We start from the raw sequence: 144,179 nt of genomic DNA, 5'->3' as shown, positions 1-144,179 counted from the left end.
CATATGAGTATTTCTGTTTTGGAGGTATTTAGTTTGAGATGGCTCCAGGCCATCCACTGATCAACGGCTCTGAGGCAACTGAAGATTTGTGAGTTTTCAATGTTTTTGGGGTCTTCTAATTTAAGTAGTATTTGTGTGTCATCTGCATAGTTGTAGCATGTGAGATGGAAATCATTGATCAGTTCTGGTAAAGATATCATGTAGATGTTGAAAAGCAAAGGTGAGATGATTGACCCTTGGGGGACCCCTGCTTTTGTGAGGTAGGACTCGGACGAGAATGGGGGCGAGTGGATGATATTCGCTCTTTTTTTAAGATAGGAAGTAATCCAGTCGAGAGCAATCCCTTGTATGCCGGCTTCGTGGAGTCTTTGAGTTAGGGTGTCAAGGTCAACCGTATCAAAGGCAGCTGAGAGGTCCAAGAGAAGTAGTGCAGCAACTCCATTTCGGTCGACTGTGTTTTTAAGATTGTCCCAGATTGCCATGAGTGCCGATTCAGTGCTTCTTCCTGGGCGGAATCCAGTTTGGAAGTCTGAAAGTATAGAATTGTCTTCAATGAACTGTGACATATGGACGAATGCTGCTCTTTCTATCAATTTGCCCAGGAAAGGTCCATTTGTGATTGGTCTGTAGTTGTTGGGGTCTTGCGGGTCTAGGTTTGTTTTCTTTAATAATGGTCGTATGTATGCCTTTTTCAGGTCTGCAGGAAAAGTTCCTGAAGTTAAAGAGTTGTTGATGATTCTTCTTACAGGTGTGGCAGCAGAAGTAGATAGCAGGATGTTCTTGAAGATTTGTGGTGGGCAAGGGTCAGAAGGGCAACCAGAAGGTCTGCTTGCTTTGACCAAATCCATAAATTCATCCTGGGATATTTGTTTGAAGGACTGTAGAGGTTGGGATTGTTTATTCTTAAAGGGTATTTTAGTAAAGGGGTTGGTGCTGATGGTTTTCTTCTGTTTTTGTTCTGTTTCACTATAGCACTGTGATGAACTCTCAAAGAAGCATGAGTCAGCCCCTCTTATAACAGATGTGTTATAAAAAAAAAAAAACATTTAAACTGTCTTTTCTTTTGTGATCCTTTTGTGCAATTTATTTCTCACACACCAAAGTGCAAATCTTTTTAATTTTGCTGTATGATTCCTTGTTGAGTTTCTAGCCTCTCTTGGTACTGCCATTGTATCTTCTGGAACCCTCATGCAACCGCATTCTAATTCTTCAGAAGCCACAATGTTAACTTGAAATATTCTAGTTCTGGGAGCAGTATTTCAGTTTTCCACTGACAGCAGATCCGGTTTTCTTGGAAGAGGCAGACAATTTCCTTGAGCCAAATTGTACCATCTCTTGAGTACCACATCTGCCTTACCCATTGAGGTACTACTAGAATCAGCATCATGTGGCTCCTCTTGCATTTGTTGGTCACTAACAGTGGCACTGGTGGAAAGCGTACGCAAATGTCTGACCAGTTAATTGAAAGGGCGCATTTCTCCGGGATTAAGGGTGTGATTGCTTGGAGGCAATGTTTTGGCATTTTGCTTTCATGGGTGTTGCAAACGTGTCTATTGATGGTGTTCCCCATTTTAAAACAAGCATTTGCAATGCAACGGGTCTCAGATTTGCTCATGTTAGAGCTGATCGCGTTGTAAACTCCTAACCCGACTTTTCATCTATCGGCAAAAGTGCTTTTATGCACGTAACCCGAAAAAGTGAAATTAACTGTGTAAAGCGCTCGACTTCTGCCAAGCGAAATCACGCTAGGAAAATAGAGAAAAATGAGTCCACGATCCGACAGAAAACAGCGAGCCTCGCATGTTTTCTGTACTTGGTCACTGCGCTTGAGGAGAGCTAACCACCGGAAAAGTCATGAAGTGTGCATGCCTTCCACTAATGAAAGCAAGCAGATTTTACTAGGCAAGCCCATGAACCAATGAAACACACTGACGTGACATCGACAGGGCTCTGAGCCCTTTTTTTAATAACTAAAGCGTCTCGCTGTGATACGCATGCGCGAGCGCATGCAACGCAGGCTCGACCCTAAAAATGTCTTGTACTACCTTCTGGATTAGCTCCCATTGTGAGAGTATGAGGCCTGTCTGCTTAATTAGTCTGCTTCGCAGTTCTCCTTCCCTGGTAGATGAATTGCTTGTACGTTTCTTTGAATGACCCTAATCCACAGTTTTGAGCTAGTTTCGAGGGAGGCGGGGATTGAGTCCCTTCCCGTTTGTTGATGTAAAACAATGTTGTCATGGTGTCTCTTTGTATTAAAATTTTCTTTCCAAAAATGTGTTTCGGAAACACTTTCATGGCAAGAAAATAGTGTAACTCCAGCTAATTTATGTGTTGTACTGCCCCCCGATTGTTCCAGATTTCTCTTATTTTCAGCGAGCCCATGTGAGCTCCCCATCCTGTATACAAGGCGCCTGTTACTAAAGGAGTTGGTTGCAGAAAATAGCCTTTCCCAAGTAATGTTTTCCCTGGTGAATCACGCCATTTCTTTCTGAATCTTCTGCTGCTTGAAACCATAGATTCTGACGTCATACCTTGATTGGTCTCATGTGCAGTCTCACATAAGGGATTAAAGCTCCCGAGAACAACTTGTCCTGTTCCGGTTCTGAGAATGTAGAGTTTATCACTCTACAAACTTCCTGCTTGCATTTGTGGTAAGAGTGCACTCTTACCAATCAATCATCCACATATGGATATTTTAAATCTATAGTCGCCATGTAATCACCTTTCTGTAGTTGAAGAATATCTTCTTGCAAAGTTGTCATCTGCAATGTTTGTTTTTTATGACTTTGTTGATGTATCTGAGGTCTAATTTTGGTCTTAGTGATCTATCCACTTTTGTAATTATGAAATATGTTGGTGCATTTCCCCGATTGATCTCTTTGAGAAGTCGAAATGTCTCCTCCTTTGAATGTATCCTTTTTTTCGGTCCTCTTGCTGGTGGGTATTTTATGAATTCTATGCAATATCCAACTTTAAGTCTAGAACCCATTTGTATCAAGTTATCGTCCTCAACTCCTTTTTTTTAATTCTTCTACCGACTGGTGAAAAGTGACGGAACTTTGCGTATTTGACTTTTGGAATCTATATGGTGCTGCAGTGCAGTCACTTGCTTGTGAGAGTTGATCCTCCTCTTGTAGATTGTCCTGACTCTTCCACTAAGGAAATGCCTCCCTTGGTGGTATTGCCAATTCTATTGCAATGTTGTTTGTTTGCTCCCCTTAAAATTAGGGTGAGTATTCCCTGGTTGAAAACTACCCCTAGAAGATGGTCTTGTGGAGAAGGAGCCTCTTCAAAATTGCAAAGCTCCCATTGATCGTGCAGTTTTATTGTCTCTTTGTAAGTGATTTAAACATTCATCCACAGAGTTACCAAATAACTGCTGACCTTTGAAAGGTGTGTTAATTATGTTAGCCTGGACCTGTGGTTTGATTCCCGAAAGTCTGAGCCATGAATGGCATCTTAGGGTAACTCCCATCATTAGCGGTCAACTTGATGTGTCCGCTGCATCCAGGGACAATTTCAGACAAGTACTGGTAAACTTTTTGCCACTCCCCACCACATATGCCACTCTCTCTACATTGGGCAGGAAGGTGCTTCATTAGCTCCCCTATTTTGTTCAAGTGTTAGTGTGTATGTCTGCAGAGTATTTCCAGCCCATGAGCTCCATCTTCTTCCTTTATATCTTGGGGTGGGTCTGATGTCTAAGGGATATGCGCTCCTTTTCCTGGTTGTTAAAGCAATAATAGAGACTGCTGGGACTGTGGCTTTTAAGCACGGAGGATCTTTCGATTGGAACTTATTTCTTCTCTGTTCTCTGAGTGACTTCTCTACATGATGCCTGTTCTTTAAAGGTTTCCCTGCCCTGGTCCAAAATACTAGGAATAATAGGTAGATATTGCTTTCTTGTTGGGGTTGGCAATAGTGTTCCGAAAAGGAAACAAGGCTGGTTTGTCCTCCTCCAACTGCACATTAAACTTCTCAGTTGCATTCTATAACTAAATTGTACATGCCGATATTATCTGGGGGTGATGGCTTAGAGGGTGCCAATTTGGCACTCCCGTATTCTTCACAAGGTTGAACATAACCTTGTTCCTCTTCCTCATATAGATTTTATTTTTTTATTTTTTTTAGAGGCTCAGGTGTGTGACAAGGTTGAATTTCCCCGACTTGAAAATGTTGAAGTTCTTTGCGGGATACGAAAATTCTTCAGATTTTCAAACTCCCTCTTTTTTTTGCATTAGCGCAGCCTTTTCGACTTCAAGCCTTTTGTTTTTATTTTCAATTTCAACGGCCCTGTCGTTGGGGCTGGTTGACAACTGCTTTTTCACCTTCAAAGTTTCTTTTGGTCTCTGTACAGACTGTAAGCCTCTATGGCTTGATTGAGAGTCAGAAACTTTCAAAGAATCTGCGACTTTAGGCTTTCTGATGACTCAAGGTTTTTCCAGGCTTTGTCCCCACCGGAAACCCCTTTGAAGGCTCTGTGGGACTCCCTTTCATGGGTTTTGCCAGCATACAATGATCGTTTTGATGCGGGCCCACTTTTGATGTCTAGTCTAGTTTTTTTTTTTTTGTTCCTTAAAACTCATGTTTTGATGGAGATTTGGGACTTGCTAACCTTCTGGCTTTTTTTCTGTGCTTTTTCTCTGACTTCTAAGGTGTCTTGATCACCTTTTGAAGTTTCTCTTTCAGTGCCCTCCAACTCATTTTCCTCATTGCTGCTTGAGGTCCAAATCTTGAAGCAACTGTGCCGATTTTAGCCTCTGAAGTGTGTGGTGCACCATTATCTGCTTTTGTCTCACCTTCAACGACTTTAGCGCGAATACAGAGCAGGCGTTGCAATCTTAACTCCAGTGGTCAATAGGAACACACTGACTGCACACTGGATGCTCATCTTTTAGGGTGCATTTATAGTGGCAAATCTTACAGAACTGAAATAGAATTTTCCATCACACCATGTGGGGAGCCCCCTCATATGGGCATTCTTGATGACCTACTGAAATACGCTTCAATATTCATTTAGTTCTCCTTGAAGTTGATCAATGAATGATTTCTTAAATTTTCTTGGAAGAATTACTGAGAAAACTGAGAAAATTCAAAGTATCTCATTGAAGACGTCTCCACGAAAATATCCAGACCCAACAGCGGAAAAAAAGAATCTCAAGATGACGAATGGGGTTGGAGATATCCGGATGAAGTGAGGAAACGTCACAAGGAGACACCAAATGGATGTTCTGTCAACACCCACCAATAAAAGCAGAAATAGAAGATGGACTAAAACCATTGGGAAATAGTAGAGAATCCAAACTCCAACCACTAGATGGCAGAATAATGCACAGCATGTGAATCCAGAAAATATTCACGTTGCAAAATTTGCACGCTAGAGGTCCACTATTCTAGGGGTGATTCTGATGCTTAAGTGATGTCTTTTTTTGCCCATGTAAAAGGTGAAGTGTTCAGTATCAGGTCAATGATAAAAGTTTTATAGAACTGGGCCATGAAACCATCGGGCCCAGGTGACTTCTGGTGTTTCAGAGCAGAAATTGCAGCTTGGACGTTATTTTCTTGTATGTACTACCTAAGATGTCGTTCTAGTCTTCAGTCACTTGGGGAGCCTCACCCCCATGTAGGTATTAGAGTTATGATGCTTCATTTCTAGGATCAGCGGTATAGAGGTGCTCATAAACTTTCCAAATGTCTTAGCTTTCTCGTCAGACTGCTACAAAGCTATACCCTGACCCAACTGATTAATGTTCCCAATGTATTCTTTCTCGTGTTTAGTTCTAAGATGTATCGCCAGATGTGAACCCACTTTGTTGCCCCGTTCATAGGTTGTGTTTTTAAGGCGTAAGAGCAAATTTGCTCTATTGGTATAGATTGCGTTGCGTTATCCTCTTGAAGCTGTCACTTCTCCTTATAAAATCAGAGCCTTCGCTTTATGGGCTTGTTACACCCTGCACAGTTAAGCATCCAGTGTAAGTATATCTCGTGATCTTAATGTGTTCATTGTAGATAGGAAATTATCAGATAGGTTAGTGTCCTGTAGATTGTTCAGCTGGAAAATCTCCCTTAGGCTTTTTAGGGATGAAATGTGCAAAAGCTTCTCTAGTAAGAGATCTTGGAAAGAACCAGATGCGGTATTTGGGTGGTGGGGCATCCCATTCCAGTGTCAGTCCTACAGGTGCGCAATCTATTAATTGCAATGGGAAGAAACAGGGCATCAACTAGCATGTGTGTTTTGGACTCCCTGATAAAGACAATCTAGTCTGGAGTAGGTACAATGGGAATGCAAGAAGAACATATAGTCTAATGACATTGGGTGGAGGGTCCTCCATCCTTCTATGAGCCCTACTGAGTGAAAGGCCTGTTAAAAGGTTTTAGTGAAACTCCTGGTGGGAGATCTGGGAGAGTGTGTAATATCCCTCCCAGAGTCCCAGGTAAACTAATCTCCCAGCAAGAAGCCTCCTAGTAAGGATAGCAGTGAGTGTAGAAACGGGACCTGTCCAGAATTGGAAGTATATATGGATGCAAAGGTGCACACTCTGCCGGCCAGGCGTCCCTTCCCCAACACTATCCTACGCTCCAGCTGAAATTTTAAGTAGTGGAAGAGTGCTACACCATTGTGCTTGATAGGGGCAGGTTAGGCCTTAAGTTGCAATCTATGTTCTTCATCTCGCCGAAGGTGGGTCTCCGGAAATGCCACTACATCATGCCATTGATTGAGGTAGCATTTCCAGGGCTTGTGGCATTTGTCCAAGGAGCTTAGGTCTTTCACATCCCATGTAAGTGTGGTGATTACCATAATTACGTGTTAGTGGGTAATCTCAATACTGTAACATTATCTCTCGGCGCAGCTATGTCTGTGCCCCCCTGCTCCCTAAGGTGTTTCTTCCGCCATTCTCTTCCCCACCCCGCTCTAGTGGTATGCATTCCCAAACTGAAATAAGAACATGTTAAACCAAAAAACAATCAAGTGTAGGACCGAAAGTCTCCAACAATGGAATTACATATCTGCACAAGATATCTCTATGGGTGTATAGGTCAGAAACTGCTAATGTATTGTAAGACAAGTGTAAAGTTATCAAGCCATACTGACACTGAAATAGTACTTAGCCCAAGAGAAGAGGTATTGACAGTCTATAGTAGTGGTTTCCAACTTGTGGTACGAGGAGACCGCTGGGGGTCTGCAAAACCTCCTCAGGGGGTCCACAACTGCTTAGAAAATTAAATATTAACAGATTAATAAAGTGTATATAAATAAAATGGCTAAATGTTCAATTGAACAATTTAAAACTTACTATAAATGTCAAGGAATTTGAAATTGGAGGCTAAAATTTCAATTAGTATCCTCAGATTGATTTGTGGGAGCAGTGCACGTTCACCAAACAGAATACAGTATGGACGATGTGTGGCTTCAATTCAATTTAGAAAAGCTCCAACCTTCAAATTAAAACTAAAATGTTTATTTTTGTTTGCAAATTAAATAAAACGTGCCATCATTTGTGTATCTGTTTGATGAATGCTTGTTTCTGTATTTTTTGTGTATTATTTTGCGGTTCAAGTCACCAATAATGCGTAGGCCGAGGTCCCCGGCTTCCAGTAATAACTCAATAAGGGGGTACCCAGATTCCAGTAATAATTCATTGGGGTTCCCGGGTTCCAGTAGTGATAGAGATGGGATTCACAGAAGTCAAAAGGTTGAAAAACACTGGTCTACAGAATATCTCCCAAGCAATAAATCGTACCTAGAAAGAAAAGGGAAAATCTGACACTTTCGGCCCTATTAGTTGAGTTGGATGAAGTTTGTCTGGGCTCCAAGGCCATTCATCGAAAAACTTTGCGGATGGGAAAACGGTAAGAATGACACCAGGTCAACATTTCAGCTGGTTTCGCGACAGTCATTACGAGGACCACTGTCCCTTCTCTGTGTTGACAGCTGGGCTCCCTGTCGAGCCCTGCTGCCCCCTCCAGTCGCTTCTTTTCCGGAATCAATACTCCCAACAAGGCCCTGATAGTTTCATAAAGCAAGGAGTTATTTTCAAAGGTAAACTTAAGGTTAAAGGGATAGGTTCATTAATATTTGATTTGACTGGGATGTAGTTTGTCTGTGACAGGGTGGAACTGCAAACAACAAACCAGTGTTGCTGAGGCTATGTTTTGAAAGAAGAAGCATGTGGCCCTCTTAAATGTGATCACCTGCCTTACGCTCAGCCTGTAAGATTGATTCCTTGACCTTGATGGAGTGAAGTTTTGCTAGGATGTCGTAAGTGCACCCCCCACCTCCCCCCCCCACACGCAGGGTTTTTCCTCAGTCCTACATAGAAGACACCATCAAGTTTAATCTTAGTCTGACCTTCACCTAGCACGTCTGAGAACAGGCTAATTACCAATGCTTCTAAGTCTAGGCTTCCGCTCCCTCCTCCAAATTGCAGATTTAAATGTTCTCTCCAAGACCTGCTTTCTAGGTCTTCCCATTTCAGGAGGAAAGCCTGGAGTTGCATGTTGAATAAGTCATTTGACGAGTCCATCTGGCTGGCTCGCTGTTCCAATCCCTGGGCTTTATCACCAAGATATAGAGTTCTAGTGCCCACTGAGTCCACATCTTGCTGTAGTGAGGTACGTTTTGTGCTGATTTCAGATTTGAAGGATTCAAGTGTGGATGCTAAATCAGTCTTTAGGTCCTCTTGGAGCTCCCTCTCAAAGAGGACAAGAGTTTTTCTTTGGTGAGGGCCATTGTGTGGTTCTGACTCATTGCCGAGATGCCGTCTCTCTCTTCCGTAGGAGCAAAGCCGCTTGAGACTACTGGGTTGAGCTTTTGTTGGTGGCATAAAGGCAGCGTTGGTGATCAGCAAGGACCACTATAAATTTGTAGGAAGTGCAGCAAGAGTTAGTGGACGACCGAAACATCTGCAGATCAGTTGTGAGTCACTTTCTAGGTGTTAACCTTGAAAGTATAGAGCAGGGAAGGTCAGGGAGTCCCTCTGGTCTGTGACTCCGTAATACAGCTGTCAGCAGTCGGTGCGTGCTACAGTGTATTCTGGTTTCAACTGAAGGCCTGTGAGGGGGGATAGCCACTTGACCGTGGGCACCAGGCACCCTAAGGTTGTATGGATGGCCAGTAGAGTCCAGACAGGCCTGGCGAGGACAGCACCAAGCCCCCCCCACCCCCCCTCAGAAGGAAGAGGCAGCAAGATCAAAGTAGTTGCTGCACTTCGCAGGTAAGAGTTAGGATTATCGAAGGCACTGCAGGTCTGCCTATTTCGCGTCGCTGCTCATCCAGTTAATGCTGAACATAATTGCCTTGGCACTCCTACTCACCTTCATCTTGTTTCCCCCTCCCCCAATAATACATTCTGACACGATCAGGGCCCGTTGGTCACTACTGCCCCATTTATTGGAACTTCAGGCCTGTTGGATCTGATGTGTTGCGGTTGATGTGCACCCTACTCGGGTGGGGCCGTCTTGTCACTTTTTTGGCTTCCCAGAGAACAAAAAGCAGCCCTTGCAGGTGCCCTCACACATCACTGGCACAGAATCTCGAGGGTAGATAATTCACCACAATTTGGAGTCACTATCCTTGATTTCCAGGTATCATTGGAGCAGAGTCCATGTGGATCACGTCCACTCTGCCATCTTGGCTGGCCACGTCCTTGGTGCTATTTTTAGGTTTGGAAAAAAACTTAACCCCTAAACATCCTTTTCAAACTTTATACTCCTTTTTTAGCCATGCCACTCAACAGGCACACATGACCACCAATTAAAAAAATGATTTACTATTTCCACCCCCACCTTTCAAATCCATTCAGATTATTTAATCCCTACTCTAAACTTTACTAAACACAAAAGAAATCAAGAGCACAAAACTAACAATGTGAAAAGAAAAATGCACTTGTAGGAGGCCGGATCAGTATATGGTGTACAACTATAGGTGAGGCACCTAGCACTGAGTCCGGGAAACACTTAGTGATAGTATAAGAGATTCTAGATATTCAAAGCCATCAAAGGGTAGCTGTGGAGAGCAGCCAAGGCTTATACAGGAGGGTGTAAAGCAGTTGCAAATACCACACAAGCCAGTCAGTGAAGTATACACAAGGAAGAACCACACTAGTGTTAGGAAAATACTGTAGCATTTATTATAACACAAACACTAAACTAACTTTGTTGTATCTAACCGGAGATATGAACATACAAAAATAGACTGAGAAACAGGTAAGTACAGGCATAAAATAACATGGGATCCTATGGGGAGGCCAATCCATTTACTAAGTAAATAGAAAGTAACAATCACTACCAACCCAAAATACCACTTTAGGACTGGGGAAGCACTAGAACACCAAATGTAAATAAGCAGGTTTCCCCAGGCATCCGTGTGCATAGATGATACCCAGGTTATTTGTCAATAGGATAACATGGGGGAAGTAGCGATTGGATTGTTTGAGTTTTAGGGCTTTCCCAGAGGAACCCCATTGGGCTAACAAAGGTTCAAGAGTGTCTCCATCCATAGATACCCAGAGAAATATCCATAAATAAATATCACACAATCCATTGGGAGGAGAACCTTAAAAAAATTACTGGAGCTGTTTGTGGTGATGAGAAAGGGGGATCAGCTCCAGTCATAGTGGGAGGCGAATGTGATGAGCAAGAAGAGGGCGACAGCTTTACACAAAAAAGCCCTGTCCCCAGCAGTGCACCTATACCAACCGCCTCAGAAACCTAGAAATGACACAAGAGTCAGATGAAGACAACACAGCATATAATGACTTCAACAAGACACACTTTGAGGTTACCACCTCCTAGCTCTCTGAAGTCATCTGCCTCAGTAGCACCAGAAAGAAAAATCTAGGCTACTATTATGGAAACGTTTAGGCAGGAGTGGCCCTAAGAACGCAACTACTCATCAGCACATTTGTACAATGGGACGCTGGCTAGAATGTTAGCACTGAACCTCCTCCCTTTTCTTTTGTGGAAGGAGTAGGATTTGTAGAATTTGTGGCAACCATCTACCCGAAATGGAAAGTTTCAAGTGTCATGATCCCCACTTGCATCCTCTGACAGCGGGTCTGGCACACAGGGCTCAAGTTGACGCTCCCCTGTCGCACTTCATGACGTCCTTCGAAACCAGGATAAACACCTCTCAGGCCCCATGGTCCCATTACACATAACCCCTTGTCATGACCCTTCCCAGAGGATATCAACCAATGAGAACATTTGTGTGTTGATGTTCAATTAGTTTTTTGATTTGCACACTTGGGAGGAATAGGCATTTGTTTCCTGTTTATTGGTTCAAACTGCCTTGACCTATTTTTTCCACCTACTAATGTTAATTGATTACACCTGCTTGCATTAAAAGTCAAAACCATTAGCCTGATGTGTTCTCTCCTAGGGCTCGTTTGGAACTTTCCTTTCTCCCATGTGAGTTATATGTCTTTAACGAATCAGCCACACCCATTGTGTATTTAACCATGCTCGAACCTGAGTCGGTGCTTGGCCTCCTTCCGTCCTGTACAAGCATCATCCTTGCACTCACCTCCCGAGTGGATAGGATTCCTCCAGCACTCTGGTCTTACTTAGCCCAAGCTTCTCTGCACATCCTGTGATCTTGACACCATTGACATTTCTGCCGACTTTGTTTCCAGTGTGGCGATTCCTCCGCTTCCTCAGCTCCATGTTCTACATCTACAAAGACTTCCTCCAGATTTTTGTGGCCAAGACGATCTCTATCTATGGATCAGCGAATTCCCAGAGATAGCTGCCTTTGACCTGGTTAAGGCCTCCTCTATCCCTGTATTCACTATGAACTAATCCAAGCAGAAATAATTTGTTGGACATTATTATTAGGTGGTCATATTCAACAAGATGCAGCAGCTGTGACATTTTCATTTTCCACTATTTTGCTTCATATTGCGGCCATTCCCCAGGTTACTTTTGGGCCTGATGAGACCCTTACACCTATAATAAGGGTTGAAACATCATTAATAGCTTACAAGACAGACCTTTTGCTCTTCAGACTGTCTGGAGTTTCATAGATACTCCCACTAAACAATGTCAAGAAATATAAATGTACTGTTTTGATTTTCTTCTCATGGTGTTTTTGTTTTGCACTTGGGGAGCACAAATGTCTTTTTCTCAGTGATTCAAAAACTTGTTGTTTTTATAACAAGCGTGGTCTTTTTTAAACTGTTTAATAATATTTACTGTCAAGTACTGGTAGCATGATGGATTTCTTTCAAAAACTATCCAGAAGACAGAAGTTTGAGATTGATTAATTATTGGCAAAATAATTATTTGCCTAATTTAAATATTTTTTCTTCAAATGAGTTTCACATGAATGTATGCTCTCTTTTTTTTGTAATTTAACCCAAATTCATATGAACATTTGGGTGTGGTCTTGAGGATGGACTTGATTTTTCAGAGGCATATTTATTCATAACTAACATGACATCAAGAAGTCCTAGGCCAGATATCTACTGTAATCTGAGTTTTTGAGATACACCACAGAGAACAGATCTTCAACCCAGGAAACATAACATTTTTTAACCTTAAATATCTAACTCAAGTAAACAAGCACCAAGGTAGCCACACTTTGCAAACTGTTGGTCATGCGTCCTCACTCAAGTAGCCCAGCTGCAACCTGCAACTATGAGCAATATAGAATCAGCAAAAGGAGAATGTAGAACCAGAAATATGCCTACAGAGTGTATAGACAGTTGGCCTGAACTTCACTGGCACTTAAAGGTAGTGTGTATTCTTTAGCTATTTTGTAATAAACACAGTAGTAACTCTGAAGATCTGAGCTGCTGTGTGTGTGTGTGTGTGTGTGTATATGTGTGTGTGATTGACTTACAATGGCAAGATGCTGAATAGGTTTAAATTAGTTTTACTTTCCCTAAAGTTAATGTCCTGGGTGCATTACAGCATCTGCAAGAAATAAACTATTGTGACCTTCATTCTTCATTTAATTTATTACAAAATTAATAATTTGTAAATAAGTACCTGTAGCTGGACATTGATTGTTATCACCCTTCTCTTTCAATATTCAACCTCGGAGCCTACATGATTGTGAAGTCTGCTAATATTGTTATAGTTAACTGCAGCAGCCAACTGTATTCATTCAGCTATATGAGAGAACAAGAGGAAATCAACATATACAGTGATACTTCTCAATACTCTTCATCCACTCTGTAACCTGGAGGAAATCCTTGCCAGTGTGGAATAAACCAAAATGGGTTGTCAATGCTAGTTTGTCTTTTCTATCATCCAGAAACCAATTGAGAATCAGAGAAAATTGTTATTGTGACACCAACTTATTATTGTAGGTGTGAGCATTATATACACGTGGAAACAATCAGTCATGAAATCTGAACAAAAGAATGTTATTGGAATGTCTAAACCTACATGGAAATGCTATTGAAAAGTGACAAATGTTCTGACTCAAAATGACTGTGTTGTATGTGTAAGTGTCTTGTAGGGGAATTTGTAGACAACAGTTTTGTTATTTTTCCCATACAGAGGGGAACACATGCCTCCTTCCCATCAGACAATGCACCATTTCTATTAAAATCTGTGTTATTGAATTGAAATAGATAATGATAGGCATAACAACATAATATTAACTTTTTATGTGGGTCTTATTCTCAGTCCCTGACACCCACAGTTTTTCATCCAACTGAAATATTCATTTCAAGATCATACACTTTTGTTTCATCTTTAGAGTAGACTGTTTCTTATCACTTGGAGGTCCACCTGTGCATTAGAGAATCTCCTCCAGCATTTACTTCATACTTTTCATAAAACATTGTGTGCAACCCCCCTTTATGGTGGAGGAGAACATCCTCAGGTAATTAGTCTACCACTAAATATGACACAGCATTGCTACAATAAAAGACTACCATGTAAACATTTGTAAATAGAGAAAAAAGTGGGAATTAGGGCCTGATTTAGAACTTCATCACAAAGGTGATGGATAGCTCGTCCACCAAATGCTAAATCCCTTAGACTATAAGGGGATTTAAATTTCAACATGTGGTAAAGCCATCACAATAGTTTTGTAATGCAATTCATCTATAGTGAGGAGACACAATTTTTAATTCAGATGAGATTATGAAAAATATACATTGATGACATCCAGGCAATTTCGAAAGGACCAAAGAATGAGCTAATTGAATTTAACATGTGGGTCAACGGCTTAAACCCATTTTTGAAGTTTACCATGTCAATCATAAATATTACTTTTAGAGCTAAGAACATACCTAGAAGGGGGTTGTTAGAAATGGGGTCTTTGGTTGGCAGTCAGGTTACCCCCTGTCCAAGCAAGGACCCTCACTCTAGTCAGGGTAAGTCACACACAATCCAAATTATCCTGTGCCCACCCTCTGGTAGCTTGGCACTGAGCAGTCAGGATTAACTTAGAAGGCAATGTGTAAAGTATTTGTGCAATAGATCATACAATAACACCATATAGCACCACAAAAATACACAACGCAGTGTTTAGAAAAATATATAATATTTATCTGGATGTTTGCAGGTCAAAACAATAAAAGATGCAATAAGAAAATGTAAAGATATCACTGGAAAGTGATATAAAGTGTCTTAAGTCTTTTTAAAAGCAAAAGTCTCTTTCAAGCACAAAGTACCTGGTTTGAGTGAAAAATCTCGGCAAAGGCCCGCAGAGGAGGAGAGGTGTGGAAAATGGTGTTTGCGTCGGTTTCGCCCCTTAACACACGGATTTGCATCGTTATTTTCCACGCTGGGAAGACATTGGGTAGGTTTCCGGAGCACGGACAGGCCTCCTCTCCGGGTTGCGGGGTTTTCAGACGCCCCGGGGTCTGTGCGTGAAATCCTGGGCTTGTTGACCAGCTCTGCGTCGTTCCGGTGGGTGATGCAGGGAAATTTCTCCCTCACGGCAGGCGCTGCGTCGATTTCCCCTCTGGGAGTCGGGCATCGTCGTCCCAGGTCGGCTATGGGTCGATCCGGTGGGCCGTGCGTCGAAGTTCCGTTCGCACCGTAGGCGCAGCATTGATCTTTTCCTTACAAAGTCGAGCGGCGTCATCCCGGTTCGGCATGCAGTGAATTTTTCACCGCGGAACAGGCTGTGCATCAAATTTTTCACCGCACAAGGAGTCCAGTTGCAAGAGAGAAGTCTTTTTGGTCCTGAGACTTCAGAGAACCTGGAGGCAAGCTCTATCCAAGCCCTTGGAGAGCACTTCTGCAGCAAAGCAAGAGAGCAGCAAGACAGCAGGGCAAAAGCAAGGCAGCAGTCCTCCATAGAAAGAAGTTAGGTGAGTCCTTTAGGCAGCCAGGCACTTCTTCTTGTCAAGGTGCAGGTTCTGGTTTAGGTTTCTTCTCCAGGAAGTGTCTGAGGTGGTAGGGCAGAGGCCCTATTTTTATACCAAATGTGCTTTTGAAGTGAGGGAGACTTCAAAGAGTTGCTTAGAAGTGCACCAGGTCCCCTTTCAGTTCAATCCTGTCTGCCAGGGTCCCCGCAGGGGGTGTGGCAGTCCTTTGTGTGAGAGAAGGCCCTCCACCCTCCCAGCCCAGGAAGACCCATTCAAAATGCAGATGTATGCAAGTGAGGCTGAGTACCCTGTGTTTGGGGTGTGTCTGAATGATTGCACAAGGAGCTGTCAACTAAACCCAGCCAGAAGTGGATTGTAAGGCACAGAAAGATTTAAGTGCAGAGAAATGCTCTCTTTCTAAAAGTGGCATTTCTAAAGTAGTAATATTAAATCCAACTTCACCAGTCAGCAGGATTTTGTATGACCATTCTGGCCATACTAAATATGACCTTGCTACTCCTTTCATATCAGCAGCTACCACTTCAATAATGTATGAGGGCAGCCCCAATGCAAGCCTATGAAGGGAGCAGGCCTCACAGTAGTGTAAAAACAAATTTAGGAGTTTTACACTACCAGGACATGTAAACTACACAGGTACATGTCCTGCTTTTTACCCACACAACACCCTGCTCTAGGGGTTACCTAGGGCACACCTTAGGGGGTGACTTATATGTAGAAAAAAGGGAGTTTTTAGGCTTGGCAAGTACTTTTAACTGCCAAGTCGAAGTGACAGTGAAACTGTATACACAGGCCTTGCAATGGAAGGCCTGAGACAAGGTTGAGGGGCTACTTAAGTGGATGGCACAACCAGTGCTGCAGGCCCACTAGTAGCATTTAATCTACAGGCCCTGGACACATATAGTGCACTCTACTAGGGACTTATAAGTAAATTAAATAGTCCAATTTGGTGTGATCCAAGGTTACCATGTTTAAAGGGAGAGAGCATATGCACTTTAGCACAGGTTAGCAGTCTAAAAACCAGCAAAAACAGTGTCAAAAAAGTGGAGGGAGGTAGGCAAAAAGTTAGGGATGACCAACCTAAGACTGTCAGGTCTAACAGTGGTATTCTGAAACCTGAGCTCTTTTAGCAACCTACTGACAGGAACAGCTAACTCAGTTTTGTGACTTTCCACCGCCAGGCCCAGAGGGAGGGTTTGCCTACAGGGCGATTCCTAAGACTGAGGCTCAATTGTGTGGATATAGATAGTTTCCTAAACCATGGTGTAAAACATAGAGCCTGATTCATACTTTTGTAGCGCTGCATGTGAGAAATTTTTGATGCAAAAGTGGCGCAAACTTACAAAATATAATTAAATTTTTTAAGATTGTGCCGCTTTTGCGTAATAAAATGATGCAAATGCGGCGCTAAAAAAGTATAAATCAGGCCCTTAGTGAGAAACTAAAAGTGGAACACTACCCCAAGAAGATTACCAGAGGGATCTTGAAATAGGACTAGTAACAACAATAGAGAGGCATTACTAATTGTTGGAAAATGGGTTATTGGTAGGGCAGGTAGGTACCTACACCTAGCAACAAGCCACAAACCTCCACGTAAGTACAGTTAGGTCTCAGTAAATTAATCCCAGCTCTACCCTTGGTAGCTTGGCATCGAGCGTCAAGGCTTAACTTAGGAGACAAAGTGTAAAGCATTCAAATATCACAAAACAGTAATTAAATAAAACACAGGAAACAGTTTAAAAATCCAAAACCAATTTATAAAAATAGCTTATATTTTTATCTTTAAAATGACACAAAAACGATTAAAATCGGTTCAGGGGAACCGGAGATATGAATTTTTAAAGTATTATTATTTTCTAGCGCTTAGAAACAAAAAGCGCCAATCGGGTCATCTGGTTGCACCAGGACCGGGGCAAAGTCAAACTTTCAGGCCGACCGCGATGGAGCCCTGCTCGGCTACAAGTCGCGGGAGGCCTCGGTTAAAAAGTTACCTTCTGACTTAGTCTTTATTTTGAAGTTTTTCTTCACCGGGACGAACCTGCCAGTTGGATCCGACCTCCTGGAGCCCTTGTCCGGATACGCGAAGTCGGTTTCCTCGGTGGTGATTTTTACCTTCGGACTTAGTCGTTTTTTCGAGATGAAAATCCTTCGACCGGGGTAAACCTGGATCTTGATCCTACGTCCGTGGAGCCCTTCTCGGATACGATGGCTGGAAGGTCCCGGTCAACTTTTTACGTTCGGACTTAGTCTCTTTTTTGGATGTTTTTCTTTACCGGGACGAACCACGAAGTCAGGCCGGGTCGCGGTTGAGGCAAGCCGGCTAGAATTTCCGCATCGGGTCGGTCACTTTATGGAGCTTTTTTTTCAAAAATTCTCCAATCTTTTCCAAACTTCTGGGGCTTCACCCAGATGTTCTTTTAAGGTTCTTTTGGGGTCCACAGCTCACCCCAAGGGTCCAGAAGTTCTGTGATGGTCCTTGGGAAGTGCGGACTTCAACTCCCAGAATGCACCTGGCGCAAACTCCTTTTTGGCCACTGGACAGTGGTCAGCTGGTCACTTTTTCAGGAGTTGGTGCAGGGGACTCTGGTTAGCAATTTTTCACCTGTAGCAAACAGGGAGTCCCTCCTTGAACCAGTTGAAGCCAGGCAAAGTCCTTCTTGTGGTAAAGCCCAAGTGTGCAGCTGGTGCAGTCCTTCTGAGTGCAGGGTCCAGGTGCAGGCCAGGGGTCCAGCAGGGCAGTCCTTCTTCTTTAGTTCCTTTCTTGTTGAATTCTGGAGGGGATCTGAGGCGTGGGTGCAGGTCTGCCAGTTTTATCCTTGCTCCTGGGTGAAAAGCAGGGGGGCCCTGGTCCTCCAATCAGGGACAGGGTCGTCCCCCTGTGATGACCACTTCCTGGGAAGTGTGGCAAAAATCCATCCCAGAAGGCAACAGTCTCTAAAAATCCAAAATGGATGAATCTGATTTTTGGAGGAGAGATCTGGCTGAGCCCACCCACTGGTGTGGCTAAAAATCATAAACACACCCCTCTCCTGCCCTCTCCTAATCTAATCAAGGGGGCACCTAGCTGTCTGGGGTTGCAGGATGTGGGGGTGTTGCTGGGTGCTCCAGATGTCCTTCTCTGCCTTTGAAGACCAGTTTGGCAGCCCTCCCCCTTCCTGCTTCCCCATCTGCTGAGGGGAGATTCTCTCCCCCAAGCACATTCCTTTGTGTGAAGTCAGGCCACTTCACACCTCATTAAAGTAGCCTGGCAGAAGCTGCTGCAGGCTGGCCAATCAGAGCACAGCAGCAAAAACAATGCAGAGCTGAAATTGGCAACTTTTTAGGTAAAGTCTAAACTTTTTACCTGCACTAGTTATATTAAATCCAACAACTGGAAGTTGTGGGATTTATTAGAACAATCAATTTGATACCAAATTTTTGGTATGTAACATTTAAGGAGACTTTAAAATTTTAAATAAAGTCTGCCCATTCTAGCCTATGAAGGCCATTTACTTCAATGAGGGAAAAACAAATTTGGCTGTTTTTACCTCACCAGGGCTTATAAATCTATTTTTATAAAGTCCCTGCTTATAGTTACATGGCACCCAGCCCTAGGGGCACATAGGGCACACCTTAGGGGTGACTTATATGTAAAAATAAGGTAGTTTAAGACTTTGGAAGTACCTTTAATTCCAAAGTCGAATTTGCATATAACTTTAATTTAAAAGCAGCCAGCAAGGCAGGCTTGCTTTTAAAATGACACTGGGCACCTCAGCAATGCACCTAGGTGTGCACCACCTATGCTGTGGTCCCTAAACCTACATGCCCTACCATATACTAGGGACTTATAGGTAGGTTAACTTAGCCAATTATAATTAGCCTAATTTGCATATCCATTTTACACAGAGCACAGGCCCTGGGACTGGTTAGCAGTACCCAGGGCACCATCAGAGTCAGGAAAACACCAGCATAAAGTGGAAAATGGGGGCAAAAAGTTAGGGGGCCTCTGCAATCAGCCCCAGTTTCTCACACAACCCCCCCCCAGCCCACACGCCCAGGAGACTCAGCCCAACCCTGGGAGAGTCTTCCTGGCTTGTTAGGCGAGGAAGACAGTGAAGAAAACTGGCTGTCCCTTTGCAGGGCCTACTCTGCCTTACATCCTCCTGTCAGGGTCTCTCCCTCTGGGTAGTGAACCCACCCCAACAATGAAAGGACCCATTTCAAACTGAAACTTCCCTCTAGGGGGGTCTTCCTCCTCTCTCTCTGCCAACTTGGGTAGTGAGGTGCCCACCTCCCCTACTCCTAACTTTGCTAGGGCAACACCTAGCTTACCCAAAGAGGTCACCCAACACTTGAGCAACCCCACCATGACCAATAGGGTCAGGGGGCCTACTTTGCTATTGGCCCTGGGGTCTGCCTCCCAGGCCAAGTACAGTGCTGCCAGGAAGGCTAGCACCCAGCAGAGGCTACTGACAGCTGTCAGTACCCAGAACCACACCCTAAGCTCTCCACTGACAGGTGGCTGAGCTGCTTTAGGGGCATCTTTGGGGTCCTGGTACCCCTCTTGCTGTCTAGAGTGGGGGGCTACCACCTCCTGTGGCAGACACCCTCCTTCCACTCTCCCTTCTGTCAGTGCAGGGGCAACACCTTGCATCTGGACAGCTGCCTGACTACTCAGGACTTCCTTGGGGTCAGGTGAGGCCTCACCAGTGCCAACTCTGGGCTCCCCCCCTACTGGGGCAGAAGGCCTTTGGCTCCTTGGAACTCTCTTTAAGAGTGGCCTACCCTTCCTTTTCTTCTTTCCTTTTCTTGGGGACCCCTGTCTCCTAACTGTAGGGACTGACTCCCCAGGACTTTGGGTTGGGGGGGCGCCCTGGGCGACCACCCCATCTGTGACCAGACTCACCTCTGGGAGGTCATTGCCCAGGATACAATCTAGGGGAAGGTCAGCACTGACTACCACCCTAATCCAGTCAAGGATACCCTCCCTCTCTAGGGGCACTATGGCTACAGGTTTGGAGGTGACCTCCCCTGTGGCTATCCTGACTTTCTTTGTCTTTCCTGGGACATACATGTCTGGGGTCACTAACCGGTCACTCACTACAGTGTGACTGGCACAGGTGTCTCTCAGGCCAGTGGTAGGGATCCCATTCACTTGAATGTGGTGGAAGTGCCTACTCCCACCCTCAGGGATCACCAGCTTACCATCTGGTCCTGTCTCCCAGCACAATGCTAGGAGGACTTCATCATCTGAGGAATCCTCCTCTATGGCTACACTGGACAGCCCAGTGCTAACCACCTTCTTTGGACAGGCTGCATCTCCTCTGAAGTGACCTGTCTGCTGACAGTCAAAGCAAGCCCTACTGTCCAAGAGCTTTTTTAACCCTGGGTCTCCCTGTCTCTGCATGTCAGAGTGGGAGTGGGATTTACTCTCCTCCTTCTTAGGGTTCTGGGGTACAGAGGGAGTCTCTGTGGTGGGCTTACCACCTCCCTCCTTAGGTTTTTGGGGACCTGTCCCCCCCTTCTTGGAGTCTCCCCCCTGGGACTTGACAACCACCCTGGTTCTCAACCACTCATCAGCTGCCTCCCCTAGCTCTCTAGGGTTGGTCAGCTTAGAGTCCACTAGATGCTGGCGTAACCTTTCTTGGATACAATTGGTCAAGATGTGCTCTCTCATGATCAGATTGTATAACCCCTCATAAGTATTTACTTTGTTGCCAATAATCCAGCCCTCTAGTGCCTTTAGTGAGGTGTCCACAAAGTCAACCCAAGACTGGGTACTGACCTTCTGGGTGTCCCTGAACTTCATTCTATATTGCTCTGGGGTCAGACCAAACTTCTTGACTAAGCACCTCTTCATACTAGGGTATGAATCTGCCTCCTCCCCCCTTAAGGTCAGAATCCTATCCCTCCCTGAGTTGGGGACCAACTCCCACAAAAGGGAACCCCAGTATTGAGGCTTAACCCTTCTCATTTGGAGTGCCCTCTCAAAGGCCCCTAGCCACTTATCTATGTCATCCCCCTCTACATAAGCAGGAACCACCCCCTTGGGTAATCTGGGGCAAACTCCCCCACCCATGGACACCTCAGCTTCTTTATCGCTGCTTCCATCTCTTTTCTCTTTGGATGCCCACTTTTTCTTTTCTAGGGCAAGCTTATCTGCTTCCAAAGCTATGTAGGCTAGCTGGGCTTCCAGCTCTCTTTCCCTGATGGATGGGTTCTCTCCTCCTGAAAGGACCCTCTTCCTACCACTAGCTTTGGGTCTGCCCCTAGTGACTGTATTTACTGAGGACCGTTCTTCCTCATCATCACTTAGGCTCAGAGGCCTTCCCTCCCCTGAGTGGTTAGAGCTTGCATCCTCCCTTCTTTCTCCCTCCTCTGGAGCTTCTTCTGACTCTACCTCTTGGGCCTCAGCCCATGCTGTCAGGGATGTGATCAGGATTTGCTTCCTGAGATCAGTGGTTGCAGGCAACCCTCTTTCAATACACAACCCCCTAAGCTGGACTACTGTCAGTGTGGGTAGGCTAGCCAGATCAAGCTCCATGGTTCCCTAGTTTTGTGTCAACAAAAACTTTTTGCAAAAATTGGAAACAAGAATTTAGAAAAATTACAAAAATTCAATAATTGAAATTAATCCAAATTAATTACAAAAAAAAATTAAAATTAAAAATTAAAAACAATTTTTGCACTAGGACAATTTAAAGGATTTTTAATTGGTTTTATCTAAAACTGTAACGTGATATTGAACACAAGTACAGGATCCCGTCGCTGCTTCCAATTATGTTGGAAAATGGGTTATTGGTAGGGCAGGTAGGTACCTACACCTAGCAACAAGCCACAAACCTCCACGTAAGTACAGTTAGGTCTCAGTAAATTAATCCCAGCTCTACCCTTGGTAGCTTGGCATCGAGCGTCAAGGCTTAACTTAGGAGACAAAGTGTAAAGCATTCAAATATCACAAAACAGTAATTAAATAAAACACAGGAAACAGTTTAAAAATCCAAAACCAATTTATAAAAATAGCTTATATTTTTATCTTTAAAATGACACAAAAACGATTAAAATCGGTTCAGGGGAACCGGAGATATGAATTTTTAAAGTATTATTATTTTCTAGCGCTTAGAAACAAAAAGCGCCAATCGGGTCATCTGGTTGCACCAGGACCGGGGCAAAGTCAAACTTTCAGGCCGACCGCGATGGAGCCCTGCTCGGCTACAAGTCGCTGGAGGCCTCGGTTAAAAAGTTACCTTCTGACTTAGTCTTTATTTTGAAGTTTTTCTTCACCGGGACGAACCTGCCAGTTGGATCCGACCTCCTGGAGCCCTTGTCCGGATACGCGAAGTCGGTTTCCTCGGTGGTGATTTTTACCTTCGGACTTAGTCGTTTTTTCGAGATGAAAATCCTTCGACCGGGGTAAACCTGGATCTTGATCCGACGTCCGTGGAGCCCTTCTCGGATACGATGGCTGGAAGGTCCCGGTCAACTTTTTACGTTCGGACTTAGTCTCTTTTTTGGATGTTTTTCTTTACCGGGACGAACCACGAAGTCAGGCCGGGTCGCGGTTGAGGCAAGCCGGCTAGAATTTCCGCGTCGGGTCGGTCACTTTATGGAGCTTTTTTTTCAAAAATTCTCCAATCTTTTCCAAACTTCTGGGGCTTCACCCAGATGTTCTTTTAAGGTTCTTTTGGGGTCCACAGCTCACCCCAAGGGTCCAGAAGTTCTGTGATGGTCCTTGGGAAGTGCGGACTTCAACTCCCAGAATGCACCTGGCGCAAACTCCTTTTTGGCCACTGGACAGTGGTCAGCTGGTCACTTTTTCAGGAGTTGGTGCAGGGGACTCTGGTTAGCAATTTTTCACCTGTAGCAAACAGGGAGTCCCTCCTTGAACCAGTTGAAGCCAGGCAAAGTCCTTCTTGTGGTGAAGCCCAAGTGTGCAGCTGGTGCAGTCCTTCTGAGTGCAGGGTCCAGGTGCAGGCCAGGGGTCCAGCAGGGCAGTCCTTCTTCTTTAGTTCCTTTCTTGTTGAATTCTGGAGGGGATCTGAGGCGTGGGTGCAGGTCTGCCAGTTTTATCCTTGCTCCTGGGTGAAAAGCAGGGGGGCCCTGGTCCTCCAATCAGGGACAGGGTCGTCCCCCTGTGATGACCACTTCCTGGGAAGTGTGGCAAAAATCCATCCCAGAAGGCAACAGTCTCTAAAAATCCAAAATGGATGAATCTGATTTTTGGAGGAGAGATCTGGCTGAGCCCACCCACTGGTGTGGCTAAAAATCATAAACACACCCCTCTCCTGCCCTCTCCTAATCTAATCAAGGGGGCACCTAGCTGTCTGGGGTTGCAGGATGTGGGGGTGTTGCTGGGTGCTCCAGATGTCCTTCTCTGCCTTTGAAGACCAGTTTGGCAGCCCTCCCCCTTCCTGCTTCCCCATCTGCTGAGGGGAGATTCTCTCCCCCAAGCACATTCCTTTGTGTGAAGTCAGGCCACTTCACACCTCATTAAAGTAGCCTGGCAGAAGCTGCTGCAGGCTGGCCAATCAGAGCACAGCAGCAAAAACAATGCAGAGCTGAAATTGGCAACTTTTTAGGTAAAGTCTAAACTTTTTACCTGCACTAGTTATATTAAATCCAACAACTGGAAGTTGTGGGATTTATTAGAACAATCAATTTGATACCAAATTTTTGGTATGTAACATTTAAGGAGACTTTAAAATTTTAAATAAAGTCTGCCCATTCTAGCCTATGAAGGCCATTTACTTCAATGAGGGAAAAACAAATTTGGCTGTTTTTACCTCACCAGGGCTTATAAATCTATTTTTATAAAGTCCCTGCTTATAGTTACATGGCACCCAGCCCTAGGGGCACATAGGGCACACCTTAGGGGTGACTTATATGTAAAAATAAGGTAGTTTAAGACTTTGGAAGTACCTTTAATTCCAAAGTCGAATTTGCATATAACTTTAATTTAAAAGCAGCCAGCAAGGCAGGCTTGCTTTTAAAATGACACTGGGCACCTCAGCAATGCACCTAGGTGTGCACCACCTATGCTGTGGTCCCTAAACCTACATGCCCTACCATATACTAGGGACTTATAGGTAGGTTAACTTAGCCAATTATAATTAGCCTAATTTGCATATCCATTTTACACAGAGCACAGGCCCTGGGACTGGTTAGCAGTACCCAGGGCACCATCAGAGTCAGGAAAACACCAGCATAAAGTGGAAAATGGGGGCAAAAAGTTAGGGGGCCTCTGCAATCAGCCCCAGTTTCTCACACTAATGACATATGAAAGACTCTTAGTATTGACGGAAATCTGTGTGACAATCTACTGCCCAAGTTCAAATGAACTGACAAAGCTCATTAAAAAAACATTAGAATATCTTGAATTCAGGGATACTAAAATTAGAGAGACCTATGTTCTCTTTGAGGAGAGGCCAAAATGTATGAGATAAACTAGTACATACATGCCCTAGTAAACAAATACCAATGAGCAACCAAACCCCTTTTTGGAATACACCTATTCCAAAAGGTTACCAGCTTTGTGGCTACTGCAGTGCATGCTGGTTCACAAAAAACATACAACTTTAGACCTCGGCCACTAGACACCCTGGGAATTGAACAAACTTGCACACTGCAATTCATCCAATGTGATATATCGTCTGAGATGCTATTTTGGGCTTCCATCTGTAGGCATGACAAGAAGAAAAATAAGGATATGAATCAATAAGTACAGAATCATGATAAGGTGCAGAGAGGATAAAACTAATCTAATAAGGCAGTTTATTGAGAAACTGAAGACAATATCAAATTGTAGGTGATTGAGCAACTAAAACCCGCCCACACCAAAATGAGAAGGGCCCTTTTCTGATATGAACAGAGATGGGTTTTCAGACTATGTGTGGATTTTCATGGGCTAAATGATGTAAGACCCTGGGGAATACTAGGCAGATGAGTGCACATCATTGGACAGAAAAATACTGTTCTTGAACAATCATAAGGACCTATCTGGGATATATGGGTGAACTCGGTCATGAAGCTTGCCTGACAAGTGTAACAACACCAGTATCTCCTATATGATACACCTGATCATCATTCAACAATTTTGCTATTCCTTGTAAGACCCCACCTTACAATGAGTTAGAATGCCTTATACAGTAATGTGTGCATCTTCCCCATCTTTTGTATTAGAGAAATCATGGACTATGGCTCCCATGTAAAATAAGTCATTTTTGTAGTTCTTTGGGGAGCAATTTACAGCATGACTCCCATCATGCTCATAATATGAAGAGTAAATTGGCAACATGATCGTGGATAAGAAAGCATAGAAGAGTCCTTCCTTCCTTTTGAAATGCTGCCAAAGGCATACAAATTGTACATTAAGTAGGTAGAAATCACCTCTATGTAAAGAAAGAAATTGTCTAAGTACCATGCGCCCATAAAAAATGTGTTGTTTTGTATTTCTTTATGGAGCCATTTGAACCACGACTCTCATCATCCACATAACATAAAGAGTATATGGCCAACATAAGCCTTCCTTTTTAAATATTGCCCAAGACATATGAATTGTAAGCTAAGGAGCTAATAATACTCCCTCATAAAGAAAATGGCTGTCTAAGTACTGGGCCCTGCCTCATACTCATGACTCATGGGAGCAAGTGATTAAATGAGACTGGGGACACACCTTAATCTTGGTGGCCACCACACCACGCTCTGATATAATATAGTCTCACAGTTTGACTGACTACAGGGACCAGGTAGGATGATGGAGGGCATATATCCTTGAAAAAGCAAGTAGCGAACTGGGTTTTAAGATGGGGGAGCCTCTTTTTTTTCAATCGAGAAAAAACATTTATGTAAGCACTTTGCTCCCCTCTTCTTAATATCTACTAGATGGATGGTTTTTCATCTATGTGTATGAATGATGTTATGACAGACTACATGAATCCAGGCCTGCAACACAACAATAATTAATTATGTTATGATACCTTTTTGCAACACTACGGGGGTCATTACAACCCTGGCGGTCGGTGTTAAAGCGGCGGTAACACGGCCAACAGTCCAGCAGTAAAATATTTGCAATCACAACCGTGGCAGAAACCGCCAACAAAGACAGCCACTTTAACACTCCGACCTCCACAGCGGTACAAACAAACAGCTTGGCGGTCACCGCCAACAGACAGGCGGGAGACAATGTACCGCCCACACTATTATGACAGGCCAATCCGCCACCTTTGCCGGGGCGGATTCACCGCGGATAAAAACACAGCGGAAACAGGAATCCCGAAGGAAAAACGCTCACCTCTACACACCCCACGAAGAACGAGGATGCCATGGATCCGGAACTACAAATTCTACCTGCAATAGTCTTCCTGCTCCTCTACCAGGAGCACTAACGCCGGCGGCGAAGACCACAGTGAGTACTGCACCTACGACACAGGGGAGGGGGGAGACCAAAAACAGGGACACACACACACGCAACAACCCCACCCCCACCCTCACCCACTACAACACACACACTAATGCATATCAATACATCACAGTTACACCCCCAAGCCCCCCGGAAGAATGCAAAGACTATAGAAAATGAGTGTAACCATTGTAATATATTAAAAGCAAGTAGGCAGAAATATATATATACACCAGGTACATAATATATACCAAGCATAGTAGTCCAGGTAGTGCACTAAGAAAGTCTGTGGAACACTGGGACCACACGGTATGGGCGAGGCCCACACAAGATCCCCGACCATGACGGAGAGAACACTGCAGGGGCATCAGAGAGCAACTAAACAGGCACCTCAAGGGGAGGGAAAGGGGGGGCACCTCAGCCGCTTGAGTGCACGATGCCAAATCCACGAGGGGGCCACATGCCCACTGTTACATCCTGGGGAGTGCTAAGCCACAGTCTCTCAAGTCTCTACAGTGGGTGGTTTGCCCACTGTTCAATCCTGGGGAGTGCAAAGCCACAGTCTCTCAAGTCTATACAGTGGGTGGGTTGCCCACTGTTCAATCCTGGGGAGTGCAAAGCCTCAGTCTCTCAAGTCTCTACAGTGGGTGGCTTGCCCAATGTGCAATCCTTGGGAGTGCAAAGCCACAGTCTCTCAAGTCTCAGCTTGCCCACTGTTCAATCCTTGGGAGTGAAACGCCACAGTCTCTCAAGTCTCTACAGTGGGTGGCTTGCCCACTGTTCAATCCTGGGGAGTGCAAAGCCACAGTCTCACAAGTCGATGACAGTCTCCACTGGTTCTGGAGGGGGCATGGTGCCCAGAGTGCTTCATCCTGCTAAGGACAGAGGTAGTGGATGACAGTCTCCACTGGTTCTGGAGGGGGCTTTGTGCCCAGAGTGCTTCATCCTGCTAAGGACAGAGGTAGTGGATGGATCTCTCCACTGGTTCTAATGGGGGCATGGTACCCAGAGTGCTTCATCCTGCTAAGGACAGAGATAGTGGATGGATCTCTCCACTGGTTCAGGAGGGGGCATGGTGCCCAGAGTGCATCATTCACCCAGTGACGGACTCAGTTGCGTCAGTGCCCCTGCCGCTCATGAGCTAACGGTGCTTGAGACGGTGGTGCCCTGTTCAGCAGTGCTTGAGACGGCGGTGCCCTGTTCAGCTGTGCTTGAGACGGCGGTGCCCTGTTCAGCGGTGCTTGAGATGGCGGTGCCCTGTTCAGCGGTGCTTGAGATGGCGGTCTCCATTGCAGGTTCTCAGCTGCTGGCGGTCCTTCATGGCCCAGCGGGGCTTTTGCTGGCGGTCCTTCATGGCCCAGCAGGGCTTTTGCTGGCGGCCCTTCATGGCCCAGTGGGGCTTTTGCTGACGGTCCTTCATGGCCCAGTGGGGCTTTTGCTGGCGGTCCTTCATGGCCCAGCGGGACTGGTGCTGGCGGTGGCCTCCTGCCCAGGTGGGCTGGTGCTGGCTGTGGCCTCCTGGGCAGCTGGGCTGGTGCTGGCGGTGGCCTCCTGGGCAGCTGGGCTGGTGCTGGCGGTGGCCTCCTGGGCAGCTGGGCTGGTGCTGGCGGTGGCCTCCTGGGCAGCGGGGATTATGGCGGTCTTCTCCACCGTGCTGCTCTTCCCAGACTTGCCGGGTTTCTTGTGGCCCTTCTCCACCTTGGAAGGTGTCACAGCTGACTCCACACTCCCACCTGTACCCCTGGGAGCAGCTTTGGTGGCTGGATTCTTCCCCCTCTCCCGCCGGGCACTGGCCAACTTCTGATGCTTCACAGGTGGGGGACTGTCTGTGCTGTGGCTCCGTGCCACACTGGCTGCCCTGGTGGCCGGTGCACTCCAGATTCCGATGACTACAGGCACAACTGGTCCAGGAGATTTTGTGGCTGAAGTGCTATTTCGGGACCTATGAGACGGACAGGGTGGGGGAGGTGTGGGAAAGAGGTCAAGGTTGGACAGGAAAAGTTTTTTGGACACACTGGGACGGGTAGCTGGAGGGGGTTTGGGAGTGGAGGAAGAGGTGGTGGTTGTAGGAGGTGTACGTTTGGTGACTTTGGGTGAAGGTGCATGCCCAGGAGGCGGTCGTGAGGTGGATGACTGTTGAGTGGGTGCCTGCGTTTGTGTATCTTGGGAGGGGGTGTCACAGACACACTGGGAGAGGACACAGGGGATGTGTGAATGGTAGTGGGGTGTGGTGGTGGGTGTGCTGGAGAGGGACATAGTGGCTGTAGAGGTAGTGCATGCAGGTGTGAGTGTAGACGAGACTGGGAGGGAGGAGGGGGACACAGTGGAGGCAGTGGATGTTGGTGTGTCTGCATGTGTGTGATGCTTGCGTGAGTGCCTGTGGGATGTGTGGTGCTTATGTTTGCCTGAGCTTCCCTTGGGTGTTGAGGTGTGTGCATGTTGGTCTGTAGGTGTGCTTGGGATAGGCTGAGGTACAGGGGATTGGGTTGGGGTGGAGGAAGTTGGAGGGGGAGGCTAGAGACAGGGACAATGGCTGCCATCAGTGCTGAGGCCAGAGTCTGAAAAGCTCCCTGAAGGGCCGCCTGACCAGAATGAATGCCCTCCAGCAATGCATTGGTTTGTTGCAACTGCCTCTCTGCACCCTGGATGGCATTCAAAATGGTAGACTGCCCAACAGTGAGGGACCTGAGGAGGTCAATAGCCTTCTCACTGAGGGCAGCAGGGGTGACTGGAGCAGGGCCTGAGGTGCCTGGGGCGAAGGTGATACCCACCTTCCTGTGTGAGCGGGCACAGGTCAAAGGCTGAGGGGCTGCTGGGAGGGCGGTGCAGGTAGGGGGGGTGGCAGCTGTACCTGTAGATGCGGTGGGCACAGATGTTGCCGCCACCACAAGGGAGCTCCCATCAGAAGACGAGTCCATGTCGCTGGTGTCAGCTCCTGTCCCCGCTGTGGAGCTCCCCTCGCCCTCCGTCCCACTGGTGATTTCAGACTCCGTAGTGTCACCCTCCAGGGCCATGTGGGATGCAGTTCCCTCATGCTCCGGTGCCACTGCTCCTCCGCCTGATGATGCTAATGCACACAAGAACAGGGAGACCACAAGAAGGGGGAAGACAGGAGAAAGACATGTTGAGTGCATGCATTACCGCTACCGTTGGCGGACACAACAGACACAGAAGCCCCCTGCACTATGCCGTGCTCATGGGCTCCACTGTTCCATTCCTGGGAAATGGCCTACAAGGCTATGGACGACATCTGCACACATAGATGACACAGTGGCATGACTAGGTGTACTTGGCACTCTACAGAGGTAGGCTGGGATGCCACATGGCCTGCCTTATGGAGGGGCCTTTCCTACGGAACTCACCCTGGCCTAGGGAAACCCACAGCCCACCCCCCCCACCCAGACCCCTCCACTGCGTGCAAAGTTAGCAGAATGAGAACGTACTCACCCCCTTGAGGCTGCTGTGATGCCCTCAAATCCCCATCCAACTCCGGGTAGGCCACTGCCAGGATCCTGAACATCAGGGGGGTCATGGTGCGAGGGGCACCCCTCCCACGTTGGGAGGCCATCCCCAGCTGAGGCTCCGCCGTCTTCTTGCTCCAGCAGCGAATGTCCTCCCATCTTTTCCGGCAGTGGGTGCTCCGTCTGTGGTAGACCCCCAGGGTCCGGACGTCCTTGCCGATGGCACGCCAAATATTTTTTTCTGGTGGGCGCTGACCTACATGAAATGTACCGGGGAAAAAGAGAAGTTATTACCAACTGCACCGTCAAAGTGATTGGCCCCCATCCCTACCCTTGCCATGTGGCACATGCACTCACCGTCGTTTCATGCATGCCGCACTCTCACCGTTCCTTCTTACATACCGCCCTCTCCACACAGGCATAGCCCATGCAACATGCTCCCTGTGTACTTACCTGTTTGTCTGGAGGACAGTAGAGTAGCGTGTACTGGGGGAGGACCCCATCCACAAGCTTCTCCAACTCCTCCGATGCAAAGGCAGGGGCCCTTTCCCCAGACACTCGAGCCATTGTCTCTTCCAGACCGAGGTCACAGCAGCCCTTGCAGTCTAGGTCCTCTCCTGTCGAAGATCAGGTATCGAGTGATTGAACAGATTGAAAATGGCGGTCACGTCCACGGCGGTGCGTACCGTCACTGCCGACGTACATCGTCATTGGCTCCTGGGACCCATAGGGTCCAATGTTAACCAATGCAGCATTGCGGCGCGGTCTTCGACCGCCTACCGCGACGGTGTACAACGCCAGCACAGTTACCTCACATCCCATTGTTCCACTTTAGAGGTCAGGCAGCCGCCATTTCAGGGCCACACACGGCTTAATTTACAACTGCGTCACACATACCTAGGCCTAGTCTCAACACACATACAGGCCACCTTTTGTGTATGATTGGTGTTCTGGGTAAACTGTGGGTACGTACCTCTGAGTGGTTTAACTCTGTGCTCACTGTTGTCCTTCATAGGCACCGTCCGCTGTGAGGAGATGGCGGAATCCTTCGGTGTACCGACCATTGGTGGACCTGTCGACAATGGAGGAGCAACATTTGATTATCACATACAGGGTTGACCGTGCCACAATCCAGGAACTGTGTACCCAGTTGGAGCCAGACCTGATGTCAGCAATCCGCCATCCCACAGGAATCCCCCCTCAAGTGCAGGTGCTGTCAGTGCTCCATTTCCTTGCCATAGCATCAGGGATGTCCCACCCTATGTTTTCCAACGTATTGTCCAGAGTGTTGTCTGCCCTTCTGAAACACACGCAGAGCTACATCGTTTTCCCTCAGGTGGAGGATTTGCCTACAGTGAAAGGTGATTTCTATGCCCTGGGACACATCCCCAACATCATAAGTGCCATTGATGGGACCCATGTGGCTTTGCCCCCCCCCCACAGGAGTGAACAGGTGTACAGAAACCGGAAGAGTTATCATTATATGAATGTACAGATGGTATGTTTGGCAGACCAGTACATCTCCCATGTGAATGCCAAGTTCCCTGGCTCAGTGCATGACGCCTACATCCTGCGGAATAGCAGCATCCCTTATGTGATGGGTCAACTCCAGAGGCACTGTATGTGGCTATTAGGTGAGCACCTGGAGGCAAGTCAGTGTCCAGGTTAGTGAGTGTCTAACAGTTGTCCCTCACCATTTGCAGGTGACTCTGGTTACCCCAACCTGTCATGGCTACTGACCCCAGTGAGGAATCCCAGGACAAGGACAGAGAAACACTACAATGAGGCCCATGGGCGAACTAGGAGGGTGATCGAGCGGACCTTCGGCCCCCTGAAGGTGAGGTTCAGGTGCCTCCATATGACAGGTGGATCCCTATTCTACTCACCAAAGAAGGTGTGCCAGATCATCGTGGCCTGCTGTATGCTTCATAACTTGGCTTTGCGACGACAGGTGCCTTTTCTGCAGGAGGATGGTCCAGATGGCGGTGTTGTTGTAGCTGTGGAGCCTGTGGACAGTGAAGACGAGCAAGCAGGGGACGAAGACATGAACAACAGGGACTCAGTGATCCAGCAATATTTCCAGTGAGACACAGGTAAGAGTACAGACCTGCCTACTAAATGTACTTTAACCCTACTACCTCTCTACTGTCTGTCGTTTTCACCCAGTGTATGGTCACTGAGTTGTCACTTTCCCTTACAATTTCACAGATGTGGGTCCCACTGTGTGACATCTGCTTAGATTCCTCATGGACTAGAGCTGTGTTACATAGGTATGTTCACATTACAATTGAAAGAGCATTTTGTCACTGTAATTGCAAATACACTATTTCTAAATCACAGACAGACTCCCGATTGTTTTGTGCTTTAAGTGTGTTTATTTAAGTGCTCAATATTGGAGGAGGTAGTGAAATGGTGAGGGGTGATGGCGGAGGAATATCCATGGCAGAGTCCAGTCTATTAGTCTCACAGGTGCATTGCACAAATGGGCATAGGAAGTGGAGCTGGGGCTGTTAAAGTATGGACAGGGTGACAAAGTGGGACAGTTGGATGACAATCAGGGTGGTCTCATTTCTTGGCGGGGTCTGGGCATCGTGCTCTGTCTTTGTCCTGGATCTCAGGGACCGTTTGCGGGGTGGTTCTCCCTCTGCAGGGGGTGGGTTGCTGGTGTGGTGGTCCTGTGGCAGGGCGTCCTGTCCACTAGCGCCAGCGGAGGTGGTGGGCAGTTCATCGTCCATGCTAGTGTCAAGGGCCCCTTGTAGTGCCACACTGTTCCTCATGGTGTTGAGTACTTCCTTCAGCACCCCTACGATGGTGACCAGGGTGGAGCTGATGGTTCTGAGTTCCTCCCTGAAACCCATATACTGTTCCTCCTGCAGGCGCTGGGTCTCTTGAAACTTGACCAGTACCGTTGCCATCGTCTCCTGGGAGAGGTGGTATGCACCCATGATGGAGGAGAGGGCCTCTTGGAGAGTGGGTTCCCTTGGCCTGTCCGCCCCCTGTCGCACAGCAGCCCTCCCATTTCCCCTGTGTTCCTGGGCCTCCATCCCCTGGACCGTGTGCCCACTACCACTGCCCCCAGGTCCCTGTTGTTGTTGGGGTGGTGGGTTATCTGGGATTCCCTGTAGTGGTGGACACACTGCTGATTGACGTGTCCTGGGGACGGAGGTGTGGGCCTGATGGATGGGTGCTGTGCTGGTGTTTCCAGAGGGGGGAAGGTCTTTGGTGGCCTGTGACTGGGTGCGGGGAACCGACTGTCCCGAGGTTCCCGATGGGCCGGGCTGGTCATCTAGATCCAGTTGGACAGAGCTGCTGTCATCACTGTGGGCCTCTTCTGTTGGTGGTGTGGACATGTGTGGACCCTCCTGTCCAGTGACGTTGGGTAGGGGTCCTGCAGGGGTATAAAACGATGGTTTTTAAATCTGTGTGTGGCATGGTGTGCAATGGGTGGGTGACCGTGTACCCCAATGCTTGCATTCCTGTGTGGGACCTTGTGTGAGGATGGTTTAGGGGGTTGTGTGGGTATGTGCAGTGGGCATGCTTTAGTGATGGGTGTCCATGCTTTGCTGTTGCATGCAGGGCTTGGTGTTGGGGTGGTTGGTTTGTGATGTTGGGACATATGTGAGGAGTTGGGGTGCTGGGGGTGAGGGTGGGGGTATGTGATGGCATGCAGGTAGAGTGGGGGATGTAATAATTAAGATTTGTCTTACCAGAGTTCATTCCTCCACCTACTCCTACGAGACCCTCAGGATGCAGAATCGCCAAGACCTGCTCCTCCCATGTTGTTAGTTGTGGGTGAGCAGGTGGAGGTCCGCCGCCAGTCCGCTGAACCGCCTGGTGGTGTCTTGAGACCACGGAACGCACCTTCCCCCGTAGGTCGTTCCACCTCTTCCTGATGTCCTCCCGATTTCTTGGGTGCTGTCCCACTGCGTTGACCCTGTCCACTATTCTTCGCCATAGCTCAATCTTCCTTGCTATTGAGGTGTGCTGCACCTGTGCTCCAAATAGCTGTGGCTCTACCCGGACGATTTCCTCCACCATGACCCTGAGCTCCTCCTCCGAGAACCTGGGGTGTCTTTGCCGTGCCATGGGGTGGTGTAGGTGATGCGTGGGGTGGAGTGTGTGGTGTTAAGTGTGCTGATATGTAGTGGTGTGTTGTGTGAGGTGTGTGGAAGTTCTGTGTGTGATGGTGTTGTGTGCCTGTGGATGCTGTTGTTCTTGCTGGTGCTATCTCTCTCTGGCCTTCTTTCTGAATTTTTGGTCGTGGGGGTTTGTGGGTGATGTGGGTGTGTGTTTTATATTGTAATGGGTGTGTGGGAGTGGTGTGTGTATGTGTATCAGGTGTGTGTATTTGGAATTGTCCAATGTGGCTGTTTTTTGTAAGAGTGTGTGTATTTTGAGCGTGGCGGTGTGTACCGCCAATGGAATACCGCGGTTGAAAGACCACCACGTGGATTCGTGTGTCGTGATAGTGTGGGCGTATTTCTGTTGGCGTGACGGTGGAGGTTTTGTTTTCGCCAGTTTATCACTGACCTTTGGTGTGGCGGACTTGTGTGGGTGTCTGAATTTTGGCGGAATCTGAAGAGTGGGTCATAATAGCTGTGGTGGAATTCCGCGGGCGCGGCCGTGTGTTGGCGGTCTTCTGCACGGCGGTACGCGGCTTTTACCACCAATGTTGTAATGACCGCCTATATATTTTCTACAGTGGGTAACAAAAAGAGTCACTACCCCTGATCACACAGGAAGTGCATGGATAACTTTATTAGGGTAAGAGAGTTGAATGACACTATTATGATGCATATTGGCTCCACATGTGTAATTGTTATTTTTGCAGTGTCACATGTGCCACGTGAAAGTATGTATTTTAACACCTCCCACCAAGTCCCGTACAGGAAACAGAATGTATGTCAGAATGATGCCTGCCGGAACAACGAGTGCCTGAACAACAAGGTCGGAACAATGACTTCGTTGTTACCACTAATGCCTTTACCACGAATGCGTTAACAACAAATTTTCGTTGTAAAGGCACTCCTGGTAAAGGCATTAATGATAGGCATCCATTGTTCCTGCATGCATCACCCCGACCCCCCACCCTGCCCCAAAACCTAAAACATCCCGACCCCCACCTCGCCCCAAAACCTAAAACACCATGACCCCCCACCCCTGCCCCCAAACCAGAAAACACCCCAACCACCCACCCTGCCCCAAAACCTAAAACACCCCCACCCCTGCCCCAAAACCAGAAACACCCCGACCCCCTCCAGTGCCCCCCCACCCCGCTCCAAAACTGAAAACACCCCGACCCCCCACCCCACCCCAAAACCTGAAACACCAAGACCCCCACCCCAAAACCTAAAACACCCCGACCCCCCCACCCCCGCCCCCAAACCAAAAAATACCCTGACCCCCCACCCCCATCCCACTTACCAGAAAACACCCCGAACCCCCACCCCGCCCCAAACCCTAAAACACCCCGCCCCAAACCAAAAAATACCACAACCCCCACCCCCGCCCCACTTACCATAAAACACCCCGACCCCCAACCCCGCCCCAAAACCTAAAACATCCTGACCCCCACCACGCCCCAAAACCTGAAACACCCCGACCCCCCATCCCCGCCCCAAAACCTAAAACACCCCGACCACCAACCCCGCCCCAAAACCTAAAACACCCCCACCCCGCCCCAAAACCCCAAAATACTCCGACCCCCCACGCCCGCCCCACTTACCAGAAAATACCCAACCCCCCAACCCCCACCCCAAAACCTAACGCACCCCGACCCACCACCCCCCCAAACCAAAAAATACCCCGACCCCCCACCCCGCCCCATTTACCAGAAAACACCCCGACCCCCAACCCCCACCCCAAAACCTAAAGCATCCTGACCCCCACCCCCGCCACAAAACCTGAAGCACCCTGACCCCCCATCCCCGCCCCAAAACCTAAAACACCCCGACCCCCAACCCCGCCCCAAAACCTAAAACACCCCCACCCCGCCCCAAAACCAAAAAATACTCCGATCCCCCACGCCCGCCCCCCTTACCAGAAAATACCCGACCCCCAACCCCCGCCCCAAACCAAAAAATACCCCGACCCCCCACCCCCGCCCCACTTACCAGAAAACACCCAGAACCCCACCCTGCCCCAAAACCTAAAACACTCCGACCCCCCCACCCCGCACCAAACCCAAAAATACCACAAACCCCCGCCCCACTTACCAGAAAACACCCCGAACCCCCACCCCTGCCCCAAACCAAAGAATACCACGACCCCCCACCCACCCCTGCCCCACTTACCAGAAAACACCCCGACCCCCTCACCCCACCCTAAAACCTAAAACACCCCGACCCCCATCCTCGCCCCAAAACCTGAAACACCCTGACACCCCACCCCACCCCGCCCCAAAACCTAAAGCACCCTGACCCCCTGCCCCGCGCCAAAACCTTAAACACCCCGACCCCTCACCCCCTCCCCAAACCAAAAAATTCTCCGGCCCCCCACCCCTTCCCCACTTACCAGAAAACACCCTGACCCCCAACCCCCACCCCAAAACCTAAATCACCCCGACCCCCCACCCCTGCCCCAAACCAAAAAATACCCCAATCCCCCGGCCCCGCCCCACTTACCAGAAAACACCCCGACCCCCAACCCCCGCCCCAAAACCTAAAACACCCTGACCCTCAACCACCGCCCCAAGCCAAAAAATACCCCAACCCCCCACCCCTGCCCCACTTACCAGAAAACACCCTGACCCCCAACCCCCGCCCCAAAACCTAAAACACCCCGACCCCCCACCCCTGCCCCAAACCAAAAAATACCCTGACCCCCCACCCGTGCCCCACTTACCAGAAAACACCCCAACCCCCGCCCCAAAACCTAACACACACCCCGACCCCCACCCCGCCTCTAAACCAAAAAATACCCCATCCCCCGGCCCCGCCCCACTTACCAGAAAACACCCCGACCCCCAACCCAAAACGTAAAACACCCCAACCCCCTGCCCCTGCGCCAAAACCTAAAACACCCCGACCCCCCACCCCTGCCCCAACCCAAAAAATACCCCGACCCCCCACCCCGCCCCATTTACCAGAAAACATCCCGACCCCCAACCCCCTCCCAAAACCTAAAACACCCCGACCCCCCACCCCTGTCCCACCCCTGCCCCACTTACCAGAAAACACCTGACCCCCCATCCTGCCCCAAAACCTAAAACACCACAACACCCACCCCCGCCACAAACCAAAAAATACCCCGACACCCCCGCCCTACTTACCAGAAAACTCCCCGATCTGCCACCCCCATCCCACACCCTAAAACACCCCCACCCCGCCCCAAACCAAAAAATACCACAACCCCCACCCCGCCCCACTTAGCAGAAAACACCACGACCCCCACCCCGCCCCAAAACCGAAAACACCCTGACCCCCCACCCCACCCCAAAACCTGAAACACCCCACCCCAAACCAAAAAATACCCCGACCCCCCACCCCGCCCCACTTATCAGAAAACACACCAACCCCCCACCCCGCCCCAAATCCTAAAACACCCCGACCCCCCGCCCCCAAACCAAAAAATACCACGACCCCCATCCCCACCCCCCAACCCGCCCTAAAACCTAAAACACCCCGACCCCCATCCTCGCCCCAAAACCTGAAACACCCCAACCCCCGCCCCAAAACCTAAAACACCCCGACCCCCCACCCTGCCCCAAACCAAAAATTATCCCCGACCCCCCCACCCCCGCCCCACTTACCAGAAAACACCCCGACCCCCACCCCAAAACCTAAAACACCCGACCCCCCACCCCTGCCCCAAACCAAAAAATACCCTGACCCCCAGCCCTGCCCCACTTACCAGAAAACACCCCGACCCCCCACCCCACCCCACTTACCAGAAAACACCCCAACATCCCACCCCTGCCCCAAAACCTAAAACACCCCGAACCCTCACCCCCACCCCAAACCAAAAAATACCCCGACCCCCCACCCCGCCCCACTTACCAGAAAACACCCCAACCCCTCACCCCGCCCCAAAACCTAAAACACCCCGTCCCCCACCCCCGCCCCAAACCAAAAAATATGCCCCGACCCCCCCACCCCACCCCACTTACCAGAAAACACCCTGACCCACCACCCCGCCCCAAAACCTAAAACACCCTGACCCCCCACCCCTGCCCCCAAACCAAAAAATACCACGACCCCCACCCTGCCCCTCTTACCAGAAAACATCGCAACCCCCACCCCTGCCCTAAAACCTAAAACACCCCGACCCTCATCCTCGCCCCAAAACCTGAACCACCCCGACACCTCACCCCCGCCCCAAAACCTAAAACACCCCAACCCCCTGCCCCCGTGCCAAAACCTAAAACACCCCGACCCCCCACCCCTGCCCCAACCCAAAAAATACCCCGACCCCCCACCCCACCCCACTTACCAGAAAACATCCCGACCCCCAACCCCCGCCCAAAACCTAAAACACCCCGACCCCCCACCCCTGTCCCACCCACGCCCCACTTACCAGAATACACCCTGACCCCAACCCCCACCCCAAAACCTAAAACACCCCGACCCCCCACCTCGCCCCAAACCAAAAAATACCTCGACCCACCACCCCCGCCCCACTTACCAGAAAACACCCCGACCCCCCACCCCGCCCCAAAACCTAAAACACCCCGACCCCAAACCAAAAAATACCCCGACCCCCCCACCCCCGCCCCACTTACCAGGAAAAACCCGACACCCCACCCCGCCCCAAAACCTAAAACACCCCGCCCCCAAACCAAAAATACCCCAACCCCCCTCCCACCCCCACTTACCAGAAAACACCCCCACCCCGCCCCAAAACCTAAAACACCCTACCCCCCACCCCCGCCCCAAGCCCAAAAATACCCCAACCCCCCACCCCCGCCCCACTTACCTGAGTCGTCACCTCGTCGTCCGCGTCATCCTCCTCAGCCGACTCCCTTGTTTGTGCCTTAACCACGCATGTGCGTTGTTCAGCACATGCATGGTTAAGGCACAAAACAACGAAGTCGTGTTTAACTAAAGCGTTGTTCCGCTTTCGTTAACCAGGACTTCGTTGTTCGGGAGTCGGCCTTAAGGCCGTTTCCCCAGAAAACATGACTTGTTGTTCTGTTTACTGTTTTTACCCCAGCTACAATATATAATATATAAAGAGAGGTAGGTCCTCACTTTTATTTTCTTTCACAAATAAGTATAGCATAGGAATCCTTCTAAAGTCCTGAAGAATGCCCGAGACCTATATGTGGCTATTGGGATGCAGAAACAAATTGGCAAAACAAGGGGAAGCAAAGGTCATTCTACCTAGAAACGTCCTTTGAATACAATCCTGTAATTGTATCCATATCTAAAATGACACCTAATAAAGACAATCTTTGCGGGATATTATAAAGTATTTTTAATCAGTTAAAATGAAGCACTGGAATGTTAATAATATTTTATGAACTCCATCAGCAAATTCTTGAGGTTGAGTCCCTATTAGTATTATCTTACCAGGGTGGGATGAGGTGGCTGATAATGAATCATGCCACAATACCTGGGTGAGACCACCTCATCTAGGCCCGTATTTATACTTTTTTTGCGCCGCATTTGCGTAGTTTTTTGACGCAAAAACGGCGCAAACTTGCAAAATACCATTGTATTTTGTAGGTTTGCGCCGTTTTGCGTCAAAAAGCGGCGCAAATGCGGCGCTAAAAAAAGTATAAATACGGGCCCTAATATCTTATAACTCTGATTTAGAGTGATCACCTTAGGAAGCTGCACTGAAGCAAAGGGAAGGGTACAAGTGACCCTTCTTCTTCTCTAAATAGGTTACTGTGTTTCTTTGTGGTATAGTATATATTATAAAGCACTTCCCATAGAACATATTTTTATACAATTGATATTACCCAATTGAAATTGACACTTGTTATTTTAGCCTTAAAGGTATGAAAGGCTGAATTGCATTTGCTATTGTGTGGATTTGAAACCAGGAAACTGCAGGTTGCTTACAGATCTCAGTATTGCACTCTTAACTCTCTGATCTGGCTTCTGATGTTGGGCTTACTACTTGAAAATTCAGTAATCCTGAACACATCACGGTGTAACTAGGTCACCTTGCAAGCCAACATTTATAGCACATGAAAAGTTTATAAACTTCAATATTAGGCATACAAAAATACACTGGACCATTGGTTTCAAACAACAGCTCCAGCGACTCAGTTGACTTAGTTATGTTTAGAGTATGATGGTATTTACTCTGTCCATCAGGGCAGACTCAGTTGACTTAGTCATGTTCAGAGAATAACAGTATTTACTCCAGGGTGGTGATGACCTTACATCTGCTACCCTGATGAAAAGAGTAAAGCCATATTAAGAGAAATTAGAGACCATCACCGACCCTGTGGCAATCACTGCTCATTCACAGGAGCCACCCTTATGTCAGCTCTTGTGAAGGCACTAAACGTTTGTCAAGCTTCCAAAAGGCAAGTGTGCTTTTGAAGAAAAAAAAATTACAGTTGAGGTATGAATAACAAAATACAGCCAGTGGACAGTTCAAAAATGAATTTATGACGGCCGGCCCCACCGCTATGGCAGAGAAGCGTCGCCCCACTGCTAAAAAGTAGCAGAAAAATAACATGATAATAAATTATTAGCATTTTATTTTTCGGCTGAGTCTGGGGCAGGGACAAAATCCTCCATGTCATCAGGGAGGATGAGTAGTAGTGCACTACAAGTGCTCATGTCAGTTTGGCCGGCCATCTGAGGCCAGGCAAGCTGACATGCATACTTAGAACTCACCACCCGGTAATGAAAGCACAGGCTCCCACTCCCTCCCTGTGTACCAGCATGAGAGATGCATCTGGATTGGTTAGGAAGGGGAGCAAGTCAAGCACAGAGGTGGCGGGAGCAGCAGAGGTGAGGCGGCAGGTAGGTATGTTTTGTTTTTTAAACTCCACTTGCTAACTTACCAGCCCTTCCTGGCAGCCGCCCCTGGAAATTGGTAAAGCAATCTGTTCTCTTAGATGTCTTTGTGAATCAGTCCAAAATGCATTACTTTTTATACACAGCGTTACAACATTTAAAACTCTCTTAGATAGAAAGTAACCATTCTTTTTTGTTTTCAGCTGTAAATAGATATCTGATCAGACCACTGTAGACCTAGTGGAATTAGTGCATATGCTTGCTGGCACTTATAGATCAGTTTATCTTAACCAGGTTCTGTCTTTAGTCTTCAATAATGATCGAGTTACACAAATTATATATATTCTGTAAACATTGTTCCACTGATTTCCTAAGCAAACAAACAGACAAGCCATCAACACACAGTTTAGAAGCAGACACGTGGTTCATGCATTTCAAAACAGAGATCCAGAAAATGCTAAGCTTTCTGAACCGGTCTTCTATAAGACACCGTGCCTTGCTGGGGAAGAAGGGTGCACTGCTGATAGTAATGACTGCTATTTGTTCTACCGGCAATCACAGTTTGGCAAGCTGCAAATATTTTTTCATTGCTTATTTGCAGCTTTAGAAAACCTTGAGATTCAAATATCAATAGGACATACTGCATCTTGATACATAAAACTACTTACATTCAGGAACCAACCACACAACACCGACTATTGTTTCAATCTAAGCACTAAAGCTCCCTTTGCCTTATTGAAAAACATTGCAGTCCAGTCTCAGTCAAGTACCAGATCAAGAGGAAGTAATAAAATTGGGATGCAGAGATGTGCATCTTGGTGTACAGTGAAAAATAGTTGGCTGGTTCAGTCAAAGGAGGTAAATGAACATGTGCAGAAAAGAACAAAGGAATTGCAAAGATATCCATACACGTTTCCCCCATGTCTTCTGCTGGCGGGTGTGGCTTAGAGCTATCTAACAGTGACGTTTCAGTTACCCAGAGATACGGATATGTGTGTTAAATTGCACATACCTAAACACATGTTATCAAAAGCATGGATGCAAATGTTACCCAGACTTTTCTATGTAATATGTGGCATGCCTTTTTTTGTCAACCACATAACTGCTGCTACCGCTTGGAGTAGGATGACTCTAAAAGACAAATGAAGGGTACTTTCCAGCTGTATCTGCCACCAAGCTTTTCCACATATCTTAAGTTTGGCTGACAGGGTACTGAAACAGTACCCTGTCCTGTCCACTCATAAAAAAAATCAGGACTGTCAGATTTCCAAAAGCAGTCCCCTTACTGGCTCTGTCATCATAATCTTATACTAAATGCTTGGCGGGGTAGGCACCATATTTGTAAGAACATTAGATAATTTACGCTATTTAAAGTGGATAATCTGATTTTCTTTTTGTCTGTTCGGTACCACTAAGAAAAAATTGGCAGCCCTGAAAAGAGAAAACATATCTGATGGCCCTCACACCCTAGCAGAAAACTCACAAGGTGTTAGCCTCAATAGTAATTTATTTTTCAAAAACATACCCCCCCCCTTTAGGAGTGCTAAAGCAGATGGTTTAACTAGAAATTATTAATGAGTGTTTATGTATTTTGAATAATGAATTATGTAGAAAATGAATAACGAAGAAAAATAATGCAAGCATTTGAAAATGTGACCTCGGAGAATGGCCACCAGTGTTCACGAAATGTACTAATTAATGATTAATACTTTTGAAATATTGAAAATGTATTAGACTAATGTAGCAATATGTCATATTAAGGGTTATGAAGTATTCTCTACTTTTATTTGATTGTAGGCCTTAACTTAGCAAGTGTCTTGGCCTAGTTTTGCCAGGCCTTATGCAGAAGCTGTATTTCTTAGCGTTTAATAAAATGCTGACCAAATGAACTAAACTGTTAAATGTCCATTGTCTTGTTAAGAGTGCTTAACAGAAGCTTTTCATGAGAACCGACTAACAGGAGATGATGTTCCTAGCAGTGTAACAATTTGTGTGTAATGTGTGTGAGATGTACTTTCCCAGGACGAGAACAATGAAGACACAGACTGGAGCTGAAGATGCAACAATATTGTTACCTGACGAGCCGGATGATGAGGACTTCGTAAAGTGGACCAATCAACTTCATGAGAAGATTGAAATATTAGAATTCATAGATTTGGTATAGAAATATTATTGAGTAGAGTATAAATGTATGATTACCTGAACAATAGGGAATTAGGGTATAGTTTAGGTGACTTTGATATAACAACGTGACAGGGGATAATTATACAGACTAGATTTTGAGACTAGAGGCTAGAGAATTACTGTGGTTTTGGGAGAAGAAGAGACTTAGAAGAGATTTGAGATTCTGTCATTGGGCTCATACTCTCTGACTGAGAGCCTGATGTTTTGCTGATCGACTGATGACCTGAGGATGAAGACTGATTCTGCTTGCTTATCCATACCGTGGATAGGTAGATATGACGATGTGACTGCAATGCATTTTATGCCTTTTCTTTCTAGGTACCAACTGCACTGTTTTGACAGATCCATAATTAGAGTTTTTTTCCTAAATTTGTGTTATAAATTGTTTTGCATGAAGCCCAACATGCTGATGCTAATCTGAGGTTAGATGAGGACATTCACAAAATGACTGGCGAATTACAGGGACTAACATTTGAGGAGTTATCTTGCTGAATTCTATGTACGCCATATCTTTATTGCAGCTGACTATGCTATTGATTTGCACTGCAGTACTAGAATGTGTTGTGATTCAAGCTTTGATTAGATTGTGTTTCTTCTGCCGCTTCGGACAACCAGTATTGTTCATATATGTGTTTCATTTGATTGTGAGATTGCTCTACATGACTTTAGCATTCTTAATATAAGGGAAATAAAATTACTAAACCTTACCAAAGGATTGATTATTCATGGCTGAAAGGTGATATTTACTGACTCCATTGATTATTGATTTATTGATTACTAAAGATTGTGGATTATTGTGCATTGATTATTCCTTAGGTATTGGACCTATGGTGAGAATGTCTTAAACAAGTTAAAAGGTTCATCGACCTATTCATGTCCTCTTGTAAGTTTACTTATTAAGGTCTGACACGCTAGCAGGAGCTTGCCAGACTTTCAGTGCCTTCACAAGAGCTGACATAATGGTGGCTCCTGTGAACGTGCAAAGACCTCACAGGGTTGGTGATTTTCTTTAAATATCTCTTACTATGGCTGTCCTCTATTCACCCGGGTGACATATGTAATGTCCTCACCACCCTGATGGACAGAATAATCCAATTGCTAACATCCTAAACATCCAGGCAACATCACATCAGTGCGTTCTAGAACATTAGAAACCTACAGAATTAGGATTCCACGCCATTCTTTTTGTTGTTTTTGGTGATTTTATCCCACTCACCAGTATCTGCTTTGGGCTTGCCCCCATAACTCACTGGCAGATGCCTAACCTATATTTTTCCATTTACTCCTCCCTTTTCTTTCCATCTTGTGGTGTATCTTAACTCTGATAACACTTTCTGTGATTGCCTCGCCTATTTCAGCCTCCATCCACATTTTTTGGGGCGTTTCCATGATTTAAAAAAAAATGAGTTAAATCTCTGACTCCTCTACTATTAATCTTTAAAACAATATTAAAAAAACAATGGGTCATTATGCAGTTCAGAAACAGTATCTAATAAAGGCCGCTTGATAGTGTAAGCGAAAGTCGAGTAATGACAACACTCCAGTCCTTATTTAGTTGAATATTGATCAGCTGGATACGAGGACACTGATTTCTCCATAAGAACGTCCTAATGAATTCCTCAATCTACACCAAATCACCCAAATTAACATTAATGGGAACTTTTGAAAATAGAAATAGGAATACGGATTGAATCAACATATTGATTAGCGAAACTGTACCAATAAACAAAGGTAAAAAATGCCGCCTTTCCAGCAGTGTTTTTCTTTACTCAGCGTCACCCTATAGTTCAACTCAAGAAGTTAAGAAACATTAGAAGTAACAAAAACTTCTAATTATCTCATGGGCCGTACTGGCCAAATCAGGCCCTTAATTTGGTTTGGGAAATGCAACTGTGTGGCGTTAAGTAAAATTTGCCGTGATTAATCTTTCACCCTCCTATTAGAGCAAACTTGTTAATACTGTCTAAGGCTCACTGGACATTCACTTGGTCAGATGCTAAGTATAAAATAATATCATCTAGAGACTTTTTTAACTTGGATGCTCCACATGAAATGCAACTTTACAATACATAACAGAAATGGATACATTTAGGTTCTAGACATCTTAGGGGCATCTTTATACTTTTTGAAGCAAAACAGAACTAAAGCACCAGCTGGTGCCATTTCTGAGCGCCAGCCGGGCGCCATATTTATTGAATGGCACAAGCCGGTGCAAAGGGTGGGCTAGCGTAAAACAAAATGACGTTAGCCTGGTGGGGGTGGTGGTATGGGATAAGAGGGGTTTGCACTAAAAAATACGTTAGGCTGGTTAGAGGCAAGAAAAATGCCTCTAACCAGCCTAGCATCATTTTCTGATGCAAAACCATCCATACCACATGACTCCTGTCTTAGAAAAGACAGCAGTTATACCCACCACCCAAATGGCCAGCACAGAGGACCAGTGTCCCCTGGGCATGGCCATAGCACCCTGTGCCATGCAGGGGGCCGTAAGATGGGCCCCAGATGGCACTTTAATAAAAAAAAAATACTTACCTATACTTACCTGGGATGGGTGGGGTGTTCCTGGGACTTGAGGAGGGCACTTGTGGACCCATTCTATAGTGCTTAACCATGGAAATGGGTCCACAGGTCCAGTAACGCCTTAAATATTGGTGCTAAGCAAGCTTTGCACCATTATTTAGCCCCTTCTCCCACCAGTGTGTCATTTTAGCACAGGGGGATAAATATGGGGCTATGGAGTTAGCAACATTTTTTAGATGGGAACGCCTACCTTGCATCTTCTGCATACAAAAAAGATACAATTTTGGTGCAAATGGAGTATAAATATGCCCCTTAGTATGCAATGACACGTACATAGGTCAGGTTTATAGGTAAAAGAATTAAGTATATAAAACTCATGTAAATCAGTCTAACCAGTCAGAAATATGAGGCCAGTTTAACAATTTAAATGATAAAAACCTCCATTACCCCAGCACTAGGTATTTACTTGGTGTGTATGTACCATGTGTGGTAACACCTATCCCAACTTTTTAAAATGAAAATGCAGCATAACATGGAAAATCGTTTTTTAACACACCTGATTCCACACGTTTTTCCTTTTCTGTACCTCTTCCCCCTAATGCATTTGAGCAGGTTTGACCTGCCAGAAGTTATCAGGAGAAAACTGTAAGAGTGTGATAAATATCAAAGGGTAGTTATACAGACATCCAGATGTATCCCCTACTCATAACAAGGGCCTTATTGTTTAGGTGGTTTGTCAAGAGCAACACTTAGGCACTCATTCAACATTGGCTTGTAGTTTTGATTCAGAAGCTAACGGGTTGTTTGTAATTGTGTATCAAGGGTCATAGAGCATGGTACAGTGATAGATATACCCTGAGATAATTTGCTGCCTGGTAATGCTCCGAAAGGGCATCTTAGATGCAATTGGATTTACTGAAAGGTTGTTGAGAATAAAAAGTGGGCTAGCACTCTCCGCCTAAATTCTGGTCTTAACCTGCCTGCTGTCTCCAGCCGTAAGCTGCACAGAGTGCCTGTGTAATACCTTCCTAGGGAAGGGTAACTTTCGACCAAAAACTGGCTGTCAGGCATGGCCCAAGGGACTTTTGGCCCAGTGTAGCTCCTAATGATGCATCCTTCTGTGCACATTGGCTGCAGGTCTGTTTATTTTGCATTCGGTGCAAACGTATGAAGAAGAAACGCATGGAGTACTTAACGTTCAGCTTTAGTTTCTAATGCTAAATATATGACCATATAGTAAACTTACAAAGGGACGCAAATAGGTTGATGAACCTTTTGACTTGCAATTAAGATGTTCCCACCATAACTCCAGAAAATACAAATCAATAATCAATCAGTAACATCAATAATCAATGAAATCAGTAATTGTCACTCACCATGACTGTTCTGTCATAAATCACCACACTTTTCAGTAAAAGTTAGAATGTTTATTTTCCTATATTAACAATGCTAAGGTCACGTAAGTTAATCTAAAAATCAAATGATAAACATACACAAACAACAATGGCTGTCCAAAGCGATGGAAGAAACACAATCTGATCAAAGCTTGAACTATTACACATTCTAGGGTTACAGTACAAATTAATAATAAGAACAATTGTGCAAATGATATCACATATATTTAATTCAGCAAAGGAAAACATCAACTGTAATTCCTTATTTGCAGAGTAAGAATCCTTAACTAACACCAGTTTAGCATCAGCATGTTGGGCTTCATGCAAAACAACTTTGTAAACACAAATTTGAAAACATCTAACTGTGGCTCTATCAAAACAGTGCAGTTGGTACCTAGAAAGAAAAAGCAAGTAGGCATAACAAACACATGGGTGCAAGAATGCCTCTCCTCAATTGGATCTGAAGCTAAGATAGTCTTTGTCAACAGGACATCAGTTCGGTCAACAAGGCATCAGGATTCAGCATCAAAGTTCAGAAAAGGCAAAGCCTTTAAGCAATAAAGTTACACATGTCTCTTGCCAAGATGCACAAGATTTCCCTTTCCTTGTGACTCTGGCCACTTATCTCCTTTCTGGGGACCTTTGGTCAATGTTCTTTTCAGAGTCAAACTTGTAACTCCTCCTTGCTCTGCGGTGTTTTCTCTTGACGGACCTGTAACCGGTTCAGGAGGAGTCAGATCACAGTGGCTTTGATCCGCCTCAACTCCTTCCCCCTCGGGGTCAGGCAATTGCTCTGTTTGTCTCTCAAAAGCGCCTGCTTCTGGGAAAGCCCTCCTCTGACTAGGCTCTCCTGCTGCCCCAATTGAGATAGGCTCTCCATCACCCTCCTGGAGGTCTTCTCTTTCGTCTCTCACAGGAGTGACTGAACCGTCCTCAACTGCCTCAGATCTGGTCTTAGTTCCTCTTTGTTCTCTTTCTGTCCCTGAGATTTGCCTGCTGTGGTCGGTACTCTCAACAACTCTTCTTCATGATCCAGTAGACATGCCACTTTCTTTGTGTTACTGGCATGGATCCAATTCGCAACTCCAGCGCACCTCACAGCTGTGTCAGAACTACCTGGAAAGGTCCTTTCCAACAAGGCTCCAAGCATGTTTTCCTCACGTGTTTCCGGACCACGACCTAGTCACTGGCCCTCAGATTGTGCCCTGGGTCATGTATCAGTGACAGTGTGGTAGCCTCCACCTGCTGAGAGAAAAAGCGAACCACATCAGCCAGACCTTTGCAGATGTCCAACACCATATCATCTGTAATGTTGACAAGTGCATTTGCAGGCACCACTGGCAACCTCATGGCTCGGCCCATAAGGATCTCATGCAGCACCAATTCTTTCTTCCTGTCGGGTGTGTTTCTCATTGTCATCCACAGGGATTTTGCAAACCCATTACCGGTGAATTACATGGACTGCCCAATACTTCCTTCAAAACCCCTTGTTTCACAAGGTCAGCAATTATCTGGGCAACCTTTATAAGGACATCTTGTGGCATGTGATACTGGGGAATTTGAGGAAAAACTGCATTCTGCTTTACAGTAAATTTAACTGCTCAACTCCCTTTATCAGACCTATCAAACCCCACACGTTTTCCTTAAGCATTCCCTGCAAATCAGGAAGAAGCTCCTTCATGGTGAACATTGGGAAAAAAATTAATCAGAGGATATTCCTAATTTGTAGTCTCACATTTGGTCTCTGGGGCTTGATCATGTTCATCATCACTATTCGTCTGAATCTCAATTCCATCATTTGAACAAGTAATCAAGCATTTAGTTTTACACAGCAAGTATTTTCCCAGTAGGGATACTGGACCTGAATCACAAACTATGTTTTTAACCAGGACTGGGTCTGTAATCGGGTTAGTCAAATACAGGTTTGCTACTCCTACAATCTAAACTGTTTTACCCGAAAGGGACAAGTTTGGAACTTCTGTACTACTCACTGTAGAGTGTGTAGCTCCTGTGTCAACCAAGAATAAACCCTGTGACCCATGACTTTTCCCTTCACATAGGGACCTCTCTGATCTACTTCTAAGGAGGTTGCAAGCACACATGGCTCTTCATCAGAACTTTCACTCCCTAAACCATTGTTTATTCTATTCTTAATGTGTAAGGGAAATGAGTGTACTGTGTTATTACTTTGGTTAAGCCTCTGACCTGTGACCTGTTGAGAAAGCATTGTTTGCTGCTGTTCTATTGGGGCTTGAGGTATTTGAATTTGCTGGTAACCTAACCTGCTGCTGCATGGGTTACAAGTGTGTCATTTGTAAATATGGCATGCTGCATGGGTTGAAAATTCTGCACTTCATTCACATTATCTTGAAAATTCTGGTTAGGACCGCTCACTCTCGGTCCTCTCATGTTCTGGAAGGAATTGATGTCATTACTTTTCTGAACAACACCTTCCTGCACCATCATCGGACACTCCCATTTCCAATGTCCGATGGCTCTGCAATCGTGACAAGGCAACTAATTTCTTCATTCCCTGCACATCATTCTGAACCAATCCAGTACCCAAGTCTGGACTGTGATTCACACTACCTCTGCGACCTCTACCTCTCATTTGGGACCGAAACATCATGTTTTCCTGCTGTGGCTATAGTAATTGTTTTGGGAAAGTCCCTTGCATGCCTGTCTGAGCAGCTTTAATCTGCATCACCATCGCCTTTTCTTTCAGTTTTCTCTGTTTTAATTCAATCTCATCATTACAGTACTTTGTATACTGCAATACCTCATCAATCGGTTTTGCTTGCCAGCAAATCAAATGACTCTTAATCCTCTGGCTAATTTCAGGTCTCAATCCGTCCATAAATCTGAACTCAAAATGAATCATGTCTTTCGCCTCAATTGTCTCTGTACCACTGTAAAGCTTGAAAGCTTGTAACAATCTCTCATAATACGCATGTATCGACTCCTTTGCTTCCTGTGCTGCCCTGTCAATCCTCTGCCAATCAATATTCTTGGGCGAAATTCTCGTTTTCAAAAAATTCAATCACCTCATAGTAATATTTCATTACCTCGGGAAACATTGCATCTGTATTTTTATCTTTCTCTGGTTCGCTTATTCTTCAATCTAGACTCCTTTCCCCTTCTATCCACAGATCAGCTTCTACTATTATCAATAGTAATGTGTGCAAGTCTTCCCACAGGCACTTTGCAAGTTTCACAAACTTGTCTGTCTGCTGATACCACTCAACTGGCTTCTCCCTCAATTTTGGATAATCATTCGTAAACAATAGAATGTCACTTCTGCTTCAAAGGATATGAACAAAATTCCCTCCTGAAATCTCTCTCATTGGTAAACTCCACTGGATCTTGGCCTTGCCGCACATTTGCAGTCAGCTCCACAGAATCCCTTTTTCTTTTTTCTCTTTGCTTTACCCATCTGCCTTCCCATTTGTCTAATGCTCCCCAGGTCTAGGTACTTTGAAGCAATTCCTTAAGGTGTGCCTTCATTCCGGCAGATCTCATGTGTTCAAAATGGTTAGTCTCAAAGTCTGACCTTTAGCTCCTTTTCAAATGCTTAATTTTCTCTATTTCTATGCCGTACTTCTCTGCCAGGTCTGCCAGCTTCTGATGCACTTTACTCACTTCCCTCGTAATCTTCGGGCACAAATATCTAAATTTGGCTTCTGTGTAGGATTCTAACCTGTTCAAATCTATTCTTTCTTCAATGAGCTCACCTACTTCTATGCTTAGCCTTGAATAATTCAAACACTTCTCTCCCTTAGGAGCACTCTGAGGGGTATTCAGTTTTTCTAACATTCAGTCACCTGCTGAGAATGCTGATAGTATCTGGAAGCACTCCGAATGGACTAAGGTCTAAAAGTGATCTTGATCCGTCAAAAGTCTGTCCCACAGGAGAGACTACTTGAGCATTTTCGGTATGTCCTCCTCACATTCCCTTCTGTGTTATGACACTCAGTTAACCTACACTAGATTTCTTTTGTGCAAATAGGGGTACCGCTGGACCAACAGTAATGGGTAAAAATATACCATCTAGTGTTGTTCTGGTACCTAAGTTATGTGGGAGAGTAACTCCCATGTTCTGATTCATTATTGGAGTCATTTCTGACTGTGTCCCTGTTACTGGAGTGAATCTTGGCATGACTTGTGGCTGCACTTGTCTGTCTGAATCAACATCGGTCTCTGGAAAACCTGTTCCATAGGCACCATTAAGTTCAAAGCCTTTTCTTAATGGGCACATCAGGGTAAATTCTCTGAACCTGTGGAGGTTGCACCTGCGTTTGCACTACAGGACTAATAGCCACATTAAGGCTTTCCTTCATCAGATTCTGTGTCAGGCTAGTATTAACCTGCACTGGACTCACTATCCTGTTAATCTGTGTCGGAGCTGTAGGATCAGCATTGGCGCCCCAGATCACTCTAATGTGCTGCATGTGGTGGTGGATGATTTCTCAATAAATGTGAAATAAACTCATCATCATCTGATTCTTCCTCCACTGCTGAAGACTTCCTAGCCTCCCTATTTTCAGACGGGCTTCTGTTGGTTTCTTTATTGATTTTCCTTCCTTCCTTCCTTCTCATTGTACTGCATAATCGCTGGAAACAACTTAATTTCGTGCAAAGTGTCCTTTCTCCAAACTCTCTGAGCACTAGCCTCTGCCTTTCTCATTCTCCTCTCGAATATCTGTTGCTGTTGCTGTCTGGCTACTAGCTCCCAAATCGCTAATGCCTCAAACTGTGCTGATCTCGGAAGGGGCTTTGATTCATATAGCACCATCCTTAACTGCTCTAAAACCCTCAAATTGAACGTCCCATTTGTAGCAAATGCTAAGTTCCCACTTTGCTCCATTGCTTTAGCAAAAGACATGGTTCAACACCCTTCTCTTCCATTTCAACGTAAGCTGGTGTATTTTCTGGCAGTGTAGCTTCATCAATACTGGCTGTAATGTACATATCTCCCCTTAAAGCACTCTTTAGAGCTTAACAATTTTCATCTTTTCGACCGTTAGTGACTTTCAATCCCAGAGTTCTCTTCACCCACTTTCTCAACCAATTGCCTCTCACGGATGGCTGTCAATCCCTGCACAACCATTCTCACTAACTACCTTTCCCAGCTCTGCTCCAATGACGTCACACTCACACGTACTGTGGCTGACAAAGGGGGTCATTCGGACCCTGGCGGCCGGTGACCGCCAGGGTCACCGACCACGGGAGCACCGCCAACAGGCTGGCGGTGCTCCCTCGAGCATTCTGACCGCGGCGGTTCAGCCGCGGTCAGAAACGGAAAGTCGGTGGTCTCCCGCCGACTTTCCGCTGCTCGGGTGAATCCTCCATGGCTGCGGAGCGCGCTCCGCAGCCATGGGGATTCTGACACCCCCTACCGCCATCCTGTTGGAACAGGATGGCGGTAGGGGGTGCCACGGGGCCCCTGGGGGCCCCTGCAGTGCCCATGCCAATGGCATGGGCACTGCAGGGGCCCCCGTAAGAGAGCCCCACAAAGTATTTCAGTGTCTGCAAGGCAGACACTGAAATACGCGACGGGTGTAACAGCACCCGTCGCACCTTCCCACTACGCCGGCTCCATTCGGAGCCGGCGTCCTCGTGGGAAGGTAGATTTGCCCTGGGCTGGCGGGCGGCCTTTTGGCGGCCGCCCGCCAGCCCAGGGCAAATCTCAAAATACCCTCCGAGGTCTTGCGACCGCGGAGCGGTATTTCGTCGGGGGTAGACTGGCGGGCGGCCTCCGCCGCCCGCCAGTCTCGGAATCACCCCCAAAGTCTTGTGGCTTGTCCTCCCAACTCCAAGTCACACAAAACCAATGCAAAATTGCGAGCACTAAACCAAAAATCAAAAAACAAATCTGCTTGTTTACTACAGGAAAGGTAACACAATCGCTTCAGAAACTTTACGGGATTTTCACTGACGGCTCTTGCTCTTGTAGCTACTCCTTCTTTCTAATTTTTGCTTATTTGAAAGCAAAATTCAACCCACAAATGTTACTCTCAACTGATCAATGGGTCTGTCCTGGTGCACATAGGACTTGCCAGATCTCAGTCAAAAATTATTTCACCCACTCTGACTCACACTTTGACTTGTCAACCACGACCGATCAACCTACTAAACCAGACAGATTACAAAATAAAACCAGGTGTCTCGTATACTTTTCAAAATAATCCGGAATCTTGGACAATGTAGGGTCCGTACATCAACAACCACATGCACAATTTTTTAGCACAGAGCGCCACACACATGTGAAGTTCGACGACTTTCCTACTCTCACACTGTGGAGTACGCACACTCCTTCTACAACTTCATTTGGTGTACACAAACTCCCTAAACCCTCAGAAACCTCACAATTCACATGAGATTTGCATATGCTGTGCAAGCGCAAAACCCTACTACATTCACACTATCATTAAAACGCTGAGAACATCCTCAAACAACCATTAACTAGATCTGAGATTCTGGGAAAGTCATTTCTGGACTTAAGGAAACATTTTCTCTCCAATTAACATCATGGAAAAATCAAATCCAAATCCCATTAATAGCAAACCAACTCTCAAAAGACCAAATTGTTAAGCTACTACTATCTCCATTGATCTGTATGTCTTTCTACTATCACTTCTGGGACCATCAATCCTACTACTATCTCTGTTAACACCTGCTATTCTATTCCAGATGCTTATGATAGGCTCTAAAAGTAACAAACCATCAGTCTTTGCCATTATCACTGTTAATATCTGTTACTCTGTTCCGGATGTCTATGATGGGCTCTTAAGGAGACAAACTATCTGTCTCTGCTACCGTCTCTTTTAGCGCGTCTGACCTTAATAAGTGAACTTACAAGGGGACGCGAATAGGTCGATGAACCTTTTGACTCGCAATCAAGACGTTACCACCATAACTCCAGAACATACAGATCAAATATCAATAATCAATCAAAAACATCAATAATCAATGGAGTCAGTAATTGTCACTCACCATGACATTACAGTCATGAATAAACACACTTTTAAGTAAAAGTTAGAATGTTTATTTCCCTATATTAACAATGCCATGGTCACGTAAATTAATCTCAAAATCAAATGATAAACATACAAAAACAACACTGGCTGTCCAGTTTGATGGAAGAAACGTAATCTAATCAAAGCTTGAGCTATTACACATTCAAGGGGTACAGTGCAATTTAATAATAAGAACAATTGTGCAAATGATATCACATACATTTAGATTCAAAAAAGGAAAACATCAACTGTTATTCCCTATTTACACAGTAAGAATCATTAACTAACACCAGATTAGCATCAGCATGTTGGGCTTCATGAAAACCAATTTTGTAAACACAAATTTGGAAAACATCTAACTATGGCTCTATCAAAACAGGCATAACAAACACATGGGTACAAGAATACTACTCCTCAATTGGATCGACAAGCTAAGATAGTCTTCGTCAGCAGGACATCAGTTTGGTCAGCAAGGCATCAGGATACAGCATCTAAGTTCAGAAAAGGCAAAGTTTTTGAACAATAATGTTACGCATGTCTCTTGTCAAGACACACAAGAAAGTGCAGGAAAATGGGCAATAGCTTTCTTTCCTCGGTACAGTCTTGTTAAGTTAAATTTCCTAAAACTATTTCCCAAGTCCCTATTGGTCAAGGGATCACATGTTCTCACTTTGTCCAATAAAACCAAAACTTCAAATCTATGAATTCTACCACTACTCCGTTCACATGTTGCTGATTGACTTCTCCTGTGATGTTCTCATCATCTGGATCATCAGGTAACAATGTTGTTGCAGCTTACACTCCAGTCAGTGTCTTCACTGTTCTTCTCTGGAGAAAGTCAGTCTTACACAGATTACACTCAAAATGTTCCATTTAGCAAGAACAGCATCTTCTAACAGTCGGTTCTCATAAGAAAGATTTTTAGCTGCGAGCATATTTACACTGTACAATGGAAAATCACAGTTTAACTCTCTAGGACAGCCATTTTATTAAACGTGCAAGAACTACAGCTTGACATGAGGTCGTGCAACTAGGCCAAGACCTCCGCTAAGTTAAGGTCTACACTTAATATAGCTCATACATAAGGTATAACCCTTACTATGACATATTACTACATTAATCTGACACATATTCAACATTTCATTTAATATAAGTATACTTCGTGAACATTGCTGGCCACTCATCGTGATCACATTTTAAAATGCGTGCATTAATTTTCTAAGTTATTCCATTTTCAACGCAAATCCATTACTCATAATACAAGAACATTCATTAATAATTTTTATTAAAACACCTGCGCTAGCACTTATTATATTTTTTGACTGTTTAGAAGCTCCATACACTGTGAAGGTTTTTATTTTATGGGACTGACCCATGTTATTTTCCTTGATATAGTGTTCTGCTATTTGCTATTGATATTTATTAATATTCCACTGAAGCTTTTAATGTGTTTTTCTATGACAGTGTGTGTAATTTTTTGACAACCTTTGTCTTAGTATTTAGCTATGTTATACCAATCACTACCAAACTGGTGCTTGTTTTTCTCAGTACGATGCCACATTGACACACTTTCTTGTCCTCTTTCTATGTCCTTCACCCACTTTTACAGAGGTGAGCAATGATGTGGCAGGCATACTGCCGTCACACACTATATTTATACTCCACGCATGTGGTAAGTCCAATCCTTTTTTTTTACCTTAAGGAGGCCCCCTACCCTTTTTGGCCTTACTCTAGATACAGTACTTGTGATGCTAAACGGGTGTTTTTTCCTTTTATTTTAGGCATGGGGGACTTATCATAATTTCCCTTGCACCCTTTGTATAGGCTTTTGCCACCTTGCATAATTATCACAATATGGAATTCATTCTTGCCTATATTACCAGTTGGAACATTTATTTATGTCTGTGACTGCTTTTTTAATAAAGCAGTTTTTAATTTTTTTTTAATTGCAGCCCGTTTTCCTTAAAGGAAAACGAGTTGCAATACAAAAGAAAAAATTAAACCATTTGGTTTCGTTTTTTCAGAGTAGGCAGTGGTCCATTGGACCACTGCCTGCTCTGAAAAAATATTTATGGCGACATTCACAATTGCTTTGCGACCGCGTTCGCAAATAGGACCTAAGACCTGTCGCATTCTCATTTTGCGAGTCAGAACCGACTCGCAAAATAGGTTTGTGCATTGCGATGCGCGTTTTGCATGGCGCAAACTGCGAATTTCGCCATGCAAAACGCTTCGTACATCTGGCCACTTATTCCCTCAGTAAGTCCCACAGTAAGTCCCAATTTCCATGATGGACATTTTATCTTTCTATATTTATATTTTTAGCAAGCACAGTACCAGAGATTTATTGCATCCATCAAAATCTCAATAGAGTTGGTAACTCCTGTGATTGCCGTATCAGGGTTAATGTGGGAATCATAAAGAGACCTTTAGTGATAGGTGATGATGATAATGAGCACTGGTGTTGAGAAAAAGCTGAACTCATTCAAATAAAAAATGTAATTCTTTAACAGAACCAGAGGCCAGTATTAATAAGTGACTGAAAAGCCTGGCAAGATTCAATTAGATGTCATAGTGGTTGAAGGCGGGGTAGGCCTATCATTATACGTTGCCAATAATGAAATGTTAATTACTGGTTTCTTAATAGAGCTCTAATAGCTGTAGGATGGCCATAGTACATTTAGGTATAGGTAAGTACTGATGATGAAATTGGAAAAAACTCAACATACCGATCTTTAAATAGAAATTACTATGCCTATTTTTCAAATTAGCATTAAGAAAGGGGTAGGTATTAGCCAGTGTGAGGAATTGTTTTTTTGGGAAATATTTTATTCTTGATAATGCAGACTGATACAGAACAGAGAAGGGGAGCGGAGTCCATGCATCATTTTGGAGATCATACAGACTGTAACTTATGGATAACAAGATGGGATGAACACAGTCATTCACAGATCTAAGCATTGTAAAAGGACAATGACAACTAATGTATGGAAAAGTGGGGAATGGATAGCAGCAGGAAAGAGGAGGAGAAAGGGAGAGTGAAAGCTGAAGTACGTGTTGCTGAGTTGTGACATCTGGTGATGAGTAATGTGGTAGTGTATTGTTGCAACTGCACGGCGGTTACCGGGGGGTGGGTTTTAGAGGTTTTCGCAGCTAAGTAGCAGATCATCCCTTCATGATGGGAGAAAGATGATGGAGAAGGATAGATATGGGGGTGGAAATGAGGTTGGAGAGGGTAGAAAGTAGAAGCTGGTGTCTAGGAAACAGAGGCAAGGGCAGTAAGTTGGAGGGAGGGGGAAGAGAGGTAGAAGGGAGGGGTGTGGGAGACATGGGGTGGTGGTGAGCAGATATGTGAAAAGTACATGGCAGTGAAGGGGGGTGAGTGTGGGGAGGTGGTCAGGGTACAACTATGGTGTTCTAGAGTAAGGATGGGAGAGGGTTGGTAGCAGAGGAGGCTAGCGGTGAGCCAAAGGTGGTGAGGGTCTTCAAGGAAGGGACCCCAAACCTGGTTAAACAGAGTGGCCTGATCCTGTGGGTTATAGATGAATCTCTCCTGGGCAGCTATGCGAGTCATTGTCGCTATCCATTCATCCGGGATGGGAGGGTCCACCGACCTCCAATGTCAGAGGATACAGATTTTTCCGGTGGCTAGGGCCGTGTGCAACAGTCTTTGGTGTGGTCGGGACAGGGTCAGGAGGACATCCATATCATGCAATATGACAAGAGATGGGGGCAGTGGTGCTGGAAGCAGCACTAAGGTAGTGAAAGTGAGTCCCAAAGCTTCCCACAGGTGCTGGACCAATGGGCATCCTATGAGGATGTGGAATAAACTGCAATGCGTCTCTGGGCAGCACTTGCATTTTGCGTGTAGAAGGAGCCCTCCCCTCTGTAACTTCACCATAGTCCCGTACCAGTCATGGATGATCTTGAAGAGACAGAATTTTAAGCAAGCTTCACGGGCTCCCCTATCGAGAGTACCCAGTATATCTGTCCAGTCTTCTGCATCAAAGGTCCGCTGTAGGCGAGCTTGCCATTGCAGGCATAGTTTTTCAAAGAGAGGCTGCGAATATTGGTGACGTGTGATGACCTGCTAGAGGCCTGCTATAACGCCTTTGTGCTTCCCCCATGTCTGAAGATAGGACACCATGGGCGAGTTCTGAAGCCCCCAAAGGATGATGTCCGTGTTTTGCTGTAGACAATGTTTAAGTTGCAGGTAGCGCCATTCCTGTTGCGGATGGAAATTGAAGTCGGTATGACTGATATCGTGGCAGTGTTAGAAATCGCGCCAAAAGAGTCCGTCCGGCAGGCCTCGTCTAGTGCTCCATGTAGGACATCAATCATTTCCTACCCTGCCCATTTATAATGTTCTGCAGGGAATCCATCCTGTCCGGTCGATTTGTGGTAGGGGAGGTCAGAGATGACCTGCACTATTTCCAGCCGGCTAATGTCCCCTTCCAAAAGGTTGCGGCCCTCGTCAGAGAGAGTGGGTAAGATTACGCTGGCAAAAAAGGACTCAATTTGGTCGGGTGTTGAAGTCGATTTGGGGGGTATATAGTTGTTGGTAGTAGGATGCAAATTCATTTTCTATTTCCTGAGGACATGTGAGTGTCTCTCCTGTGCGGGCGTTAAGGGCCGGTATGGCTAAGGCTGCCGTTCGCTGGCGGAGTTGTGCTGCCAACAATATGCCAGCCTTCTCCCCTTGCTCGTAATGTCTTCCTTGCATGCGTTGTAACACATATTCGGCCTGGGAGGTATATAGCTCGTTTAAGGCCATGCAAACGCGTTCTAAGCGTCTACGCATGGGGAGGGACGGGTGGTCCGTGTACTGCTGTGTCAATTGCCTTATATCAGTTTCCAGAGTCACTTGTTATGCTTTCCTTTCTTTATTTGCCAACGCTGTGTCTCTCATCATTTGTCCACATATGGTTGCCTTGGCCACTGACCACATGATCCTCTAGGAGTCTGTGGAGCCTAGATTATTCTGGACGTAGTTGGACATGTGGGATCGTAATTGCGTTTTACCTTGCAGGGAGCGATAGCAGTTAACTGCAAATCGCCATGGTTTGCGGACCGGGGATACCAAGCCCACTTGGACAGCTAGTTGGATTGGGGAGTAGTCTGAAAGTCCGCTTTCCAATATACTGGCATCCTGGGTGTGTGCTATTAAACTGTGGGAGACGAGAAAGTAGTCCAATCGGGATTGGGTGCCATGCATCGGTGACAGAAATGTATATTCTCTGTCGATCAGGTGTGTTAGCCTCCAATGGTCTACCAAGCCGTTGTCCTGCATTACATCAGACTTGAGGACTCTGTCGCCATTGTTGGCAATATCTAGAGGGCCAGTCCTATCCAGTACTGCATCTCTAGCCAGGTTCCAGTCTCCCCCTATTACGTAGCGGGTGGCCCCTATATCCAACAAGAGGCGGCTGATTTGTAGAAAAAACATCCGTAATGGGGTAGTCGGGCTGTGGGAGAGCCAGCCATAGTGGGGTCGAGAAGTGGGTGTAGAGGTGGGCAGTGGTGGGGGACGGTGTGTGTGCACAAAAGAAGGCAAGGGTCAGTCAGGGAGCAACAGATGAGGGTTGGGTAGGGCGGGTGTGTAAAAGGAGGGGAGTGGGAGGGGACAATAGGAGAGTATTAGTAACTGGTAGGAAGGGCTGACCCGGGTAGTTGGTGAGACAGTGGGGGTGATGGGGTCGCAGAGGGAGGAGTGGGGGAGGGGGAAGGTGGGACAGTTTGTAAAGGAAAAAAAGAAGCAGAGAGACACCAGGGAAAAGAAAGGTGAGAAAGTAGGGGAGAGAGGCAGAGGAAGAAGAAGAGAGAGAGGGGAGAAGAGTGGGGGAGAAGAGCAGGGATTCTAGGGGCGAACTCAGAAGACAGTAGGATGACTATACAGACCTCGAACTGAGGGGAAAAAGAAAAGAGGAGGGCACAGAGCACGAGAGCCCCGCTCGTCTTAAGCTGTAGTCTGCGGTGCTAAACCTAAATCTGCGGAGCCCATAACCTCGGCCAGCGGGCCCCCTGCCGAGAGGGGCATGCAGGATGCTCCAAATCGATCGCCGCCCGCTCTGTTCGGTGGTAAGGCAGCAATGCCCGGTTGTTGGGCTCGTGGTAGAGGTCAATGTAACACAACGCCTCGCCGAGGGGGGGGGAATGGGGCACAGCACATCGGAGAGAACCGCGTTGTTAGAGTACTGTTGCTGCATGTGTAATGGGTGACAGCTGGTCAGTGCAGCAGTGATAGTGATGAGCCATGTAAATGAAGCATGTGGATCTAGTGGCGGTGGAGTGTCATGGTGAGGGAGCTGATGAGATGGGGGATTCGTCTGTTGACCCATCTGTTGGTGTTCCCTTCTCTTGGAGGGCTAGTGGTTTTGAAGGGACAGGCGTAGGTCCCAATACCCTGCAGTGGATGTTGGGCACAAGTGGAAGATGATGGGGCCGCGCAGGGACCAGGCTGGCAGCGTAGTGGGTTTAGGGGAGGAGCAGCCGGGTCCGTCGAGACGCGCAGTACAGTCCCATGGGGGGGCAGAGGGGGAGGCAGGAGAGAACAAGGAAAATAAAGGTGGCTCTCAACCATTTGAACAGACAAACAACTTTCTGAGTGAAGACAAACTGTAAAAAAAAATAAAAAATCAGCATGTGTATGAGGCATAGGGCTCAAATAGTCTGGATGAATTCCTGACAGCAGGGTGTTTCGCTCGCCTTCCCCTGTAAACCTGTGAGAGTACGTTGCAACCATAAAAACATAAATGTCAGTAAGCATGTATGGACTATACTCATCTGTCCGTTGGTGTAGTAGGGTGTCCATTATTCCATGCGCAGGATACAAGAAGTGCTGCGGTATTGTAGTGCGTCAGATATCTCTGCCTTCAGTTGGGGGACGTGGTGGGTTTTAAGAGGTAGTGAGTTTGTCTCTGTCTGCTACTTGCATGTGCATCGTCACCGCGTGCAGGACCTGCCCCCTGTCATCATGATTCTTCACGAGTCTCTCTAGTTTTCTCCCCCTTGGAAGAAAGTTCTTTAGCATGCCTATCTGGTCTCCTGGGAGCAGGGCCCTGAGGCGGCGGGTCCAGAGTCACTGAAGACAAGCCCTGGGGTTGGGTCAGAGTGAAAGTGTCCATGGGGTGGGTCTGTAGGCTGTCCAGAAAAAAGCACAGGTCCTCTGCATCGTAGAAGTCCTTGGACACACCGTTTTAGTGATCCACATCCTTGCTGGTTTGAATAGTCCATGTTTCACCTCTAACTGGTGCAGGCGGGGCAGGAGCCCCAAAAATGTTTTCCTACGCTTACTGATTTCTTTTGAGAAGTCAGCAGTCATCCGGATCTCTTGCAGGTTCAACCGGAATGGTCCGTGCGTGCAAGCCATCTGCAGGAGCTGAAGGGCCTGCGTGTGTCGCAAGAGGCAGGCTATGATCGGACGGGGTGGTTGGCTTCGTATTGGCACTTGGGGCCAAGTCTATGCGCTCTTTAAAACTCCAGGGGGGGTCAAAAGTCAGGCCAGTGAGCTTGGGCAGGCTTTCCTTCAGGTAGGAATGGATGTCTGCTCCTTCTATATTTTCTATGAATCTGAGAAAGCAGATATTGGTGGTCATCACGAACACGGCGGTTCGGCCCGCCATGCCGGCAGTGGTGGCTAAAGCTAAACTACCCGATTTACGGGCAATGACATGCGCAACAGGTGCTGCTGCAACCACTGCACAACAACATTGGCAGCGGTTCCTCATGGAGCCCCCCTTAATGTTGCAGTCGTGTTCCCGCCAGGCCGGCCGGCGGAGATGCTGTCTCCGCCCGCCGGCCTGGCAGGGAGATCATGATACGGCCGGCAGGTTTTCCAGAAGGCTGGCGGTCGATGGAAAGACCGCCAGCAAGAACACGGCGGGAATTCCCCCGTGTTCGTAATGACCGCCATTGTCTCTGCGGCTCCTATCCTCCAAGGCGATTAGCTTGCTGTGGAGGTACAGAAGTTCCTGGTCTCTGTCCTGGGAGGAGGTGGCTTGGGATTCCACCATCGTCACGCGTTGCTCTAGGCTCGTCACCCATGACTGAAAGCTTGCAATGTCCATACTTTCCAGTCTGCGGCCCACCACCGAGATCTCTTGGAGGATGTGGTCCATGGTTGTTTCCTGTGCTTGGTCTGCCATAGAGTGAGGCTTGATGGGTGGGTGCACTTCTGGCGTGGAGAGAGAAGTTCAGGAGTGTTGTAGGGCTTCAGAGAAGAGTAATTGTCTCACCTGCTTGCCTGAGTGCTTGCTCGACGGTCTGCCCCCTGGCATTGCAGGTTTTGTGGTGCAGGTAGGGTGTTGTGGACTGGGGATCCAGGCGAGGTTTGGTCCCCTTTCTGAGATTCGGCAGGTCTAGTGAGTCGCACTTCCCAGTGATGTTTTGCGTGCTAAAGAAGAGAGAAAGGGGGGGCAGGTGGGTATCTTTCCACTCTCAGGGCCCAAAGTCCGAGGCACTTGTCTCACTCAGGGATGCAGTCGCTACTTCTGATCTAACAATTGACCCATCATTTCTGTGATCTCAAATACATGCTCATAAAGTGTAGTGTACTCTGGTTGCTCCCCCCTGGGCAACATGGATCCCGTGTGGGATACCACACCTGTAGTCACACTCTATTGGAAAGACAATAGAAGGGCTATTAGTCTAATATTACCTATTAATCAGGCTCCGTAATGCGTGGCTTCTAATCGGGCCCTCCTCCCCTTTTCCCTGACTTAATTCATCAAGGTCAATCGTCCATGTCCATACCTACTGCGGGCCTGCACAGGATCCAAATCTTGCTGCGGTCCCCGCCCGTGTCATATTAGTAAAGGCAAGGTGAGCCCTCTGACTTCCGGGTGCTTACGCATCTGCCTACATGTAGCTGGTGAACTGGCTCTTCTGATCGCTCTCAGAGGTGATCCTCCCCCAAGGATTGTAATAACCCCTTCTTGTTCTTGGTTCGCCACCGGAGTTGTACTGGACACCCGTTATCATTATTCAAATGGCCTAGGTTCTTCCATCCATTCTAAACATTATGGGTGTGCTTATACAAAGAGACCTTTGTTGTCATAAAATAAATGTAACTAATAAAGAGATCTAATATATTTTTGTGAAAAGCTTATCAAAATCAGTCTTAAAAATGGCATGTAAAAAAATTCAAGGTCACTGAACTCCACCTTGTGTCTTATGTGTGTGGCTTGTGAAGTTGTAGTGCCGTACGCTACTGTGTAGTATTACAGAGGGTATTACATAAATTGAAAAGGGTGGAAATATACTACCATACATGTATATGGTGCTCCTCATATACTTGGGGTAGTCAAAGAAATAAAAAGTCAGTTAATTATTAATGCTAGTTGTATGTATTAAGTAGTAAACATGGGTCCATCAACAACTCCTCTTTATGGTTAATTTCCAAAGGAATATGTGTTAAAGGAGTAATGGTAACACGTGTAACTCTACTCTGCTTTTAGTTGTATTGTGGTCCTATGCAAAACTTGATGTATTATGCTATCTGCAACAACATATACACTCAGGTGTATGGTGTCAAATATGTATCAGGGCTCCACATACAAAATCCTTAGAGCAAGGAGTGTCAGCAGGGGCTACTTAAAATAATATGGTATTTTCTCATATGGATTTCAAACTGAGACACCCCGAGGACAAGGTGTCTCACAGAATCCGGTGGTTCAGGCCTACTTTGTGTGTAGATAGATGATAAACCCAACATTGTTCCTTTTCAAAAAGATGATTTTGTAGATTCTCCTGGCCTGTTTCCAATTGTTCTGTTATCACCAATGCATGTCGTTAGGTAAGTACACCTCCTTCAGAAAATGGTCTGTTAATGTTGTGGTTGCTGCAATGCTCACAATTTCTGTTCGTCATACCTATATAATGTAATTGGCACAAGCATGTAACCATGTATATTACATATATTAAATTGCAATTAGTATGCTTGGTTATTGTTCAAATTTTTCCTACTTCGAAATTCAATGTCTTTGTAGTAGAAGTTAAGTGGCATACACTGCAGTTGCCACAAGCATAATGTCCTACGACTTCAGGTAGACCCCAATTGATCAACAGCATGTTCCTCTGTGGCTTGTGCATGTGAAACCTAGCAGTCCTAAAGGCGTGTTACTTTCTTAAAAGAGGGGTCTTTCCAGTTGCATTTCCCTACCTGTAAGAAGCGCCAGTGTTTGTTTATCACTTTCTTCACTTCATGAGAAACTGTGCATAGAGTAGTAACACATGTTAAGGGAGTCACATCATCCCTTCTGGTCTGTTCATCCAATAGAGCCTCTATGTTCTATTTATAGCGTAAGAATGACAGACCATTTCCTCTAGTAGGGGCATACACCTAACGATATCCATGGGGTGATTATAGAACAATGTAAAAGTCAAACCCTGATCCGTGGCATCTTATTTTATCAAGTGCTCCCTGGAGATTGTGAGACACTAGGGTACATTTAGAGTGTTACCTCATCTGTGGGACCTTTCTTTAGTGTGTGTTTTTCCCATGTTGGTTTTGCGAACATCAAAGTGTGTCACCCAATGCTAGCCCACCTGTCATTCTGTATGTATTTTTAAATTTGAAAATAGTATGTAGAAGTGTGTAATCTTTTTAATAAGGCAAAGCACTGTCTGAACAGTGAAATAGTAACTGTTATTTGTTGTATTTTTGAGAGGTGAGTCTGTAGGCTACTACACCTTCCCAAAGTAAACCTTTGACTGCTCTGCCTTGCTATCCTGTGTCAAGTGATAGAAAGGAGTGCTTGGTTCCCAGTAAAGGGATCTGAAGTATAGGTGGCAAAAGAACCCTATTGTTACAATTGGGGCCCAGTGATCCAATCTGATCTGGAATGATCCAAACTAGGTTCTTGACCGCTAATACTGGAGTCTCCCAGTTTCTCAATTATATTATGCACTGGGATTGTTTAGAGTCCTTTTGGTTATGCCTGCTTGGTCCTAATAAAACATGTACCATTTGAAAGGAAAATATTGAAACTTGATTGAAGACACAACCATGCGAAAATAAGTGGTCGTTCATTGATCCAGGGATATAAAACAGTGTATTAAAGAGGTTTTTTGCATTTAATTTTAATGTCTCTGTGTTCATTGAAACTCCTTTATGAGGACCTTCGTCTTGGTATTTGCCATTTGCCTTGTAAACTAAAAATTGAACTTGAGATCACTGAATACCTTGAAAGCACTCATAAATGGCATTCTGCAAAAATGTATTTGAATGAGTATTTTCAACTTGCCAGTCAATTATTGCAAAACACTCTAATGTTGATTGTTCCTATTAGTTTTGTTCAATAATCTTAAAATGCGGAATCTTACTGAGGCTTTGTTGATTTGTAAATCTTCAGTCCCCAAGACTGCTGTGGTTACCTTTCACAATGTAATGACACTGTTATAGCAGTAAGGTGTATTTCTATACAATTTCTATCCCCTCTCCCCCCCCCCCTTTCTTATCTTTATGCTTTGTACAGCAGTTTGCTGTGGGACCTTTTCTTAATCTACAAGTTTTTAGGCTACCCTGGTAAATATTTTCACAATGGAAGATTTCCAGGGACTTAGATACGATGATGACATGGTGTCAGCAATTTTACAGACACCGTCCATCCTTGATAATGAGGGGGCTGCCGCTACGGGTAGCCTTAAATCCGAATGGGATAAACTCTCTGCATTAAAAAAAGACTTAATTAAAACTGTCATGTACGGTACCATCATGACAGAGTACCTACGAGCTAACATTGCACCCAACAGGCTATTAGTTTCTAACATCCCCCGTATATTCCTACAAGATTTAGCTTTTAGAAAGGATTGGGCTCAAATAGCCTGGAAATGCACCAGAGATTGGCTTGTCCTAATTATAAACACCTCTAGGCGTTTGGCCGACACTATTATGATTCAAATTAATGCGTTGGAACATAGCCTTAAGACGACTATAACACTAACAGCCTTTAAGAGCCGCCTCTCTGAAATTACAGCTGAATTGAATGAAACCAAAGAGTTTTTGACACAACAGAAAATTACCAAACTGCAAAAAGATATTGTGAGATTTAGTAGAGAGAAAGTTTATCCTTATATCAAAGATGATTACGATGTAGACACCCAATCTCGATCATCTGATGAATCCACCACTATTTTGAAAAAGACCCGCACTTACAGCAGTGGTTCATCATCTGACGGTTGGAGTACGGACGAGAATCCGCCACAAACCTTCTACAACTATCCCCCCTACCCTGTACACCAACCAATGCCCTGGCAACCTCCTTACCCTTTCTTTCAGCCCCGCCCTATGATGCCATATATGCCTTTTTTAGGCTACGGCCGTGGCAGGGGCAGAGGCAGAAGAAGAGGAAGAGGCAGGCGCGTACAGTGGTCCCGAGAAGAACCCCAGATGGTGACCAGGAGCCAAACGAAAGGCCCTCCAGCGAGAACTTAGTTGTTAATTTATCAACTAGACCTTTGACACCTACTGAGATGGATATACTTAACAGAGGGTTGGGATTTGTCCCTACCCCTGAGGAGGATTTTTTCCGCTTAAATATTGAAATGGCCCAATTTTTCCGGAAAATCCGGTTACATTTCTTCTTTAAGGACAAGACAATAGAACCTACACCAAGCGACTCGGGTCTTAAGAGACCTTCGACTTTTGTTCCACCACAAGTGGTTATGCCCAGTGAAGTTACCACCTTTGAGAAAGCAGTATTAGCTGATCTCAATAAACTATGTCCTAAACACCCATACATTAACATTCCTAACAAAGAAAAGAGGGCTCTACTCACTCTAGCATCTGATCCCCAAATAACTATTAAACAGGCTGATAAAGGTGGTGCTATTGTGATTATGAATTCCACTGATTACAAGCACGAATGTTTACACTTGTTAAGTGATTCAACCTACTATGCTAAGATTAGGTATGACCCCACCACTAGATTACAGACTCAGATTAGGATTCTTATTGAAGAAGCCAGGAATAATCTTTGGATTTCACCCAAAGAGGCAGAGTTCCTTGATACTCCCCATCCCCGCGTTCCTTACTTTTACTGCCTACCAAAGATTCATAAAGGCATTACACCCCCTCCAGGACGTCCCATTGTTTCAGGGATTGGTTCAGTTTTAGAACCTTTATCTGTTTTTTGCGATAATTTTTTACAGACACTCGTTAAAAATTCCTCGACATATCTTAAGGACACCAAAGATGTCCTGAATTTGATTGAGTCTATTAACGAATCTGGCACTGTACAAGGAATAATCACCATGGATGTTGAAGCATTATATACCAACATTCCACAGGAAGCAACACTGCAAGTTATTGAATCAGCTCTTCAGGAATCACCAAATGCTCTCTCGACTCCAGTTACCTTTATTATGCAGCTTGCCAGATTGGCGTTAACTGAAAATTTCTTTCAATTTGAGGATCAGTTTTATCATCAAATCCGTGGTACATCTATGGGCAGCACCTTTGCCCCGAGCCTGGCTTGTTTATATATGTTTGATTTTGAAAATAAATTTATTCTGGCACCATCTAACCCCTACCAGAATCATGTTACATTATGGCATCGCTACATAGATGACATTCTGATCATCTGGAATGGTCCCTTACCACTAACAGACCATTTTACAACCTGGATCAACACTCTTGACCCCTTTTTGAAGTTTACTACCACTGTATCTGCCTCGCAATTACCTTTTCTTGATCTTATGATTACTGTCCACAATGGCAAATTGTCCACTTCCATCTACCACAAACCCACTGACCGCAATTCCCTCTTACTCTATGAAAGTCATCATTCAAAGTCCTTACGAGATAACCTACCCGTAGGCCAATTTTTACGGCTCAGACGGAATTGCAGTTCCTCTCATGAATTTGAACGCCAGACTGATGCTCTTCAAGAGAAACTCTTGGCTCGCCATTACCCTTCCAGAACTGTGAATCTAGCACGGAAGAGGGCCAAAAATAACAATAGGGATACTTTACTTACAAGTTTTGACAAAACACCTCAAGCAAGAATAACATGTGTTTCCACTTTCACTCCTTTATCTAACTCAATCAAGAAACTGATCAATAAAAGATGGTCGATTCTTACTAGTGGAGGGTGTGAAATTTCTAAACCTCTCTTTGCTTTTAAACGGTCAGCCAACATCAAGGACATAGTGATCCGCACTCGACCACGTCCACAACCTAATACCTACACTCAAAAGTCATTATGGGACCTTCCCCCTGTTGTAGGTCATCATCCCTGTGGAAACTGTAATGTCTGTTCCCTTACTAAACACCTATCAACTATTAATCTTGATCCGATAGGTACATGGTATCTCAAGAAACACACCAATTGTAACACAAGGAACTGCGTCTACATGATCACTTGTCCTTGCGGTTTACGTTACATTGGTATGACAATGAGGCCTGTCAAGAACCGTATTAACGAACATCGAAGCAACATCCGGTGCCACAGAATCACTACTAAGCTTAGTGCACATTTTTTGGCGGTGAAACACTCTCCTGATGACCTTTGGTGGGCAATATTAGAGACGCCTAGTGTCCGATCTAACGACCCAGGACACCTCTTCAGAGTAGAACAGAGATGGGTGTTCAAATTGAGTACCAATACGCAGGGTCTCAATGACGATATCCCTTGGACTAGTCTTGCCTAATAACCTTTAGCTCTATTATTCAGCAAACCTGACTTAATATTTATTTTTGTGCCATTAACCTTCGTACAAAAATATAATATATATTTTTTTGTGTCATGATTTATAAGAACTGACTTTATTTTCGACCTTTGACTTAATATATGTGAAATATATGTTTTTACATGACTACAGAGTTCCTTTGTGTAAAAGAATGGGTCTTGTTCTATAATCCCATAATTTTATGCTCTCTCCTTGTATGAACCTCTCATTGTTGGTTCACGAGTGCTTAACTGGAATCTTTTTCCACCAATATGGCTGCCGACTTTAGTCCTTTCTTTATTTCTGTGATCCCGGAACGCGCCCGAGCACCTGGCATCGGGACGCGTTCAGACGTAATGTTACCATGGCCACGGAGATATTTCCGGGTCCACGATGCTCTCAAAACGCTATGTGTGCGCACACCGCGTTGTTTTGCGGTTTGGCGTTCACGGAGGGTAGGTCCTCATTCTGGACCGGCGACGGGACTAGTAAGTACTCTGCTCGTCCTTCCCGGGCTGGCGACGGAGCGAGCATTCACCCGAGGTTTATTATAATACATGGGTAATATTTATATTGACGCTTGTAATGTTACCCCAGCGGCGCCGTGACCTGGTGAATCACCTTCTTAGCGCTTGTACATTCGTTTTTGCTAACGATCCCTACTCACTAGGATAATTACTGTTCTACATTACTATATATTATGGTCTACATACAGCATTTTCTTTAAAGATCACTCGGTTAATAAACATTTTCCTTAAAGTGACTTTTTCCTTAAGTGACCGCTTTGACCTGTATTTTAATTTTACTTCAATACATACCTCCTTAACAAGGGTTGGTTTAAACTGATTATCTGACAGATTCTTCATTTGTGGATGTTTTTATGTTTATTATATTTAGTAATCGTCCGAGTCCTCGGAACGTACTTACCAAGGAGCCCGATCTCAACTTGGGGGCGGTAAGCCCATGTGTATTGTTGTTTTTTTGCCACCACAGTATTTTTCATGATGCACCTGTTTGCATGTTTACACCTGTGACCACTGTTGGGTACATTTTGGTGTTGTGTTTTATTCTTTCTTCTAGGGCGACCTGACAACGACTAAGCTTGTATACTTCAATGTAAGTGACCTGCTGACACATTTTGAACCTGCACATTGTCAAATATTTTTGTTGTTTAGGAGAAGAGCTGACTCACGTTTCTTGTATATTTTGGTCCTGATGAAGCGTCACTGGATCCGTAAGGACCGCACGACGCGAAACATGTGGACCTAGTTTAAGGGATTTCCAGAGTGATATCCTTTTGAGTTTACTGTTTTTGAAAGTAATTGAGCATTGATACTCAATTTATTACTTTCCCTTGTTTTTAATCTTGGTTTAATCCCTGACTATTGATTAAATTATGAAATATGTAGAGATGAACAACCAATTTTATTTCATTTCTTTGTTCTCTCCTTTGTGCGCTGGTGCCTGAGTGCAGACACGCTCGCTTAAGATAGCTGAACTCACCAGTCACTATCAAGAACAAAACGGCTTGTTGCCTCCCTATTGGGGAGCCCGTCAGGCACTGCACTGCCAGCCTGGTGTGGAGCATTACCCGATGATGATGCTAGTCATCCACTGTGATGCTTGAGGGTACTCGCTCCTGAATGTTTAGGTCTCCCTAGTTCTTCTTACGTGGAACAGTGTACTTTTGTTTTTGTTTCTATACAATTGACAGTTGCCATTTGATGTGTTTAGGGTTTAGTACATTCAAATTTCCTTTCCTGCTATTTGTATTTTGTATGATATGGTATGCACATTTGAAATAATTAAAAATATACTATTTTTTTCCTTAATGTCAATGTTTCTTTCAATGTGTACATTCCACACTATTATTTATGTATTGATTGATTGACATCAGTGAGTATCAACGTAAGTATCAACTCCTGCTATGCTAATGGCCTTGTCTCTTATAAAATTAAGGCCCTCATTTCAACCCTGGTGGTCAGTGTTAAAGCGGCGGTAATACCGCCAACAGGCCAGCGGAAAAAAATTGAATCACGACCATGGCGGAAACAGCCACTTTAACACTCTGACTGCCACGGCGGTAAAAACAAACACCACAGCGGTAACTGACAACAGACAGGCAGAAGAGAAAGTACTGTCCACTGTATTTCAAGACGCCTATCTTCCACCTTTTCTGGGGCGGAACCAACATGATCAAAAGCACGGAGGAAACAGTATACAGAAGGGAAAACACTCACCTCTCGACACCCAACGAGGAACCAGGATGCCATGGAGCCCAAACTACAGGTGTTACCAATGTTGGTGTATCTTCTCATCTACCAGGAGTACGAACGGCGGTGGCAATGACCATGGTGAGTGCTGCACCTACAACACAGGGGGGGAAGAGAGTGACAAACACACCCAACACACAATACCCCCACCCCTACCCTCACCCACAACACCATACACACAAATACATGCAGCAACATTACATATACACCTCTCCACCCCCTAAAAGAACGCAAGGACAAAAGTAAATGATTGTAACCAGTGTAATCATGAAAAATCTGATAGTCAAAAATCAAAATTCAGTATATACAAATATGTACACCAACTGCACAAGTCTGGATAGTGAACCAATCATTGTCCGTGGACCACTGGTCCCAAAATGCATGGGCGAAGCCCACACTAAATACCTGACTGGAAACGGAGAGAGCACTGCTGGGGCATCAGACCAAAAATATACAGGCACCTCAGGTGGAGGGGGGGACCTCAGCCAGATGAACGCATGACGCCACTGCTGCACGAAGGGACTCCATGCCCATTGCTGTATCCTGGGGAGTGCAAAGCCACAGTCTCTCAAGTCCCTCCAGTGGGTGGTTTTCCCACTGCTTTATTCTGGGGAATGCAAAGCCACAGTCTCTCAAGTCTCTCCAGTGGGTGGTTTGCCCACTGCATTATCCTGGGGAGTGCAAAGCCACAGTCTCTCAAGTCTCTCCAGTGGGTGGTTTGCCCACTGCTTTAACCTTGGGAGAGCAAACACACAGTCTCTCAAGTGGATGTCATTCTCCACTGTTTCTGGAGGGGGCTTGGTGCCCAGAGTGCTTCATCCTGCCAAGGACTGAGGTAGTAGATGTCATTCTCCACCGGTTCTGGAGGGTCCTGATGCCCAGAGTGCTTCATCCTGCAAAGGATTGAAGTAGTGGATGTCATTCTCCACTGGTTCTGGAGGGAGCATGGTGCCCAGAGTGCTCCACGTGCAGTGTAGCTGGTACAATTCCCTCACCTGGGTGTGTGTGCCATTAGATTGGCGAGGTACAGGTAGCATGGTATGCCATGGAGGCAGCGACATACCCCACACTGCTGCGGCTTCGCCTTCCACCTGCAGGTGCAAACAGTGATGGAAGTCATGCCTCATGTAGGCTGCCCAGGGTCCAGGTACTCTCCTCCAGCCTCGGACGACTGACCACTGGGGATGGTGGCCATGTCAGCGGTGGTGCCACTGTCCGAGTACATTGCGGGGCCGGTGGCGGTACTGGCGGTGGTGCATGGGACAGCACCTGCTGAGGGACACAACAGGACGTCTCCTGCAGCCTCGGACGGCTGCCCACTGGGGATGAGGATGGGGACTTTCGCTGAGGCTGTAGACATGCCGGTGGCGGTGAAGGTGGCGGTGCAGATGGCGGTTGTGGTGGCGGGGAAGCTAGCGGTGTTCGCCGTCATACAGGTTGGTGTGGTCGTGGACAGAAGGGGTGACACTGGTCCCACTATGCCCTCTCCTGACCTGTTCTTCTGCTTTTGGCCCTTCACCACCTTTGATGGTGCGTCAGTTGTCTTGCCACTATCCCCTATTGTTTTTGCTGAGCCCTTGGTGGCTGGTAGTTTTGGCTTCTCCCTCTGGGATGTGGGCACATTTTTTACCTTGCCAGGTGGCAGAATGTCCTTGCCATCGCTACGTGGCACAGTGGCAGCCCTGATGGTTGGTGCACTCAATGACCCCGCAATTGCTGGCACCATTGTGCCTGGGGATTTGGTGGCTGAGGTGCTGGGCTGGGACCTGGAAAGCCTGGCCCTAGGGGAGGGATGGGGGGTGTAGGGAAGAGGTCAATGTTAGCCAGGAAGAGTTTTTTAGACACACTGGGACGGGAAGATGGAGGGGGTTTGGGAGTGGAAGAAGAGGTAGTGGTTGTAGGAGGTGTACGTCTGCTGAATTTGGGTGAAGGTGCATGGGCCGGAGGCTGTTGTGAGGTAGATGGCTGTTGGGTGGGTGTGTACTTTGGGAGGAGGGCTCACAGACACACTGGGAGATGACACAGGGGATGTGTGAATGGTAGTGGGGGTGGTGATTGCACGTGAGCGGTGTGTGGTGATGGGCATGCTGGTGATGGAGGTAGTGGCTGAGGATGTAGTGCATGCAGGTGTGAGTGGAAACGAGACTGGGAGGGAGGAGGAGGACGTGGAGGAGGGGGGCACAGTGGAGGCTGTTGATGTTGCTGTGTCTGCATGGGGATGGTGCTTGTGTGAGTGCCTGTGGGATGTGTGGTGCCTATGTTTGCCTGAGCCACTCTTGTGTGTTGATGTGTTTGCATGCTGGTCCGATGGTGTGCTTGGGATAGGCTGAGGTACAGGGGATTGGGTCTGGGTGGAGGAAGTTGGAGGGGGGAGGCTGGACACAGGGACAATGGCTGCCATCAGTGCTGAGGCCAGAGCCTGAAATGCTCTCTGTTGGGCCATCTGCCCAGAATGAATACCCTTCAGGTATACATTTGTTTGTTGCAAATGCCTCTCAGCACCCTGGATGGCATTCAAAATGGTACAACAGTCATGTATCTCAGGAGATCAATAGCCTCCTCACTAGGGGCAGCAGGGCTGACTGAGGCAGGGCCTGAGGTGCCTGGGACGAAGGAGATGCCCACCCTCCTGGGTGAGCGGGCACAGTACACATGCTGAGGGGCTGCTGGGAGGGTAGTGCTGGTAGGGGGGGTGGCAGCTGTACTTGTTGATGCGGTGGGCACAGAGGTGCCCACCACCGCAAGAGAGCACCCATCAGAGAAGGAGTCGCTGTCACTGGTGTCTGCTCCTGTCCCCGCCGTGGAGCTCCCCTCACCCTCCTTCAGTGCATGCAACACCACTTCGGTTGGCGGACACAACACACATGGAGAAGCCCTCTGCACTGTGCCATGCACTAACAGTTCCTAGAAATTTCACCTGACCACGGGGTACGAGGCCTAAGCCCAATTGCTGCACAACTGGAAGTCACAGGCACCTGACTAGGTGTAGATGGCTCTTACCACTAGTGGTGTTGGGGTGCCACATAGCCTGTCTCACAAGGGGCCTTCCGTACCAAGTTCACCCTGGCCTAGGGGAACCCACTGCCCACCTCCCCCACCCAGACACTTCGTTATGCGTGCAGAGTCAGCTGAATGAGAGTGTACTCACCCCCATGTGGCTGCTGTGATGCCCTCAAGCGCCCATTTAACTCCAGATACGCCACTGCCAGGATCCGGGACATCAGGGGGGTCATGGTGCAATGGCCATCCCTTCCATGTTGTGAGGTCATCCCCAGCTGGGACTCTGCCGTCTTCTTGCTCCAGCGGCGCAGGTCCCCCCATCTTTTACGGCAGTGGGTGCTCCGTCTGTGGTAGACCCCGGGGTCAGGACGTCCTTGGCGATGGCACGCCAAATACCCTTCTTCTGGTGGGCGCTGACCTAGAGCAATGGTACAGGAGGAAAGGAAATTACTCATCCGTCCCGACCGTCATTCTCATTGCCCACCAGTTCCCACCCATGCCCTGACGCACATTTACTCAGCATCCGCACATGCAGGCCTCAGCCCCCCCATGTATCTTCCATCCACACCACTCAAAGCAAGCATTGCCCATGCAGCATGCTCACAGTGTACTCACCTGTTTGTCTGGAGGACAGTACAGTTGCGTGTACTGGGGGAAGACCCCAACCACTAGTTCCTCCAACTCCTCCTAAGTAAAGGCAGGGGCCCTTTCCCCAGACACTGTAGCCATAGTCGCTTCCAGACACAGGTCACAGCAGCACTTGCAGTGTAGGTCCTCTCCTGTTGAAGGTCAGGTATCAAGTGAGTGAACAAACAGAAAATGGAGGTCACATCCACAGCGCTGCGTATCGTCAACACCGGCGTACATCGTCATTGGCTCCTGGGACCCATAGGGCCCAATGTTAACCAATGCAGAATTGCATTGCGGTCTTCAACCGCCCACCGCGACAGTGTACAACGCCAGCTCAATTACCTCATATCCCCTTGTCCTGCCTTACAGGTCAGGCCGCTGCCATTTCAGAGGGCCACATGGGATGGATAATAACTGCGTCACACCTATCTAGGCCGGGAATACAGACAGATACTGGCACATCGCGGAATAATAACATTTCTGCAAATAACACATTGTGATACCTCAGTGTTGGATGACTCTCTGCTCGCTGTTCTCCTCCATAGGGCACGTCTGCTGGGGCAGGTGATGAGATGGCGGCATCCTCTGGTGTACAGACCCTGGTGGACCTGTCGAAAATGGAAGAGAGACACATCATAATCACATACAGAAATGATAATGCAACAATCCATGAACTGTGTGCCCAGTTGGAGCCAGACTTGATGTCAGCTACACACAGCTACCCCGTCTAGTGCAGGTCCTGTCTGTACTCCATTTCCTGGCCAGTGGGTCTTTTCAAACAACAGTGGCTATGGCCTCAGGGATGTCCCAGTCAATGTTCTCTAACGTGTTGTCCAGAGTGTTTTCGTCCCTGCTGAAACACATGCGCAGCTACATTGTTTTCCCTCAGGTGGATGATTTGCCCACAGTGAAAGGTGACTTCTATGCCCTGGGACATATACCCAACATCATTGGTGCCATTGATGGTACACATTTGGCATTTGTCCCCCCGCAGGAATGAACAGGTGTACAGAAACCGGAAAAGCTACCATTCGATGAAAGTGCAGATGTTGTGTTTGGCAGACCAGTACATCTCCCTTGTCAACACCAAGTATCCTGGCTCTGTGCATGACGCTTACATTTGGAGAAATGGCAGCATCCCTTATGCGATGGGGCCACTCCTGAGGCACCGTGTGTGGCTATTAGGTGAGGCCAAGGTCCCAATGGGAAACAACCTGAACAACTACGTTTGAATTACTACTTGCTTTAACAACGAATCTTGAAGAACTACTGGGTCTTAACAACGAAGTTTTGAACAACTACTGGTTTAACAACAATTTTACCTTAACTACTAATGCCAGAACAACGAATTTTAAGGTAAGTGAATTATTTTTTGATTAATTTTAAGGTGAGTTTTATGTGTTGTTTTTTATTTGTTTAGGGTTTAATTATTATATGTTTAATTTTTTTAAGTATATTGTGTGGATTAAGTAATGGATTCTATGGGTTGTGGGTGTTATGGGTGGGGTATTGTATTAATACTCAGGTATTATTTTAAGTATTTTTGTTGTTTTTATATGTTGTAATTTATGTTGTGGGTTTAGGGGCGGGACATATGGGATGTAGGGGTTATGGGTAGGGAAGTGTATTAATACTCAGGTATTAATTTAAGTACATGTGTATTTTTATATCTTGTAATTTATGTTGTGGGTTTAGGGGCGGGATATATGGGTTGTAGGGGTTATGGGTGGGGAAGTGTATTAATACTCAGGTATTATTTTAAGTACTTGTGTTTTTTTATATGTTGTAATTAATGTTGTAGGTTTAGGGGCGGGATATATGGGATGTTGGGGTTATGGGTGGGGAAGTGTATTAATACTCAGGTATTAATTTAAGTAATTGTGTTTTTTTTATATCTTGTAATTTATGTTGTGGGTTTAGGGGTGGGATATATGGGATGTAGGGGTTATGGGTGGGGAAGTGTATTAATACTCAGGTATTAATTTAAGTAATTGTGTTTTTTTTATATTTTGTAATTAATGTTGGAGGTTTAGGGGCGGGATATATGGGATGTAGGGGTTATGGGTGGGGAAGTGTATTAATACTCAGGTATTAATTTAAGTAATTGTGTTTTTTTTATATCTTGTAATTTATGTTGTGGGTTTAGGGGTGGGATATATGGGATGTAGGGGTTATGGGTGGGGAAGTGTATTAATACTCAGGTATTAATTTAAGTAATTGTGTTTTTTTTATATGTTGTAATTAATGTTGGAGGTTTAGGGGCGGGATATATGGGATGTAGGGGTTATGGGTGGGGAAGTGTATTAATACTCAGGTATTAATTTTAGTACTTGTGTTTTTTAATATGGTGTACTTTATGTTGTGGGTTTAGGGGTGGGATATATGGTATGTAGGTGTTATGGGTGGGTCAGTGTATTAATACTCAGGTATTAATTTAAGTGCTTGTGTTTTTTTTAATGTTGTAATTTATGTTGTGGGTTTAGGGGCGGGATATATGGGATGTAGGGGATATGGGTGGGCCAGTGTATTAATACTTAGGTATTATTTTAAGTACTTGTGTTTTTTTATATGTTGTAATTTATGTTGTGGGTTTAGGGGCAGGATATATGGGATGTAGGGGTTATGGGTGGGGCAGTGTATTAATACTTAGGTATTATTTTAAGTAATTGTATTTTTTTATATGTTGTAATTTATGTTGTAGGTTTAGGGGCGGGATATATGGTATGTAGGAGTTATGGGTGGGGAAGTGTGTTAATACTCAGGTATTAATTTAAGTACTTGTGTTTTTTATATGTTGTAATTTATGTTGTGGGTTTAGGGGTGGGTTATATGGGATGTAGGGGTTATGGGTGGGGAAGTGTATTAATACTCATGTATTAATTTAAGTTTTTGTATTTTATTAAACATTTTTATTTATGTTGTGGGTTTAGGGGTGGGATATATGGGATCTAGGAGTTATGGGTGGGAAGTATATTAGTAGTCTGGTATTATTTATTGTATTTGGTTAATTGTTTATTTTTTATTATTGAAAGTATATTTAGAATTAGGGGTGGGATATAGGGGATGTAGGGTTTATGGTTGGGGTTTTGTTTTTATGATTAGGTTTTTTTTCTATGTTTGATTTTTTAAAATTTATTTTACTTATTTTTTTGGGATGCAATTTGGTATATTGGTGGTTTATGATTTTGAAATGTATTGATAGTTAAAAAAATTTTATTATGGGTGAATAATTTTTTTGAGTTATGTTTTTAGGTTTTGTATTTTTCTTTTGTTGTTATTGAAGGTGTAAAAATAATATTGTTTACAAATAGCTATGTTTAAGAATTTATATGTGATTTTTTAATAGTATAGTAGTTGGTATAGTAGATGTTGGAATATAATAATGTTATATTTTTTTATTTTAAATATTTATGCGATTTTTATTTTTTTGTGATTTTTAAAATTTGTTAAAATTCTTTATATTTTGTTTTTAATTTTTTTTGATGTGATGCAATTAATATTATTAATATTTTTAATTATTTTTTTGGATGTATAATTTAATATATAAATTAATTTGTTTTAATATTATTTCTAAAAGTTAATTTATTAAATAATTATTTGTAGATCATTTATAGATGATTTTTTTTTTTTAGATGTTAGAAATTTTTGTATGTGCAATAATGTTTTTTTCATGCAAATTTAATTTTTTTTAAATAAAAATACCATTCAATTTTTTCAATATTTTTTATTTTTAATATAATCAAGTTTAAAAAATGCAAAAAAAATGTTTTAATTATAAATTTATATTTACAGATTTATAGAAATGTTTTCCTTATTTATTTATATTTATTTATCTATTTTCTGTGGTATTTTCTTATTTTCCCTATTGTAGTCTATGAGTGAAATAGTCAGTTTTCTATTTTTAGTGCTCTTCCATGTTTACGTTGTTTGACGTCTTCTGTATTCAGTCAGAGGAGCGTCGCGGTCAAGATAGGACGGAAGCGGAGACCTTGTTCAGGTAAGTTGGATTATAATTTTATTTACAGTATGTAGTAGGGTATTTTTACTATGGAAATAGTTGTCGGAGGTAGTTATAAGGTAGGTAGTAGATTTTCGGTGTTTGTTATGTTTCTTCTGTTTAATTATTTGTTTTGTATATTTTTGAATAAGATAGTGGTTTCGTAAAAGTAAACAAATTTGTTTAGCAGTGTTATATCTTAGAAATGATTATACTGCTTTTGTAGTAGTTGGAAAGAATTGTATATTTTTTTGATAAATTTAGTTTTGGGATTTTTGAGCGAGTCAGTTGTTCGGTTTCTGAAAAAAAAAAATTGTTCTGTGTAATAGGTTTTGTGATTAATTTTTCTTTTGTGTTAGTAGTATCCTTTATATCGTTTTCATGTCTTTTTCTTGTTAGTTAATGTTGTAATTACTGATGTGGCTTTGGTTAGTATGAGATTAATTGTTTTACATTTTTTTGGTTAAAAAAAAGTATATTTGGTATTTTACATTTTTTAGATATTTTTCGAATTTCTGGTTTGGTTAAGTATTATATTTTATTTCTTTGATTGTTTGTATAGTATATAGAGTTGTTTTTTTTTATCATCCATTTAATATGAATAATTTTTAATTGTTTTTGGATGATTAATGTTTTTTTTTTCTTTTCTAAGTATGAGATGCTGTTTTCTATATTAATGAAGAAGATTTATTCAGCATCATGTGTTTGGATAAAGACATGAAAACGTCAAAGGTAGGAACAATTTTTGTTGTGTACATTTAGTGTAAAAAAAGTTTGAAAAATGCCAATTTCATTGATGGTGTTTGTTTTTTTTAGAACTGGCAAGTAATTTTTTAGTAGGTTAGTGGTTGTTAGTAATGTAAAATATATGCTAGACTGTTGAGGTAGTCTGATGGTGTTATTGTGTCAAATTGTTGTATTTTTGCCAAAATTCTTTCAGTCATTTCTTTGCTTTTTTTACTTGTGCGTGGGTTCAGGCTACCTGACAGTGATTGAGCAAGTCTCATTTCTTGGAAACTTTGTTCCTTTTTCAAAATTTCTATGAAATGATACAGGTTTGGGTGGGGTTTACCTATTACTTTATTGAAGGCGTTGTGCCATCCTTCTATGGCATTATTAGTCTTTGCACCACCTTCTAAACAGGTTTGATAGCAGTTCCAACATTCTATTGGAAATCTTGGCTTTCGCTTGCGACCAGATCTGTTTAGGTGTCCAATCCAGGTTTGCTCGAAGTAATTTAGTAAGGGTTCTAATTTGTCTTCATTTTGTGTATAATAGTTAGACTCTGTTATTGTGTTGTAATACTCATCTACTTGTGTAGGTGGTACAAAGCATAATGCTGTGAGTTTTTTTAATTCAAATTGTAGTATGCAATCTGAGAAATATTCTCTTCTTAGGGATGATTTTTGTATTCTATGCCAATATGCTTGTGAAAAGTGGAAAAAGCATCCTTGAATTTGGGTTTGTGGATATATTTTTAGTATTGTATTTATCATTGATAATTCGAAATCTAGTATTACTTTTCTAGGTGTTTTATTTGATGTTTTGTTTTTGATTATTGATAAAAATTCTTTGGAAATAGAGGAATGTTTATCAGGCAGTAATGCATACACTAGGGGGATTGTAGTGTTGTTTTTTGTGGAATGTATGGTGTAAATTTGAGTGAATGGATGGGGTGTAGATTTAAAGGTTCCATCCATCATCCAAATTTCACTATTTTGTAGGATTAGTAAATTGCATGTTCTGCTGAATATTAAAATTATTTTTTGAGGGTTTTCGTTGTTGTGAATGAGGAAAGTTTCTTTGGAGAAGGTAATTGTTAGTTCTGGGGGATGTTAATGTCTTCATAGGTTTGTGGTGTTATATGTTGGGGATTACTTGCCAGTCTTTGTCGTTGAAATATTCTCCTAAGGTTTGGTACAGAAGGCATGCTACCGGAAATCTGTTTTGGAATATTTTGTACTACCTCCCTTATAACCTGTCCGCAGGAGTCATTGGAGGTGTGTGCAATGTTTTTTATTTTTTGTATGTTTTCTCTTATCTCAATTTCTATTGCAGAGGCATAGTGGTTGTGATCTGTTGTTTTAACAACGGTGTTTTCTAGAGTTACAGCTCTGCCTCTACAATGTGAAGAGTAGAATTGTACACATCTCCAATGGCGCCTGAGGTTGACAACCTTGTCTCTGCAATAAAATTAACCTTCATACTTTAGTAGCTGGTTTCCGGTTCTTGAGGTTATGTAACTTGCTTCTCCTTGCGATGCCATGTGTGAAATATCTGTAAATAATATAAAAGAAATAGGTTAAAAGAAGTTTGCAGTTTTTATTATTAAATTTGTGGTGGATTTAGTTTACCATTTAGTAAGTTAATTGTATATAATGTGCCCTATTTGTAAGTGTTTGGTGTAGGTGGGTTGTTATGTTTTATATTGTGTGTTATTTATTGAGATAAGTAATTTTTGCTTTTAGATTTGTATTTGTGGGTCTATTGTGTTCCTAGTTTTTGTTATGAGGTAAGTAGTTAGTGGAGTTGTAATAGTATATTATTTGATAATTATTCTGCAGCACCTATTTTAATGTAAGTATCTAGTTAAGTTGCTTTGATTATTTTTTAATGTTTTGAGTATTTTAATGTGATATGAGGTAAGTAGTTGGTGGAGTAGAAATAGTAATTTTTGTGCCATTTATTGTGTAGCAGGTGCTGTGATGTAAGTATGTGGTGGAGTTGTTATAGTAAATTTTGGGAAACAGCCTTTATTATGATGATTTATTTATGAAGTTGTGGTTAATTAAAGTGTAACAATGCTTTTCTTAACAATGAATATGTTATTTTTTGAGTTAATTATGTATGTTCCGAATAATGAACATGTGTGGTTAAGGTATAAAGAAGGGAGTTGGTGAAGAAGGATTATGTAGGTGACAAGGGTTTTAAATAGGTTAGTGGGGGGTTTTAGGTTATGGGGAGGGGGCGGGGTTAGGGGGTTTTAGGTTTTGGTGTGGGGTTGGGGGGGTGGGGCGTTTTTGGTTTTGGGGAGGGGGTTGGGGTGAGGGGGTTTTAGGTTTTGGGGTGGGGTTGGGGGAGTGGGGTGTTTTTGGTTTTGGGGAGGGGTTGGGGGTAAGGGGGTTTTAGGTTTTTGGGCGGGTTAGGGGGTGGGGCATTTTTGGTTTTGGGGTGGAGGTGGGGGTTAGGGGGTTTTAGGTTTTGGGGTGGGGTTTGGGGGGGTGGGGTGTTTTTGGTTTTGGGGAGGAGGTGTGGGGTGAGGGGGTTTTAGGTTTTGGGGTGGGGTTGGGGGGTGGAGCGATTTTGGTTTTGGGGAGGGGGTTGGGGTGAGGGGGTTATAGGTTTTGGGGTGGGGTTGGGGGAGTGGGGGGTTTTTGGTTTTGGGGAGGGGTTGGGGGTAAGGGGGTTTTAGGTTTTTGGGCGGGTTAGGGGGTGGGGCATTTTTGGTTTTGGGGAGGAGGTGGGGGTTAGGGGGTTTTAGGTTTTGGGGTGGGGTTTGGGGGGGTGGGGTGTTTTTGGTTTTGGGGAGGAGGTGTGGGGTGAGGGGGTTTTAGGTTTTGGGGTGGGGTTGGGGGGTGGAGCGTTTTTTGTTTTGGGGAGGGGGTGGGGGTAAGGGGGTTTTAGGCTTTTGGGTGGGTTTGGGGGGGTGGGGTGTTTTTGGTTTTGGGGAGGAGGTGGGGTTAGGGGGTTTTAGGTTTTGGGGTGGGGTTGGGGTGTGGGGCGTTTTTGGTTTTGGGAAGGGGGTGGGGGGTCAGGGGGTTTTAGGTTTTGGGGTGTGGTTGCGGTGGTGGGGTGAGGGATGTAGGGTGAATAGTGCATATTAGTAATGCTTTTATCAAGAATGATTTTAGAATGAAATATTGTTGTTAAGGCATTTGTGGAAAAATTATTAGTAGTAAGACTAAGGTTGGTGTTCTGTCCTTGTTGTTAAGGCACTAGTTGTTTTGGAAGTTGGTGTTTTGTTGTAAAAATTATTTATGTTTATTGTTTAGCAACTGTTTAGTGGTAAGTGTTTGGTGGAGTTGTAATAGTTATTTTTTTGATATAATATATGTAGTGTGGTTGCGAAGTGTTTTAAATTTTATTGAATTTATGTGTGTTTGGTGTTAAGTTAAGGGGTATTTGAATAAGAATGTTTAGTTTTATTTAACTAGAAAATCTGGTTGTATGTTATAATGAAAATATTATACTTACTTTGAGTTTTTTTTCTTCTTTTAGATGTTATTTTTTTTTTAATTGATTTATTTCACTTTGTTATGTCTTCTGGTGTTTTTTGGGGTTCTTGGAGTCTGTAAGAAATAAGAGAGAGTGTATTATTTAGTTTATTCTTTTGTTTTATTAATTATTTAGTTTTTTTGATTTAGAAGTAATATTTTTAGTATGTTTGAAATTTGGTGAATACTATTTGGTTTTTGGTTAAATTTATTAGGTGAATGAATTCCTTTTTTAAAATTAATTTGTAGTTTTAATATTTAATATATTTTTTTAAATATATTATGGTATTTGTTATTTAACACATTTTTTAATGCAATTGTTTGTGGTTTAGTGAAATAGTTTTTGTATAATGGTAATGGTTTACCTTTGATGGTGAAGGTGTGGTGTTAATTTTTTTGGTCAGATTCTTGATGTTTATGCCTGTAACAAAATAGTTGAAAGGTACATTAATTATATATTATTTTAGCTGTGGTATAGGTTAGTAAATTTCTTTATACTTATTTATGGATATTTTACCTTGTTATCTCAGTAGTTGGCGTTGTTGGATAAATTATATTTTAATTCTTTTCTCTAGTGATATGCTCGTCTTCTCTGTAAGTTGTTCGGTGTAGTAATGAGTAGAAAATGGAGGTCGTTGGTATTTATATGTGTTTTTGTAAGTATTGTTTTATTTGTAAATTGAATGTGTTTTGGATGTGTTTCGTTCTCATTTGTTCAGTAGAGGAAGTACTTCCTGGGTCATGCAGAACGTGTTGTAGGACTATCGTTTTATATAGGTTTTTTTTTTGTGTTGTGCTTGTTTTATAATTATTTAAGTTTTAATTTATTTGATTTAAAACGGTGTTTATATGTTTTGGATTTTTGTGATGTTTTATTTTTTGTATGTAGGAAATATATTGTTATTTTCGATTTCTTTTTTTTTTTACGTAGTATTGTAGTCCTTTTAATAATTTATTTATTAATCGTTACTGTTTAGTTGTGATATAAATTATTAATATTTTTCGTTGTTTGGGGTTCGTTTTCAATATATTAGGTGTTTAGGCGTTTTCGGTGTTGGGTAGTGTTTGTTTGGGTATTCGTTGATTGTCTAGTCGTTTGTTTGGGTAGTAGTTATTTTAGGATTCGTTGTTTAAGTATTCGTTGTTTGGGTAGAAGTTTGTTTGGGCATTAGTTATTTGGGGAGTCGTTATTTAGGTAATAATTTTTTTGGGTAGTCGTTGTTTAGGTAGTAGTTATTTGGGGAGTCGTTGTTTAGGTAGTCGTGGTTTACATAGTAGTCGTTTAGTGGAATGTTTGTGATTTTGTGGTTTTCGTAGTCGTTAAATAGGTGTTCGTTGTTCAGGAATAATTTAGTTAATGTTTTTTTACGTTGTTTAGACTTTGTTGTAAAATAATCAGTTTTATAGGTTTTTTCGGTGTTGGGAAGTCGTTGTTTAAGTAGTAGTTGTTTAGGTAGTAGTGGTTTAGTGTCATATTCGGTCCCAATACAGTTGACATGGGTGTCTGTGTATTGGTTTGTCCCTAAGGGTTAGTGTGTGTCTCACAGTTGTCCCTCGACATTTGCAGGTGACACTGGTTACCCCAACCTGTCATGGCTACTGACCCCAGTGAGGAATCCCAGGACAAGGGCAGATGAATGCTACAATGAGGCACATGAGCAAACTAGGAGGATAATAGAATGCACCTTCGGCCTCCTGAAGTCCAGATTCCGGTGCCTCCATCTGACAGGTGGTTCTCTATACTACTCACTGAAGAAGGTGTGCCAGATAATCGTGGCCTGCTGTATGCTGCACAACCTGGCTTTGCGATGCCAGGTGCCTTTTCTGTTGGAGGATGGGCCAGATGTGGTCTTGTGGCAGCTGTGGAGCCTGTGGACAGTGAAGAAGAGGAGGTAGAAGAAGAGGATATCGACAACCGAAACAACATCATCATGCAATGCTTCCTGTGAGACACAGGTAAGAAGATGTCACTGCTTCCCACATCTCATACTATTGTTGGAGCTAGCATAAGTCTGTCATTTTCACTCAATATATGGACACTGACTTGTCACTTTGGCTTTACATTTCACAGATCTGGGTCCCACTTTGTGCCCTCTGCTATGTTTACTCCTGCCCTACAGCTGTGTTACATTGGTATGTGAAAGCAGACTGACAGATTGTTTTGTGATTGAAGTGAGTTTATTCCTGTGCAAATAAGTCGAGGGGGTTGTAAAATGAGCTGGGGTGATGGTGGAGGTATATCCATGGCAGAGTCCAGTCTATTTGTTTCACAGGTGCATTGTCCATAGGGGCATAGGAACTGGAGCAATGGCAGTTTAAGGATGGACAGGGTGATATAGTGGGACAGAAGGGTGACATTCAGGGGGGCCTTATTTCTTGGTGGCGGTCTTGGCAATGTGCTCTGTCTTGTTCCTGGATCTCAGGGACCATTTGTGGGGTGGTTTTCCATCTGCAGGGGGTGGAGTGCTGGTGTCCTGTTGCTCCTTTTGCAGTGCCTCCTGTCCACTATCGCCGGTGGAGGTGGAGGGCTGTTCATCGTCCAGGCTAGTGTCAGGGGCCCGTTGGTGTGCCACTGTGTCCCTCCTGGTGTTGAGAAGTTCTGCCAGCACCCCTGCAATGGTGACCAGGGTGGTGTTAATGCACTTCAAGTCCTCCCTGATCCCCAGGTAATGTTCCTCCTGCAGCCGCTGGGTCTCCTGAAACTTGTGAAGTTTTCCAGGTACGTGACCTCGTGTAGGTGTGCTGCAGGACCTCTGGATAAATTCAATGAACTCTCCTTTGGTCTGAGGTTTACGCGTCCCTATAATGCCTTTTCTCCACGTGGGATGGGCGACCTACCAACCAACTGACAGTGACAATTAGTCCACACTCAGTAAGTGACCTTTTAGCACTTACCACTTGTTTTTCATAGGAGAAGTAACAGTTTTCGGTCCTGATTAAGGTCCATTGGATCAATTTCTGACCGTGGAGGCACGAAACATGTCGACCACTTAGAGTTAGGACAGAGTATTTCTCCTCCTTTCCCTTTTTAGGAGTACAGGGGGACATTATTCCCTTCAAGTACTCCTCTTGTTTATTTTTAATATTGGCCTGATCCTCATTTTGAGTCATTAAATTAAGATATTGAGGGCTCAGAGCTAATTTTAACCTATATTTTACTCTCCTTTCTTTTTCCTTGTCAGTACGTCTTGCAGACTCCACTTTTTCCTTGTCAGTACGTCTTGCAGACTCCACTGGGTCTGTGATACCATCTTCGGTTGAGTGCCACCACTACATGTGTGGTGGTCGCCAGACATTGCAGTGCCGATCTGACGAGGAGTTTGCCCAATGATGAAGCTCAGCGTCCTAAACGATGCTTGAGGGCTCTCCTACTACAGTACTGACATCTCTTGTCCCTGTTGATAGATTTTTTGGAACAGTGTACTCAATTTATTGTTAGGTCTCCTGAAACTTGGCCAGTACTGTGCCCATGGTCTCCTGTGAATGGTGGTAAGCTCCCATGATGTTGGAGAGTGCTTCGTGAAGAGTGGTTTCCCTGGGCCCGTCCTCCCCCTGTCACACAGCAGTCCCCCCAGCTTCCCTGTTATCCTGTGCCTCTGTCCCCTGAACCATGTGCCCACTGCCCCCAGGTCCCTGATCATCCTGTGTTAGTGGGGTTGCCTGGGTTCCCTGTAGAGGTGGGCACACTGCTGATTGACGTGTCTTGGGGACAGAGGGATGGGCCCGCTGAGTAGGTGCTGTGGTGGTGTTTCCTGAGGGGGGAGGCTCTGTGGTGGTTTGTGACTGTGTCAGGGGAACCGACTGTCCAGAGGTCCCTGATGGGCCGGGCTGGTCATCTTGATCCAGGCGTGCAGAGATGCTGTCATCACCGTGGGTCTCTTCTGTGGGGGGACTGGATATGTCTGGCACCTCCTGTCCGGTGACGTTGGGTATGGGTTCTATTGGGGTGTAAATGCATAGTTATTGTATCTGTGTGTGCCATCTTGTGCAATGGGTGAGTGATCCTCTACTCCTGTGCTTGCATTATTGGCTTGGTCCTTGTGTGATTGGTGATTTTGGGGCATGAGTGAGTCTCTGTACTGGACATGCTTTGGTGATGGGTGTCCATGCATTGGTGCTACATCCATGGCTTGGTTTTGGGATGTGTGGGTTGTGTTAGTGGGGTATCTGTGGGTTGTTGGGGTGATGGGTGCGAGGGTAAGGGTGGCGGTATGTGATGGCATGCAGGTGGGGTGTGGGGGATAAAGTAGTGAAGATATGTCTTACCAGAGTCCAGTCCTCCTGCTACTCCTGCGAGGCCCTCAGGATGCATAATTGCCAAGACTTGCTCCTCCCATGTTGTTAGTTGTGGGGGAGGAGGCGGGAGTCCACCGCCAGTCCTCTGTACAGCAATCACGTGTCTGGATACGACGGAACGCACCTTCCCCCGTAGGTCGTTCCACCTCTTCCTGATGTCATCCCGTGTTCTTGGATGCTGTCCCACTGCATTAACCCTGTCGACAATTCTGCGCCATAGCTCCATCTTCCTTGCAATGGATGTCTGCTGCACCTGTGATCCGAATAGCCGTGGCTCTACCGGGACGATTTCCTCCACCATGACCCTGAGCTCCTCCTCAGAGAACCTGGGGTGTCTTTGAGGTGCCATGAGGTGGTGTGGGTGATGTGTGAGGTGGTGTCTGTTGTGATGTGTGAGGGGATGCATTGGTGTGTTTTGTTTGAGGTGCGTGGATGTTGTGTAAGTGATGGTGTTGTGTGTCTGTGGATGCTGGTGTTGTTTTAGGTAGTATCTCTCTCTGGCCTTCTTTCCAAATTTTGGTAGTAAGGGTTTGTGGGTGATGTGGGTGTGTGCTTTACATTGGATTGGGTGTGTGGGTGTGGTGTGTGAATGTGTATCAGATGTGTGTATTTCGAATTGTCCAGTGTGGTTGTGTTTTGTAAATGTGTGTGTATTTTGAGTGCGGCGGTGTGCACCGCCAATGGAATACCACGGTTAAAAGACCGCCGTGTTGATTTGTGGGTCGTGATAGTGTGGGTGTATTCTTGTTGGCGTGACGGTGTCAGTTTTGGTATCGCCAGTTTATCACTGACCTTTTGTGTGGTGGACTTGTGTGGGTGTCTGTATTGTGGCGGATTCCGAGCTGTGGGTTGTAATACCTGTAGCGGAATTCCGCGGCCGCAGCGGTATGTTGGCGGTCTTCTGCACGGCGGAAAGTGGGATTTACCGCCAGGGTTGTAATGAGGGCCTAAGTGTCATGTGTGCTGCTCAAGTAAGCTGCTTACTCCTGTTGCTCAAAATTAGATTTTACCTTAAAAAAGAAATGACATGAGGTATCTGACAAAGTAGGAAACAGTTTGTTCAATGCGGGCGGGAGAGCAGTTATAGAATCGGGTCTGAGTACTGTCTCTTGGAGTACATCAGTTTGGAACACATTTTATACCATTCTCAGGGACCATAAATATATAAAATGAGAGCACTTGCCATGGAGTAATTAGTATAAACTCAAGAGAGAAAACAAGTAGGCCTCTACCTGGCATGGACACAATGTTGACCAGTAAGTTGTTGTCCAGATGCCTGGCCTCAGGGGCACATGCTGTGTAACTATATGTGCCGTCTAACTTTATGGTGTTTTGAAATGCATGTATCCCTCTGGCCATGTGTGCTTTATTGGGGACTGTCTCCTAGTACTGTTGTGGTGTAGCTGCCTATCTGTGGGATCCAAGTCCAAGTTGTTCTGTGTGTGTGTTTGCCTGTCAACCAAATGTTATCCCACCTGTGACCTGTCAGTTATTAACCTTCAGTCCTGGTCGCAGAGTCTGCCTGACCAAATACCTTTGTGTTGGGGGTCAATGGAGAGTTCACAATGTGGAAATCTAACAGTGGCGATGCAATTTCATTTGAGTATGAATATGTATTGTTCATATACAAAGATACCCTATTATTGTGCACATCAACACTCCTCATCCCCACTTTCTCTCTTGTAGCCAGTTCTGCTTCCCTCCTCATCTCCCCCAGATCACATTTTCATTCCCCTTCTAACATTCTCCTTTTTCCTCTGCAAGGTTTCTTATCTCCTCTCTCTGTTATAGAGGAACTGTATGGTCTGAGCCTTGGCCGGGCTTAGATGAAGAACCTGCTCTTCAGTTTCCGAGTTCAACAACTGAGGAAATGGATCTCATATGCAGGGGCAAATCATTAAATGCTTTATGAGCGAGCTAGGAGAAGGAACACATGCTGGACCTGATTCAGCATATGCAGTTGGTGTGTGCGAGTAGGAGTCCGGCTGAATTGAGGCATCTGCAGGGTTTGTGGACATCTATCCGGTTATTGAGGTATGTGTGGCCAATAGTGTGTAAGGCTTTGTAAGTGTTTGCGAGAAGTTTGAAGAGTAGCCATTTGTGGATTGGGAGCAAGTAGAGCCCTTTGTGGTGCAGTGTGACGTGTGCTGGGAAGGAGGTTGAGAGGGAGCCTGCTGCTGACTTTGGTATGGTGTACATCATTTTAGGTAGTGAATCACTGATTCCAGCTTTGATCTGTTGCTGTAGTTCAGCTGCTTGTGATGAGGGCCTGGCTGACAGCTCTGAGAGGGTTGGTGGGGAGCTATTTAAAGATCTTTTTGAGCATCTTGAGTGCATTGAAAAAGGAGACAGAGACTGACACTTAGCTTGTCATGACGAGTTGGTTTTTGATTACTATTCTGAGGTTATTTGCATGGGTTTCTGTGAGGGCCATTGGTCAGAGTCTGACAGCCCCCAGGGTTGAAGATTACTTCCGTCCTGTTTCTGTTGAGCTTGAGGCAGACTTCAGACATGCACCATGCAGGTGGCAAAATTGGTCCAGATGTTTTGCATTATTTTGGGGAATGAGCAGGGTGTCATTATCATAGGATATGATATTGATTCATGGGTGTTGTGAATGGGGTAATTTAAGAATTAAACAGGGTGTGGCTGAGCGAGAATCCTTGTGGAAGTCCCTAGGCTGAAGGAGTCCTTTTGCCAAGTAAGGTAGCAGGAAGAAAGACCTTTAGTGGGCTGGCATCATCGGGTCTGCTGTCTTGAGGAGGCGGGGTACCAAGGGAGCTACAGAGTGTATGAACTGAATGGCCTATATGGTTTCTTGAATGGACCAAATGATCAGTGTTGTCAAGCTGCAAGGGTGGAATAGTATGGTTTGGTCTTGAAGTTGTCATAGATACTGAATGGTGAAGTTGTCATTGATGCTGATGACCTTATTTCTGAAGAATAGCGACAGCTGGGTGTAAGCGGTCATGAAAAGAGGTTACACTGGTGATGTTCGCTGTCAGAGAAGTGAAGTCTATCGCTAGTGCTAAGATTTCCTTAGCTCTGTTGGTGCTGCTTTTGATGTGGTAGTGTACATCGAGAATTTGGGGACTCTGTTCTGAAGATTTTAGTACCTGAGGGAAAAGTTATAGATGATTTGTTTCCATCTGCATTGCTTGCAGTAGCGTTTGGTCAGTCTGAGCTCTTTGATGTACAAAGCTTGCTTGCTATCTGGTTTCTGTGACTTTCTTGGCTTTCAAAAGTGCTTGCACAATCAGTGATTCAGCCATTGAAGCTGGATATGGATTTGGGGAGGTTGCTGTGTCAAAGCCAGTTATGTAGGAGTACAGAAGACCAGGATGCCTCAGAGAATATTTTCCAGGTCCATTGTATTTGGTGAGTGGTTTGGGATGGGTATGTTGAAGTTGATGAGGGTTTGGTCAGGCCCTGTGATTGGTAAGGGCTTGTATTTTTCATTGTTGCTCAAGCAGGTGCTTGGACAGGTCCTTGAGGAGGTCTGTCGAAATGAATTCTGTGAGGTCCTTCAGGTAGCAGTTATGGTTGCCAAAGAGGATGAACTCACTGTAGTTGAGGGTCACCAAAGCACAAAGTCCACACTAGTGCTGCTGAAGTTGGCGTGTGGTTTGGGAAGTGGTAGGGTGCCACTCAGGGTGTAGTTGCCAGTGATGTAGGATTTTGAAGGTCAAGTGTTCCATGTTGATGATGGTGCATTCTGAGGCACTAAAGCATTAGGTGAAATATTTGATGATGATAGCAATTAAACCTTGAGGTCTGTTTGTCCTGTCTTATCATGCAATCTTGTGTCTAAGTCATTGACATGGCAATAACAGGAGTCGACGAGGGAGTCAGCCAGTTTTAGACAGGAAGAGCAGATTCTGTGAACAGTTGTGTAGCAGACCCCAAATTTCTTTGCCATGTTTACTGAAGGAGCAAGTTTTAAGGAGCATGCAGGACAGGGAGGGTTGCAGTGTAGTGGGGGTTGCTGTGTGTAGTTTGGTGTGTGTCCTTTGTACTTCTTCAGCCCTTGTCCCCCACCTTTCTTCTTCCCCTCTCCACAGTGTGTTATGTTAACCTGGTTGTACTTATAGCTTCTGCTCATCCAGTTTCATATAAGACCTTGTGTCATATTATTGTTTACTATTTGTGTAGTGGATATCTACATAGAATGACAGTGCCCTATAAAAATATGTGAAATGAAATTTACTCTGGTCATTCTTTTTCTGAATTAGATCCTGAATTGTCTCCAGGGGGAATGTTTGTCCATTGGTATGCACACATTTAGCAAGTTATTCAAAGTTCTCATCCTCTCCATTACATTACAGTGCGTTCAATAAAAGTGTTTAGTGGTTAGCATCTATATGAAAGTGAGGTGCTGGTAATAATGTCACACACGTGCTGAATCACGGGGGCATGTGAGTGTAATTTAATAGTATCAGTGTGCTTTCACTGCAATGCTTTCAAAATCGAGTTCAACCCATCTAGTTGACATGGTTTTGATTATCAATCAAGCTATGCAAGAATTTAGGCTATTGACTAAAAGATAGTTATTCATAAATGATTGATTATCTAAAGAACGTATAAAAGATTGCAGTGATGAACCACTCAGGCAACTACCACCAATACAGCAATAACTAATCAGTTAAATATCATGTTAGTGAAATAGAGGAACAGAATTAGAATTAGTGCATAAAAGGTGCAGACAAGGGACATGGGAGTGAGGATTAGTATTACTACTCTCTTCTGAGTATTCCCGACCTAATGGCAAGTATTGAGTTTCATTTTAGTAGGTGGGAGAGGCTGTGAGAAATCGGGTTTTTGGCTGAGTGGGCAGTTAATCCAGCTCAAACAACAGCCTGGGTGAACCACTAAAGTAACTAAATTAACCTATACTCTACGTTCGGTAGCGTGGCACAAAACAGTCAAGTATAACCTACTGACTATGTGTAAAGTATTTATACAGCACACAAATATTAATAAAGGGAAAATAAAATGCACAAAAAACCCTCACCAAATTAGAAACATAAAAGTAAACTTTAGTAAATTATTTGATGCCAAAACAACAAAAATTAAATCAGTAGAACCTGAGATGTGAATTTTTAAACTTTAGGTAAAAACTAGCACCTAAAAGATCACAGTGACAATGGTGGACATTTAGACGTTCAAGACCAGCTCAAAGTTAAAAAAATATGGCTGACCGATTATGGAGCACGAGTCGGGTACAAAAAGAAGAGTAGGCTCATTCAGCTCTTACCTTTGGACTTAGAAGAAATTTGAAGAAAAATATGTCTCAGAAGGTAAAGTTCAGTGGGGCAAGGTTGTGGGTGAAGTCTGTGGATGAGGAGACATCGTCATTGAGGAGCTGCTAAAAGGGAGATGGGGTGAAGATTTCTATGACAAAACTTTTCAGCATGATGGGACTAGAGGCTGTAGTCAAACAGAGTTCCATGAGGCCAGTTACGCCTTTGCCGAAGGATTTCGGAACAGGATTATCTGCTATGGAGAAAAACTTGGCAGGAGCTGCTGCAAAGTCAGGCTGAATGGTGATGCATCTTGGGCAGATGGATGAGCAGGTTTGTCCCCGTCTCCTCTTAGTTCTCAGAGCATTTTTAGCCCAAACTTTTCTGAGTCTCAAGTTTGGGATTTTGCCTATCTGGGTACCTTTAGCACTACCACCAATGGTCCAGGACAGGAGTGGCACCATTCGGGTGGTTAGGACTAGGCTGGGTCTAGGTGCAGGTGCAAAATGGTTGGAGGTTTTTCTGTCCCTGAAACTCTGAAGTGCCCATACAGGCCACTGGGGGTTTAAGGCAGGTTCCAGGGAGCAGAGCAGTCTTTCCAGATAAGCAAAGCAGCCTTGTGGAGTACACTGCAGGCCACAGCAGAAGGTAGGACTTTGATAATCCTTTTGCAGGTCCAGAAAGTGAACTGAAGAGTGGGTCTGAAGATCCTATTTTTTAAACATGGTGCCTTCTTTGCAGTCGGGGAGGTTTCGAGAGACCTCTCTCTGGAATGCTTGAAGTTTGCTGCCTTCCCTGCCGTGAAACAATGTAGTGGTGACAAGTCCTTCATGTGAAGGCAGGGCACAGCCCATTAGGTTACAAGTGTGGCAGTGCCCAGCTTCACCCCCATCCTGCCAGTGATAGCCTATCCAGGCACACCTAATCCCTCGGTTGTATGTGTCAAGAACCACTCACCTGCACACCTGGGTTCTGAAGGAGTGGCAATAGTTCCCTCAATCCCCAACAGAGTAGCTACAACACTCAGGGAAAGGGAGAGTTGGAAAAAACAAAAGAAACATCCAGCTTGTGTCTGCTACACTGTTAATAATACTGCCCCTCAAAGGGTTCACCTAGACCAGTAAGGATCATAAACGTCTAGTTAGTGGTGACAGTTCTGCCATACATTACATAGACACAAAGAAAAGGAATGAGCTTCACTGTTATTTGTCCAAGGATATACAATGTCCTTTTATATAGATAATTGCTACAAAATGTATTAATAATAACATCCACTGATTGTCTTGCAATCACCCAAGCACTCTGAATAAACTACCTTGAGGAAATGTCCTTCCTTGATACAGAAATCGTATGCAATCCGCAGGTAATACCAAAATAATACCTTGATAAAGTCTCAAGGTCTCACAGAAAAGTTTGTAATTCCTTGGTGTCAATTTAAGGTCAATAATCACAAGGTACCTCAGACGAAGTCCACAAACAATCCTTAGCAGGCACAATTTCCAACAAGAGTGTTGTTTTGTTTCAGTGCACTGACCTAAACAGCATGTTATGTTCATGACTTATAAAATATATAAGAAGAAGCACTGCCCTTAAACATAATTCTTTCTCCACAGGTATTCGAGGCGCTGAAGAGCTGGGGAGGATTGCCAGCATCAGATCCAAGGATATGTTTGCATTTGCAGGCTAGGGGGACTGGGGCAGAAGAGAAAGGGTAGGGGCAGGAACTGGAAAGAGAACAGACATGGACTTGAAGGCGAGGTCACGGGGTGGATGAAAATGAGAGCAGGAGAAGGCTGGAAATCAAAAGTGAGAGCCATATGGAAGGAATGGGACAGCTGTGACAGTTAGCCAAGCGGCATTCATGAGGATGGACTCGGTCTCTGTAGACCTTGTCCCAGCTGATTTGCAAATATCGCAGCTGCTCAAGATCGATGCTCAAAATTGCAGTCATAGGAGACTGATTTGAATAATGAGCAAAGATAACAGGGCCCTGCCTCCACAATCGTCCCAGGCACAGGAGGAATATTCAACAAATGGAATTCACTCCAGTGCATAATAGAATCCACACATACAGGACAATTCCTGATAGTTTTGCTGTCTGTAAGAAAACCTCCAACTACACCTATTCATGTGACTCAGGAAGAGGCTGCAGGCACCAAGTAGCTGGTGGCATTTTCAACACTGTAACTTAAAATCCATCTTCACCATCAAAGGGAGTTTATATTACAATTTTTCAGAGAGCAAACATAAAATGTTCATGTGTTCCCAATCAAACGTCAGCCCTTATTAAATGTAATAAGGCAACCAATTTTGTCCTATGGGACAGGTAGGCCTCACCGTGGTACAAAACAGTTGTAGGAGTATTTCACTTCCAGGACATGTAAAGCTTAAAAGTAAATGTATGACATTTTAACTACAATGAACCCTGCTCTTTGGGTTGCACAGGGCTTACCTTAGGGGTGATGTGTGCAATAAAAGAGTAGTTTCAGGTAATGGGGTTATATTACCAAGTCGGATTGGCAGTTTAAAATTGAATTCAGGCTGCAATGGCAGACCTCAGACATTGGGTATTTAAGTGGGTGGCACAAAAACGTGCTTCAGGTTCACTGCTAGCATTTCATTTACAGGCCCGGGATATAGGGTATATAACTTTGTTAGGGACTTATAAGTAAATTTGATATACCAATCAGCAGTAAGCCTATTTTACCACATTTTAGGGCGTGGTCACAAGCTCATTAGGAGTGGTTAGCAGTGGTAAAGTCACAGAGTCCTAATGCCTTCAAAAACAAAATTCAGAAAAATAGGTGGGTAAAGGTAAAAGGTTTGGGGGAAGACCACACTAAGAATGGCAGTTCTAACAGAGGCAATGTGCGTGTCTAAGAAATCGAACAAAAGAAATGTGTGAATCATAATGTGGAAAATAGCAGAGGTTTATGAGTGATCTGAAGCTTTACAGATGTTTCATGGGACAGGACTAATGTATCACTGCCAGAAATGGTTGTGCAATTTCTTAGTCACCCACCAAAAAGTAATATGAGATACCAATATGGACTGCTTACAGTTGTACGCTTAATTTAATATCTAGGCATTGAAAGCAAGGATGAATTATTTGCAAAATTTTAGTTGAAATAATGTTGGGATGAATGACATTGTAATGGTGAATGATTATGATACATACACTTGGTCTAAATAGCACAAAAGCAGTACAAAAGGTGCTTTGAGATTGACCTCAACCCTGGTCTAATTGGTTTCCTTATTTATGTATACAGCCAACTGAGTGAAATGAAGAAATATGATCTGTATTGTGCAAGATTAACAAATTGACGTCACGTAGATGGATGAATATGTTATACATTTATTCGTACTCTGTTGATGTGCAGTTTTGATATGGAAATTGGGCCACTCCTGTTAAAACACATGTTGCCTTATTTGATTGGTTTAGCAACATTAGAAAGGGAACAATGAACAAATTGTAACACTGAGAGTACAAAGACCAATCAATATATCTAAGGTTAGGGAGGGATGCAAGGTGCTGAATAAGCTTATTATTATGGTTCAGTTTTGAAGAGGTGGATGGAATGATTTGCTTTATCTATTATCAACAGATACATGTCAATTGTCTCAAAATATTAGGGAACATTGGTCACAGAAGTCAACTGGTGTATTTAGAAGCCAGGAAGAACAATTTATCAATTCTAAAAACTAGGGTGATAATCTATATCCAGGCTGTGTCATTGAACATGTAAACACTAAGGCCCATATTTATACTTTTTTTAGCGCCGCACTTGCGCCACGTTTGATGAAAAAGCGGCTCTAACTTACAAAATACAATTGTATTTTGTACGTTTGCACTGCTTTTGTGTAAAAAAATGACGCAAATGCAGCACTAAAAAAGTATAAATATGGGCCTAAGGCCCTCATTATGACATTGGCGGTAAATCATTCTGACTGCCATCAACATACCTCAGCTGCGGCAGACATCCTTTCACCATATTATGACACACACACACCAATCCATCACTTTTCAGCCACAAACACAATTCCGCCACACCAAAGGTCAGTGATGAACTGGGGGTATCCAAACCCACACCGTTACGCCATGCCCACCACATTATGACCCACGAATCACCACTGTGGACATTCAATGGCAGTAAACCATTGGCATTACATACCGCTGTGCTCAAAATACACACGCACACATACAAAACAACATTACATTGGTCAATTTAAATAACATACACCTGACACTGTGGCACAGCACCCAAGAACAAGAGATGATATCTGGAAGTGGTGGATCGACCTATGGGGGAAGGTACGTCCCATTAAAGCAAAACACCAACTCGCTGAACAAAGGACTGGGGGTGTACCCCCACCTCCTCCCCCAAAACTAACAACATGGTAGGAGCAAGTCTTGGCAATCATGCATCCTGAGGGTCTGGCGGGAGTAGAAGGAGGACTGGACTCTGGTAAGTCAACTCTATACTATTATCACCCCCCTACCTGCATGCCATCACATACCCCCACCCTCACCCTCACTCCCATCACTCCACCACCTCCCACATACCCCACCATCATATCTCCCCCATCCCCATGCCAAGCCCTGTATGCACCACCAATGCATGGACACCTCTCACAGCCCAGCATTGAACACATATCACTAAAGCATGCACACTAGAGAGAATCAGCTAGCCCAATGCATACCAACTCACACAAGTGAAAGCTGCCAGGGTGAATACAACCAAAGAGGGTGCTAGCACACCTGGTCCTTAGTAAGTAAACTTACAAGGGGACGCGTATGGGTCGATGAACCTTTTGGATCGCATGGAGTATCCTAGCCATGTAGTGACCAGTGTTATCAATATGCACTATAACCAATCAATTAATCACTAAGAGAATCATTAGTCCTCAGACAATTAGATCAACATTTCCATGAATGACCACAACTCAATATACATTTAACAATTTTTATTTAACATAATCCAATCAAATCTTAAGAAAACATATGCTTTAATGCTTCAGCATAAGCAATCAAAGTTGAATATATACCTACATTAATAACAAAGTTCAGCAACCAGTTTGTCAATCATTTTTCACTGTCAACGTCAACTAAAGGATCCTTACCTAACCCAGATTAGCATTTAGCATGTGGGCTTCATACAAAATAATTTAGAACATGAATTTGGAAGACATCTAGCTAGAAGATAAACTATAAAAACAGCGCAGTTGGTACCTAGAAAGAAAGACACAAAGTTAATCAGTCGCATTGTCATAGCTACCTATCCTCAGAATGGATCAGCAACAAAGTCAGTCTTCGCCTTCAGGTCATCAATCGATCAGCAACACATCAGGATCTCCAGGGCATAAGCCTAAAGACAGAATCTCGAATCACGTCTCCTGACATCATCAATTCTCCCCTCACATCTGAAGTTTTAGCCCCTTGTCATGATGTTTTTCAGCCCATCCCCCTAATTCCTAATTGGTCAATTAATCACCAGTTATGACTCTATCCAATAATGTTAATTTTGAAAATCTAGGAATTCTAATATTACGTTGCTGTCAGTTCATTGATTGGTTCACTATATGATGTCCTCATCATCCGGCTCATCATGTATCGAAAATGTTGCGTCTTCTTATCCTGTCAGTGTCTCTATTGTTCGAGTCCTGGGAAAGTACATTGAGTCTGTTTTACACCAAATTAGTTACATTTTCAGTTCTCTCATCTCCTGTTGATCGGTACATTGCAGAAAACTCTAGCAAAGCAGTTTTTTATTAACACAAGTGGTCAAGGTTAGTTCAACACGTTTGCTTTCCTCCAGTGTGCTCTCATAATTCAGCTTCTGCATGAGGCCTGGCAACTAGGCCACAACTGTGGCTAAGTTAACTCTACAAGACAATTAGAAACTTAGGTTATACATCTTAATATGTCATGCTACTACATTATTATTACAGGTTTTCATTATTTCACACATTTTTTGTCATTTTTAATATAATTCGTGAACATTGGCAGCCACTGTTCGTGGGCACATTTTCAAATGTGCACATTAATTTCTCTACATTAAATTTTCTAACATTTTCCTGTTAATCAAAATGGATAAACATTCATTAATATTTCTAATTAGCATATCTGCTTCAACCGACCCTCCTCTGATGACTAAATATGTCATCACACCATTCTTCACCATCGTTTCACAATTCGATTTCTGCTGTATTTTGTCTCCTCCTTAAATCTTCCTCATAAATTCTGTCCCTGTTTCGTTCTTCCCTCCTCTGATTATTTTTAGATCTTCTCAATTTTATCTTTTGACATAATTTACATGAATTTGCATCCTAATATGCAAGCAATCACAATTAATATTCCCTGTATGATTTTTAATAATACCCCATTCGAAATTTGACTAAGCCAATTTCCCACTGAAGCAAATCCTTTTCCATCCTTCTCCCAAACACCTGGTTCTTTCAATTCTTTTAAATCCTTACTTGAGTTAGTCAGATTAGTGAATAAGTATCTTATCTCCCTATCATTGTCCAGAGTATATGAACAACAATGCCTAGAATTAATCATCTTACAAACTCCTTTGTCTTTCGCTAAAAGAATGTCTAAAGCAAGTCTATTTTGAAGTGTCATAGCTCTATCAGTGGCTAATTCAATATCTATCAGGAGTATTGCCCCTGTGAAATTTGTCAGCATGTTATCTACAATAGTAGACAACTTTCGTATCTTGATCAAATTTAGAATGACTCCCACTGAAGGAATCACTGCACCAAAGATATATCCCACAATTTCAGAAGATGTTTCCCTCCTCTGTTGCTTATGATGTAATTCAGTCAATTTCGGAAACTTCTTTAGGTCATCTATCTGGTAAATTTTAGGGACAACTATCCCCAAATAACATGTCCCATCCCATCCCCTTGGAAGACAGTAATAAGCATTAAGTCCACAAATTTAATAAATCCCAGGAATCGCTGGGTCCTGATCATTCAACATAAAAGTCAATTTACTCTGAAACAGAAACACATGCATACATTCACTCGTTCCCACAAATAAAGTGTCAGTGCGTTATTTTGGCCTATATATACAAAGCTTCCCTACATGTAATGCATCTAATGCTAATTTTCCTTGCGTTTTGATATCAGTGTAAGCCTAATCATTCCTGTAAGTCCTTTTCTCTAAATCTTTTTCAAATGTTTCTTTTAAGGCTTTTCTCCTATCATCAGTATGCCCTATGAAGCTCTTTTCTAAAGGTGTAAGCAAGCACGCAAGATTGTTCTTATGTGGGTAGGCTGTTCCAAATGTTAGTTTGGGCTCAAAAAATCCTCTAACTAATACAATATCATGCTCTTTAGTTACTTTACTCAGATATCTAATAATAGGAACAAATGAAAACACAACATCAGGGTTTGAATAAAAATACTGTATGTACTCTTGTTTATAAAACCTTGTTAGTAGCAGGCTACAGCTTATTCCATATGTTAAAGGTAAGCTGTGGTACGTAACTCCTTCCTCTACTGACGTAGGAATTTGTGGACACAAAAGACAATTCCTCGCTTCCATTGTTTCAACATACTCACTCTGCTGCACTAAGCTCTCCTGCTGTATCCGTTGAGATAGATTCTACCGCTCTCTCCTGTAATTCTTCACTCTCATCTCTTACAGGGGTAATAGAACCATCTTCCACAAGCTCTGGTTCGACTTCAGACTCTATTGGCTCTTTTTCTGGTTCCGGTGCGACGACCTGTTTCGCTGCTGTTGGTGCTTTCAACAATGCTTCTTCATGATCCGGTGGACATACCCCTCTCTTTGTATGGCTCACGTGTATCCAGTTTGGAAGTCCCGCACACTTCACAGCTGTTCTAGTTGTTAGGACCACCTGATAAGGACCCCTCCAACGCGGTTCCAAACAGGTCTTGCGAACATGCTTTCTGCAATGACCCAGTCACCGGCTCTCAGATTGTGCCCTAGATCGTGGAAGCGTGGCAGGGTGGTGGCCTGCACCTGCTGAAAGAAAGAGCGAAACACATCAGCCAGACCCTCGCAATAGCCCAACACCATATCATCTGTAATATTTACCAGTGCATAGGCGGGCCCGCTGGTAACCTCATTGCTCTGCCCATGTCTTCCTGTCAGGTGTGTTTCTCATCGACATCAAGAACAAAGGCAATACTCCTGTCCATTTCAGATTAGTAGCTGCACACATCTTTGCAATTCTTGATTTCAAGGTACCATTCATCTGTTCCACCAGTCCTGATGCTTCAGAGTGATAGTTACAATGCAACTTTTGCTCGATGTTTAGTGCTGCACATGAAGTGAGTTCCCCTATCTGATTCTAAAGAGATCGGAAACCTGAAACGTGGTATCATCTCCCTAAGTAACAATTTTGCTACTGTGAGACTGTCATTCGTTCTTGTAGGGTATGTTTCAATCCAGTGACAAAAGACACACACTATCACCAACATGTATTTCAAACCTCCAAAAGCAGGTATCTCAATGAAATCCAATTACATTCTGCTGAATGGACCTCCTGCTCTTTCACTATGGCTCATATTGACCACTGTCCTTTTTCCCATGTTTAGCTGCTTACAAATTATACAGCGATTACATACTGCCTCAGCTGCCTGCCTAAACTTAGGGTTAAACTAGTCGATCTTGAACAACCTAACCATGGCATCCCTTCCAATGTGTGCCTGACCATGGTAATAACGGGCCATTTGCAACAATAAACTATTGGGCAGGACCATCTGACCCTCCTCTGAAACCCAAATCTCATCAGGAAGTTGGACACATTTCAATTTGTACCAGAGTCGTTTCTCTTCTTTGTCAACATTACTTTGCAATGTTTTCCACTCTTCCAAAGTATCGATCACTTTCAATGCAAAACTTGTACATGTATTATCTTCTTCTGACATCAATTCCCACTTGTCCTTGAACGATATACAGTTCAATGCGCAAAACCTTGCGACTTGATCCGCATATCCATTTCCCAGTGAGATGTAGTCCTGTGTCTTTTGCTGTGCACTGCATTTCACCACGGCAATTTCTTCAGACAAATGTATTGCATACAACAATTCTTTTATCTTGTCGCCATTTCTTACTGGTGTACCAGTACAGGTTGGGAAACCTCTTTGCGACCACAATCGACCAAAATAATGAAAAATTCCAAATCCATATTGGTGGCAGTATAGATTGTGACTCTTAGTCTCTCAGAAGCATGGCACGCTCTAGTAAGAGCTACCAATTCTGCTACTTGTGCAGAATATACACCTCGAAGCCAAGAAGCTTCTAATGTACCTGTAGTTGTGCATACTGCTCTCAGTGTCCCTGTACCATCTCTGAGACATGAGCCATCAACAAAGACAATTTGGTCATTTTCTTCCAATCATGTATCTGATGTCAGGTCTTGGTTTTGTGCACAATTCAGTTACCTCAAGACAATCATGCTCAATATCTTCTTCTTTCCCAATTTCAACAGTATCACTTGGAAGTAATGTTGCTGGATTCAGCACTGTACATCTTTTCAATGTTACATTTGGAGCACCTAGTATGCTCATCTCATACCTTGTCAGTCTTCACCAGTCAAATGCTGGGTTTTCGTCCTTGTCAGTAAAATCTCAACAGAGTGAGGTACCATTACCGTCAAAGGATAACCCATCACTACCCCCTCACATTGTAAAAGACTTTGACCAACTGTGGCAAATGCACGCAGACAACCTGGTAAAGCTGCTGTGACTGGGTCCAAGGTAGCTGAAAAATAGGCTACTGGGCAATAAGCACCTCGATGGACCTGTGTCGAAACAGAAAAAAGAACAAGCATCACGTTCATGCACAACAATGTAAATGGCTTTGTGTAATCAGGCCTTTGCAATGCTTGAGCTCTGCACAAACTTTCTCTCAGTTCAGTGAATGCTTTCATCTGATCCTCATCCAAGGTTATGGGGTCAGTAACCTCTTTATGTGTCAGTTGCTTCAATGGTTTGGCAATCTCAGCAAAATTTGGAATCCTCTGGTGACAATAACCTACCATTCCCAGAAACATTCTGACTTCTCTCTGTGAAGTCGGAGGACTTCTCTGCACTATCATTGTAATCCTCTCTCTAGAGATCCTCCTCAACTCTTTCTCAAGCTGGTGTCCCAAGTATTTCACTTACTTCTGACAATACTGCAATTTCAAAGGTGACACTTTGGCCCTCCTTACAACCCTGGTGGTAAATCCCACTTACCGCCGTGCCGACGGCCGTCAAGATACCATACCCGTGGCGGTAATCCGCCATGGGTATTATGACCCACACAGAAATTACTGCCACAATACTGACACCCACACAAGTCCGCCACACAAAAGGTCAGTGATAAACTAGCGATAGCAAAACCCACACCATAACGCCAACAGGAATACGCCCACAGTATCACGACCCACGAATCAACGCAGCGGTCTTTCAACCGCGGTAAACCATTGGTGTTACACACCACCCCACTCAAAATACACACACATTTACAAAAAAACACCACATTGGACAATTCAAAATACTCACAACTGACACACACACTCACACCACTATAAAACACACACCCACAATACCCACAACCCCTTGCAACCCAAAAAAAGAAACCAAGCACAGAGAGACAAGCAAAGAGAACACACCCTAACACAGATCACTCATACACCATCCACGCACATCACAGTATACATCACAACACATCACCCCACACATTACCTCACATATATCGCTCACACCACATCCATGGCACCTCAAAGAAACCCCAGGTTTTCTGAGGAGGAGCTAAGGGTCATGGTGGAGGAAATCATCCAGGTAGAGCCACAGCTATTCGGATCACAGGTGCAGCAGACGTTCATTGCAAGGAAGATGGATCTATGGCAGAGAATCGTTGACAGGGTCAACGTCGTGGGACAGCATCCAAGAACCAGGGATTACATCAGGAAGAGGTGGAACGACCTATGGGATAAGGTGCGTTCCATAGGTTTCAAGATACCAGATTGTTGTACAGAGGACTGGGGGTGGACCCCCACTTCCTCCCCCACAACTAACAACATGGCATGGCAAGTCATGGCGATCATGCATCCTGAGGGCCTCACAGGAGTAGCAGGAGGACTACACTCTGGAAAGTCAAATATTTTTACTACTTCATTCCCCTACCTGCATTCCATCACATACCCCCACCCGTACCCTCACTCCCATCACCTCACATCTACCCCACCATCACAACCCCCATATCCCAATACCAAGCCCTGCATGCAACCACAATGCATGGACACCCATCACCACAGCATGCCCAGTAGAGAGACACACCCAGCCCACATAATCAGAAATCACACAAGGCCAATTGACAGGGAAACCACAATTATGTAAGGGAAAAACACCCATTGCACAAGATGGCACACACAGATACAATAACAATGCATTTGCATCCCAACAGGACCCCTACCCAACGTCACCAGAGAGAAGGTACCAGCTACATCCAGTCCCCCCACAGAAGAGGCTCACAGTGAAGACATCAGCTCTGCACGCCTGGATCACAATGACCAACCTGGCCCATCAGGGACCTCTGGACAGTCGGTTACCCTGCCACAGTCCCAACCCACCACAGAGCCTCCCCACCCAGTGGGCCAATGCCACTGTCCCCAGGACATGTCAATCAGCAGTGTGTCCACCACTACAGGCACACCAGGCAACCCCACAAACCCAGGACGATCAGGGACCTTGGGTCAGTGGCGGTGGGCACACGGTTCAGGGGACAGAGGCACAGGACAAAAGGGAAGCTGGGAGGACAGGCCAAGGGAACTGACCCTTCACAAGGCACTCTCAAACATTATGGGAGCATACCACCATTCCCAGGAGACCATGAGCACAGGACTGGTCAAGTTGCAGGAGGCCCTGCGGCTGCAGGAGGGACAGTACCTGGGGTTCATGGAGGACCTCACAAAAATCTACACCATCCTGGTCACCATAGCAGGGGTGCTGGATGACATGGGCAAGACCATGAGGGAGGCATTGGCACAACAAAGGGGCCCTGACAGTAGCCAAACCGATGAACAGCCTTCCACCTCCGCTGGTGCTAGTGGACAGGAGGGCCCTCCACAAGACCAACAGGCCACCAGCACCTCACACCCTGCAGAAGGAGAACCACCCTGCAAACGGTCCCTGCAATCCAGGCAGAAGCCAGAGAAAATTGCCAAGACCCCCACCAGGAAATAAGACTCTTCTGATCGTCACCCTTCTGTCCCACTCTGTCATCCTGTCCACCTTGAACTGCCATTACTCCCCTTCCTATGCCACATTGGACAGTGCACCTGTAATACCAAGAGACTGAACTCTACCAGGGACCTTCCTCCACCATCACCACAGCCCCCTGCACATACCCACGTACTATTTACCACAAAAAAATAAACACCATTGAAATATAAACCATACTGGAGTCAGTGTAATGATTCTAAAGATGTATTTTTACTGCATTCCCAAAGCATTAAAACGTCTGTGTTCATTGAATTATACCAATGTATGACAGTTGGTAGGCAGCAGTACACATAGCAGAAGCCAGAATGGGGTGCACAGATCTGTAAAAAGGAAACCCAAAGGGAACAGTCAGTGGCCATACACAGAGGATAAGAGGCTGCCATGTACATTGTCCTAAAGTATACTGAAATGTGAAGAGGAGTTACAGTCTCTTCCTGTGTGTCACTGGAAGTACTGCTGGATAATGTGTGTTCTGTTGTCCGCATCTTCTTCATCTGCCTCCTCTCCTCACTGTCCACAGGCTCCACCGCTGCCAGAAGACCATCACCAGGCTCATCCTCCAGCAGGAAAAGCACCTGGTGTCTCAATGCCAGGTTGTGCAACATACAGCATGCCACGATTATCTGACACACCTTCTTGGGTGAGTAGTACAGGGATCCACCTGTCAGATGGAGGCACCGGGACCTGGCCTTCAGGAGGCTGAAGGTCCTCTCAATAATCCTCCTTGTCCGCCCATGTGTCTCATTGTAACGTTCCTCTGCCCTTATCCTGGGATTCCTCACTGGGGCCAGTAGCCATGACAGGTTGGGGTAACCAGAGTCACCTGTAGATATCGGGGGACAATTGTGAGACACACACTAACCCTTAGGGACAACCCCATACCCAGACACCTATACATACTGTGTGGGGACCTTGGGCTCACCTATTAGCCACACCCTGTGCCTCTTGAGTTGGCCCATCACATAAGGGATGCTGCTATTTCTCAAGATATAGGAGTCATGCACAGAGGCTGAATATTTGGCATTCACATGGGAGATGTACTGGTCCACCAAACACACCATTTGCACATTCATCGAATGATAGCTTTTTCTATTCCTGTAGACCTGTTCATTTCTGCGGGGGGGGGGGAATGCCACATGTGTACCATCAATGGCACCAATGATGTTGGGGATATGTCCCAGGGCACAGAAGTCAGCTTTCACTGTGGCCAAATCGTCCACCTGGGGGTACATGATGTAGCTGCGCATGTGTTTCAGCAGGGCAGACAACACCCTGGTCAACACGTTGGAGAACATTGGCTGAGACATCCCTGCTGCCATGGCCACTGTTGTTTGAAAGGAGCCACTTGCCAGGAAATGGAACACTGACAGGACCTGCACTAGAGGGGGGATTCCTGTGGGATGGGGGATAGCTGACATCAGATCTGGCTCCAATTGGGCACACAGTTCTTGGATTGTGGTACGATCAAGTCTGTATGTGATTATAATGTGTCTGTCCTCCATTGTTGACAGGTTCACCAGGGGTCTGTACACCGGAGGATGCCGCCATCTCATATGCTGCCTCAGCGGTTGTAGCCTATGGAGGAGAACAGTGAGCAGAAGGTCATTTACCACATAGATAACACAACTGTTTTTGCATTAATGTTACAGAAGTAGTGTGTGTAATCGAGTCAGTATATGTGCCAATATATGCTGTGATGCAGTTTAAGTGCCATACCATGTGCCCCCTTGAAATGGCGTCTGCCTGACCTGTGAGGAGGGACAAGGGGAAATGAGTTAACTGCGCTGGCGTTGTGCAGCGTCGTAGTAGGCGGTGGAAGACCACCGCTCAACTCTGCATTGGTTTTCATTGGGCCCTATGGGTTCCAGGAGCGAATGGCAATGCATGCTAGCGGTGACGGTACGCACCGCAGTGGACGTCACCACTATTTTCTACCTATTCACTCACTTGCTACGTGACCCTCAACAGGAGAGGACCTACACTGCAAGTGCTGCTGTGACCTGAGTCTGGAAGCGACAATGGCTACAGTGTCTGGGGAAAGGGACCCTGCCTTCACTGCACAGGAGTTGGAGAAACTGGTGGATGGGGTTCCCCCCAGTACACGTTACTCTACGGTCCTCCAGACAAACAGGTGAGTACACTGTGAGCATGATGCGTGGGCAATGCCTGTTTGGAGTGGTGTGGATGTAAGCAACATGTTGGGGGGTGCTAAGACGTCCTGGCCTGAATGCTGCATGAGAGGTGGTCAGTGTATGTGCGTCAGGGCATGGATGGGAACTGGTGGGCAATGAGTATGATGGTCCGGACTAGTTAGTAATGACATTTTCTGCTGTCTTTTCCCTCTAGGTCAGTGCCCACCAGAAGAAGGGTATTTTGCGTAAGAAGGAGCTGCGGACCCTGGGGGTCTATCACAGGCGGAGCACCCACTGCCGCAAGAGATGCGAGGACCTGCGCCGCTGGACCAAGAAGACGGCAAAAGCACAGCTGGGGCTGACCTCCCAACGCAGAAGGGGTGCCCGTCGCACCATGATCCCCCTGATGTTCTGCATCCTGGCGGTGGCCTATCTGGATTTGGATGGGCGCTTGAGGGCATCACAGCAGCCACAAGGGGGTGAGTACAGTTTCAGAAAGCTGACTTTGCGCGCTTTAGGAACTAGCTTGGTGGGGGATGTGGGCTGTGGGTGCCCCTAGGCCAGGGCGATCATGCCAGGGTAGGTCCCTTGTTCGCAGGCTCTGAAGCACCCCTACCTCCATCACCTGCACGCCCATCACAACACACCCCTCACGAGCAATCACATCCCCCACAACCATGCACACTTCCCCTGTGTCCTCTCCCAGTGTGTCTGTGAGCCCTCCTCCCAAAGTACACAAACACAGGCACACACCCACTCAACAGCCATCCACCTCACAACAGCCTGCAGCGCATACACCATCACCCAAACTCAGCAGACATACACCTCCTACAACCACTACCTCTTCCTCCCCTCCCATACCCCCTCCATCTTCCCATCCCAGTGTGTAAAAAAAGCTTTTCCTGGCTAATGTTAACCTCTTCCCTACACTTCCCCCATCATTCCCCTAGAGCCAGGATATCTAGCCACAAAATCGGTGTCCGCTGTGGTCCCTGCTAGTCCGAGAGGATTGAAGGGAGCACCCGTCAGGGCTGCCAGTGTACCACCTAACGATGCTAAGGACCACCTGATTCCGCCACCTGCCAAGGTTAAGAAGGGGCCGGCATGCAGCAGGGAAAAGACGCACCACCCACCCAGCAAGGCCTCATCCAAAACCAAAGAGGACAGTGCCAAGGCCCCAGCAGCGACTACCAAGGTGTGGAAGGGACACAAAAGCAAGTGCAAGTGACTTCAGGGCACAGAGCCTCCTGGTGAGGGACTGGTGACCACCATTTGTCCAAACAAGGCAGCAGCAAACACAAAAGCAAGGGCCGCAGGATGGAGTGTGACTCAGACACCCAGGTGAGGGAATGGGAATTGCCACACCCCAGGTGCAGCATCACTGGGCACAAGGCCCCCTCCAGAACCAGTAGAGACATGCATTTACTCACCCAATCCTTGGTAGGATGAAGCAGACTGGGCACAAAGCCCCCTCCAAAACCAGTGGGGAGATGCATCCACTCACCCTATCCTTGGCAGGATAAAGCAGACTGGCACAAAGCCCCCTCCAGAACCATTGGAGAGATGCATCCACCCACCCTATCCTTGGCAGGATGAAGCAGACTGGGCACAAAGCCCCCTCCAGAACCAGTGGAGAGATGCATCCACTCACCGAATCCTTGGCAGGATGAAGTGCACTGGGCACAAAGCCCCCTCCAGAACCAGTGGAGAAGCCATCCACTTGAGAGACTGTAGCCTTAAACTCCCCAGGCGCAAGCAGTGGGCAAACCACCCACTTCAGAGACTGTGGCTTTGCACTTCCCAGGAGCAAGCAGTGGGCAAACCACCCACTAGAGAGACTGTGGCTTTCCACTCCCCAGGACCAAGCAGTGGGCAAACCACCCACTTGAGAGACTGTGGCTTTGCACTCCCCAGGAGCAAGCAGTGGGCAAACCACCCACTAGAGAGACTGTGGCTTTGCACTCCCCAGGACATCGCTGTCTCGAGGAACAGTGGCGTAGTCCCATCTTCTGGCTGAGATGCCCCCCCTCCCCTTCCCCCTGAGGTGCCTGTGTTTTTTCGACCTGATGCCCCTGCAGTGTTCTCTCCGTTTTGAGGCAGGAGTCAAGTGTGAGCTTCGCCCATGATGTTTGGGTCCACTGGTCCACGGACATTTACAAGGGACAGTAGTGTACGGCCTTCTGTACATAATGTAAATATTTGTATATACTGGTTTTTTTTTTAAATTCATTTAAATTTGTTTGCTATATCTAAATGTTCCAAAATATCACTGTTTGAATTCAATTCCTTTTGTCCTTGCATTCTTCCAGGGGGTAACGGGGTGTATCTGTAATGTTGTTGGATGTGTTAGTGTGTATGGTGTTGTGGGTGAGGGTGAGGGGTGGGGGTGTTGCTTGTCACGTGTGTGTCTCACTTTCTTTTACCCCCCCCTCCCTGTGTGCTAGGTGCAGTACTCACCGTCGTCATCGCCTTCTTTCTATTTCCTGGTGTATTAGTAGATAAACCAACATGGGGAGGACCTGCAGTTCGGGCTCCATGGTGTCCTGGTTCTTCGTTGAGTGTCGAAAGGTGAGTGTTCCCCTTCAGTGTACTGTTTCCGCCGTGCTTTTGATGTCGTTGGTACTGCCCTGGAAAAGCTGGCGGATTGGCCTGTCATAATACAGTGGGCGGTACATTGTCTTCCGCCTGTCTGTTAGCGGTGACCGCTGCGGTGTTTGTTGCTACCACCCTGGCGGTCTGAGTGTTAAAGGGGCTGTCTATGTTGGTGGTTTTCGGCGTGGTTGTGATCCCATTTTCTTTAGTGCCGGCCTGTTGGTGGTGTTACCGCCGCTTTAACACTGACCGCCAGGGTTGTAATGAGGGCCTTTATGTTCAAATTTTCCTAAATGATTCAACAGGGCAATCAAGTCGTATTTACACTTGTCCCTAGTCCTTGACGCAATTAGCAAATCATCAACCTACTGCACTAGAGCTGATTGGTACGGTAGTTCCACTGACTCCAGATTCTTTTTCAAGATCTGATTGAACAGAGACGGTGACTCCGTGTACCCTTGTGGAAGCATGCACCAGCGGTAGGTTCTGTCTAGGAATTTAGAACTCAAAAGAAAATTACTATGCCAATGAAGAGGCACAGAAACGAAAGCTTGTGACAAGTCAACCACTGCGAAACACTCTGCATTGCATGGAATCTGAAACAGTATCACTGCTGGGTTCGGCAGTACAGGACAACAGTTGACCACCATGTTATTCTCTTTTCACAAGTCCTGCACAATGCGCACTTTCCCACATGGCTGCTTTAATCCCATTATCAGTGAATTACATGGACTGCTCAACACTTCTTTTAAAACTCCTTGTTTCAGAAAATCTCCAATTATCTGCGCCACTTTCATCAGAACATCTTGTGCCATGTTATACTGTGGAAGCTGCGGAAACACTACAGTTGGCTTCAGACTAATCTTAGTCAGCTCCACTCCCTTGATTAAGCCTACTTTTTCACCTGTCAGGTCCCACACATTCTCCTGTACTGTTCCCTGCAAGTCTGCATGCAATTCTTTCACAGTAAACATTGGAAAAAACTCAATCAATTAGTGCTCTTCATTAATGTTTTCATTCTCAGTTTCAGGAGTCTGTTCTTTCTCATCATCGTTATTAGTCAGAACCTCTATTCCAGCAGTCAAACAACTAATGGAACATTTGGTCTTGCATAACAAGTCCCTTCCCAGTAGAGATACTGGCCTTGAGTCACAAACTACAAAGTTATGCAGTCCCTGGAAGTTCCCAATCTCAACCTGTACTGGATCTGTGATCAGATTTATTAACTGTCTGTTTGCTACTCCCACAACCTGAACTGTTCTGCCCTAAAGAGGTAAGTTTGGCACTTCTGCACTCCTTACTGTAGGGCGTGTAGCTCCTGTGTCCACTAGAAATGAAAACCTGTGACCCATTACCCTTCCCTTCACAAAGGGCCCTTGTTGATCTACCTCTAACGAAGCTGCAAGCATATATTGCTCTTCATCTGAACTAATACTTATCCATTCATTGTTTATTTAATTCTCACTATGTAACGGAAATTGGTGCACTGTGTCATTACTTCTGACCTGTGACCTGCTGAGTAAGCATCATCTGTTGCTGTACCATCGGGGCTTGAGGTATCTGCATTTGATGTCTAGGTACCATAGGAACCTGCTTCTGCATTGGTTTCAACTGTGTCACTTGTGCATGTGGCACTTGCATCTGCTGCATGGGTTGAAAATTCTGCATTTCGTTCTGAAGATTCGGATTAAGTCCTCTCATTCTAGGTACTCTCACAGTTGGAAATGTATTGACGTCACCACTTTGCTGTACAACACCATCCTACACCGTCAATGGACACTCCCACTTCCAATGTCCCACGTTTCCACAGAGATGACACTGTAACATCTTTTTCATCTTGCACATCATTCTGAACCACTTCCGTACTCAAACCGGGACCACGATTCATATTGACTCCACGACCCTGACCTTTCATCTGAGGTTGGAACATGACAGTTCCCTTCTGCTGCGGTATCTGTTGCACTAAAGCTCCCTGCACTCCTGTTTGAGCTGCCTTAATTTGCATCGCCATTGCTTTCTCCTTCAACTTTTTCTGTTTCAACTCAATCTCATCACTACAGTACTTCGCATACTGCAGCACCTCATCAATCGGCTTTGCTTGCCAACAAATCAATTAGCTCTTAATCATCTGCCTTACTTCAGGTCTCAATCATATGATGAACCTGAACACAAAATACAACATGTCTTTCAGCTCAATTGATCCTTTACCACTGTACTCCTTGAATGCTTTCTGCAATCTCTCATAATAAGTATGCATAGACTCTTTCACTTCCTGCACTGTCCTGTCAATTCTCTGCCAGTCAATATTTTTAGGCAAGATTATTGTTTTCAGGAACTTAATCACCTTATAATAATGTTTCATCACTTCAGGTGATGGTGCACCTGTGACTCTATCCCTTTCCGGTTCACTCGGCCAATCCACAGCTCTCTTGCACTCAACCCACAAGTCAGCTGGAATCACTATCTCCAACAAAGTATTCAATTATTCCCACAGACATTTCGAAAGTTTCACAAATCTATCTGTCTGCTGGTACCACTCAACTGGTGTCTCTCTCAGTTTCAGATAATCATTTGTGAATGACAGAATATCACTCCTGTGCCATAGAACATGAACAAACTGTCCTCCTGGAATTTCGCTCATCGGTAAAATTGTTACTGGATCCTTTTCTTTCTAAACACCTTCAGACCCTTTTTGTGAATCTTGTTTCCATTCATCCTTCTTCTTTGCCCATCTACCTTGCCACTTTTCTAATGCTCCCCAAATCTGAGCACTCTGCAATAACTCTTTGAGATGCGCTTTCATCCTTGCTGACCTCATGTGTTCAAAATCTTTCGCCTCAAAGCCTAACCTGTAACTCCTTTTCAAGTGCTTTGTTCTCTCAATCTCTATGTCATGTTTGTCTGCTAGATCTGCCACTTTCTGATGTACCTTGCCCTCCTCTCTTGTAATCCTCGGACACAAGTACCTCAGCTCTTCCTCTGTGTAGGATTCTAACCTATTCACTCCCATTGATCCCTCGACTAGTTCAGTTATTTCTGTAGCTAGCCTTACATGACCAATCTGCTCTTCGCTCTTGGATGCATTTCAAGGAGTATTTAAACTATCCAACCACTCATTCAACTGCTGTGCTGTCAATCCCTGTAATGAGATATTACTTGCATTTGGCATTGGCACCTGCTATACCACTGCACCTGGAGTTTGCGGTGTCAAAAACTTCAAGCTGTGACTTACACTCGGACCATTTACCGCAACTGGAAGCACAACAAGTGGACCATGACCCATTAACGGACTAGATCCATCAAAGGTCTGACCCATAGATGATTTCACCTGCACATGATCTCTCACCCCCCCTCACGAGGTTCTGTGACATTTCACCCTGTTCTCCTGCAATCAACTTCTTTTGTACAAATAATGGTAACACTGGACCAACAATAATCTGCACCGATGTTGCATCTGGTACTGCTCTGACACTCGCATTTTGTATTTTGTGGCAGGGCTACTCCCATATTCTGATCAATCACTAATGACTGTGTCCTTGTCATTGGTGTGAACTTCGGCAAACCCTGTGGCTGTGTCTGAGGCAATAAAATTGGGATCGGCTCGGTCTGAACTAGCATTGGCCTCAGAACCACTTGCTCTGATGGCACCACTAAGTTCGAAGTTGTCTCAAGAATTGGTACATCTGGATAAATCCTTCTTATCAATGGTGGGTGCATCTGCGCTTGAACCACTGAAGTAGTCACTGCATTTTGAGTACTCTGCACCACCCCTTATACCTGTTCATTATCTGTCTGCACTGGTCCCACTATTCCCGTCACTTGAGCTGGGGCAGTCGGAGCCGAACTAGTACTTGGACCCTCTTCATGCGCTGCATATGGTGGAGGTCAATCCCTCAATATCTGTGTAATAAGATTCTCAACATCCGAATCTTCTTCTTCTACGTAAGTCTTTTTCTTTTCCTTACCCACTGAACTATTATCACTCTTGCCAGCATCTTCTTTCTCTTCTGATTCATCTTCTTCTGCGATAGCATGAAACAACCTAACACCCTGTAACTTTGCCATTCTCCACTTCTTCTGTTCCCAATCCCATCTTGCTTCTGCTCAGGACTTGTCCACCTTCCTTATTCTCCTCTGGAAGGTCATCTCCTGCTGCTGTCTGGCTCTGAGCTCCCAAACAGCTAAAGCCTCAAACTGTGCCGGTCTCGGAAGTAGCTTTGTCTCATATAATGTAATTTGCAACTGATCCAAAATTATCAAATTGAACGTTCCATGCTCTGGAAATGCCAAAGCTCCCTATTTCTTTGTCAATATGCACCATTGCTTTAACCAAAGACATGGCGCAACACATCTCTCTTCCATCACAATAAATGCCGGAGAATTTTCCGCTGCGGTAGGCTCCCCAACTGTTGCCTTAATGTAAGAATCACCTTTCATGGCACTCCTGAATGCTTTGAAAACATTCGACTCAATAAGGAAATTACTTTTACTCCCAAGATTCCTTTCACCTGCTTACTCAACCAATTGCCTCTTATGGACGGCTGCCAATCTGCTCTTGCCATTACGAAAAATAAAAAATAAAACCTCATAAAAATGAACAACTAACCCTAACCTAAATTACCACCATAACCACCAATCACGACATAACCAGTTCTCCAAGAAAACTAACCATCCTCTGCTACCAAAAACTGCTAGCGTGCATGGTCCTTAGTAAGTAAACTTACAAGGGATGCGCATAGGTCGATTAACCTTTTGGATCGCATGGAGTATCCTAGCCATGTAGTGACCAGTGTTATTAATATGCACTATAACAAATCAATAATCACTAAGAGAATCATTAGTCCTCAGACAATTAGATCAACATTTCCATGATTGACCACAACTCAATATACATTTAACAATTTTTATTTTCCTATTAGTTACAATTCTAATGCATTGGTTAATTCAACTTTATTCCGTCAGCTCAGAATTAGTTTATTAGCCACCACCAATAACAGAATCTAATCGAATCTTTAGTAAACATATGCTCTAATGCTTCAGCATAAGCCATCATCCGGCTCATCAGGTATCGAAAATATTGCATCTTATTCTCCAGTCAGTGTCTCTATTGTTCGAGTCCTGGGAAAGTACATTGAGTCTGTCTTACATCAAATTAGTTACATTTTCAGTTCTACCATCTCCTGTTAGTCGGTTAATTGCAGAAAACTCTAGCAGATTCTATTAACACAAGTGAACAAGGTTAGTTCAACATGTTTGCTTTCCGCCAGTGTGCTCTAATAACTCAGCTTCTGCATGAGGCCTGGCAACTAGGCCACAACTGTGCCTAACTTAACTTTACAATATAATGCAAAACATAGGTTATACATCTTCATATGTCATACTACTATATTATTATTACACATTTTCATTATTTCACACATTTTCTGTCATTTTTTAATATGATTCGTGAACATTGGAAGCCACTCTTTGTGGGCACATTTTCAAACGTGCACATTAATTTCTCTACATTTAGGGCCATATTTATACTTTTTGACGCAAAACTGCGCTAACGCAGTTTTGCGCCCAAAAAATTAGCGCCGGCTAACGCCATTCTGAAGCACCATGCGGGCGCCGTATTTATTGAATGGGGTTAGCCGGCGTTAGCCGACCGGCGCTGCCTGGTGTGCGTGAAAAAAAAACACGTACACCAGGCAGCGCCGGCGTAGGGAAAAATGGCGTTTGGGCGTCCAAAAATGGGGCAAGTCAGGCTGAGGCAAAAAAATTGTCTTAACCCGATTTGCGCCATTTTTTTTGGGCGCCCATACGCCATTAACATGACTCCTGTCTTAGCAAAGACAGGAGTCATGCCCCCTTGCCCAATGGCCATGCCCAGGGGACTTCTGTCCCCTGGGCATGGTCATTGGGCATAGTGGCATGTAGGGGGGCACAAATCAGGCCCCCCTATGCCACAATTTTTTTACAAAAATACTTACCACAACTTACCTTTTCTTCCCTGGGATGGGTCCCTCTTGGGGTGGGCAAGGGTGGCAGGGGGTGTCCCTGGGGGCTTGGGAGGGCACCTCTGGGCTCATTCTGAGCCCACAGGTCCCTTAACGCCTGCCCTGACCCAGGCGCTAAAATCCGGCGCAAATGCTGGTTTTTTAGTCCCGCCCACTCCCGGGCGTCATTTTTGCCCGGGAGTATAAATACGACGCATATGCATCGCAGTCATTTTTTAAGACAGGAACGCCTACCTTGCATCTCATTAACGCAAGGAAGGTGTTCACGCCAAAAAATTACGCTAACTCCATGAACTTTGGCGCTAGACGCGTCTAACGCCAAAGTATAAATATGGAGTTAGTTTTGCGTCGAATTTGCGTCGAAAAAAACAACGCAAATTCGGCGCAAACGGAGCATAAATATGCCCCTAAATTTTCCAACATTTTCTTGTTAATCAAAATGCATAAACATTCATTAATATTTCTAATTAGCATATCTGCTTCAACAAGGGCAACCCACTGATGCACAATATGTCACACACAGAAACAATAACACTGCATTTACATCCCCACAGGTACCCCAGCCAATGTCAGCGGAGAAGAGGTCCCAGCAATATCCAGTCCCCCCACAGAAGAGGCCCACAGTGATGACATTGACTCTCGTCGCCTGGATCTGGATGACCAACCTGGCCCATCAGGGACCTCTGGACAGTCGGTTACCCAGCCACAGCCACACACCACCACAGAGCCTCCCCCTCAGGAAACACCACCACAGCACCCACCCAGCATATCAAAACCTCTGTCCCAAGGACACATAAATCAGCAGTGTGTCCACCACTACAGGGACCCCAGGGCACACCTCATACCCAAGACAATCATGGACCTGGGGTCAGTGGCAATGGGCACACGGTTCAGGGGACAGAGGCAAAGGACAACAGGAAACTGGCAGGACTGCTGTGCACCAGGGGTAGGACAGGCCCAGAGAACTGACTCTTCATGAGGCACTCTCCGAGATCCTGGGAATGTATCAACATTCTCAGGATACTCTGGGCAAGATCCTGGCCAACATGCAGGAGAACAGGCGGCTGCAGGAGGTACAGTACCAGGAGATCACAGAGGACTTGCAGTCCATCAACACCACCCTGGTCTCCATTGCAGGGCTGCTGGCAAACATGGCCAACATTATGAGGGAGGCAGCCTCACAGCAGTGTGCCCCGGCCACTAGCCAGACATCTGAACTGCCTTCAACCTCTGCTGCCATTAGTGGACAGGAGGCCCTGCCACAGGAACAACAGGCCACCAGCACCCCTCCCCCTGCACAAGGTGAACCATCCTGCATCGTTCCCTGTGATCCAGGCAGAAGCCAGAGACTATTGCCAAGACCCCCACCAGGAAATGAGACTCTCCTGATTGTCACCCTTGTGTCCCACTCTGTCACCCTGTCCACCTTGAACTGCCATTGCTTCCCTTCCTATGTCCCCTTGAACATTGCACCTGTGCTACCAATAGACTGGAACTATACCCTGGACTTTCCTCCATCATCACCCCATCCCAATGCACGTGCCCCACTCCTCCTTAGCACTGCAATAAATACCCTTTTAATAAATACAAGTATGGAATATGTCAAATGATTTAAGTATGCATTTGTTTAACCAGGTTCAAACATTGCAATTCAACTGTACAGTAGTATTCACATAGTAAAGACCTGTAGTTGGCCGCAGTGATCACACCAGGAGCAATAGTGGGGCACTAACATCTGCAAAATGATTTGCCAAAGGGTACAGTGAGTGGGCATAGAAGTGGGAAATAACAGCATGCCAGTGACAAAGATAAACAAGAAAATGTCAATGAAAGATGAAGTAACACTGTCCTACCTCTGTGTCATTGGAAGTATTGCCGAATCACTGCAGTTCTGTTGTCCTCATCCCCATCCTCTGCCTCCTCATCCTCACTGTCCACAGGGTCCACTGCTGCCACACGGCCATCTCCGGCCTCCTCCTCCTGCAGAAAAGTCACATGGCGTCTCAAGGCAAGGTTGTGCAACATACAGCATGCCATGAATATCTGGCAGACCTTCTTGGGTGAGCAGCACCTGTTAGATGGAGGCAACGAAACCTGGCCTTCAGGAGGCTGAACGTCCTTTCTTTTATTCTTCTTGTTCGCCCATGTGCATCATTGTAACGTTCGTCTGCACTTGTCCTGGGATTCATCACAGGGGTAATTAGCCATGATAGGCTGGGGTAACCAGAGTCACCTGCAAATATGGAGGGACAACATTTAGCCACACACTATCCCATATGACCCACACCATACCCATACACCAACATTCAATGGGTGGGAACCAGGGCTCACCTATTAGCCACACCCGTGCCTCTGTAAATGGGCCATCACATTTGGGATGCTGCTATTCCTCAGGATAAAGGCATCATGCACCGACCCAGGATACTTAGCACTGACATGGTAGATGTACTGGTCTGCCAGGCACACCATCTGGACATTCATGGAATGATGTTGGGGATATGTCCCATTGCATAGAAGTCAGCCTTCACTGTTGCCAAATCCTACACCTGGGGGAAAACAATGTAGCTGCACATGTGTTTAATCAAGGCAGACAACACTCTGTTCAGCACTATTGAGAACATTGGCTGTGACATTTCTGCTGCCAATCCCACTGTCACTTGGAAAGAACCAGTTGCCAATAAATGGAGCACAGATAGGACTTGCACAAGAGGGGGGATCCGAGTGGGGTGACGGATATCAGATATCAGGGCAGGCTCCATTTGGGCACACAGATCCATGATTATGGCCCTGTCAAGTCTATAGGTGAGGATAATGTACCTGTCCTCCATTGTTGCCAAGTCCACCAGAGGTATGTACTCAGAGGTATGTCTCCATCTCCTATTCATCCGCAGCAGTAGCAATCTATGGGGCAAAGAGTGAGGAGCCCGTCACAAACTGTACATCGTAGCCACACCAGTACAATACATGATGTGAATTTTTAATGTATAAGTGGCATTTGGCCTGCATGTCAATTGTGAACTGTGACGCAGTTATAATCCAGGGCCTGCCCTCCCCCCCCGAAATGGCGTCAGCCTTTCCTGTGTGGAGGGACAGGTGAAAGTGAGGTAATTCCACTGACGTTGTGCGCTGTTGCGGGAGGCGGTTGGGAACCACTGTGCAACGCCTCATTGGATAATGTTGACCCCTATGGGTTACAGTGGTCAATGGTGATGTACGCCGGTGGTGATAATATGCACCACCATGGACGTGTCTGATCACTCATTTGCTACCTGACTTTCAACAGGAGAGGACCTACACTGCATGTGCTGCTGTGATCTGTGTCTGGAACCTACCATGGCCTGTGTGAGTTGGGAAAGGGACTCTGCCTTCACCTCGCCGTAGTTGGAGCGACTGGTGGATGGGGTCCAACCCCAGTATGGACTGCTGTATGGGCCTCCAGACCAACAGGTGAGTACACTGTGAGCACGGTGCATGGGTCATGAATGCATAGATTGGTGTATGTGAAGGCCCCGTGTGGGGGGGTTAGTGCATGGCCCCTGGGTTGCGGGCAGCTTGTGTGCTGGGCCCTGTGTGTACAAATGGTGATGTGAAGGTGTATGGTGGGCCATAAGTGTAACAGGCAGGAGGGTCTGACTAAAACCTTTTCCAGTGTGTATTTCTCTGCAGGTCAGCTCCCATCAAAAGAAGGGTATATGGTGTGCCATCGCCAAGGATGTGCGGACCCTGGGGGTCTACTGCAGGCGGAGCACCGACTGTCAGAAACGGTGGGATGACCTGAGACGCTGGGCACGGAAGATGGCAGAGGCCCAGCTGGGGATGGCCTCCCAACGAGGAAGGGATGCCCGTCGAACCCTGACCCCCCTGATGGCCTGCATACTGGCGGTGGCCTATCCAGAGCTGGATGGGTGCTTGAGGGCATCACAGAAGCCACAAGGGGGTGAGTACAGCTTCCATCATTACAACTTACGCATAGTAGGGGGGTACCCGGGTGGGGGATGTGTGTCAGTGGGTGCCCCTAGGGCAGGCCTGACATTGCAGAGTAGGTCCCATGTTGGGCAGGGTTCTGATGTGATATTCCTGCTACCTAGCTTGTAGTCATACACTTCTGGGCAGGGCTGTGTCGTTCCCAGGTGTGCTGCAGTTGGTGGTATGTGTCCCTCCCCATGCCCTGGTGACTAGCATTGTTACTGGTAGTGCATTGCATAGTGCGTAGGCTTGTTCCCTATGTGTGAGGGTGGTATGTGTGGCAACATTGGTGTAGGTGCAGCCATTGACCCAATGTATCCTTTGTCTCTCCCCCCTTTTTGTTTTGTCATCCTGTCCTTTGTACATTAGCATCATCTGGTGGAGGAGCAGAGGCACCGGCGATGGAGGGACCTGCATCACACAGGACCCAGGAGGCAGAGTCCACCAATGGTGAGGGCACTAGTGGGACAGGGGGTGAGGGGAGCACCACTGCAGAGACTGGAAGGGTCAGTTCAGACACAGATACCTCCTCCGATGGACACTCTCTGGTGTTGGCAGACACTTCTGTGACCATCCCAGCTACAGGTACACCCGCCACCCCTGTACCAGCACCACCCTCCCAGCAGCCCCTCAGTGAGTTGACCTTGCCCGTTCACCCAGGAGGGTGGACATCTCCTTTGCCCCAAGCACCTCAGGCCCTGCCCCAGTGAGCACTGCTGGCCTGAGTGTGGAGGCTATTTACCTCTTGAGATCATCTCTGTAGGGCAGTCAACCATTGTGAATGCCATCCAGGGGCTGGCAGCCCGAATCAACAGACCAATGCATTTCTGGAGGGCATTCACACTGGCTTGACAGTCCAATAAAGATCAATCAAGGCTCTGGCCTCCTCTCTGATGGCAGCCATTGTCCCTGTTTCCACCCTCCCCCATCCAACTTCCTCTTCCAAATCCCATTCCTCTCAACCCCAACCTATCCCAAGCACACAGGCAGATGAGCATGCACACAGAACAACACACAAGAGTGGTACAGGGAAACACAAGCACCACACGTTATCCCACAGTCACTCACACAAACATCATCCAGATGCAGACATTCCAACATCCACTGCCTCCACTATGTCACCCTCCTTCTCATCCTCCACCTCCCTCCCAGTTGCGTCTACACTCACACCTGCATGCACTACATCCTCATCCACTACCACCATCACCAGCACATCTAGCAGAACACACACCTCACTGGCAGACACCACTACAACAGCCATGCACACGACCCCTGTGTCCTCTCCCACTATGTCTGCCCCACCTCCCAAGGTACACAAACGCAAGAACTCAGAGACCCAACATCCATCCACCTCACAACAGCACCCAGCACCTGCACCCAAACACAGCAGACAGACACCTCCCACAACCAGTCCCTCTTCCTCCACTCCCAAACCTTCTCCCTCTTCCCACCTCAATGTCCCTAAGCAGCTTTTCCTCTCCACCATTGACCTCTTCCCTACCATTCCCCGTCCTTCAGGTCTGGCCAGGGTGGCAACAACCCAGGGAAGCACCTCAGCCACACAGTCCATGGGCCCAGTGGTCTCCACACCCACTCGTGGTGGGAAAGGATCCAGGGCACCAGGCAGCCTCAAGGAAAGGGTGTCTCCCCAAAGTGCTGCTCAGAAGGGCAAGGTGCCCTCCCCAGCTGCTGCCCTGAAGGGCAAGGTGCCCTCCCCAGCTGCTGCCCTGAAGGCCAAGGTGCCATCCCAAGCTGCTGTCCTGAAGGGCAAGTTGCCATCCCCAGCTGCTGCCAGGAAGGGCGAGGAGCCTGCCCCAAATGCTGCCCTGAAGGGCAAGGAGCCCCACCCACAGCTCCTGTCCTGAAGGGCAAGTTGCCATCCCCAGCTGCTGTCAAGAAGACCAAGGATCCATCCCCAGCTGCTGGCAGGAAGGGCAAGGGGACTGAACCTGCAGGCAGGAAGGACCAGGGGCCTGGTGCTGGGACTCAGTCAGTGCCTCCATCACCAACCATGGTTGTACAGCCATCCGAGGCTGCACGGGATGGGCTGGAGCTCCCCACCACCACCACCAGCAGCAGCACCTCCACCACCAGCAGTGGGCAGCCGTCTGAGGCTGCAGGGGATGGGCTGGAGCTTCCCCCTACCACCACCATCAGCAGCAGCAGCACCACCACCATCAGTGGGCAGCAGTCCGAAGCTGCAGGGGATGGGCTGCAGCTTCCCCTCACCACCAGCAGCAGCAGCAGCAGCACCAATGAGCAACCATCATTGCCGGTGGATGTCTGTAGTCCTGCCTCCATGGGCTGTTGTGCGGCCTGCCTCCTCCAAATCCTGTGAGAATTACTGTGACCTAGCACTCCCCAGGATCTGAAGCACAGGGCGTGATGCCCCCTCCAGAGCATGTGGGCAAGTCACCCACTTGAGAGACTGTGGCCTTGTTCTCCCCAGGACCAAGCACAGGGCATGTTGCCTTCTCCAGAGCATGTGAGCAAGGCACCCACTTGAGAGACTGTTGCCTTGTACTCCACAGGACCAAACAGAGGGCATATTTCCCCCTCCAGAGTATGTGGGCAAGTCACCCACTTGAGAGACTGTGGCCTTGCACTCCCCAGGACCAAGCACAGGGCATGTTGCCCCCTCCAGAACCAGTGGTCTTCTATCATCTGCCAGTTGAGGTGCCCCCCGTTCCCCATCCCCTTGAGGTGCCTGCCTATTTTCCAAATGATGCCCCTGCAGTGTTCTCTCCGTGTTGGTGCAGGAGACAAGTGGGGCCGTGGACTTTGTCATGTGGCCCTGTGACCCAGGCACATTGAGGAGTGGGCAGTGACCCTTGAACTGGACTTATGTATATAACTTTAGATCGAATGTTCATATTTTTACTGTATTTGTATTATTACACTCACTTTCATCTATTCGTGTTGTCCTTGCATTATTCCTGAGGGGTACGGGGTCAATATGTTTTATTACTGCATCTGATTGTGTTTATGGTGTTGGGGGTGTGTGTTGTGTGTGTATGTGTCATTCTCGTTTTCCTCCCCCCTCCCCTGTGTGCTATGTGGCTGTACTCACTGTGGTCGTCTTCGCCGTCTTTGGTGTTCGTGGTGGAGCAAGACATAAAAGATCATTGGAAATATTTGCAGCTCAGGCTCCATAGCGGCGTTGTTGTTCCCTGTGTCTCCAAAGGTGAGTCCTTTCCCTTCTGAGGTCTGTTTCCGACAGGCTTTTGCTGTCGTTGGTACCGCCCCAGAAAAGGTAGCAGTTTCCAGTGTCTTAATATGGTGGGTGGAACATTGACTTCCGCCTGGTTGTAGGTGGCTACCGCTGTGGTGGCTGTTGGTGAAGTGGCTATCTATCTGAGATCTTTCTGCCATGGTCATAATTTGGCGGTAGTTACAGCCAGCCTGATGGCAGTATTACCGCCACTTTATCACCAACCGCCATGGTTGTAATGAGGGTCTATATCTTCTGTTTGCAGGAAGCGAGCAGGAGGCTTTGCCCTCACTAGAATCATAATGTGGTATGAAGATTTGGATTGTTTAAAAATTCTGTCAAAGAAGACATCATTTTATTATCAGCTGTTTCTTTAATAGGTCTAAATTCTCAACAAAGGATACATTGTTTTGTTTCCTGTAATGGGTTAGAGGAAAGATGTCTGCTCCTGAAAGTTTATTGCACCTAGAGGTAGTCTTCAAAATGTTTGGGAAGTATGCATTGCAATGATTAAAATATTGACTAGAGTTAAATGAAAATATGCAAAAAAAATAATATTGTAGGTGTTTTCTCAGTTTAGTTGATTTTTTTGTGTGTTGCATACAGAGGATGAAGTGGGCAGCATCAGAGGGGCACATTGTGTCCTATTTTCTTAATTTATGAGAAACCATTTCCTTACTTTCTGTGAAAAGACACCCATCCTTGGACGGTAAATTCTGATAGATTCCAATAGTTGTAATAATTCAGATGAAGTGTTATTCAGGGAATCTTCGGTGCTGTGAAAACAAAGGCAGGCAGACAACTAAACAAGAAACAACGCTTTTTCCCAGGGTGCCTGCTTGCCTGAAATACAAGTGTGTGCGATTGGTTAATCTGCAGATGTAAAGGGTGCTTGGGAACTGTACTGGCTTTAGCTGAAGGAGCCACTAGAAGATTTGTGATGTCACAGATTTATTCTTTTTCTGTACGGGAGCTACCAACTAAGTTGTGAAATGTGTGATTTTAAGGGGAAGTTATATAAACAAAATGCATTACTTACAGTCTATGCATTACTAAAATCTTCATTTGCAAAGCACTATTTTATCTTACAACCTTTTGCATATTTTTTACCAGTCCATCTTATACTGTGTGATGTGCAAGTTGAAAATAATGACTTACATATTCATAGTGCTATCTGTCATGGGCCAGGACCTCGTAACAATAAAAACACACATCACTATTCTCCATTGAACCAACCAAGATTTCCTTCTGTGGCTCTCTGGTTACACACAAACCTCTGCAGTGCATCAACTAATAGAGGTTTCATAATATACCATGTTGCAGAATGTTAATGTGTCTCTCCACTGTGCATGTAAAAAACACAAGAGGGGGCTGCCCAATGAAATGGGCAAAAAAGGCAAAAAGCTACGTAGGCATCCACATTACTAACTCAGTTGACTCTTGACTAATGCTTACTGACCACGACTGAAAACACAAATGCTTGATGACTTAGTACAGTGGAATGGGCAATATATCTCTTGCCTAGGGTGGATTAATGTTGTGAAAATTAATATCCTTCTATGGCTGCTATTTGTGTTCCAAACCATTCCTAAAACCATGCTACAGTTCCTTCAAAACCAAATAATTACATATCTATGGGGAGGTGAAAGAGTGAGACTGAATAAAAGACTACTGATGGCTGCATTATGAAAGGGTGGTGTGGCACTTCCCGGCATCTCCAAATACTACCAAGTGACCCACCTCAGCAGTTTTGGCCAATGCCCAAACTCGTGAAGCGTCGACTTTTTCGGTTTCATGTGGTAGCAAGCAGTAGTGTTTGGGATCTGCCTTGGATGCCTGAAACTCAAAGACCAGGATCACTAGCTTTGTCCACAGTTACCAATGCAACCCAGGGAATTTAGAACACAGTGTCCAAAACACATAGGTGGTCATTACGACCCTGGCGGTCGGAGACCGCCAGGGGTAATGTAGCGTCCGTACCGCCAACAGGCTGGCGGTACGGAGGCCCTCATTACGACCGCCGGGGCCGGCGGTTTCCCGCCATTTTAGCCCCGGCAGTGATAATCCGCCAGGGCAGCGCTGCAAGCAGTGCTGCCCTGGGGATTATGACATCCCTACCGCCAGCCTGTTTCTGGCGGATTGCACCGCCAGGAAGAGGCTGGCGGTAAGGGGTGTCCTGGGGCCCCTGCACTGTCCATGCCACTGGCATGGACAGTGCAGGGGCCCCCTGACAGGGCCCCGGCCAGCTTTTCACTGTCTGCATAGCAGACAGTGAAAAGCGCGACGGGTGCAACTGCACCCGTCGCACGTCCGCAACACCGCCGGCTCCATTAGGAGCCGGCTCCTATGTTGCGGCCTCATCCCCGCCGGCCCAGCAGGAATGTCATAATGGGGGCTGCGCGAGTGCGGCTGCATTGGCGGCCGCACGGCGGTTACCGCCTAGGTCGTAATGACCCCCATAATCTCTCCGCAGCTGTAGAACCTACATACCAATGCATGCAAATCTTAACATCACGTCAGGGCTAGATATGAGAAGATTTCAAAGCTGGGAAGCAGGGGGTGCCTCAGAATAAGGGACATGTTCCACAAAGGTAAGATGATGTCCTCCATTGGAAGCAAAACAAGAATTTAACCTGCTGGGTCATGCAAACAAATATCAAAAGCCAGACAACCAGGAATCTCACCAGGCGTCTCACCTTGTTCGACCTGACAGCCTTAGGGTGGTCACCCCTAACTTTTTGCCTGCCTCCCTCCACTTTTTGGACACTGTTTTTGCTGGTTTTTAGACTATGTGCACCTTACCTCTGCTAACCAGTGCTAAAGTGCATATGCTCTCTCCCTTTAAACATGGTAACCTTGGATCACACCAAATTGGACTATTTAATTTACTTATAAGTCCCTAGTAGAGTGCACTATATCTGCCCAGGGCCTGTAGATTAAATGCTACTAGTGGGCCTGCAGCACTGATTTTGCCACCCACTTAAGTAGCCCCTTAACCTTGTCTCAGGCCTGCCCTTGCAAAACCTGTGTGTTCAGTTTCACTGCCAATTCGACATGGCATTTAAAAGTACTTGCCAAGCCTAAAACTCCCCTTTTTCTACATATAAGTCACCCCTAAGGTGTGCCCTACGTATCCCCTAGAGCAGGGTGCTGTGTAAGTAAAAGGCAGGACATGTAGCTGTGTAGTTAACATGTCCTGGTAGTGTAAGATCCCTAAATTTGTTTTTACACTACCGTGAGGCCTGCTCCCTTCATAAACTAACATTGGGGCTGCCCTCCTACATTGTTTGAAGTGGTAGCTGCTGATCTGAAAGGAGTAAGAATGTCATATTTAGTATGGTCAGAATGGTAATAGAAAATCATGCTGACTGGTGAAGTTGGATTTAATATTACTATTTTAGAAATGCCACTTTTAGAAAGTGAGCATTTCTCTGCCCTTACATTTTTCTGTGCCTTACAATCCACGTCTGGCTGGGTTTAGTTGACAGCTCCTTGTGCATTCTCAGGACCAAAAAGACTTCTCTCCTGCAGCTGAAATCCCCGTGAGGTGAAAATTAGACGCACCGCCTGCCAAGAACGGCGCACAGCCTGCTTGCTGTGAAACCTTAACCGCACACCAAGTCGAAAACGACACAGTCCGACTTCTCAACAGAAGATTGAGGCAGCGCCAGAGACGCGAGCGGAACTTCAAGGCACAACCCTACTGGATCTACGAAGCCAACTCAGAACGACGACGCCCGACGGAATCGACGCAGAATCTACAGTGCGGAAGAAAATTCCATGCATCGCCTACCGGAATCGATGCAGCCACTGTGACTTCACTCCACAAGCCTAGGATTCCACGCATCGTCCACCAGGGCGTCTGAAAACCCCGCAACCCAAAGAGGATCCAAGTAAACACGCCAGAAATCGACGCAACGCCTTCCCCCGTGTGGAAAATAACGACACAAGTCCCATGTGAAGATTTTTCAATGCAAACGAGGTTCTTTGCCCTGCAAGGAACACTTGTTGTTTCTAGGAGAACTTAAGACACTTTTTATTGCTTTTACAGTAATCTTTGAATTCTTCAGACACTTGATATCACTTTCAGTAATATCCCTACATTTGCTTATTTCAACTTTAATTGTTTTGACCGGCATTTATTCAGATAAATATTATATATTTTTCAAAACACTGTGTAGTGTATCTTTGTGGTGCTATATTGGGTTATTGTATAATTTATTGCACAAATACTTTACACATTGCCTTCTAAGTTAAGCCTGACTGCTCAGTGCCAAGCTACCAGAGGGTGGGCACAGGATAATTTGGATTGTGTGTGACTTACCCTGACTAAAGTGAGTGTCCTTGCTTGGACAGGTGGTAACCTGACTGCCAACCAAAGACCCCATTTCTAACACACCTCATTTGAGAAATTAATGGGAAACTGTGATACCACAAATTGTCTTAAAGGACTAATATACAAAATCTTGATAGATATGTCAGCGTGGCCACAGTGGTCCTATAAAGGGGCATGGGAAAGAGAGCTGGGACAGGCATATGTAGATAAAATGTGGCCCTCATTATGGCAAGCCATTTAAACAAACTTCAAATGTTTGCTCCATAGACAGTCAGAGTACAAACTACTTGTGAGGTGGTACCTCACACCCAGTAGGCTTACCCATCATCATCCCCTCATTGCTGGCATTGTGGAACTGAAGAGGGCCCATTTATTCATAGCTGTTGGGGATTTTGGGAGGTGATTTTGAGCCACATACAACTCATATTGGAGGTCATGGTCCCCAGCGAAGCTGCTTTGCTGTTCTTTGCCATGGCAAGTGGAGATAGGGAAGGGAGGGGGAGACAGGGGATAATGGGGGGAGGGGACCAGGGTGTTCTTGGGACACCTCTTAGGTGCAGCCAAATTGTTGATCATGATATTCTGGAAAAAACTATTGGCACGCCAACAGAGGTGTGGATATCTGGAATCCGTGGCGTCCTTGAGAAACTAAGATATGACTTAATGGAAAACAGTAAAAACTTTGTGCAAACTTGGGCCCCTATACCAGTATCTCACCTCTTTGCCTATGATGCAGTCTATGTAGGGATATGACAATTGACTGTAGTGGGTAATCACTTGCACAGGAGAAGCATTGATGAGGGTGAAAAAACGACTCCACTTTTGCACTAGAGGCTTGCAGAAAGCAACATGAATGTGCATGATGTGGGGCTGAAGGAGGGGGCAAGGGGTTGATTTGTTGTTGTATATTTCCAAATGTAACTCAATGTACTAAGCAAAAGAGCAAATGTGGATGGTGGCCAAGACCTCTACTATGACATGCACTGTTATGTGACAAAATGTTACTCAAAAAAGCAGCCTAAATATGTGTGGGGCTTTAAAGTGCACCACTGAAATTTGGAAAAAATGCGTTATTCTTGCCTTTTACTTTTTCACTGTGAAACTCTGCTGGCAACAGGCCCCATTCCATATGTGATACAATCAGTGAATTCTGGCTTTTTACTCAAACGCACTTTAAATACTGGAATTCCCCAGAGCATTCCCAGAATATTAAACTTGAAAGCCCAAGAACCAAAATAATACACACTTTTGAATAAAACAGGACACACTAAAGGTGTTGCATGAGACATTGGCCACTACACCCATATTTACAATTTAAAAAGGCACCCCAGATTACGGTTGCTCTATCGACAAGGCCCTAGCGGCACACTGGTACACTGGAGCGTCTTTTTTTTTTACCGTGGTGCAGTGTGCCAGCCCATATTTACAAGGCTATGCAAAGCCACCTTGTGTGGCTTTCATGGACTTGTAAATATGGCCTCATTTCACGCATAGCCCTGCGTGAAAGGGGCATTCCATGGGATTTGCTGTGGGTGTTCGCAAGCAACACGCATGAAACCTGATGTAATCTGATGCATTCCCAGGTTTACAAGGCTGGGAAATGCGTCAGATTCCCATGCCACCTCAGGTTTGGCATTAATGTGGCACAATGGGGAAAAATAACATTATTTCTCCCTGTTTTTCATCTTTCTGTGTGTGCTGCATTTTGCAGCACACATAGAAAGAGGAAAACAATCATCCCCAATCTGTTCTCCTGAAGGCAGGGATTTTTTTAAAAATAGGAATAGAGCGGTGGGGGCTGCCCACATGAGCATGGCCATGACCCTTCCCCAAAAAACGGAGGCATCAGTCTTTCAGGAAGGTTGGGGTAATTACCCCTGATCTGCCCTCCTGCCCTGTGGGGGGCAGAAAGCCTGCTGTTTGACACCAATATATATTGGGGGGTCTTTCCCATCCTAACATCAGGCCCCACCGTCACACCTAAAACCTCACCAGTCTTTTCGCTCCCATGCTGACTAAAGCATCCCAACCCAATGGCAAGCAAGAAGATAATTGATTTTGATTCTTTTGGGTGCTGTTTTTGCATATGGGCAAGGAGAGGTGGCTAACTTCCAGTATAACCTACCAGAAGGGTGCCTGCATTGCCACTAGGCAGCAGTTTGTGTTTCAGCGCTGTGGAAAGTGAAGGGATGCATAGTATTTCTGTAAAGTTGATGCAACCCTGCACTTTCAAAATGCTGCAGTGCGGCGCAGCAAGCTGGTTTTCAGCACCAGTTACATCATATTATTGTAAATGAGGCCCTCAATGTTTAAAATTAAATCACAAGATTCAAAAGTTCAGTTGTTCCTAGTTCTTACTCATGATTATTTACCTCTGGATCCAAGAAATACTGTTAAAGAAGAGGTGTGGGACTTCACAGTTAAATATATTGGGTTGTGCAATGCCAGTGAAGATAAATGTAAAATCAAATGCAGTATACTCTAAAATCACACAATGCATACTTTCAAAAGAGACAGAAAAAGGAATGAGGTCTGTCATTGAGAAAATGACAGAAAAAAGGAATTATGGAGGGAGCGACTGTTAGCCCTTGCAGTTCTCCCCAAAAGGGCTTTAAAAAATGAGTGATAAATGGAGAATTTTACGGACCTTAGAAAAATAATAAAAATAGACAATGAATCTATGGTGTCTGGTGATCCAAAATCCTGCAGTAATTGTGCTACAGATTCCAACAGATGCAGAAGGGTGTACAATCATCTACTTTTTCTCCATTTGTATGCACGAGGATAGTCAATTCCTTTACATGTCCTAATTCAAAAATAAAGTTCTTGTTTGATGTCAAATGCCACATGAGTCAACTGAGAGTTCATCAATTTTTAGTCAGATCCTAAAGAAAGATTTTCAGCTCTCCTGTAACTCAGTCCAGGTTCAATATATTATTGACCTATTGGCATCATCCAAGACAAAAGAAGATTTTAAACTTGATTTGATTGACTTCTGAATCGTTTAACTGACAATGGTCACAAGGTTTTACCAAAATGATACAGTACTGTAGGAAAGTAGTGATTTATCTTAGTCATCATATTCAGGAAGGGGCAATGTATGTCTTAAAAGAATGTGTTTCTTCTATTCTGAAGATAGGTCTTCCTAAAAATAGGGGTGAGGTTGTTCCTTGGAATTGTTGGCTACTGTCATCAGTGGTTTCCAAACTTTAATTTGATTGCAAAGCCTTTAGTAAGACTGACCCATAGTGACATGCAATTCCCATTACAGTTAATTTAAGAAGGGTAAGAGATTTTCTTAGTTTTGACGGGAAAATAATGTAATGCACCCGCCTTTGGAATGCCTGATTCCAATATAGAGTTTTATCTTTATTACCACAAAAGAGGAGGGCGTGTTTTTTAAGTCCTTACTCAGAAATATGGTAGAGGCATGAGACTAGTGTCCTACTTATCTGCTGTGTTAAATTCAGTTGCTGTATGTCTTCTCTGGTTGTCTGAAAGCAGTTGCAGCTATTTGCACTGAAATTGAGCAAAGTGAAGGAATTGTGATGGAACATACATTGATTGTGTTTGTTCCACATTCTGTTGAGATTCTGCTGACCTGCATTTGGACACAGCACATGACAAAACGTGTTTCTACCAGATATGAACAAGTCACACTGGCAGCTGAAAACATCTCTACTAAAAGGTGTAATTTTCTAAATCCTGCAACATATAGAGGAGTGATGATAATGATGATAATGAATCAGAGCATGACTGTGTCATTATCACAATAACAAGCTAAGACCGATTCCCCTTGAAAAAGCTTATCTGGTCATGTTTGTGGATTCTTTTTGTTTGAAAGACTATTGTGAAGCACTGAAGGCTGCCTATGCAGAACACTCTATTTTTTTAATTCTTGAAGCATGTAATGTAGCACAAGTAGCAGAGTTTAATTGCATTGACAAGAGCTTGTTGCATTACAGAAGATTTGAATGTGATGATCTATACAGCTAGCATGGTTTTATAGTTGTTCATGACTTTGTACAGTTGTGGTCACAAAGATGTAAGATGACATCCTCTAAAATCCCCATCAGGAATAGTTGCTACATACATGATTAGTTTAAAGCAATTCAGCATTCAAAAGAAGGTGCAGTGGTCAAGATTACTACCCATAAGGCTGAACAAATATGGTCACGATTGCAACTAAATATGCAGTCCAGGAAGTAAGATACTGTGAACCTGTGAATGAAGCAGTGAGATCAAATGAACAAATTACAACTCAAGAGGCAGAACAAAAGTAATCAAGTGAGAATTCTGTTGATGAAACAAAAGAGCTCAAAGAAAAAAAGTTTCTTTGAATTCTGTTTTGATTTTTGATTAATAGTTTGTAATCAAGGACAAGAAAAGTTCTATTATTGTTTTCAAAGAACATTGCAATGATTTTTAGAGTTTTCCATTTCTTTTTGTTTCTGATGTGGTTAAAAATGGCATTTAGTAGATGTTGCATTTATTGGCTTATGTCCTTGTTAATGACGCTAACAGTTTTGGGGCCATATATATGAAGAAATGGCCTTGCAAATCGCAAATAGCGATTTTTAAGAAATCGCTATTTCCGAGTCTCAATAGGCCATGTATCATAATTGCGAATCGGAATTAGCGATTTCTTAAAAATCAGTATTTGTGGTTTGCGAGGCCGAATTACCGAATCGCAATTTGCATTTTCACAAATTGCCATTAGGTAATTGAAAATCGCAAATTGCGAGAAATTTCGAGAAAGCTCACCGGGAGGAGCCTGATGACATCACAAGCAGGAAGTGAGTCATCCCAGGCAGTTTCAGGTGCCACACCCAAACCAGCATTCAGAGAAAGCAGCCCAGCCACACTGAGCAACACTCTGAAGGACGCAGCACACCTGAACAAGGATGGATACCTCAGCCCAAGGAAAGGAGAAGGGAGAAGGAAAGTGGAAGCTCAAATTTAGCGAGCAAGAGCTGGAGGTGCTGACAGAGGAGGTGGTCAGTAGCCATGACCACCTCTTTGGTAAAAGCTCACTCCAGGTGCCGGAAAATGAGAAAAGGAGACTCTGGGCAGATATACAAACCAAGATCTGCGCTATTGGAGTGGCACAACGCTCGGTTGACGAAATTAAGAAGAGGTGGTATGACCTGCGGTCCCGTGCGAAGGAGAGGGTGGCAAGAAGACTGCAGGAGGCCAGGGGCACAGGAGGCGGTCCACCCACAGAGGCACCATCCACCCCATTAGAGGACCTAGTGGAGTCCACACTCCTCCCTGAAGCAGTGACTGGGGTCACATAGATAGACACCTCCGGCACACCAAGTACCAGCCAAGGTAAGTGCAATATTGGATTGCAACCCCACATGTGTACGCACAAAAGCCCCTTAGGAATTAGCAAGTAATGTACAACATTGTGAGAAGTAGTCCATTCCACATCTTAGAAGCAGCACAACAATGCATTATGGGAGTGGCAGTCCACAACCCAGAGCTGAATGTAGCACATACAATCTAATTAAGTAGAGCAACACCCAGAGAAACACAACACCCACAACACAGTGAAGAGAAATACCTGTACCTTCATTACCATTGTGTGCCCTTACTTGCAACAAACATAACTGACATGCTGCATATTGTCGTTGCGGGTGGGCCAGGCCTAGCAGCCACAGCATGTACCAATGTAGGCGAGACTGACACCCATCCAGCCTCAGACTCAAACACAAGTGGGTCTCTCACCATTGTGCCACTCCGAAGCAGGCCCAGGGAACTGCCACTGCCAGAGCTCAGTCAGGACTCGGATGAGCAGCAGGAAGGGCCACATACACCATCCCCAACTGGCAGGCGCACCTAGATGCAGGAGGCCAGTTTTCAGCAGACCACAGCACCCCGCAGGATGGCGACAAATGCCGGTGCACAGGCGAATGAGGCATGTGGGGGTCCCTCCTTCTTTGGTGGGCTGGAAGCAACTATGTTGCAGCAGCAGCGCCTACAGAACAAAAGGATAACTGGCTTACAAAAACAAATGCCGCAACATAACGCCAACATGGGGGGCCTGCATCGCCAGCTTGAGTGCCAGAAGGCGAATATAGAAATGCTGCATGAGGGACAGGTGCAGGCATCGCAGGACACAAGAGAGCTCAGTTCTGCTGTGCGGGAACTATGCCAGGAGCTGCGCCATGACAGGGTGAGCCACCGCAGACAGGAGCGATGATTCATGAACATGTTCAGGGGCTTCTGTCGCTCTGTCAACAGGCTAGATAGTTAAACCTCACTGATTGCACATCATGCAGTGGCTGCACAGGTAGAGGCAGCACACAGCAGCAGGGATGTGGCTAACAAATGTGATTGACAACATCATGGGACAGAGGTCAGCCACACCTAGTGAGCTTGGACTGGGGGACACAGAGGACACTTCCAGCCTCAGCAGTCTAGCTGTACCCGCATTTGACACCAGACAGCGCAGTGCCAGGCACAGCACTGCCACTGAGGTGGACAATCGAGGTGCCAGTGAGGCAACTGGGCACCCGAGTGGTGTGCATGGCCTCAAGAAGTAACTGTAGCGGCCAGAGGGGTAATGAGTTCACTATGAAGTAATTGTGCATTACTCTGAACTTCTATTGTTTCTAGTTTTTTTAGCTCAATTCTTTTGCTATTCGTTGGACTAACATTACCTGACATTAAGGTAATACATTTACTTCACTACAGGTACATTTGTCAGTGCATTTGTGTTTTTCATACTTACATCTGAAATGGTTGTGTGTGATGTCAGCACGCCTTTGCCTTCCCTCTGCTGCACTGGTCCTGTCTGCTGGCTGTAGGGGTGGTATTGGATCATCATCCTCATCAGATTCAGATTCACATATTTCTACTGGTATGCCCCTGGTGGTAGCTATATTGTGCAAGATTGCACAAGTAGCCACTATTCTACATATGGTCTCTGAGCTGTACTGTAGTGCCCCTCCACTTTTGTGGAGGCACCGGAAGCGACTCTTCAGAAGTCCAAAGGAGCGCTCCACCAGGTTGTGGGTCCCCCTGTGTGCTGCATTGTATCTCCGTTCAGCAGGTGTTGCAGGATTGAGGTAGGGCGTCATCATGTAGGTGCGCACTGCGTAGGCACTGTGTCCTGGAAGGGACAGAGAGTATGATGAGTAACTGAGCCATCTGACATCAGCACGCCATCAAAGCACCATTGTATAGAGGGACAATACCTAGTAGATATCCTTCACCAAACTCCCCAGCTAGCAGTCTTGTGTGAATGCCGCTATGGCGAAAGATGTACGAATCATGTGTGCTCCCTGGGTACCTGGCCACAAGATCAGTAATGATGCATGAGGCATTGCAAATAACCTGTATATTCAGTGAATGTTGGTATTTACGGTTGCGGTACACATACTCTGTGGCTTATGGTGGACAGATTGCAACATGTGTCCTATCTATGGCACCTAGGACGTGGGGGAACTGTGCTATCTGGTAAAAATCAATTTTTGGCTGCTGCATATCCTGTGGGATGTGGGGGAATCTGATGTACTGGTGTAGTTTGCTCAGCATGGCGTTGATAAATGCATTGAAAAATCTAGAGATGGTACTCTGTGATACCCCTCCAGCTGCTGCTATGACCCCTTGATAGCTCCCTGAGGCAAGTAGTTGGAGGGAGCATAATACCTGCGCATGGGTGGGTATGCTGTGAGTCCTTAGTGTTCTGCGCTGCAGTATGGGTTGAAGCTCAGCTATCAGATCAAATATCATGACTGAGTTCAACCTATACCTCTCAAATATTTCCTCCTCTGTCAGGTTAATAAGTGTAATTCGCACTCTGAAAATGTGCTCCTGCCTCCTCCTCCCTCTCCTCAAACCTGCCAAGATCCTCATTCTCCTCGCCATGACGTAGAGTGCAGCCATTGTGGAAAAGAGTCTGAGGCATTCTGGGCCTCTTTATATAGGTTTCACCTGGTTACCACCTGGTTTCACTTAGTGGTATTTTGCATGTGCAAAATGGCATTCTGCGAAAAATCGCAATTTGCGATTTTTTGATGCATTGATTTGCGACTTGGATTTTGCGAACCGCAATTTGCGCCTCGCAATTTCCTATTGGAAATACTGAATCGCAAAATGCGACTCGCAAAACAAGGTCGCAACGCAAAAAATCGCAATTTTTTAGATTTCTTAATTTTCGGCTGCGAATGCCTTTCATGCATCGCAGACCACGTGTTTGCATTCGCAAACAGACGAATTTTGCGATTCGCACCGTTTGCGAGTGCAAAAAAGTTTCATACATCTGGCCCTTAGTTTTTTGCTATGCCTCCTTTTTTCAATGGGATATGTCTTCCCGAAAGTTGAATTAACTACAGTATGTAATGATATTGGATGTAATATAAAGACACATAGGGACATTTTAGTTACTAAATTCCATGATAATATCTAAACTAAAATGTTGGGTGAGTATGTGGATATTATGGGACTCAAGGATTGTTCTGTGTGTACTTTTCCCTTCTTCTGAAGGTGAAGGAGCAAACTAACCACAACTTGTGATGTCTTATGATTTACCTTTTAATGTGCTTGTTAGCATAATTAACAAACATGGGTTTAGGTTGCCTTATCTGTCAGATTTCAGAGTTTTGTTGGAAGACTTTCTTGTTTCTGAAAATGGGTTCAAATATGGTAAACATTTTCACAAATTCACCATAACACTAATAAAACTAAATGGGATTATGTGTGTAGTTTAAGTAAAGAGCAGCATGGGTTTGTTTGGGAATACTATAGGAAAATAGTGAAAATTGTTAGATATGAGAAAGATAAGAAAAAGATAAGAGAGCAGATTAAAGCTGAGGAAGAATTTAGGGCCAGACGTAGGAAGGCAAACACCGTTTGCGAGGCGCAAAAGCCCTTACGCGATGCAGAAACACATTTTGCGAGTCGGTACCGACTCGCAAAATGTGTTTCCGTCTCGCAAATAGGAAGGGGTGTTCCCTTCCTATTTGCGATTCGCACCGCAGTGTAGAGTTGATTTGTGACCGCGAAAGTGGATGGTAACTCATTTACAAACGGGAAGGGGTCCCCATGGGACCCCTTCCCCTTTGTGAATGCTCCCGAAATTTTTTTGAACCACTGCCTACTCTGAAAAAAACCGAAACAAAAAGGTTTCGGTATGTTTTCTATTTGCAGCTTGTTTTCCTTTAAGGAAAACGGGATGCAAAGAGAAAAAAAAAATGCTTTATTTAAAAGCAGTCACGGACATGGTGGTCTGCTGTCTCCAGCAGGCCACCATCCCCGTGAGTGCCTAGACTCGCAATGGGGTCGCAAACTGCGACCCACCTCATAAATATTTATGAGGTGGGTCTTTGCGACCCCATAGCGAGTCGCAGAAGGTGTCTGAGACACCTTTCTGCATTTCCTTTTGCGAGTTGCAAATTGCGAGTCGCTGGGACTCACAATTTGCAACTAGCAAAAGGAAATCTACCTACATCTGTCCCTTAGTGTTTAAAATTTGCATCCAAGATTGAGCATTGCACATGCTCACTCCCTAAAACATGGTAAACTTAGCTTACATCCATTTGGCACATTAAACTTACCCCTAGGAAAGTGACACTACATGTATCAAGGGCCAGTAAATTGAATACTACTAGTGGGCATGCAGGAATATGCAATATCTAGTAGGTAATGGCATGTTCCTATGTAATCCCTGTGATGGCTCACTGATTGCAGCCTAGTGCCAACACAGGAACCTTTGCACCATGGCCAGGTCTGTTTTTGAGCACAAGGGTGCACCTTCCTGCACAACAACAATCCTCTGAGACATTTTCAGCTCACAGAGAAAGAAGAAAAATTTTGGATGATAAGCATATTTCTCCCTGCTAAGCCTCATCTGGGAAGGCATTGCATTTTGACACTTTCACAGGTTTACTTGTGTAAGTAAATCAGGGAATGTGCCAAAAGCCATGAGCCACTGGGTAGTGACTCTGACGGTTGTCTGGGACTATGATGTGGTGGAATGTATTAGGAAGGACCTGCTCTGATGACACCAGGTGAGACCTCACAGTAGTCATACTAGCTCCTGTGTCTCTCAGAGTCTCCACCCTTCACCCATTGATGGTGACCCACTGCCTATACTTAAAAGTACTGGAAGGCATATGGGCTTTTGACACTATCACACTATCCCCTAGGGGCACTAAGGTAATCTTTGCTCTCTCTTCTATGGTAAAAGAGACAACCTCCTCCCTAAATACTACATTGACCAACCCAATTGTCAGCCTAACAGTGGGGGGCTGTAAATCTTGGGACGTTTGGGCCCATATTTACAAACAGACCTGAGGCCTGCCACTGCAGCCCATATGTGCAGTTTTGACTGTGATTTCAACCTGACAAAATAACCCTTTTGCCAGGCCTAAACCTTCCTTTGTAATAGATATAAGTCACTCTTAGGGTAAGACCTACAAAGCCCAGAGGGCAGGGTGCAGTGATTTTAAAATGTTGGATATGTACTTTATACTTTTACACATCCCTTTAACAAAAAACTCTTAACCTTGTTTATTACTAGTGCAAGACCTTCCTCTTTCATAGGATAACAACGGGTTTTCTTATTGTATTTAATAAGTGATAACTTTTAATTGGGAGCAAAAAGTAAGATCCAGTTTGGTGTCTAAAGAATTGTAAGTTACATCCCTTTTTTATGGTAAATTCAGACTTTGAGTCACAATTCTGAAAATAGCATGTTCAGAAGGTTAGATTTTCTTGCCCCACTATTTTTTGCCTTCAGGCTGTATCCTGAGTCATGTGGCTTAGTGTAGCTGACAGTTGGTCTTTGTGAATTGCTGGAAGAGCGTGATACAAAGGGAGAACAGGTATTAGCTGGATGACCCATCACTGAATGGATGACCTAGAGGAGCTGTAACCTACCACACTTGCACATCACAAAAGCTCTGCCTGAGCACACTCACAAAGGGTTTCACACTAGTCTTCTGTGGTAGGAAATTCAAAACACCTCTGTGGTGGAAATCTCCAGAACTTTCTCCTACGTCAAAGCTGGCATCAAGTATTACTATTGGACCCTCAGACCAACTCTTCAGGACCTCTTTGGAACTGTGAAAGAGTAAGAAAGAATGCTGTGCTGATTTGCTGTAAGAAGGACTACTACTCTGCAGCCTACTACTCTGCAGCCCTGCTGCTGTGTGGCTCTGCTGCCTGAGTGAGAAGGAGGGGACCTGCCTCTTGAACGCAGGACCACCAGAGTGACTCCAAGGACTAGTTGGCTGACCTCTTGATCAGAGCCTTAGGGACAGAAAAGGCTCCAATCATATTTAACACCTGGACTCCCTCAATTGTGAGCCTTGACCTCCAAGTGGTTCCACCGAGTCAACTCCCTCAACTGTGAGCCTTGACCTCCAAGTGGTTCCACCCCAGTCCTGGACCCTTGAAAGTTGGCCTGAAGGTACTCTGCCAGCCTAGCTGTGGTCTTGAGGGCAGAACTGATGCAGCGCAATCTGCTTGCAGCCCTGCATCAGAACCATTGCTGTGTGACCCATCACTGATGCAGGACTACGCATCACAGCACACAAATTCTCGGAACCGATGCTGAGCAACGCATTTTCAATGCTGGAATTCACATCACAAGCCTCCTTTGAAGATATCCTTGATGATGATGTAGGGCTTGGCATCGCAAGTCTCATTGACAGCTTCATCTGAACTGCCGCTTTGTGACGTATCCTTAACGCTGGATCACGCAATTCTCCACAGCCAGGATTTAAGCTACTTTGATCAGCTGGCCTAAGTTTGTTCCTGTATCCGGCCTTCACTCCTTCACAGTTGGCCTGAACTTCGCCAGGGTCACCGACCACGGGAGCACCGCCAACAGGCTTGCGGTGCTCCGTCGAGCATTCTGACCGCGGCGGTTCAGCCGCGGTCAGAAACGGAAAGTCGGCGGTCTCCCGCCGACTTTCCGCTGCTCGGGAGAATCCTCCATGGCGGCGGAGCGCGCTCCGCCGCCATGGGGATTCTGACACCCCCTACCGCCATCCTGTTCCTGGCGGGTCTCCCGCCAGGAACAGGATGGTGGTAGGGGGTGCCGCGGGGCCCCTGGGGGCCCCTGGAGTGCCACTGCAGGGGCCCCCGTAAGAGGGCCCCACAAAGTATTTCAGTGTCTGCAAAGCAGACACTGAAATACGCGACGGGTGCAACTGCACCCGTCGCACCTTCCCACTACGCCGGCTCCATTCGGAGCCGGCGTCCTCGTGGGAAGGTAGATTTGCCCTGGGCTGGCGGGCGGCCTTTTGGCGGCCGCCCGCCAGCCCAGGGCAAATCTCAAAATACCCTCAGCGGTCTTGTGACCGCGGAGCGGTATTTTGTCGGGGGAACATTGGCGAGCGGCCTCCGCCGCCCGCCAATGTTAGAATCACCCCCTTTGTCTCTGTCCAGTACAACCAGATAACTCTTTGTGCTTCTTGGCACTATTTTTGCCTAAATCTTTAAACTTACATATCGCCAGTTCTACTGATTGGATTTTTGTTGTTTTGGTCTCAAATAATTTATTACATTTTATTCTCTGTTTCTAAATTGGTGTGGGATTTTTCTTGTTTTGTGTTGTCACTTTATTACTATTTATAGTGCTGCTTAAATATTTTATACATTTGTCACAAAGTTACGCCTGACTGCTTTGTACCATAATACCTTGGTGTTAAGCACAGGCTAATATGGGGGTTATTTGTGTTTCACCTGAACAAGAATTGTGATTGCTGCTTGAGTGGGGTTTCACCCCCTCCACCAGTAGCTCAATTTCCTACATTGTCTGTGACATAAGCTCTCCTATATCTGTAAATCGGTCAGATCATTCAAGACTCAAAATAATAAATAAAAGGTATGCCTTAACAATTTTTAAAATCAGTTTACACTTAATCATTTCATGCATGCGTTCTATGCGAGTGAAGTGTCATGCCAATTTATTCTGCCTGTCCTTTCCGTCGTCGATCTTAACTTCCAGATCTCTCTTTTCACATAATTTCACAAAAATAACGTGAATGACCTCGTCACTCTTTCCATACAGAAGACGCTCATCCCACTCTTCACTAATTTATTGGAGTTGCCCATTCTTTCCTTACTTAGTAAGGACTATTATTTTGAGGGAGACACTCACTGCTCTCACATGTGCCGTTAATGATGTTACTGTAAATTCCTCTCAGACTGTACTTCAATCATAATCATCAAGGCCAACGTGTAGAATATCAGTTGTGCCACACTACATATTGTGATTCCACAAGCTCTCTCTTAGTCCAAGTGATTCTAACTCGACTCAGAAGACCAAACACCTGTGTCCAACTGCCATTGTAGAGTGTGTTGGTGTCACAGTTTTGTTGGATCAAATCAGCATTTGTCCATGTAATATCTTATTCAAGTAATTTCCAATTCATTGAACCTGAAAGCAATAGCCTCCTACACCTACAAGGCTATCAACTCAATATTGCGCAATCACTGTTTAATCACTTAGGGCCTGAATTAAAAAGGTACACTTACACTTTTATGAACGCTATTACAATTTTTTGCAATTCACGAAGGAATTTTACGACTGCCTACCTTTTTAAGTGCGGAGTCTCCAGCACAAATGAGGATACAAACCGTCCTAAAGACACTACTCATATAATCTCTTTGTGAATTGCAAAAAGTCGTAAACTTAAACAAATGTGTAAATTTACCTTTGTGAGTCACCCCGGAAGGCACTGTTTTGTGCTAAAGATGCTTCAGATATTCTTTGGATATTATCACGCTCTCATCGCTCACTTCAAAAGAGACAAAAAATGTTAGATTACAGATGTATTCCTTTTCTCCTCTTTTTTACTGGAATGCAAATAATTTCCCGAAACTAATAAAACAATAATTACCATTTCACTGCGTACAGAGATAATGCTTACAATTGCAGAAGGCAGCATTCCCCATGGGGGATGCAACTCAACACAAGAACAATCCAATTGCATTGCCTTCTCTCGTCTAATGTATCATGCAAATTACTTTTAGACAGAGGTGAAGAAGAAAACTCAAATTTCAAGTAGAAAAAGTTCCACAGGGTACATCAGTTATGCAAATCCGAGACTGCTTAACAATATCTGAAGGTGAGAGGGCTGGCAAATTGACGAATATTTTAAACGTTACTCACTGTCTTGAACTCGTGCCACGTGATCAAGGGATCTGTACTCTGAGAATATTAAACACTAACAGCTATGTGCAGGGATTAAAGCTCAATTACACGAAAGAAAATAGTTTTGTCATTCATTATTTAAATCGGCGGACTTTGTATCGCCAGCACAAACAATAATTTCTTCAAGGTTCTTGAAATTTCAGGATAAAGATGTTTATTTAGTAAAATGTAACACTAATTCTGAATTCGTCACTAAATAATGCTGAAACCTGATCTCTTTTTAGTAGATAATTTCATAATTTAATTAAGACTCGTTCGAAATTTGCACTGTATTGGTTTTTTTATTATGTTACCAAATCATTTGCCATAATTAACAATATAGTGTTGATCTTTGCTTGGAATTCTGTTGCCAAATTCGCTTACTGGGTCTCTTTCTCTTGTTTTGGGAGGACTGCTGCCAGCCACAGCAGGTTTTTTTGGCCCAGGGAGGGAAGCATAATTTGGACACGCTTTCTTGTCTGTGGCAGAACATTGCAGTGTAGGCAGGTGGGATGTGGATAGGAGATGGTTTATGAGTTTCCGCACAGGGAGGACAATACCTTGCTGCCAGGAAAAGAACGTGAGCAAGTTAAGGGAGGAGGGTTACTACAAGCAATACATTCAATGAAAGATGCTTGCTTGGCAAATACGACTTTAAAAAGTAGGGAAAGGTGATGAGGAAATAATTGAAGATTATTGGAAATATTTGAATGTTGTACCTTACTTTTTAAGCTTGGGTAGGAGTATGGGCATATGAAGACTATACAGAAATGTCTCTGCATTTTCCAGATGTACTCTTCAGACAGAATAATTATGGGACAGCATGTGGACAGTATGTGGAGCTGAGTGAGGAGGAGTCACAGCACACAGATGCAGAAGCTAGGAGGAGGACTCACAGGATCCCACAGCAAGTTTGGAGCCCAGAGCACCGGAAGAGGACTGGGACCAGGACCAGGCCCGTCTGGAAAAAAAAGTAAATGGGACCGGGAGCAAGGCCTGGAGTGAGGACATCACCACCTTTGGGTTCGGTCACCCTCCCCCTAGGGTAAGGCCAGGGACAAAGCCACAAACACTGTTGTAGCAGGCTGCTGCTGGGAACGGCGGAGGCAACCTGTCAAGGCCCACCCCATCTCCGGTCTACACGGCCTTCATTATCAGCCTTCCCTCTCCACCACCAGGCCATTAGTGAGAGCTGTAGCTACTGAGGCTTCCCCCATGGTGTGCTGAGGCATTTGGAGTGGGAAGCAGTGGTGAGGTGGGTGAGCCTGTGCTTTCCTTGCCCGCCAGCTAGGTCTAGGTGTGACTTGGGTTCCGGTGAGACTCACTCAACCCCTGCTCCAGATTCCCCTTTAAACAGAACCCAACAGGTCTCTACGATCAATGCCCAAGGACTACAGGGCAGACGCTCCTCTTACTCGCCTATTTACAGTACCAAGTGCCCTGGGAACAGACTACATTTGTGCCAGCGCTCTCTATGTTATGTATCAACCTGCACTCATCTGTGTGCTTTCACCAACATCATGCCTTAAAGGAAACCAGTCACCCACTCCGACTCAGTCACTGAGGGGAAAGTAACCTTGGGCCCAGCTACTGCTAGGAATACCTGGAGCACCGCACAGATACAGTTACCTCTGAAATAGTCCCCCAAGGCCCCTCAAGGAAGATTAATCATGCACTTCTTTTTGTATTTTTCCCACCCTGGGGCCCTATTGATTACATCCTTCTATGGTGACTCAGCTGGCCCTGAAGTGGTCTATCCTGGGGCAGCTCACACAAGTGCTCAGTCCACTATAGCTCCACCATGCCGAGCGCAAAGTTCAGGTCACATTAATGTCTCAGGCTCCAGGGTGCACCTGGGCACAATGCAACAAAACCTCAGCAGCATTTTAATATCTCCTTCAACTCCCAGGTTCCAGTGTCTCCAGTGTGGATACCAATTAGCTCGGGGAAAAAAGCGAACCCTGGAGAGCACCTGTAAAATTCACAAGTTATCACTTCTCAAGTACACCACTTTTCCTCACCTGCCCCTCAGGCTCGTACTCAGTCCACTCCACCAGTGACATCTAGACCCAACTCGCTCATGACAAGTGCAACTGCCAAAATCTGGATATGGAGTGTTAGAACTGGCATCCTTGACGTGGTTTCCCCTGTCTTTTTTTGCCTCTACTTCCTGTGTTTTTGACTGTGTGCTGGACTTTGTTTTTGCTGGATTTTGGTACTCTGGGCACATTACCACTGCTGTCCAGTGCTAAAGTGCAAGTGCTCTCTGTGTAAACTGTCTGTGTAATTAGCTTTTTCATGATTGGAATATTTGATTTACTAGTAAGTCCCTAGTAAAGTGCGCTAGAGGTGCTATGGACCTGTAAATCAAATGATGCTACTGAAGGGACAGCCGCACTGATTGTGCCACCCACAAGAGTAGCCCTGTAAACATGGCTCAGACCTGCCACTGCTTTGTCTGTGTGTGCAGTTGTAAACTGCCAATCCGACCTGGCAAGTATACCCACTTGCCAGGCCCAAATCTTCCCTTTTTTACATGTAAGGCACCCCTAAGGTAGGCACTAGGTAGCCTCATGGGCAGAGTGCAGTGTATGTTAAAGGTAGGGCATGTACTGATGTGCTTTACATGTCCTGGCAATGAAAAACTACCAAATTTGATTTTCACATTTTTGTGCAAGGCCCTTCTCTCTCTTGGGTTAACATGGGGTCTGCATTTAAAATCTTCTAAGAGCAGTTTCCCTTTGGGAGCAGATAGAGAAGGAAGTGTGGGTTTTCTGAACTCACAATTAAAAAATACATCTTTTGGTAGAGTTGTTTTTTAGATTGTCAGTTTGGAAATGCCACTTTTAGAAACTGGACATGTTCTTCCTTAAACATTCTGTGCCTCTGTCTGCTTGCGTATTTCATGTCTGGGTCAGACTGACAGTTGGGCTTTTTGTGAATCTCTACTAGACAGTGGCACAAAGGGAGCTGGGGTGGAGCCTGCATATCCTGATGAGCCTCCTGGGCTAGAGTGGGGAGTGAGGAGCTGACAGTTACAACTGAAAGGCCTGTGCCTGTCCTTACA

The sequence above is a fragment of the Pleurodeles waltl genome, chromosome 2_1 (assembly GCF_031143425.1).
Source record: "Pleurodeles waltl isolate 20211129_DDA chromosome 2_1, aPleWal1.hap1.20221129, whole genome shotgun sequence".
NCBI classification, from domain to species: Eukaryota; Metazoa; Chordata; class Amphibia; order Caudata; family Salamandridae; genus Pleurodeles; species Pleurodeles waltl.
Note: the sequence above shows the minus strand (reverse complement) of the source record.